A 120447-nucleotide genomic window follows, 5' to 3' on the forward strand; every position below is an offset into this window, starting at 1 on the left:
AGGTTACAAAGACAGTTTGTGTGGAAACACAAACTCAAAATCACCCCTGAAGTGGTCCACTGAGGCAAGTAAAAAGGCAGGTTTTAATATTTTCAGAATGAAATTCTATCAAAGGGAAATGACAGAGAAGAAAGAAGGTTGACAGATCTTGTGTGGTGCCCCAACAGTCCAGCAGAGCAAGGGATAGATGAAAGTGAATGAAAAGTTTGATGTAAACCTGGCCTAACTAATGTCATATAATGATTATCTAAATGACCTACTAATTGTTTTGTAAAGGGTCAATCTCTTATTTAAACCATCAAGAAAAAAACAACACATTTTTGTAAAAATAAAAAAAAACAATTTCTCCATTTTCTCTGCTAGATTCACAATTCTGCATTTACATAGTTATATGAAAAACTATGTTCCACTTATATGTATATTAAATAGATTTTTTCTCTTTAAAAATAAAAGTAAACATTTTTTGTAAAATATAGTAGGCCCCTAGTTAGTATGACAGAACTTACTTAACTTAGCAATAAAATTATTTTTAAAAAAGTTTTTGACAAAAAATCTAAAACCCTTTCAATAAATGTGTTAAAAATATGGTAAATAGTCATCTCCCTGACTTAACTAGCCTCCCGTGTTTGTTACTATTAATAGTGAATAGTTGTAAAAATGGTATTTTTATGAAAAAAATGCTTGCATTGTTGATTTTAAAAATTAAATTTTTCGCTTTCAGAAGAAAAGAAAGTAGTTTTTGTATCATAACTTTGAATGGTCTAAAATATCATGGTATTGGATTTTCACTATCTTTTTTAGTTTACGAGACCTATTAAACGGGACGGACAGACAGACTACATAAAATTAAAACTAATAGCTTCTAATCCCCATTCGGAGGCCGATAAAATCAATGAATTTTGCACAGCAACACAAGCTAAAAATAAAAACGGCACAATTTGTTGCCTTTTACTTTTATTTTATTCTTGTAATAAATAATTAGATATAATATGTATCATATGAACGGTTCTCTATAAGGAAATCTCACCAACTACAGTTTACTAGATCTATAATCTAGAGTCAAGTTAGAATAGTTAGATCTAGGTCTATATATTTTTTATTGTGTTTCTTCTAGCAAACTAAAATGTACTTTAGTTTCTTTTAGCGCGTATCCTATATAACTAGATTAACTAGATCTATCCTTTATCAAATAGATCTTTAGAAATATAGATCTAAGATCTAGCAAATCTGGATCATTTTTAGTTGGCAACAATGGAATTTACAAAATCATAACTAAAGTTGTGAGGAAAAAAATATTTTTTTAATCTAAAAATGGTTATTTTATTGACAGATCGAGACGAGATCTAGATCTTTGTCTTGACTCTATGAATAAGAAATCAAAGATTCTGTAGATTGAGTCTGTCCAACAAAGATTCAGGATCCAGTCTAGATCTAAAGTCTAAACTAAAAGTCAAAGAAGACTCTATTTAAACTCTATTAATAATTAAGATTAAGTATTATTAGCCTAGATTTTTTTTGTAGTTAAGGCTAAGAACTTAGGCTAAGACAGGCTAAGTAGATTAACTACTATTCTAATTCTAGATCTAGAGTCTAGAGACTGACTGGTGAGTCTGGACAAGTCTGGTGACATAGAAAAATATATCTATATTATATAGATCTAAATCTATATAGTATAGATCTAGATGATAGATCTAGCTAGACTCAACGTCTCAAGACTGTAGTAGTAGAACTGTTACTGTAGTCACTAAACTGTAGACTGACGCTAGTTCACTGTGGCTAAGCCTAAGGACGTAGTCAGTACTGAATCAACTGAATGATATTATTATAGACTCTAGAAATCATTATTTATTATGATGGAGAGCGATCTACCTAACCTTTCAACAGTGTCAACACCAAACTATCGTATGTTTTAATGTTGTTTACTTTGTTGTTTGTTAATGAAATGATAGTTAACTTAATCATAACCATAATATCTATTAATAATAATTTATCTATTCACTACAATTCTATTCTATATAAATATTATTCTGTATTATATTATTATATAGATCTAGTAGAGATTACTTTAGATCTAGATAGATCTGTTGAGTATTGAGAGATATTTTAATTTTAAAGATGATAAGTCATAAGTGTCAGATTTATAAGTCTATTCAGATAAAGATATAAATTATAATAAATTATAGTAAATTACTGTTAATTTATCATAGGACCGATCTAGATCTGTATTAGTAACTATGACTAGATCTATACCTATAGTCAGTATATATATATATATATATATATATAATATGTATTACTCATACTTTTAACTGTAATCTATGTCTATGTTGTTAAATATCTTTTTATATAGGCTATTTTTTTATAGGCTATAAAAAAATATAATTATAGAATAGATTTAGATGTCTAGATCAAGTTGTACTACAGATGTCGGATTGTAATTTTGGTCATGGCTCGTCTGCCCAGGCACCCCTGACAGTCTATCAGTTAATATATTAAGTAATTAACAAGAGAACAAGTAATGGCAATTTGTTAGCGTATACTAATTAACAACAAGAGTTTAATATATACATAAACTTACTGATTCAATGATAGGATATACTGATGGTTATACATAATAATAAATACCAGATCAGCGCGCATAAGTTATTTGCAATTATACTATGTCTATATCATTAACATGCAAGCACACCTTAATCACACGACAGCCTAGTTAACCATAGGCCACAGAAACAGATGACCTTTACATCATTTTCCCTATAGACCACAAGATCTAAAAGGGGAACTTTGCTTTTCTTTACACCTTAATCACAGTGTAAACAGTCCAATCCGGCCTCGTGATGTTCACAACCCAATTGCATGCATAATGGCCAAGTAGGGTCTATACAAATACAGATACAGGCTTGACCCAAGCCTGAGTCCCTTAACATGAAAAATATGCAGTCCTTGTGACCGCCATTCACATCAGAACTATAGAGCTACGAAATAGCAAAAAATTATAACAACATAACTTATCCAATACTGGGGAAAAAAAACAAACAAATAGAAAGCTCCAGCCAAGAATCTGCTGCCCAAGCAAACAAAAAGAAGCAATGATGCCAACACAGCACATCCCACATACTATTATGGTGCACAAAAGAAACACACCTAACAAAGAACCAAATCCATATGGGCATGACAGTAGATTGATAGATCTAATTCAAATAGATCTAATAGTAATATCTAATCTAAATTAACTATTAAAGCTTAGATCTAGATGATCTACTATCTACCTTTATTAGTATTAAGTAAATTAGATAGATCTACAACTCTAGATTCTAGAAGTCTAGATAGAAATCATTGATATCTAATATTATTTATATAATTATATATCTATATATTGTTACGTATTTCTGAATCTTCTGGCTAAATGTATTAGTAGGCACATTTAAATAAAAACACTGCAAAGAACTTGAGGACTAAACTTTCAGTTTCATATAACTTTAATGACTATTAACTCTAACAATTCGTTACTGTAACATGTAGCGTAGAAGACTGTACAATATCTGTCAGTTAGCTATACTTCGATGCAATTTATCTCTTCACTTCGTTGCAATTCATCTCTTCTCAACTTGCATCGAGCCGTATTCCACAGAACAGACCAACGACACACTTCCCAGTGTCGCTTCAGGTCTCCCTAAGCTGAACCAAGTCGTACTCAAGTCTACCGAATCAGAGCCATACACGTCTTACATCGACTGTCAACTGTAACGGCTCAAGTCCACTGTAGTACGCTGTATAGACTTTAACGACAGTAGTCCACTCCAGTTATCTCTACCCTAGTTAACTTGCATCGAGTCGTACACATCTCTCTTCTACTGTCTCGCACAGTAGACAACAGTATCGACGACTCACTCACGACTGACTTTCACATTAACTCTCTGGCTTATATAGAGTCCCTAATCGCTTGTCCATTGTCGCAAAAACACTGCTAGTATCCTCTGGAACAACACAGGAGGAAACATCACATCCTGTCGTTGTTTATACATGTCGATTCCAGAGAACACTGGCTGCTGTGTCATCTCGCTGGGTCACACGTTGACCTCTACTTGTCACTGTTCATTTGTAACAATATATACTATATTATATTTAATATAGAACCAGTCAATTCTAATTTTAAATATATATAGGATATGTGTAAAAATGTAACATAGATTTAGTAAATTATCACTTCTGGACACATATATATATCTTCCTGTGAGATACATGTATAATTTATGATATAGACATAGATATGTAATCACCGAACTCCTTTCCACATTTTTATCTAGATTACTTTTTTCTTTAGATGTCTAAAGTGCTAATACTGTAGAGGTTGCATGTAAGACATTATTTGTCTACACATCAGACACATTTAGTTTCATATTTTTCCATTAGATACAATTTATATAAAGATCAGCTTTGAAATGTCAACATTGACATGTACAGAAATTTCCATTATTCCATTGCTCAGGGAGATTGGCAGCGGGTCATGACTTAGTGCTATTTTTAAGCTTGATGGCAAATGAAACACATGATACTTGTATCGTAGGCTTGTAAATATATGAGGAAACACCTTATTTTGCCTACGTTTTAAATTGTAAAAATAAAGGGGGTGTCTGGTCGCAGGGCAGGTCTTAGGCCACTGCGACATAGGCCAGGCCCCACACTAATTCTGTGTGTAATTATTAAATTGCAAAAAATATACGAAAAATCCCTGAAAATGTCCTGCATTTATTAAAATCTCCTGAAAACTCATAAAAATCTCCTGAAAAATAGACAAAATTGTCATTTGCAAACCTAAATAATAGAAAAGCCTTAGTTTGCATGCAAGGACAAAGAAGCCACACAGTGGGTATAAAAAATGGCGTCCCCCAAGGAGGAGTCCTATCCCCAACACTTTTCCTAATATTCATAAACGATCTAAATCAAAACCTACCAAAAAAAGTTAAAAGCAGCATGTATGCAGATGACCTTGCCTTAATTAGCACAGAAGAATATGTAGGAACATCGAAATTTCGATTACAAGATGCTCTTGATAAACTCAATAATTGGTCCAAAGACTGGGGTATGTCCATTAACACAAAAAAGACAACATATACCATATTCTCACTGTCAACAAAACAACAAACAATAAAATTAACATTAGATAAGGAAGCTTTAGAAAAAAATGACAGCCCTACTTATCTTGGAGTCACCTATGACCCGAGACTAACCTGGAAAAACCAAATAGATAAAACACAGAGTAAAGGCATCCAGAGACTATCCCTCTTGAAAAAATTAGCTGGCACAGATTGGGGAGCTAATCACAACATCCTGAAAAAGACCTATACCAGTTATGTAAGACCTCTACTAGAATATGGTGCCTCAGCATGGGGCTCAGCCCAAACCAACCTAAGAAAAATAGACAAGGTTCAAAATATTGGTCTAAGGATAATGACAGGAGCAATCAAAACAACACCCATAAGAGCTATGGAGGAAACCGCTGCCCTGATCTCTCTGGATGAAAGAAGAGAAAAAAAATCCTTTCCCAATTCACTAAATTGGAAACCTTGGAGAGGCACCCACTCAGAACAAAAATCCACAAAACTGGCACAAAAAACCGTCTCAAAAGGACCAATTTCATACAGGAATCTCTAAACCTAAAAAAGAAACACCAACTTGAAAAAATTACTCTGGAATCCTCGATACACTATAAATTAATAATGAATCTCCACCCTGGGACGAAAGCCCTCTTCCTACTATAAGGGACCATATTGAAAACATAAAAAGAAAATCTGATTACAGACCAACAGAGCTCAAGGAAATAGTGAACTGTTTTCTACATAACAATTACCCTAGCAATCAGTGGATCAGAGTTTACACAGATGGCTCATCCCATAAAGCCACCACAAATGGAGGAGCTGGAATACTTATCGAATGGCCAGATGGAGGAAAACTAGAAAAATCCATTGCAACTGGAGAGCTCTCTGACAGTCACAGAGCAGAAAGGGAAGCACTAGCACTAGCTGCTACCATGCTAGCAAATCATCCAAGTTCCCCTCACAGTCAGATTGTCTTTCTAACAGACGCGAAAACTACCCTCCAAAGCTTGCAAAACTCTGATTCCCCTTATATTAAAAACCTCAGAACAGCACTTACAAAGCTCAACAACAATAGCAAAAAAACTGTTATTCAATGGATACCAGCTCACATACAACTAGCAGGAAATGAGAAGGCTGACACACTCGCCAAGAGTGGGAGAACAAACTCACAAGTAAACTCTGCACTCTATCCAGAAGAAATGAAGAAATTAATTGTAGATAAAATAAATGAGAAATGGACGAGCTCCCATCTAAATCACAAGAAAGATGACGCTTACTATAAGCTATCCCGACAAGACCAACGTCTAATCTTTCGACTCAGGACCGGACACAATAGAATGCGACAACACATGTTCCGGAAGCTCAAAATTGGAACCAGTGAAATCTGCCCATGTGGAGTATCACCAGAAAATGCTGACCACGTCCTCCAAAACTGCTCTCTCTACCAAGAGGCCCTTATAAGACATTGGCCCCAAATCACCCCAATGGAAAGAAAACTATATGGAGAGCTCCCTGATTTGGAAACCACTGCGCAGTTCATCTCATGTATTGGTCTAGTCATATGAACACTCCAACATAACAATGAGAATGATGAAGAAGAAGAAGAAAAGTCATTTGCAAATCCTACACGCAATAAAAAAAAAAGGCATTGTCAACTTTCATGTAATAAAATTTAATAATCGGACGAATTTTCCTCTAAACCGAAAGTTCCAATACCTTATTTACTTTTATAATCACTGGCATATAAATATTCCATAGGTTGCAAGGTTCGTAAAGTAAAGTAAATTTGATCGCAATTTTGTACTTAGTAAAGAATGAATAAAATGCAAAGTCAAATTTATTTTCTAATACAAAATCTTAATTTTCACTTATTATCCTTATTCCCAGCCAGACTAGGCCCCACGCAATCAGTTTTGCATAGGGACCCGCAGTTTTAATAAATATTTTTAATGTTTTAGAATGAAATGTTTGAAAAGCTTGATTGTAGTCTTTATAAATCGCTAGGTAAATCTAAATATCTCATCTATGATAACAAAAATCCACAATTTTTTATAATTAACATTTAGTTTTGACTATATATTATTACTATAGCTAACTAGTAGTAGTAAAAGTAAAGCTATCACTGTAATATTCACCCATATACCCCCTTCTTTCTTTATCTAAATATAATATTATATATATATAATATATATAATAATAATATATTTCTTGATCTAAATATCTCATCTATGATAACAAAAATCCACAATTTTTTATAATTAACATTTAGTTTTGACTATATATTATTACTATAGCTAACTAGTAGTAGTAAAAGTAAAGCTATCACTGTAATATTCACCCATATACCCCCTTCTTTCTTTAACACCCCCCCCCCCCCCCCCCCCCCCCGCCCCATCATCTTTATCAACTGGTCCAGACAAGTGATAGGATTATCGATTATTGAGAAAGCTAAAAGCATGAGATTCTGCTAACAAAAACAATTGGTAAAAATATTTCTAATCACACAGATTTATTGTTTTTTGTTTAGATCTATTACAAATTTAATTACAAACTAATTGATACTACTTTGCTTAATAAAAACTTAGTTAAAAAGTATTTTTTTATATTTTCTTATGTCTATTACTATTGATAGATCTTATCTTCTGTCTTTGATGGATTTTATTTGTGTTAACTGTTTTTAAGTGATTGATAGATATATTTAATATATTGAAAATTGTTTTAGTTTTTGCATGCTATGGTTTTCATTTGTAATTGAATTAAATATATGTGTTATTATATAAAGTTGTTCAAGAATGTCTTTTTTTTAAAATCAGGCCTCAAACTTAAAAAGCCCCTGGATGTGTGGTCTACTAGAGAGAAATTATGCTTGGCAAGTGCAGTTTTCAAAATTGGTGACCAAAACTGGTACTGTCAGTTTCTTTTTCAGTGTCTCAAATATTCAAATCACTAATTCTATAGTTGTGATGTTGATTAAAATTAATTTTAATTCATTCCTAACAGTGTGATTTGACCTTAAGACATAATAAATTAAGCCAAGTTTCTTTGGCTTATGCTCAGTGGGTAGTTGTGTTATAGATGAAGTTTGCATATTTTATAGGTTAACTCATAAACCCAAAGAGAGTTTCAGATACTTGTTTTCTCTTTTAATGATTGTATTTCTCTTAATTTTCCCAAATTCTTTCATGAGCTCCAAAGACAGGGCATCAATGTAAAACAATTAATTCAACTACAAAAGTATCGAAAAGTTAATCAAATGTATTCTCTTTAGGGTATCTGTTAGTCGGACCATCAAGCCTTATGCAGATCCCAACAGACCACCTGACTGGTTCCATCAAAAGGTACTTCAAATAAATAGTTTTGTTTTCTTTAAACTTTACTTGTTTGTCCAGTATGTCAAGTTTCGTTAGTTTCAACAAATGTGTTGGAGAGACTTTTATAGGCTGTAGAAGGTTTTGAACGCTGCCACTGCGGTAAAGCCCTTAGCTTCCCAACCGGAGGTCCCGGGTTCAAATCTCAATGAAGACTGGGATTTTTACTTTCAGGATTTTGGGGCGCCTCTCACCCAGCTCTTATGGGTACCTGATATTAGCTGGGGAAAAGCTGCTGGTCGTTGTGCTGCCCACATGACACCCTTGTAAACTGTGGGCCACAGAAACAGAAGGCTTTTACATCATGGGCCTCCTAGATCACAAGGTCTGAAAGAGGAAATTTACTTTAACTTTATGCTTCCATTGCATCCACCTATGAAAAAAACGTTTGTTTGTGTGAATGTTAAATTATGAGACTGTTTTAAATACATATCAAAACTTAACAATCTATAATTTAAATGATTTATTACATAATATCTAAATTATCAAGTATAATTAAATCATTATATAACATAACATCAACTAATGTACAATTACACAGCTGTAATCTTATGTTTTGAAAAGAATGAGAAAATCAAACAATAATTTCACTTTGTTCTTTCCTTTCAGAATTGTTTACTTCAGTACTATGACATGATGGAGCAGCTGGAACAACCAAAGTAAGTGTATGCATTTCAAGGCAATGAAGTTAGCAAGAAAGCATAGAGAATTTAATATTGTTCCTTTGTAATGCAATGCTTATGTACAGTGGCGTCACTAGGGGGAGCGTCCACACTAGGTGACACCCAAGTGAAAAAATTTACTTTTGCAATATCTGACAATTAAAAAAAAAGTGTCAGTGGCTAAATATCTAAACATGTTATTCACAATTAATAATTTGATCTATACACATTTTTTTATATTTCAGCTAAACATATTTTAAAACTCTTTCTTTCCTAATTGACATTGTCATCATTGATTTTACCCCATTCTGCAGCCTAATCGACGATACTATCTGCAATCCTTAAAAAGTCGGTTGTTTTGTTTTCTTCCTCCCAAAATTTTTTTAAATGCTTATAATTTAGTCTTGAATGGTTTCCCTTTGGAAAAAAGATTTTTTTTTTTTCATTTTCAAATTGATGTTTTAAAGAGTGGGGGCTAAAAAAGGCTCTATTTTTCTATATAAATTTTTCATAGACATGGGATAGTGACAGCAAAATATAATAGCTAGTTAGTTAAATTTGGATCATTAAATATTGCCCAGATCTAGTTTTAAAGAGACTTGTCCACAATCAGTAAGTTTTTATTTTTAAATTCCATTATCCAAAATAAACTTTTATTTTGGTTTTATAAACATCAATTTGTTAGATCTAAAAAGGGCATGCATTCTCCTTTAATAACATTTTCTGATAGTAAAGAAAAAAGTTATTAAAGTTTAATCATAGCAGTGAAATGCATTTGAGCAAAATGAATAATTCTGTCGTAACATAGAAAATAATTATGGTGAGAAATTCTTTCAAAATGTCCAAAACATTGCATCATACTTTATATCACAAGCAAAACTTGAACCCTTACTTTCAGCTGTATACCATCTGCATGTATATGAACATCGCTTTGATTTTAAAAAATGTTTTATTGAATCTATTGAAATAGTAGCTTGCATCGTAATACAAGGATGCCAACCAATAGTCACTGTTTATCAAATGATGACATTCTTCAGACCTAAATATTTTTAAAATCTCCCTTTCCATTAATGTAAATTATGCAGAATTGGAAAGTAAACAAGCTGCAATTGAGATTTCTAAAGATGATGTAATTTCAAAAGTTGACTGTAAAAGAACCTCTCGCCAAGACAGAGGAAATGTAACAATGAGGCAGTCAAATGATATAGACTTAAATATTTTAGAGGATTTTTTTTCTTGGTATCACTTGACATGATTTATGAAGGCAAAAGGAAAAGTATCCCAGTCGTCAAAATAATGGTTCTGTAAGATGCTCTAAAAAAAATGCATTGTGATTCAGTGTAAAAAAAAATACAAACAAGAAGAAAATGTTTTGTGAGCAATCACAAGATGCGTGACTCACTATTTAAGAAAAGAAAAATAGGTTCATTCTTATGCTCATTGAATTTTTTTTAATGCTGATCTTCAACTCCTACTGGAAGCAATTCAACCAAAAAATCTTTTATTTCAAAAACAGACAAATTATTGTAGATGTCAGTTTCAAAATTATTAGCATAGATGATGATTTTCCTAAAGATGACATTTAAACAGAAATACCATGAATGAGAAGACATTTTTATGCTCCAATCACAACTATTCTAGCTCCTGCGAGTTCACACAGCTGCTCGGACCTCCAGACGCTCTTCTAAGAGCTTAATAATGCTTATCAAACATTGAAAGCTTTATTTACAAGGGAAAATGGTCGCTTAGTCTTCTCTCTAAGCGTTTCTATTGTTCTTCCTCTCTAGTGTCTCTGAACATGTCGTATTTCCTGTCTAGTTCAATCGACTCTTTTGGTCTCAAGATTAATACTCAAAATTACTCTTAATTCATATCATAACAACATCTAAAGGCAGCAAAAGTTATTCTTAAAGAAACTAAAAATTGATAATGCATGATTCATAAGCCACTAAGACCGTAAAGAATATCTAAGAATAATTTAACAAAGACTTCAATTGTAAAGTAAAGTTTCAGACCTTGTGGTCTTTAGGGCAGATGATGTAAAGGTCATCTGTTTCCGTGGCTTACAGTTAATAAGGGTGTCATGTGGCCAGCACAACGACGTACCACTTTAATTTTTCCCAAACTAATTTTAGGACCCATTAGAGCTGGGTGGACTCAGCTGTGCTCAAAGATCCAGAAAGTTAAAATCCCAGGATTCAAACCTGGGACCCCCAGTTCAGAAGCCAAGTGCTTTACCACTCAGTCACCGCACCTGCCAATTTTTTCTTATCATCTGCTTATCTATGGCACTATATGAAAAGGATTTTAAAATTAAAGTTAATAACAGATGACACTATCACAACAGGCAATTTTATTTTATAGTTTTATAAAAATCAGGTATTTAGGTAATTATAAAGTATATAAATATGTATTATGTCTCAACAAACAAAAAACAGGAATTTAGGGGGATGGCCGGGAGTGGGGATGACTTCCTGAGCTGACCACACCGGGTGACACCAATTGCTTTGTCTTGTGTGGATAAGTCCAAATGGATATAACCTTCAAATAGCAAAATAACACAGGTGAAAGGCCAACAATAGAAAGGTACTAGAGGATGATTAAGAATGTCGATTAAGAGGTTAAATAATAATGAAGAGAACCATGGTATGCTGTCAAACTAAATCTCTACGCCCATAAGACCTGCCTCTCTCTAAAGCCGCCAAAAGTAGTCTTTTTACTTTTCACTATTCTTCATCAAATCCTAATTTTGTTTTTACTAGTCACGTCACTGTCTCTAAGTCAAAAACCTTTTTATGAAACAAATAACTTTTAACGCCTAATTCCTACTCGTGTTTATATAGTCAAATAAGATCACATAGAGTTTTTGTAATATATTGCTTATATAGCCAGAGGTAACCATTGTTGCTATACTATAGTAATGCATTACTTAAGTAGTCAGCAAGATAGCATACATTGTTTGTTTGATTTTTTGTAGACGAAAAAGAGGCAGTGAGAAATCTGAGAGTGAAGCCCCAAGTTTACAAATAATGAGAAAAATGACTATAGAAAGAAGTGAACAGCTGAAGAAAGAAATACTTGAAATGCAACAAAATTTTAAGTTTGTAACATTCACATTTGTATCAATCTTCTGTTAATTGAAATAAGCATAAAATTATTCTAAAAATATAATTGTATACAACTTTAATTCAGTGCAATGTATTTTGCTCTGAATTCTTATGTTCTGTTCTTTGAATATATTCCATTTGTCTCCTGTATTTGTTGTTCTCAGTATATATATTCCATTTTATCTCTTGTATTTGTTGTTCTCAAAATATATATTCCATTTGTCTCCTGTATTTGTTGTTCTCAGTATATATATTCCATTTTATCTCTTGTATTTGTTGTTCTCAAAATATATATTCCATTTGTCTCCTGTATTTGTTGTTCTCAGTATATATATTCCATTTTATCTCTTGTATTTGTTGTTCTCAAAATATATATTCCATTTGTCTCCTGTATTTGTTGTTCTCAGTATATATATTCCATTTTATCTCTTGTATTTGTTGTTCTCAGAATCTATATTCCATTTGTCTCCTGTATTTGTTGTTCTCAGAATATATATTCCATTTTATCTCTTGTATTTGTTGTTCTCAGAATATATATTCCATTTGTCTCCTGTATTTGTTGTTCTCAGAATATATATTCCATTTGTCTCCTGTATTTGTTGTTCTCAGAATATATATTCCATTTGTCTCCTGTATTTGTTGTTCTCAGAATATATATTCCATTTGTCTCCTGTATTTGTTGTTCTCAGAATATATATTCCATTTGTCTCCTGTATTTGTTGTTCTCAGAATATATATTCCATTTGTCTCCTGTATTTGTTGTTCTCAGAATATATATTCCATTTGTCTCCTGTATTTGTTGTTCTCAGAATATATATTCCATTTGTCTCCTGTATTTGTTGTTCTCAGAATATATATTCCATTTTATCTCTTGTATTTGTTGTTCTCAGAATATATATTCCATTTGTCTCCTGTATTTGTTGTTCTCAGAATATATATTCCATTTTATCTCTTGTATTTGTTGTTCTCAGTATATTCCATTTTATCTCTTGTATTTGTTGTTCTCAGAATCTATATTCCATTTTATCTCTTGTATTTGTTGTTCTCAGTATATTCAATTTTATCTCTTGTATTTGTTGTTCTCAGAATCTATATTCCATTTTATCTCTTGTATTTTTTGTTCTCAGAATCTATATTCCATTTTATCTCTTGTATTTGTTGTTCTCAGAATCTATATTCCATTTTATCTCCTGTATTTGTTGTTCTCAGTATATTCGATTTTATCTCTTGTATTTGTTGTTCTCAGAATCTATATTCCATTTTATCTCTTGTATTTGTTGTTCTCAGTATATTCCATTTTATCTCTTGTATTTGTTGTTCTCAGAATCTATATTTCATTTTATCTCTTGTATTTGTTGTTCTCAGAATCTATATTCCATTTTCTCTTGTATTTGTTGTTCTCAGTATATTCGATTTTATCTCTTGTATTTGTTGTTCTCAGAATCTATATTCCATTTTATCTCTTGTATTTGTTGTTCTCAGAATCTATATTCCATTTTATCTCTTGTATTTGTTGTTCTCAGAATCTATATTTCATTTTATCTCTTGTATTTGTTGTTTTCACTCTATTCAGTGTTTATTTTTGACAGAACACTCAAGGCTGAAGTGGAAGCCATTAAAGCTGGTCAGTGGGATGATAAAATTAAAGATGTCTGGACAGAAATACAGGAGTAAGCATAATTCTTTTTCAAACTTTATAATCATCATAAAAATTGTAATTTTGAGAAGCCTTCACTAAGACAAAATAGAGAGTAAACAGATTGAAGATGTATTCTGAAAATAATGGGAATCAGTTTTAAAAAGTCTGGATTGCTTTATTACAGAGAATTGAAAGCAAAGGAAACAAAAATCAAAATGGAATTAAAAAGTGAAGATGATGAAGAGGATTTGAAAACTTCAGGTAAAGTTGAATATCCAGAAGTGTTCTATAGTATCAAGATACAGCTTATAACAAAAGTGCCTTCTAACAAGTTTGAAATGTGTTTGAACAAATGTTTTGAAGATGTAACACTTACCTAGGCACACTTCATTAACATTTACCTAAAATATTTAAAAAATAATTATTTTTTTTTGTTTAGATTTATTAAATATTGTTGTTTGTGAGTCAACTGACAACAAACAAGAATCTCTTGATGAAATCTCTGTGGTGAGTTCAATTCTTTTGTCTTGTCTATAAAACTTAGTTATTGTTTTCAAGCTTTTTCATTTATTAATCTTCAAGCTATTTCATTCATTAAATCATTGAGTGATTGTTTGGGAGAGAATGAACTAAACTCCAAGTTGATCATGAGTGATTAGCTTTTACATTATCATTTATGACATTATACTTATAACCATAAACTTTCATTGCTAACAGCATCCTTTCATTGATACGACAAAACACTGAAGATTCACTTAAGTATTTCTGTTCATGTCAAAATTCTTAAATGTTTCTTGATTGTTTAACCTTTGAACTTGAGTTTAGTTATAATTCCCTAGACAAGATAAAAACTACACATCTATAAATTATATTATCATTCAAAGACAACTTTTTCTCTTAGCTGCAGATGGCTGAAGAAGAGACTAGTCAACAATCTCAACTAAGTAGCACTGCTAGTCAACAATCTCAACTAAGTAGCACTGCTAGCACAGCCACATCAGCTGAAGTCCTCCAGTCCAGTGAGATCACTTCTAAGTTACCTGTAGCTTCACATCTTCTCTCATCACTTCTAAAAAGTGAAGTCAAATCAGCAACAGAACTTCAGAAGTTAAAAAATGTAAGAAAATTGAATGTGGATTCATTGCTACAGAGCTTAAGTATTTTGTTAACACAGCAGATCCTTGAGATTCATTTTCTTTTATTTATTATTATTTGCTCTCTGGTTTTTACATTTTCATTTAATGTTTTTTTACCCACAAAAAAGAGTCTTGATAATCTTTTTTTTTAAATCTATATCCTTCTGATAGGAAAAGAATTAATAATGAATCTCAATGTTTTGCTGTCTAAAAAAACAACAGTTCTGAGTTCTGTTTGTTAATGTTTTGTCTCCAGAATGATGTTCTTGTCAATCTGAAACTTTTTCATCAGATTGACGATGGGCTTCCATTGTGGATTCTTTGTCAATTGCATAAAATTGAATATTAAAACATCTAAATGTTGTTTTTTCTTTCAATTTTCTTTTTTTTTAGCATAATTTTGTGATTGTAATGACATGTGAAAATAAGGTCATTTCCCTTTATTTCAATATCAATTATAACGTGATAATTTTTTAAAAACATTTCTTAGGAACAAGAACAAGTTCAGTCACAAGCTCAGTTGTCAACAGTTCAAGAAATATCCAAAAGTAACAAGTCCCTCAATGAGGAGGAAATTAAAAATGATAACAAAGTGACATGTAAGATTTCTCAATTGTTTTCTCCAAGAAAATCAAAGTATCTTTGAAGCTAAAGGTTTTAAAAGGACTTAGTTTTTAAACTAGACATACTGTCTATTTTTTAAAGTTGTTTTTTTTTTATTTGCTACTATTAAATCTTAAATTTAATTTTTTTTTCTTCAATTGTTTCTTTATTTATAAAAGAAATTATTCAGTTACCCCCTTTTAAATTAGGAAACTGGAAATAGGGTTGATACGGTTATAGACAATAACATAGCAGCTTATTACCTTGCAAAGCATCTGAAAGTAATGGTGCAACTAAACAACAAACAGTTTTTTTTTTAAATATTATTTTGCTTTCAGTTAGAAATCAGCATAGGCTCTTATAATGCTATGTTCACTTATTTCTATGGTAATGATACTTTTGTGTTGTTTTGTTTTCTGTACTTATCCTCTATTGGTTCTACTAGCTGAAACAGTTCAACCAGCTTTACCTAAACTCCAAACTGCTATTAGTGTCCCAAGTGTTGATGACAAAGAGGTGGAGGCCATTAACTCCACTGATCTAATGATGCCTATAAATGAGGAAATAGTTTCTGAGACCACTGATTTTGTGCAGGGTATGTATCTTGGATATAGGAGCTTGTAGTAGTGAAATTATAAAGTATGTTGTGTTTGTTTTTTTCTTCATACACTTATGTAACAAAGTTACATACATATTGAAACTATTCACATTAAAAATAATAAGTTAGATTGTTGTAAATTCATATTTCCTACTTAATTGATGATTTAGTATTAATACAAAACACTTTCACTAATGATTTGTATTTATTTTTAGTTTACTGATTTCTAATCCATTTATTGCCTTGAAGATGTTCTGGGGAGCAGTCAGAGAGAGGAAACTCTTGATCTACAAATCAAAGAGGAACCATTGCACACCAGTACTGAGGCCGAGGATGGGAACAAAACACAAGATACAATGGAGACAAAGGAAGAGCAAGCTTTGAACACAAGTCTGATAGCAAGCTTGAGCAATATAAACCATCAGGTTGACAAAGTATGTACACAACTGCAAGTATTTAGATATTTTTTTTTTTTTAAAAACATATGATGCTTAGATGTATTTATTTATCTGGAGTATTTCAATTAAGACAAAATAAACCCTATCTATAATTAAAATGTATGAAACATTTGTATGAACACAGAGTGGCTGTTTGATTGAGGTGTGCTTAGTGTGTACATTATGTCATGTTCAGTTTGACCTTGAATGACATGTAGTTGACATGCTAATCTGAATTTGTAAATAGTTTTGAAGCTTCATTACCAATAACATCTGAATGAATGGGAATATGTCAATGATTTGCTTGTTGCCAATATCTATAGTTCTAAACTTCCCTTTTTGATATAAAATTTAAAGCAAACTACAGTCACTTAATTCCAAGAGCGTATTCAAGAGAGGTTACACATTTCTACCAGTGGCTTTTTCTTTAAAAATATTCTTTAATAAATGTGTACTTGAAATTGGTAGTGAAGGTAGAATCTTTTTTAGACTAGCAATGTAACAAATGGGGCACTAGTCATTGTTTAGATTTGAATCCTTTCCTCAATACTTAATTACATGAGGGAAATCCTAACAACTTTTTACCATTGCTAAATGCCTTGATATAAACTCTACTGACCTATTTTCCAAGCTTTAAAATACAATTTCGTACATAATCTAATTTCATATTGTAATAAGAGTTCTCATGATTTAATTCAATTTTGTTAAATGAATTACTGTTTACATGTACAACAACAAGAAGTACCCTATGTACAAAGATATAATAACAGTGTCGAGTGAAAGTTGTAAGGTCTTCACTCTAACCTTACCTTAAAACACACATGTTTAAGCAGGCATTTCAAAGAAACATTCTTTTTTTTTTTTTTTTTGTAGATGAAAAATAAAAAATAACCTCATATTTCAGAAAATGTGTTGATGTTTTGATTGTTGTCCTGTCTCCTAAGTCCATTCCATTTTGTTTAGGAAGAGATAGAAGTCAGCACAAAGAAGTCTGTGGATGAAATAGAACTGCAGGAATCTCCTTCTCCAACCAGTAGTATTTGTTCTAGAATCAGTGAAACAGGAAGCAGGAGAGGAAGGTCAAGAGGTCAATACATTCTCTTTTAGCTTTAGAATTATTGACTAATGCAAATTATTGAGAATAAAATTTTATTTTGTAGAGATACTTGCACACTCTATAGAAGTAAATAATAATTTATTTTTTTTTAAACTGCAAAACCAAATTTTTTAATTTTGTTTTTCAGGACGACCACGAAGTAATAAAACATCTCAACTTTCTGTTAAAAAAAGTTCTATTGTAAGTGATTAGCTAGTTAGGTTTGTACTAAAACATGAAAGATCTCATCATACTGCAGACATAATTATTGACTCTATTATTGAACATAATTATACTCTCTTATTTTACATAACTATACTGTCTCTTATTTTCCTCTACTGTCTCATCATGCTGAGTACTCTCTATTGTCTGGTCAGGAAGAAGATAAAAAAGATGATGGTGTTGGCAGTGATGTGGACAGCGAGGAAGATGACCCACTTAATGGACAGTTGACTTCAATCAACCCAGTGGCACTGCTGTCTGAGTCATTCCCAAACAGCCCTGCTTCTTTATCTATTTGGTATTTGTATTTCATAGCCATTAGAATGTTTGAATACATTGGAACTGACATGCTCAACTTACTTTAAATGTTCACCATTGAAGATCATTTAATACAAAATATTCAACCATATTTTGGGAGCTTTTGACTTAAGTGTTTTACATTGAGCTGTGCATAGAATATTATGAAGGATTTCATTTTTTGTTTAAATATGTTGAGCCTTCTTCATGAAATAGAAATTAAGTTTTAAGTTAACCAAAAGTTCAGTTGGCTGCCTGTAAACTATTAGTTGTATGTCCTGTCATTACTGTAAACTATTAGTTGTATGTCCTGTCATTACTGTAAACTATTAGTTGTATGTCCTGTCATTACTGTAAACTATTAGTTGTATGTCCTGTCATTACGACAATCTCCATCATTATATGACTGTTTATCTTTCAATATTTTTTTAATATTATATCTGTATTTATCCACTATCTGTATTTGACAGTAGTGACACAGAAGAAGAAAAGTCTCTCAAACAATGGAAGAAGTCCATCATGCTTGTTTGGAGAGCTGCAGCTACTCACAAGTACAGAAATAGTTTCATTTTTTTTTGTAATAGAACAATATATGAGCCTTGACACTTTAAACAGATATCACTCAGCACTGCCTTTGATAATAGTAATTTAAATAATAGCAGTTATTTATGCATTTTCTTGACCTAAATATATTTTTTGAACATGGTTCCCTTGATGAATATGATTGCAAGTAAAAGCTGAAAATATTTGATTGAGAATTAACTTACAGAACCACTGCAATAGTAAAAATTCTAAATGTTTCTTTCTCCAGGTATGCTAATGTGTTTTTACATCCAGTAACAGATGACATAGCTCCAGGTTACCGCAGTGTTGTTCACAGGTAGAGAGAATAAAAATACTTTATCAACAAATTAATTGTAACTTACATTTGTTATTAAATTGCTCATACAAATGTTTTAAAACCAAGTCAGTCTTAGTGCTGTTTCTATCAAATGTCAAGTACGTTGGCCTTTGTTTCTTTTAGCATTCAAAAATATATTTAGATTGATATCTATAAAACTGATCACTGGAAAAGATAGCTTAACTTCTTTACACTTGAGACTAACTTTTAACTGAAACAATTTAGCTGCTTGGTCAAGGGTTTTATTCCCTTGCAGTCCTACTGATTTTTTGTTGTTTTTAGACCCATGGATCTGAGCACAATAAAGAAGAACATTGAAACTGGTTCATTGCGTACGACTGTTGAGTTCCAAAGAGACATGATGCTTATGTTCACTAATGCCATTATGTACAATGCATCCAATCACAATGTCTACAAGATGGCTAAAGAAATGTATGATGATGTCATGCTTCACATTGAGGTAACACTTTCTTTGTCTTCACATTGAGCTAACTCTTAATGTCTTCACATTGAAAAAAACTTTGTGGGAAGCTTGGTCGAGAGGCTAAGTACACTTGAACTACCTATGAAGGAGGCTCGAGGTTCAGTTGTGTTTACTGAGTGCCTAAAGGCAGCACAGAAAACCTCCCAGACACCCCTCTCCCCCACTGGTCCACAAATGAGATTGGACCATAGTGTTCTGAGCATCCTATAAGCATGAAAGTAGTGCTATATAAAAGCTAGAATTTTTTTTTTGTCTTCATATAGAGATATGTTATCTTCACATTGAGGTAATGCTTGCTACAATGACTCAATTCTTGAATATTTCTAAACATACACTTAGAGCCTTAGTCCATACTAAACATTTAAAAAAAAATGGAAAGTTGATTATACTTAATACAGGTTAATGTATTATGATATAAATTACCTTTACATGCAAATATGAGCTACACACATAGTTTACATTAATATTTTACCATTTATAGAAAGTAAGCCTATTGAAATTATCTCTTGTAAAATGGTGATTTTGATAGGACTTTGGACTGTTAAACCTAAGCCTGGTTAAATTAGCTTTACCATTCACTCACCTGTACATCATGTTGACCAACATATCAATTCACAACTTGAAAATATTTATATGTATTAGAAGGCAATCTGTACATCCTGTGTACAGCACAGTTAACTTGTCATCTAGTCCCTACACTATTGATATAAGTATGTTTGAAATATATTTGTATTTAGCAATATGTGAACACACAGATGATGATACAAACTACAGATGCTAAGAATCTTCGCCAGTCTCGCAGACCTGATACTTCAGATAAGGTAAGAGATTTAGGCAGGACAGTTCACTTATTATATTGTATTAAACTATTATGTAAATATTGGTATGATCAGGGGTTACGATGATGAAGATATATTTATATAGGTGATTACTGAAAATTTTTGAAAGGAAATCCTCTAACCCACTGTTATGCATATTAACCACTATCTATAATAAAATGAACCTAAATTATTGTTAAGAATAGAAACTCTTTCCTAATGCATTTGAGGCTATTTTTTTTTTACCTCATTCCTAGTTGAAACATTTATAAACCAGATCAGAAACTAAACACCAATATTTGTAGCTAGTTTGAAAACTTAGATGCAGAACCAATATTACATTCAATCTTGGCTAGTCATGTAGCCTCATAGTTGACTTCCCAAAATAATTTTTTTATGGGAAGATTTTCACTAGAAGATGTATTCAAGTGGGTGAACACAAAATATAAAGATACTAAAGAGCTCCCTGAAAGAATGGGGAATCCATGTCTAGGAAAAAACAAAGCCCATGATGAGAGAAAAACAGACAAACCAAAGCAGAAAATACTGCAATAGGCCCAACCTACCTATGTAATCAGTTGTTCAGAGCTGAGATCGGACTACACAGCCATCCTAGAATTCATCAACAAAGGAGCAACTTACATTCAATTGTAATTTGCAAAGCAATTTTCTTTTATTAAACTTTCTTTCCTTAGCACTCATTTCTCGATGCCCAATAGTTTTGTTCCAATGAATGATTGAGACATGAGTGTATTCCCTTCTCCTGCCTAATGCTTTCAGTCATGAGTGTATTCCCTTCTCCTGCCTAATGCTTTCAGTCATGAGTGTATTCCCTTCTCCTGCCTAATGCTTTCAGTCATGAGTGTATTCCCTTCTCCTGCCTAATGCTTTCAGTCATGAGTGTATTTCCTTCTCCTGCCTAATGCTTTCAGACATGAGTGTATTCCCTTCTCCTGCCTAATGCTTTCAGTCATGAGTGTATTCCCTTCTCCTGCCTAATGCTTTCAGACATGAGTGTATTCCCTTCTCCTGCCTAATGCTTTCAGTCATGAGTGTATTTCCTTCTCCTGCCTAATGCTTTCAGTCATGAGTGTATTTCCTTCTCCTGCCTAATGCTTTCAGTCATGAGTGTATTCCCTTCTCCTGCCTAATGCTTTCAGTCATGAGTGTATTCCCTTCTCCTGCCTAATGCTTTCAGTCATCAGTGTATTCCCTTCTCCTGCCTAATGCTTTCAGTCATGAGTGTATTCCCTTCTCCTGCCTAATGCTTTCAGTCATGAGTGTATTCCCTTCTCCTGCCTAATGCTTTCAGTCATGAGTGTATTTCCTTCTCCTGCCTAATGCTTTCAGACATGAGTGTATTCCCTTCTCCTGCCTAATGCTTTCAGTCATGAGTGTATTCCCTTCTCCTGCCTAATGCTTTCAGACATGAGTGTATTCCCTTCTCCTGCCTAATGCTTTCAGACATGAGTGTATTCTCTTCTCCTGCCTAATGCTTTCAGTCATGAGTGTATTCCCTTCTCCTGCCTAATGCTTTCAGTCATGAGTGTATTCCCTTCTCCTGCCTAATGCTTTCAGTCATGAGTGTATTCCCTTCTCCTGCCTAATGCTTTCAGACATGAGTGTATTCCCTTTTCCTGCCTAATGCTTTCAGTCATGAGTGTATTCCCTTCTCCTGCCTAATGCTTTCAGTCATGCTTCTTGAGATGTTCAAGAGAAAACTGAGAGGTGACTATTTCTGCTGCATAATGTCCACATTGTAATTGATCATTTTATCTCTCTCTATATTCTCAATGTTTTTAAAAGGAATGTTATAACTTCTAAGGAAAGACAACTCTGTATGTTATGTTGTTTTTCCCACTATTCAGGAAGAGGAGGTGAAAAAAAGGCGTCACTCTGTTGATCAGACCGAAGGTGGCAAATTGAAAAAGAGAAAAACTCGTCTTGATGAAAGTCTCCCATGATGTCTGCCCTGAAGTTTTTGTGCTAATGAAATGAATGTTTTTGAAATGATTAAATGAAAGAACTTTTTTTTGTCTTTGTTGTATTGATTTAAGAATGTGATCCAAATAATATACACACATACACAGTTCTGAGATGTTCATTCTGCATCTCTTTCAAATATTTTTTTAATGTACACAATTCTGGGTTATAAAATGTTTTTACAGTTTCTGTTCGTTAATTAAAAGCATTGGAAGATTTCTTTGGTAATCATCAAATGACCTTTTGCCTTCAAGCAGTTGGAGTTTTAAAAAAATTTCAGTATTTTTTTTTTATAAGGATAATTACTATTTACAAACAGGTGTTTTTCTTATCAAACCTTATTAACAAATGTTCAAACATACTTGTTCAAAATATGCTTTCTAAATAGTTAGTTTTACTGATAACTAAGTATAATTAAAGTACTGGAATATGATATATATATATATATATAGGTGACCGGTCATTTCATCCCTGGTCATTTCATCCCCAGGTCACTTCATCCCCAGTCATTTCATCCTCAATTAAATATTTTATATATAAATATGATTATGTAGAATGCTTTTTGACATTTTATGACTTATTACTAATACGTTTATAGAGTTTCCTCTTCCAGTTTCTTTTCTTAATGAGAAATCTTATTGTAAATCTGGGTGTGTACTTAGCTATAGCGCTTCTTTTGGATGTGGGGGTTGTAATATCATAATATTATCCGGATCGAAGGCCAAGTAAAAAATCATTTGAGAGATAGAAGTGCGATTAGAATAATTATGATCATGCCTCTGATAACTTATCATCAAAGACCAAGTTGTGGTTGGTGCAAATAGTGGAAATCTTTTGAGAGATAGAAGTGCGATTACAATAATTATGACTGTGCCGCTGATAACTTATCATCAAAGACCAAGCTGTGGTGAAAATACGACCATGTTTCACTTTATTTTATTTTTCAATCGCTCTTTCTTGAAAATGGGTGCGTTATTTTTAGCCTTGAAATAAGGTTTTATTTTTTTTCTAATAAAGACGGAGTTCACCCATCCTCGTGATATCATGTCGCCTGTATAAGTTTTGCTTTAATTCCTTTTAAACATTAACATGTTACAATTTTGTCATTTCAATAAAAAATGAATACATTAAATATTCCTCATTTCATGATTTTTTTAATTACAATTTGTTAGATAAAAATGATCAGATGATAAGTGACCAGGGGATGAAGTGACTGGGGATGAAATGACCGGGAACCTATATATATATATATCATATACTTAAACCTATGTTATTTATATTGTCCTTTCCTGTGCTATTTTAGAAGTTATCATTTAAGTCTGACAAAATATATAAATTTATTTATTTATATAATCTAATATTACAGTATATAATCTTAACCCTACAAATAGTATCTTACTATAAACTACAGTTCATAGACTTTCCTATTTCTAGGCACAAATTATTGTAAAAAAAAATTTGTTTCAAATCTTTATTTCAATCAAATCTGAGACACACTTTACAAAAGCTTAAATCTAAATAGTAAAACATAGCAGACATGATAATTAAAGAAATGTTGAATGGTATTGAAGTAGTTTTAGAAACTATATACAACAAAGTAACATGATTATAGCAATACATTCATATCAGTTATTTTACTTAAACACATGAAGACAATTTATAATATGAACAACTGAATGATTTGTTAAAAAGTTGAAACAGAAGTTGTGCTTAAGTTTTAAATGAAGTTTATAACAAGCTGTAAAATAGGTCAACAAAAAGTCTGATTTCTATACTAAATATTCTTGCTGTTGAAAACAAAAATTCATTAACTAATAAAAATTGTGAAGACAAGAACTGAAGAATACCAAACCTAAGTTTGTTTTGTACCAAAATTTTCAACTATTTTTAGTCTTTTTTGATGGTAGGAATTTTCAGCAATCGACTTATTTCCTTTTCTTATTATAAATATTATGTATGCTTTAAAATCTATTCTATTGAAGCACAAATACATGATGGAACTATGGATTTGTCTTTAGCTAAACAATCAAAAACAGTGCAGCTAAAAGCATAACTAAAAAAATGTCATAATTTGATAGCATTTCAACTTGTTTGATGTACAAACCAACTAATAATCATAAATATCATCACTTGAACTGTTAGAGTCGTCCAACAAACCCTTGGGAATAAATTCTGAAAAATATCAAAAATGTATCCTGCAATATATATATATATGTATAAAGATAGATAGATGTAAAGTCTTAAATTATACAGTAAAACAACTCTTAAATTCCTATATTCAGCTTTCAACAGGCAATCTTGAAAACAGCTGTAATGATTTTCCTAGAAATTTGTGAGAAGAATTACTAGCTATTCAACAACACTGGGATAACTCTAGTTTTACCATTATAATTTTTCAAATTATAAAAAAATTAAATTAAATTTGGCTAAAGGACAATTTTAATATTGAACAGATGCCTTCGGTTAATTTTGCATGTCAGTCCTTTTCATTTACTAGTTTAATCATGGTTTCATAAAAATTAATATATGTTCAAGAACATTTTGCTCATGTCTTCTAACTCTAGATCTATAGGCCTAGCAATAGAATTTTATATACTCTTCATTGGGATAAAAATGTTCCATTTTTGTTTAAATCTATCATTCATTTGTGAGTATCTATCATTCATTAATTATTAAGAGTAAAATAATCACTCTTACAAAACAGTCATCAGCTTCATATAGGAGGAATTGTCTTTTTGAAAAGAAAGTATTTTTCTTATTTTGCTTTTTTATTTCGTTCTTAAACATTCAATATTCATACATTTTTTTAACTAAATAAAAAAAGATTTTAAAAAGTAACATTAGACTATTTGATTTGGCTAAGCAATAACCTAATTCTCCTAACAGTTCATTCAAAAGAAAATCTCTGAGCTATAGCTTACATTGGTGAGTAGACTGACAAAGAACTTTAGCTCTTATCTGTTTAGACTGACAAAGAACTTTAGCTCTTATCTGTTCTTTTTTCTATCCCAACCCTTTAAATATTCTCACCATATTTTCTCAACTAAATAGTTCACTTAGAACTGTTATGCTTAACTAATTAAATGCATTGGTTCTGGGATAGAGGTCTTTTTAACATTACACCTGCAGACTAAGTGACCAGATGACCATTTCTTTACTGAAACTGAACACACCCAAATGGCCACCTTTCAAAGTACTTACCATTACACCTGTAGACTAAGTCTGACCAGATAATCATTTCTTGACTGAAACAGAACACACCCAGACGGCCACCTTTCAAAGTACTGTCATAAATATTGCCAGAATCTGCCACTAATTCAGTTTCTTCAAAAAGTAGAACTCTTCACAAAAACACACAAGGAAAAAAAAGTATAATGAAAATACTTCAAACATTTTTCATTTAGAAGTATACATGAAACAAAATGTATAAACAATAAAATCTATAAATAGGTTTATACTTGTTCTGTTAAAAAAGAAAAAAAAAAAAGTATAATGAAAATACTTCAAACATTTTTCATTTAGAAGTATACATGAAACAAAATGTATAAACAATAAAATCTATAAATAGGTTTATACTTGTTCTGTTAAAAAAGAACTCCTTTGGCTGGCCTAAGACACTATGTAATCCTTCAATGATCTTGAAACAAATTGTTAAGGATGTACAGGATACTTTTTAAATTAAATTGTTTTCTTTCAATTGATATCACTAAGTAATTAGAAGTCTTAAGACTTCATTTCATTTGACAATCTCAAAAGTTTCTTAATAGTTTTACAATGAAATATTTCAATTTAACTAATAAGTCTCATTAGGTAGATAAAGTTACTATGAACTGCTAAAAAAAACACCCTAGCCTTTAGTGATTGTTGTACCTAATCAATCCTCTAGCTGGTCGATGAATTAACTCCCATCTGTATGCTGTTTTTTCTTTCCAACCAACATTTCTGGGATCTTTCCATAATAATTTCACCTAAAAGTAAAAGTAATTGAGTTTTTAAATATTTGACACATTCAATGTTAGCAGGAGATGTATGAGCAAGTCTACTAAGACTACCAGTACCAGTAAGTAAAGTACCAGTACTTTTCTAAAATCATGTTTCATGTAATGAATCAGTTTATTGAAGAATTAAGATCTTTATTGTAACTAGATAAAAATATGTACAGAATAAGCTTTAGTTTTCTTAAGCTCATTTTGTTAAATAACAAAGCAAAATAAGGAAGCTAAGGTTACCAAAGCTTCTAGCCAGGGCTAACTATCTGCTTACAACAAATATGCACTAGACCCACCTGATTATCTGTGTCCCCTGTATGCCATAAAGCATTTCTCATAATTTGACCAGGCCCAGTGTCAGAGTTCACTAACTTCAGTTGAATGCCAGGTTCAGCCACAGCCCTAAAGACAAAGATGATAGAACATTTTGCTGAGAGATTTTTTGCAGTTGACAGAAAAATTGCTTAACCATTTTTTTAGTTCAGAGATGTTTAGCTCCATTATCTCATGGGAAATTTTGATAGTAACTAATATTAAAACATATAATTGCTTGTGATGTCTCAATAGACATTTTACAGAAGCTAGGAATTTTCTGAAAATTTATTGGCTTAAATTACTGCAACAATAAGTTTCTTCTTAAGGTTTTCTATTTTTTTTAATTTAAAAAAAAATAAAATTCTGGTAAACTATTTTTGACCTTTTCAGAACAATGTAAACTACATCTGTTAATTAGTGGCACAAACATTCTTGGCCAATAATGTTTTAAGTATTATAATTGCATAGATCTACTTTTAATGAAAAACCATGTTAACATTCTTCCATTTTATATTATGAAAATGTTTTCAGTACCAGTATTTTCAAAGTATTAAAAAAAATCTTTTTTTTTTAATGTCTTAGCTAGATTTTTTTTCTTTGGTTGCTGCTATAATTTTTTTTTTATATGTCAAGAAACATTTTAAAATAGTAAATAAAGAATATGAGTCTCTAAGATAAATTAAAATGACTAGTGTCTAGAATAAATTGAAATGTCTTTGAAGGGTTGCAGAAGAAAATTTTTTTTTCAAAATGAACAGCTCAAACTCTGCCTAACAAGAGAAAAAGAAATGTTATGTTTTCTCTTCTACTAAAGCAGTATTCATGCTACATTTATGTTTCACAAGACCTAATTTGAGTATTCTAAGTTTTTAATGTCATGCCAAAAAATAGTATAATGTGTAATTTATCCTTTACATAGATTATATTAAAATGCACAATATTCCTTATCACTAAATTAGAAGAAAGAAATACTTTTGGAGTCACCACAATAAATGTGGGTGAAGAAAATTGCCAACAATTTATTTTCTTTTATCATTGATTTATGTATTGATCCTAGAAGATTAGTTTGAACTACAACTAAATGTGTTACATATTCACCATATTTTATCATTAAACTATAAATTTACCTAAATGGAGCAGCTTGCCAATAAGTCTGGGCATGTTTCTTCCACATCACAGTATAAAACTTACTGCTGTCTTGATATGAAAAAACAAATCCAGCATAATCATCATCCACTTCAGTGTTAACAAAAAATGTGCCACTGAAGTCTACACCAGAAAAGGAATTGTAGCCTGTAAATAAAAATTAACTGAAATTTAACCTAACTATTGACATGGTATACTGTACATGTTGATTCAAAAGTTTACTATGTAATTGTTGACTGACTTTGATGCTGTATGAGTTTATCTAGCATCTGAAAGCTACATAGATGTAGTGTTCATGTTGATGTCACATCTGACTGTCTCATACAGTGTACACATTGATGCACATCTACTTACTGACAACTAGCCTTATGTAATGTACATGGTTATGTAGCATCTTAATTATTACTGACATGTAGGCTGATAAAGAGAACATGTTGATGTAGCAACTGATTACTTACTGTCTCATATAGTGTAATTGTAATAGCATTCACTTTACTGACAGCTAGACTGATGTAGAATACAATTTGATGTTTACTGAGCATCTCATAGTGTATAAGTTGATGTACATCTGTTTACTCGCAGCCGTATTGACAGAGTTTTGATGTAACACCTACTTACAAACAGGCTGAGTTAGTGCACATGTATTATACATCTTTACTTACTGACAGGCTGAGTTAGTGCACATGTATTATACATCTTTACTTACTGACAGGCTGAGTTAGTGCACATGTATTATACATCTTTACTTACTGACAGCCAAACCTGGATCACTGTTCATTGTCTGTACAATCTCAGCTCCCTGGACAAAACAAAGGATGAAAGAGAATAATTTTATTTAAAGCTTTTTGTTTTGCTACATAAAAAACTCCTCAGACCTCTTATAAAAACAAAGGGTAACTCTATTTTTCTATCATTGTTAAGACTAACATCATTAAGCACAATCCAATTTGGGTCTATCTGTGAATCTCCAACTGGATCTAGTATCACAGTCTGATAGGCTCGGAAATCTGTGGCATATATTTTTCCATTATCTGGACATACATCTACTGGGTCATCATAACCATCCCCATCAGAGTCTGTTTCACAAACATCTCCCTTACCATCCTCTGTGGAATGAAAACAAAGTGTCAATTCTATAAGAATGAGATAAAAGCTTACACATGAATATGTAAGCTTAGTGTAAGTAGGGTCAATGAATATTTATTAATCACTCTTTATTTAGGAAGTTGAAACAGAACACAAAATCTTGAAACTGGTTAACTATTTTAAATGTGTTTATTAGTTTCATCTCAAGTCTTTGACTTACTGTCAGTATCTTCCTGGTCAGGGTTATAAATGTAAACACAATTATCGTCAGAATCTACAATATTGTCATTGTCATCATCATCATCACAAGCATCACCTAGACAAACACAAAAAATCTGAAAATTTTTTCTATATTGAAAAAAAAAACTTACAATAATTTTTTGTTTATTCAAAGTTTTTTTGTAAGAATTGTAAAGAGAAGATGAAGGTCAAGTGTTTCAAATGGAAGAAAACTTCATGAGGCTAGAGAAATATTTCCCAAGTCATTTTTTAGCATAGGATGTTCAACAATTAAAACCAATCTCCTGACATGTTCATATATCTATAAATGTATAAACAATTCAAACCAATGTCCTGGAAGGTTCATATTTATAGATATAGGCATACATGTTGAGGTTTAAATTGTAAATGATTTATTACAAAAATGTGAAATACTAAGATGTCATACAACTTTTTATCAAACAAATTTTTTTTTTTAAATCTTTTTTTTTTAAATAAAACTTTATCTATGTGGAAGAACTGCAAAATCACTGCCATATGTCTCAATACTGTAGGAATAAACTCCCTTATTTCTATATAAAATAAATGAATTAATTACCACTAATTGATTAACTATTTGGTTAATTATTGTTTATTGATTCATGTATTGCCATTGACTATGAATAATTACACAAAATTTCAACTTGATCCAAGAATGGGAAGTGGGAGACAAAATTTGTCCAAAATGTAATAAAGGAAATAACTCCCCATATAGCCTACAGCCACATCTCTCAATAAGTAGAATTTATTTCCTATTTTTGATACGAAACAAAATAATTAATCACCAATAATTAGTAAACTAATTACAAAAATGTTTATTGATCCATGTTCTGTTAGGTAAAACAAATAATAATGTAAAGTTTGAACAATCCAAGAAAGCGTGTGGGAGAAATAATGTGTACAAAAAGTGTATAAAATTGTAATATTGTATACTTGATGTAAGCTTTGTAAACATGAGCTTTTCCTGTTAAGTAACTGGTTTAATTAGAACAAGACAAAACTAAGCTAGACATTTAACCTATTTTGTCATTATCTGTATCTTTCTGGTCAGCATTGGCAATGTCTGGACAATTGTCTCTGTTATCTTGAACACCATCCCTGTCTCTGTTCAATTTGAGAAATTAAAAACCATTTAATGTAGCCTGTAACAATAAATTATACTAAAATTTTTCAAGTTTTGACATATTTTACCCGATATTCAATATCTTAGAAAAAATGTATTGCACAAAATAATTTGTTGAATAATTACAATACACTCCTTCATTTAGGAAACAATAAAACCTAATTCATCAAGAACATATTAAACAAATATAAATAAAAACAACAACTTCTCTACCTGTCATCATTAGTGTCACATAAATCTCCAACTAAATCATGATCGCTATCAAGCTGTGGAAAACATCAGTATCACAGTTTGGCAAACTAGTAACTACAATGCTACTCAACAGGTTTAAAGATTTCACATTTGTACAAACTTTAGCAAAATAAATTGATATCAAGAGACATAAAAGCTCTATACAGACCCACATAAATGTTCAATTAACAAAACAAATATCAAAATAAAATCATTGTTCATTCAGGAAGAAGTATCCATATCCTTTGGGTAGTTCTAACATCTTAAGCAGCCTTAAGTCATGTCTTTAAGTAGGTCTAATGTCTAAGCAGCCTTAAGTCATGTGTTCAAGTAATGTCATTTTCATTTTTTTTTGATGTTCCATTTCTTCCCTGTCAAGTTATGAATGTTGTATAGACAAGGATCATTGATTCAAGTAAAAGTAATGTCCCCTTTTCAACCAAATGAAATAAATGTTTAGCAAATAAACACATTTTCAAGTTATTTCTAGCAAGCATTCAAATTATTTGATTATGTCTTTTAGAAAGATGTCACTAACTACAGAGTTGAAAGGAAACAAAAGCATTCAAATTTTTGTCTAAGGAATGCTGTTCAAATTGTACACTTTCTTTTATTTTGACAACTAATAATTCCTAAAAACTATTTACCTGTTGAACGTTAGCTAAAGAAGGACAATTATCACAAGCATCTCCTATCGTATCAGAATCTGTATCAATCTGGTCAGGATTAGGTACTAATGGACAGTTGTCATCTTCATTAAGTATACCTTTTCAAAATTGGACATCATCAAATGATCATCTTCTCCAAAAAGTGGATAAATATAATAGCATAATAGAGCTTAATGCTTGCAAAATGTAGACCATAAGTAGATGAATGTAATAGCATAATAGAGCTTAATGCTTGCAAAATGTAGACCATAAGTAGATGAATGTAATAGCATAATAGAGCTTAATGCTTGCAAAATGTAGACCATAAGTAGATGAATGTAATAGTATAATAGAGCTTAATGCTTGCAAAATGTAGACCATAAGTAGATGAATGTAATAGCATGACAAGGTACCATCATTGTCTTTATCTGGATCACAGTTATCTCCCATGCCATCAGTATCAGTATCAGTTTGATCTGGGTTAGGTACTGTAGGACAGTTGTCACAAGCATCTCCTCTCTTGTCAGGATCCCTTTCTGTGTCTTTTTGTTCAGGGTTTGCAACCAGTGGACAATTATCCTTGAACAATGGGTTGGAATCAATCAATACTTTTGTAAAAAGATTTTAGCAGGTGTATTGTTTGAAAATAGATAAAATTCATAACACCGTTTACCTATCAATGGTACAAAACTCTAATTGATTATTTTACTTTATGATAGTTTTATGTTTAACATGATTAAAAACCATTGTTGAAATTTTTACAGTCAAAAGAAAATATTAAAGCAGTTGGAAATTGTAATCAGAAATTAAAAGTAAGATTCTCACTGGACTATTTGGTATACCATCATTGTCCATGTCAGCATCACAAGCATTTCCAATACCATCTCGATCTGCATCTTCCTGGCCACTGTTTGGTACAAAAACACAGTTATCCTAGTCAATAGAAAAGAAGAAAAAAACTCAAAGTTAAAAAGTTGAGAAAAATTAGATCATAGATTTTGATAAAACACTTACAAATTATATTATTGTAACCCTTATAGAGCGCAACAGCACACTGAATACTGAATAGGGACAGAATATTAACATATCTTTAGTTGAGTAACAAAAGGAGCATTGCCAGTGGATGGTTCAGAAAAGTGAGAAGCAGCATAGGTTCTCTGAGTAGTTTGTGCAGTCAAGAGTTGTATATAGGAACTGTGGTAGGGTCATTCCAGCGACAGGAAGACATTCCTGTTGGTTTGTGAAGATCTGGAGACAATAGGAAGGTTAGAGAGCAATGTGAAGGTATGGAGATAATCTGAAGGTTAGAAAGCAATGTGAAGGTCTGGAGATAATCTGAAAGTTAGAGAGCAATGTAAAGGTCAGGAGACAATCTGAAGGCTAGAGAGCAATGTGAAGGTATGGAGATAATCTGAAAGTTAGAGAGCAATGTAAAGGTCAGGAGACAATCTGAAGGCTAGAGAGCAATGTAAAGGTCTGGAGACAGTCTGAAGGTTAGAGAGCAATGTGAACCTTATAGGAAAGTGAAAACAAAGGCATCAACAGTGAACCCTACTCTGAACACTGAGTCTGACATTCATGTTTATTGTGATAGTCTCTCATATGTTTTCACCTGCATCTTTCATCTTTTACCTTGCTCCATATTTGAGTTGCTTCTCTTAAATTTTTTATAATGTAGTGTCTGACATTTGCAAAAGTAATATATCAAAATTTAAAGATATAGTCAGGGCTTGTATATCATTCCTAAGACAATTTAAAAAGTCATCTTTTTCTAAGAAGCTATCTAAAAATGAATAAATATTATATTCTCAATGTCATCAGGGAGCCATTTTGTTTTAATTTGTACTAATTACTATAACAATTATTCACAAAAAATATCATCACTTAAAAAAAAATCCAAAAAATATCATGTACAAAGAGATAATCAATTAATATCTCTAATATAACAAATATTAATATTCTCATAAATAAAATCCTAAATTAAAAAATAAAGAATATTGTTTAAATCAAAATAAACTAACCTTCCTACATCGTCTGTCTGGACAAGATAGTTCAATATCTGGCAAACCATCCAGGTCAGTATCTCTTGTACACAACTGCCCATCTCCAGCAAAGCCAATGGTACACTATTCAGGAAAAAAAAGTTTTTATTTTAAAGTTTACATTAAATTTATTTTAAATATAGGCTATTGGTCAAACAAAGTGGATGTAGGCCTCAATGCCTGCATGAAGTGTAGCCATGAAGTTCTGAGCTCAACTGTGAATTTTAATCTAGATTCGAGGAGTCTTCTCTTAGTTGTAATAATTACCTAATATTTCTTTACTGAGGTAGGTTTATAGTACTGCTGGTCTAATGACACCCTGATAAAAACCACAGAAACATTTGACCTTTACCTCCACTGCCTACAGAATGGTGGGCTGGAACTGTACTTCCTTCAAATAGTTATAGATTGTTGGTAATTTTTTTTAAAAAACATATTTCAATTTTCATATTTGAATAATTAAAAATTTTTCTTAATTTAAGTTTATAAGGGAGAGAATTAAGAAGCATGTAATCTCATGATAGAGTGCGGTCAATTCAGCCTTTCTCTCTTGCAATGACTGCATTCGATGGAGAGAAATAAAACTGGTGATAGTCTTAAATTCAGTAGGGTAGCATTGTCCCTATTAGACTGGGTCTTAAATTCAGTAGGGTAGCATTGTCCCTATTAGACTGGGTCTTAAATTCAGTAGGGTAGCATTGTCCCTATTAGACTGGGTCTTAAATTCAGTAGGGTAGCATTGTCCCTATTAGACTGGGTCTTAAATTCAGTAGGATAGCATTGTCCCTATTAGACTGGGTCTTAAATTCAGTAGGGTAGCATTGTCCCTATTAGACTGGGCAAAATAAAAAGGAAAGTAGACCTCCAAGAAAATTTAACTTTGTCCACTAACAAATCAGGTATTGTTTGTTTGTTCAGAGTTGAAGCTAGTTTACTTTCTAGTCCAAACCTCCCACAGGACGACGGGGGATGGGAGCATCAGGATTTGAAACTGGAACCATCCAGCATGCAAATCGCATGACCAGGCAGCCATCCTGAATATATCACTAAATTTACAAACAAGGCATCCAAATTATGGATTTACCACAATAGTGGAACACTTATGATACACTTCAATTAATTATAACTTCTTAAGAGCAATAGTAAAGTCAAGACTTGATCATTTCTTACAAGTAGCTTATTAAGAACTATATAAGTGTTCTTAGAGTAACAAAAAATGTTATTGTGATTTTTCATTTTGAAAATAGTTACAAGTGAGAACTGTTTAACATTGTAAAAAAAAAAAGTCCTAAGCTCATCAATTATCAGTAGATATCAACTTTTTCTAATTTCAATGGGTATCATAATTATTTACAAAATATGTGTTTTTCTCCTATATAGCTAAGTGTCAAAAATATGCATATCTATTTGTAAACTTTTTTGATGTTGAGTTGTGTCGTAGTACTTATCATTTTTAATCACATACAACTCTGAAAATGACTGCTTCATTAAACAAAATGACCAAGCAAGAAATGGCATACATACAATGAGAATGTTTAGAAAACTTTATGATGAAATGTAGTTGGAAAAAATATAACTGTTTGTTTACCTGACAGACAGAGTGAATTGATATAAGCATTGTTAAAAGAAAAATGTTTACCTGACAGACAGATAGACAGACAGACTGAGTGAGTTGATGTTACAAGCCTTGTTAAAATACATTTTTGTACCTGACAGACAAATCCACTTATTCCTCTTTTTCTTATACATTTGGCATTAGCATGGCATTTGGTTCCATCAGGACAAGTGTTGGAAGTGCTATTACACCCAGTCTCTTGATTTCCAGTGTAACCTTCTAGACATGGTCCACATTGAAAAGATCCCTTCAACAGTAAATAATTGCTTTTAAAGAATGTCTAAGTGTTACATTTGGAGAAAGCTAAAACTTAAATAAAGAGATCAACTTACTGGTGTATTAATACATTGAGAGTTGGGTACACATCCACCATTGTTTTCATTTACACACTCATTGATATCTAGACATTCCTAAACATAAAGTAAATTGATATCTTGACATTCCTAAACATAAAGTAAATTGATATCTTGACATTCCTAAACATAAAGTAAATTGATATCTTGACATTCCTAAACATAAAGTAAATTGATATCTTGACATTCCTAAACATAAAGTAAATTGATATCTTGACTTTCCTAAACATAAAGTAAATTGATATCTTGACATTCCTAAACAAAATGTAAATTGATATCTTGACATTCCTAAACATAAAGTAAATTGATATTTTGACATTCCTAAACATTAATTTTAAGTGAATTGATATTTTGACACCCCTATAAATAAATTAAATTGATGAATTGACATTCCTAAACATAAAATTTTTATTGGCTTTCATAAACATAAGGCAATTAATATAATGACATTACTAAATATAAAATGAATTAATTTATTATCAAAGTGACTAGATCTAGGTATCTTATATTTTCTAAATACAAAGCCAATAGATATTTTGCCACTCCAGAACAAAGGAAATTGAAACTTTATAGTTCTTAAGTTAAAAACAAAGATTCTTTTACATCTTATGAACAAAACAATAAAGTTCACATGTAAACCGAATACAAATTTCCTGCTCAATAATTTTAAAACAATCTATTTTTTTTTATATTTTGAATAGAAACAACTATCGCTCTACATCTGTTTTCGTTCACATTAGTTTATTATAATTTATATTTTGTTATTGAATGTTTCTCTTAATCCTGTTCCATGTTACCATTCAATCAAACAACATACTTGTCTGGCAGTAGAAGCAGCTTGTAAACCAATGCCTTGGACTTCAGATCCTGTATAGCCTGGAGGGCATGGACTACATCTAAACCCTGGGCTGAGATTTTCACAGTTAGTTAGAGCATGACATGGTTGGCTGAGTTCACACTAGAGAAATAGGATAGAACCAGTGAAATATGGACATCTATACATTCTCTCATATTTATTAATTTATACTTAGAAAATTTAGAACGTGAAAAGTATGTCACCTAATACAAGTTTTTGTCAATTCTTTAACTTAACATCCATGATAGGCCTACAATAAAAGTAGAATATTATTAGTTTGTTTCAATTGAAAATCCTTGATCTTGGCAGATGAAGTTGGTATTATAAATACAGATCCTAGGCTGCTATGCCAGTCATCAACAAACAATGAACGAGAATGCCTGCTGTTGCAAAAGTATTGGAGGTATCTCTATTGCTGACTAGATTAATGATTGAAATAATTTGTATAGCATAGGTATTTAACAAAAATAATTAATAGTTAATAGTTAATTGTTGATCTTGTACTGCTGATTGTACACTGTGGAAAATTGTTGTCTTACAGTTTACAATGTAATCACCGAATATATATATATATATGTGTAAGTGTGATGTGAGCCAGAGAGGGAGAGAGAGAAGAGAAGTATTTCATAATATAACCTAGAAAGATGAAATAAGTAAAATATAAATCATAATAGCTCATTTATTAATATAAGAAAAATGTTAGCTACATAAGATAAATTACTCGGCATACAAAAAATCTATTTTCTTTTTTAAAATAATATTTAAAAATATAATAATAGTGCTCCTTTTGAAAAGCAAAATCCAAAGGTAGGCCAAAATATGTTGCTTTAAATAAACACAAGTGCCTTTATAATTAGACAAATTCATTATAAAGAGAACAGTCTTCATCCTTGTCTCGAGGATTATAACTTAAAGAATGATTTAAATGAATAATACAAATGACTTAGATGTTGCATTCACACTATGAAATTGGCCTTAGAATATTATAATAATTACCTCATTTATATCTTGACAGAAAGAGCCGTTTCCAGTGTATCCAGGGGGACAAGGCCCACACCTGTAGCCGCCTGGTACTTCTTGACACTCTACACCAGCAAAACAAGGATTTGAACTACAGTGCGCCTTACTCTCGGGATGACAACCACGTCTTGTTCCATCCCCTGTGTATCCAGGGGGACAAGGCCCACACCTGTACCCTCCAGGTAACTCCTGGCATTCAACACCAGGATAACATGGCCGTGAGTTACAGTACAACTGATTCTCTGGTTGACATCCTCTTCTTGTTCCATCACCTGTGTATCCAGGGGGACAAGGCCCACACCTGTAGCCTCCAGGTAACTCTTGGCATTCAACACCAGGATAACAAGGCCGTGAGTTACAGTACAACTGATTCTCTGGTTGACATCCTCTTCTTGTTCCATCACCTGTGTATCCAGGGGGACAAGGCCCACACCTGTAGCCCCCAGGTAACTCTTGGCACTCAACACCCGGGAAACATGGCCGTGAGTTACAGTACAGTTGATTCTCTGGTTGACATCCTCTTCGTGTTCCATCACCTGTGTATCCAGGAGGGCATGGACCACATCTGTACCCCCCAGGTAACTCCTGGCATTCAACACCAGGATAACATGGCCGTGAGTTACAGTACAGCTGATTCTCTGGTTGACATCCTCTTCTTGTTCCATTTCCTGTGTATCCAGGGGGACAAGGCCCACACCTGTAGCCGCCAGGTAACTCTTGGCACTCAACACCCGTGAAACATGGCCGTGAACTACAGTACTCTGGGTTCTCCGGGCTACATCCACGTCTTGTTCCGTCCCCAGTGTATCCAGGTGGACAAGCACCACATCGGTATCCTCTATCAGTGTCAATACATCTCACCCCTATAAATAAACAGACAAAACATGGATAAAATAGATAAAAATGGGTCTATATATAGATAGATAGATATAGATAGATAGATAAATAGATAGATATAGATATAGAGAGATAGAGATATATAATTTAGCATCTAACAAGGCAGTGGAGGGACGCGTTGAACACACAGAGTTGGGAAGGAAGTGGAAGGTGAGAAGAACTAGGCCTATTCACCATGACTATATATATATACAATATATATATAGTCTATGCTATTAACCAAGTAAAATTGTGCTAATATGTTTAGATATATTGCGTCATTGTTTGTTGTAAATGTTTTTGTGAGAAAGTAATTAAAAAGGATGTGACGCATTAAATGATAGTCTTCAATGTCTACTGATATCAACACAGTCTTTGTTCATCAATTTGTATTATTAATGTCTACAGTATTTTATTTGTTTCATTGTGACACCAGAACACAAAATGACATTATTGTGACGTTGTTTTAAAACTTAAAATATTCTAAGTAAGAGTCGTTGTAAGAAGGACCTTTGACATTTATACCAGCGAGAAGCATCAGCAAAAATATGGACTCAAAACGTTTGTCAAAGACATTTCAGTTCGTCTCTGCTAGCGCGATTCTTCTAGAGCCACATTTTATATATATATTCCTTTTATTATATCTTTAAAAATAATAATACTACGTATGACTTTGAGAACAAGCTTTAATATTGGTGAGTCCTGCATTATTGTACTTTTGACTTTTTACTTCTAGAGAAAGTGCGTTGTTGACACCAGGTGACACAGCTATCCATATATATACCGACGGATCGGCCTTCAAAGCCACTATCAATGCTGGATTTGGTGCCTTTCTGGTCTTCCCCAAAAATAAACACTATGAAATAAGTGCACCCTGTGGCGATTACTGCTCAAACTTCTAAGCCGAAATTAAGGCAATTACCATAGCACTACAGACAGTGGAAAACAAATTATATAAAGAAGTGCAATCACCACACCATCAGATATTGTCTTTACAGACTTCCAATACACTCTGCAAGCACTTAACAGCAGCACCACAAACAGCCCAATAGAGTTGACAACACTAATTGTCATAATTCATCAGATGATAACAAAATTAAATATCAATATCACACTACAGTGGATCCCTGGACACATAGGCATCATGGGAAATGAAAAGGCAGATAAACTATCAAAGGCAGGATCATTTATGGACATACAAATACCAGATAGAACTGCTAACTACCTCACCCTAAAGTCAATGTTAGTCAACAATCACACAGAGGAGTGGCTCAACCAATGGGCAACAGGAAACACAGGCAGAGCCATGTATAAAGAAATGACTATGCCTAACAAACTGGACAGTATTAACTTTCTCCCCCGCAAATAGCAATCTACAATCTTCCAACTAAGAACAGGACACACACCTCTGTTAAATTAACATCTGAACAAAATAAATTCCACACAACTCCCCCATTGTAGACACTGCGCCCACTCTTATGAAACCATATCTTCTTTGAATGCCCCTTCCTATTCCACCTTAGCAGACCCTACTTCCAAATACAGCCCAACATAACCATTACCCTGTACGGCAGTGCTGAACAACTGAAGAAAACAGCACACTATTTTTTCTTGGAACAGTCTGCAAAAGAGCTGACAGCTCAGCAGCAAAAAGCTGGCTAGAAGAAGAAGAAGACACCAGGTGAATGAATTTCTAAAGCTTAGAACGCAAGAATTCGATTTGTACAACTCTCCCAGGCCCACTAGTTGACTGAATATGGGAGCCTGCAGCCTCTCATTTTCTGTTTATAGAAATAATACGTTAGAATTATCTATACAAATAATAGTTTTGAAACAAAAAAAAAAGACATAACGGACTAACTGTCGGATCCAGGGGGTAAGGGTTTACTGGCCGTTAGAGGTAGAGTTTGGACAAAAAAATTGCCCTCGTCAACTCAAAAGTTCTGGATTCGCTAGTGGATATATATTTTTTAACTAGCATTCATTGCGTTACTTTGTCTTTGAAACACATTGTAAATGGAGATCTATATGCAAAGGCAACCCGGACAAATTGTATTACAATTGTGTTATAGCTCTTACCCCTCCCCAGACATCCAGCTGGCTAAAAGGAGGGGGGGGGGGTGCGACTGTGGCGCCACTGATAAAAGTTTGAGTAACACTGTACTAGCTACTTAGCCCCGGTCTGCATTCCAAATGTAAAGCTCATGAGCTCCACTTTGGTTAGTCATCAGTTCTTGATCTCATCTCTCAATCAGCGGTTCTCAACCTTTTTAGCTCGGCGACCCCTAATACCATTCTCCACTGCCAGTTGTAATATGTATTTCGTTCATAGAAAAAAATGTGATTTTGCTTTAATGTTATAACATCATAATCAAATTGTACATGTAGGGTGTATTTATGTAGCAAATACTTTATATAATTGTATTAAGTGCAAAATAAATGTGTGCTTAAATAAAAACAACTGTATCTTTATTATTTTCATTTCTTTACTTTTCTATTGCATGTTTATTAAATTCATGTTGCATACTTCAGTGACCATTTGAAATGTATGGCTAAGTATGGAAAGCGTAGAGATATCGAGACAGTAAACTACATTGTTGCCCAAATAGTGTTGGGACAGGTTTTCCAAACATGACAACGTCATTAAAAAGGTTCAGCTTGTTTCTGTTTCACCAGTTCAGGAATTCTCGGGACAGTCTTTGTAATATCACAACGAATATCGGCTTCGGCATCAAGTCTGATTCTGAATTTAGACTTGATAACTAGCAAACTGAAGAAATCTGTTTCGCAAAGATATGTTGTTGGAAATGGAACAAGAAGGCGCACAACAGTCTCAGATAGAACGAGAGATGTCTACAAGCTCTTGATCCAGAATTGTGTAACTGACATTGAAAATAAATAATCTTTAGTAGCATCCAAACAATGAACCGACTTTATCAAATACATAACGTGCTTTAGGGGTTGCTTCAAGGGGTTTGGACAATAGAAACTCGTCTTTTAAAATCAAGTTAACCGGTAATTATGAACAATATACAACCTCTGTGAATTCATCAAGCTGGAGTCTAAATATTGGAAGTGGAGAAGATATCATTTTCTGAATAACCTGATTCAAAATATCAACACAACTATTATCCTGTGAAAAGTGTCATTAGATAAGAAAATTGCACTAAATTTAGTAACGAATTCGGCTCTATTCATAACTTGAACAATGTCTTAGGCAATTTCAACTCCTGGGCAATAGCTGTCTGAGAACCACCAAATAAAAAGCTTCAACGGACGCTGTTTTGATGATGGTGTTTGCCACCCGAGGTTAAGATTTATTGACTCCGTCAGCTTTCAAACTAAAATACTGGATCTCCTTATCGCCAAAGCCTGAACGTCAACAAATTAAATACATCAAGGAAAACTAGAGTCTCTAAATTCCATTGATGTAGCCATGGGGGTTTTGAGGTAAGAACCCCAATTTGTATGAAAAGAAAAGAAAGCGAAGCTGCAGTTATAAGTGCAGCTAAAAGAGGGTTCGAGTTTTACCCCTCCCCAAAATTTTTTCCACAAAAACAACTGAAGGATAACCAGTCACCGAATTCCATAATCCTAGCCAAGAGGGATTTAAATGTTAAAATCTCCCTTCATGAGTGTAGACTAAAGAGGTATGAAGTCAAAACCCCCTCCAATAAAAAAACAAACACAACTACATTCAACAAATTCAATGAGCGTAGCAAAAAGGGAGTTTGTAGTTACCCCCACACACACACACACACACTTCAATTTAAAAAAAAACTAAACCAAAACTATAGCTACCATTTTGTCCAAGCAATGTTTTTTTTTTGCTAGTGGAATTAATTAAGTAAATTTACAAGAAATCTAGCCACATACACGGGCGCCACCAGGTAGGTGCAAGGAGAAGCCAAATTCTAGCCATTTTTTTGCACCATCAGATCAATCAAAATCGAAATATGGAAAACGCAAATCCTACGCGCGATAAAAAAAAAAACAGCATTATGCAATACCCGTGATCTATGTAGGAAACAGAATTCTGATGATATACTGTATGACTTCGCTAAACGTAAGTCTCGTTAAGTAATACGCCGCAAAATTACGTGGGGTAACTGTAGTCCGACTTGCAGAAATAAAAGAGTGATCTTTCCATGACTTCTTGGTCACAATGGTTAAGTCCGGCCCTACTATTTAGTGACGGGTTAATACTACTTGTTCTCCAGCCCCCCCCCCCCCTCTTTTTTTCGCCACTAAAATAACGTTGGGTAACTCTAGTCCGACTTGTAGAAATAAAAGAGTGATCTTTCCATTACTTCTTGGTATCAGGAATGGTTGAAAAATATATATAGTCGACCCACGGCGTAGCATACGCCAATCTTTTGCAGGGCCGGCCTTAAGGCACCGCAACCTATGCGACCGTAATGAGCCCCGCAGTGACATAGGCCCCACGCTAATCCTAGGTGTAAATTATTAAATTAAACCATTTTATAACTTATAACAGATTTCCGCGGTCTCCTGATTTACCAGGAGCTCTTGGAAATCTCCTGAAATTACAAAATATACGATAAAATCCTGGAAATCTCCGGAAATTATAAAAATCTTTTGAAAACTCATACAAATCTCCTGAAATATATAGACGAAAATTGTCATTTTGGGGTGCATTCAATATGGAAAAAGCCAATCCTACGCGCGATATTTAAAAACGGCATTATGGATTACCGGTAATTGTGTAATCTGGTGAAAGAAGCTTCGCGCACCTCAAACTAATGAAGAATTACTTGAGGTCAACAATTCTCGTAGATAGATTGAAACATTTGGTAATTCTTGCTATTGAGCGTGATCTATGTAGGAAATAAAATTTTAATGATATAATAATAATAATAATCTTTATTATCCGTATGGAAATTTGTCTTACAATTTGTGCATTACACCAAACAAAAAACATTATAACTATAAGAAACCAAAGTGTACATTCACACCAGACTCACTCATAATTTAGATCTACATGTGACAAAGTTTATACCAGATTGTTCTTATTTAATGATTTGACTGCCAGGGGAACAAAAGAGTGTTTGTGTCTGTTTGTCTTTGCTATCGGTGTCTTGTATCTCTTCTGTGATGGTAAAATCACAAAATCCCGACATAAAGGGTGATTCTTTATTTCGAGGATCTTGTTAGCTTTTTATAGATGTTTGTCTCAATCAACTGCCCAAATGGGGTTTGTTTTTTGCCAATGATTTTACCAGCAGCATTTAGGATTCTATAAAGTTTATTTTTATTTTTAATGCTCAGATTGCCATATCAGGCAGTGATATTGAAACTTAAAATATTGCAGATGTGAGCGTGATAAAACATAGCCAAGGCCTTTTCGCTAACATTAAACGAGGACAGTTTTCTTAATAATCGTAATCTTTGCTGCCTTTTTTTGCTGATATAATCAGTATTTGCAGTAAAATTTAGTTTATTGACTAGGATAGTACCAAGGTATTTAAAGGTTTGCACAATTTCAATAGTCTCTCCAGCTACAGAAACAATATCATTTTCCTTCTTGTCCCTACGAAAATCGATTATCATTTCTTTGTTGTTTTTTTACATTTAATAATAAAAAATTATCTTTACAGTATTTTTCAATGTGTTCTATTTCTTTGAAATACTCATTTACGTCTGAGCTTTCTGAGAGCAGTGCAAGAAGAGCCGCATCATCAGCGAATTTTGTGAAGGAGCAACAAGAACTATCTGTATGTCTTCGCTACACGCAAGGCTCGTAAAGTAGTTTTGTACGTAGTAAAGAATGAATAAAATGCAAAGACGAATTTATTTTCTAATACAAACTCTTGAATTTCATTTATTATCCGTATCCTTACCCAAACTTGGCCCCGCGAAATCCGTTTTGGATAGGGCCCCACAACGGCTAAGTCCGGCCCTGCTATTTAGTAACGGGTGAATACAAAGTAGATTACTTGTTCTCCCCCCCCCCCTCATTTTTTCGCCGCCAAAACTACGTGGGATAGAAATAAAAAAAGAGTGATATTTCCATGACTTCTTGGTCACAACAGTTAAGTCCGGCCCTTCTATTTTGTGACGGGTGAATACTACTTGTTCTCCCCCCTCTTTTGTTTTTCGTAGGGTAACTCTTGTCCGTCCGACATGCATAAATAAAAGAGTGATCTTTCCTTTACGTGGTGTCCAAACTCTTGAGCCATGAAGAGAATTATATATAGAGATGTTTTGGAAAAAAAACTACTTGGCCAAGGCTACAATGGTTACCCCGTGATGGGTAGCATTCAGAACTGTGTTCAAGCAAGGATTCCTGCAAAATATTCAAAAGCAACCATAGTCTATTGCGGTCTCACAGACTTAATTTTGTTATCAATGACCTGAATGACATTTCAGATATCCGTAATGCTGTTGGTGTCAAGCGAGAGCGTAGGTGCTAAATTTACCTCGTTTGTCTGAGACACGATAGACTGGGAAATACAAATTCATTCGCGCTTTATTCACAACTTTGAGAAGATCTTTGACTGTTTGGCCTATTTTAAAATAACGGCTGAAAGTGATACCAAACAAACTGCTTCTATGTAATCAGTGCCTCAGTGGTGTAGCTAGGGTGGGGGAGAAGTGGAAAATTCCCCCAGGCCACCACATGAGTGGTTTTTTTTACATTAAATATTAAATATTACGCAAAATGCAGGGGCCCCAAAGAAGTCAATCCCCCGGGCCCCCCAATGATGAAACATTCCTAGCTAGGCCCCTGCAGTGCCTGTTTCTCATGTGTTTCTGATTGTCTTTTAATTGTCGTCCATTATTCATCTGCTCTTGTACCAGTTTCCGTGATGTTGCAGCCTGTCGATCTTGGCAAAAGTGGCCGCTCAACAGCTCATCAGCAGTCACATGAATGACCTAATCAAAAACCAACATGACCATGCTGAGGAACACTTCAGGGGATGGCATCTTGAGGAAGGCGAGACTGCTGGCAGACAAACTTGATATTGACTAGGGGCTACCCGAGAATTAGACGTCGACAGACATAACGAGCGAAAACCACATTCTTGGATTTTGGGAGTTACTACAGAACACGCGCTTTACATTCCGTATCGTGATTGGTTAGTTTCTTCATTCACGTCTCTCGTTTCAACCAATAATAAAGCTCAATTCAACCTGTTCTGTCTACATCCTAAAACGATGCAAGAATTGCAACGTAAAGAAGAATATCAAATAAGCATTCATCGCCAGCTTGTCCATCGCGACGAGAAGCAATTCAGTGGTAGAGTTTATTGACAGTTTTGTTTGATCGACAGTCGGGATGCACGGGCCGCAAGGATAAACTTAACAACGTGTACAGTCAATAGTTTGATCACATGTTTTTATTTGTTTTCATGAAACAGTGAATATCGTATAGGAGTGGGGGGGGGGGTGAAATCGGTTCATTTTTTTAAAAAATATTCTTTGTAATAAAAAACAAGATTACAAAGAGAGTTTGTGTTACACAAACTCAGAGGCGGCCCCCGTCGAAGTCGGATCCCTGTCGGATCTGCATATTCGCAAATAATATTCAAGAGGTGATTTAATTTTGATGGTCAAAAGTAATAATGTTTCAAAGATTCATTTGCCGTAAATTTAAATTTAAATTAAATAAAAAATAGTAGATTAGTTTTAGTATATTATAACATTGCAATATTGATCAAAACGTTTGGAAATGAAAATCTACACTTTTTTGTTTACACTTTAAGTTTAGAAATTGAAATTCTACATCTTAATCTAGTCTATTTTAGTCTAAACTAGATCTAGATTTAGACTCTAAAATAATTTTAATTAGAATATAAATCCAGATCTAGATATACTGTAATAAAAATCTAGATCTAGTTTAAAAAATCTAGATTAGATCTAAATCAAGATATCATTCCTTTTTTAAACGCGAGTCACATAACGAGGCTTAATAAACATTATTACACCGAGTTCTTTTTTCATTTCATTTGAAGAATTAATTCCATATAACGTCAGAGGGGGAAAAAAAACACTACGTCACACGGCCTAGCTAGACTAAAAATCGCCTTCATCAATACGAGCCATTTATCGAGTGTTCAAAGACTTTGGTGCACCGAGTGCGTTTTTTAAGCATTTCATTTAAAGAATTCATTCCATATGACGTCAAAGGAAAAAAAAACACTACGTCACACGGCTTAGTTAGACTAAAAATCGCCTTCATCATTACGAGCCATTTATCGAGTGTTCATAGACATTGGTGCACCGAGTGCGTTCTTTTAGCATTTCTTTTAAAGAATTCATTCCATATGACGTCAAAGGAAAAAAAAACACTACGTCACACGGCTTAGTAAGACTAAAAATCGCCTTCATTAATACGAGCCATTTATCGAGTGTTCATAGACATTGGTGCACCGAGTGCGTTCTTTAAGCATTTCATTTGAAGAATTAATTCCATATAACGTCAGAGGGGGAAAAAAACACTACGTCACACGGCCTAGCTAGACTAAAAATCGCCTTCATCAATACGAGCCATTTATCGAGTGTTCAAAGACTTTGGTGCACCGAGTGCGTTTTTTAAGCATTTCATTTAAAGAATTCATTCCATATGACGTCAAAGGAAAAAAAACACTACGTCACACGGCTTAGTTAGACTAAAAATCGCCTTCATCATTACGAGCCATTTATCGAGTGTTCATAGACATTGGTGCACCGAGTGCGTTTTTTTAGCATTTCTTTTAAAGAATTCATTCCATATGACGTCAAAGGAAAAAAAAACACTACGTCACACGGCTTAGTAAGACTAAAAATCGCCTTCATTAATACGAGCCATTTATCGAGTGTTCATAGACATTGGTGCACCGAGTGCGTTCTTTAAGCATTTCATTTGAAGAATTAATTCCATATAACGTCAGAGGGGGAAAAAAACACTACGTCACACGGCCTAGCTAGACTAAAAATCGCCTTCATCAATACGAGCCATTTATCGAGTGTTCAAAGACTTTGGTGCACCGAGTGCGTTTTTTAAGCATTTCATTTAAAGAATTCATTCCATATGACGTCAAAGGAAAAAAAACACTACGTCACACGGCTTAGTTAGACTAAAAATCGCCTTCATCATTACGAGCCATTTATCGAGTGTTCATAGACATTGGTGCACCGAGTGCGTTCTTTTAGCATTTCTTTTAAAGAATTCATTCCATATGACGTCAAGAAAAAAAAAACACTACGTCACACGGCTTAGTTAGACCAAAAATCGCCTTCATTAATACGAGCCATTTATCGAGTGTTCATAGACATTGGTGCACCGAGTGCGTTCTTTTAGCATTTCATTTAAAGAATTCATTTCATATGACGTCAAAGAAAAAAAATTCCATTACCTCACAATAGGCTAGTACCGGTACCATAAAATAAAATGTCTTTATTTACACGAGATATTTAACGAGGGTTCATAGACATTGGTGCACTGAGTTCTAATAGAATTTATTTAAAAGGGATCAAAGCCGCATTGTTTTTGCGTTTTGTCTGTCAGTCGGTCTGTCCGTCATCTTGATATAAAAAAAAACAACAACTAAAAGTTATTAAAAATTGATTAACCTTTATTTTACGTTTCAAAACATCGCAATAATTTTTAGGTATGAACACAATTGAAAAGTTTATATAATAGATTGTTCCGGATTTTTGTATAAATAGTAAAAGAAAAAGAAAATTTCAGATAAATGTAATAACGTTAATTAAATTTTTTGGATGGTCTCGTATAAAAATTAGATGTACTACAGCCATGTGGAGAGATTTTCATACCTTACTTTGGTGTTTGGATTCTGTTTTCCTTAAAAATCGGAACATAATATTAACGATAATTAGATTTTTTAATGTTTTAGGTAGAAAGTTAAATGTACTGTAAGAGAGTAGTGAGTTAAAATATTTTTCATAAAAATCCGTAAAAACATTATTTCGTAAATGAGAAGATTATTTGTTTATTAATTAGAAGAGGGAGTTCAAACAATTATTTGGCGTTAGTAGATTTTTAAATAAATTCGGAAATTTCTGGCGACGATTTGTAAGAAACAAAATCGGGAACTTTCTTTATCGATTACAAAACTTCTATGTTATGTTTTAGCAAGAAAATTAAATGTCTAAAAAGTAATTTTCAGCAATCAATTCTAGTAAATTTTAAAGCCCTGAACAACCTATTGTCGATATTTTTTAAAATTTGTTTAAAGATGAAAATACGGAACAATTTGATATTTATAACCAAATTATAGTGACGCATTGTCAAATAATATAATTGTAATATTAGTAAATTATGCGATTTCAATCATTAGGCATAATTCATGTTTTATAAAACAATATCCGGAACATTTTTACACTTAATGAAATATAAGTCAGTATAGAGATTTTGATTTAGCATTAATATGCTATTTACATAAAAAACGGAACAACATATTATTGATAATGTGTTTTTGCAACGTTTAAGCATGGAAATTGAATGTATTATAAATTAGAAGAGCAAACAAACATTTGTTGGGGTTGATTAGTTTTGCACAAAAAAATCCGGAACAATCAATTTCTAGATACTTAAAACTATTGAGATGTTACGGGAGGAACATTAAAGTGTAAATCAGATTTTCAATAGCTTTTAGAGTTCTAGTTTTTTTAATCTAATCGTGACGGACAGACCGACCAACAGACAAAACTCACAAAAATAATCTTCTTTTATTCGGATGGGGGCACTAAACAAAAAATAAATAAAATCTGATTTTTTAAAAAAGTTTAAGGAATTGGTTTAGCACCCTATCATGTAGCGACGTTACGCTACTGCACGAAAATCGCTGCATAAAAAGTCCATTAAAAAAATGTGCGTGATATTTACATACAAAATGCATTTTTAGCCTTTATAAACAAACAGAAATGTTTTCTTTTAATTTTAGCAGCTAGTTGACCAGAAAAAACATCTTGAACTATTATTTATATTTGTTGTAAACATTTCCTGTACATTTTTAAAATATATTTGACTTTGTGATACTGAAAATACACTAATATTTTCAATCTTTGTTAGCATATTGTAACATTGCCTCCCTTACATTTACGTAATTGTTTTAGAATTGGTGTATTTTTATGAAAAAATCGCTTGCATAATTAATTTTATAAAATTAAACGGTTTGCTTTTAGAAAACCAAAAGTAGCCGTTGGACCTAAACTTTTCAAGCCGCATTTAATGATGAAATAATATTTTTCATATCTCTTCTAGTTTTCGAGATCTGAGTGTGACAGACGGACAGACGGACATTTTGCACAAACCTAATAGCGGTTTTTTCCCCTTACGGGGGCCGCTAAAAATGGAAGCTACGACTTTGAGCCCCCTGCAAAAAATTCTGCGGGCGCCATGCACATAATTTAAAAAAGAACTATAGAAAGCTACAGTCATTTGAAGTTCAACACTATCCCAACATTTCAAGTATTCAAAACATTTCAACATTGAGGTTTTTTTTTTTTGGCTACACTGTTCAGGAAAGTCACTCAAGTCTTACACTAATCATGTCATTAAGACTTTAGGAGCAGTGGTGCTACCTTTGAAGAATAATACCCAAGAGTTGAAAGCAAGGTTTGAGGCTGTAGACCTTAATCAATAGAACATTTTGAGTGGTAACACAGCAGAATGCTTAGGACTACTACAACGAACAAACAGCATAGAATCCAAGGCAGAAGACGAGTTACAAAGAGAATTTCATGAAAAGCTGAAAACAACTGGAACACTGCCAGGAGAATACAAGATTCAGTTACAGGAAAATGCTAAAGGAGTTATCCATCCACAACGTCGCTTAGCAGCATCGCTACGCAAGAAAGTTGAAGAAAAACTTAAAGAAATGCACGCTGATGGATTTATTACTCCAGTACATGAACCTACTGAATGGGTTAGCTCCATGGTTGTTTCGTTCAGGAATGACAAAGTGAGAATATGTATTGATCCAAAAGATCTAAATAAAGCAATCAGACGGGAGCATCACCCAAATGAAAACTATTGAAGATGTGATCACTAACATTCCAGATTCGAAGATATTTTAAGTTCTCGATGCCAAGTCAGGGTTTATGCAAATAAAGCTTGAAAGAGAATCTTCATTTCTCACAACTTTCAACACACCTCTGGGAAGATATAGATGGTTACGATTACCTTTTGGAATCAAATCAGCGCCAGAAATTTACCAAAGAATTATGAATGAAATGCTTCAAGGAATTGAAGGAGCATATGTCATCATAGACGACATTCTAGTAGCTGGTAGAGATGTTGAACATCATGATCACATTTTGAAACAAGTCATGTAAAGAGCTACGTAATACAATCTAAAGCTGAACTATGACAAATGCAAGGTAAGGCAAACAGAGTACCTTATATGGGCCATATCTTGTCAGAGAAAGGTTTAGAACCAGATCCAGCAAAGATAAAGGCAATTATTGGCATGCCAGCTCCTCAAGACAAAGATGGAATCAGAAGATTTCTAGGTTTAATTCAGTACCTAGCAAAATTTATTCCTAATCTAAGTCAAGCCGATGCTCCAATACGAAAGCTTCTAAAAGATGAAGTAGAATTTCAATGGAATCATGAACAAAACAAGAGTTTTGTAGAATTGAAACATCTTTGTACAAACCCTCCAGTTTTGGCATATTATGATGTCAACAAGAAGGTAGAGATAGAATTTGATGCAAGTAAAGATGGACTGGGAGCAGTATTACTCCAGGAAGGCCGTATAATTGCATACGCCTCAAGAGCTCTCACAGATACAGAAACAAGATATGCTCAAATTGAGAAGGAAATGCTCTCAATTGTGTATAGTACAAGCAAATTTCACTGCTACATATTTGGTAAAGAAGTAACAGTTTATAATGATCACAAACCTCTGGAGCAAATCTTCAAGAAACCTCTATTGTCAGCACCAATGAGAATACAGAAGATGTTAATAAGACTACAGTGGTATGATCTGAAAGTCTGTTACAGAAAAGGCAAGGAAATGTTTATCTCCGATACACTTTCTCGTGCACATCTACCAAATACTGATACACAGACATGTGAATTTACAGATGATTCAGTGCATATGATCTCTGTAAGTGATTCGAAATACAGTGAAATTAAAGACTGTACAAGCAAGGAACTTTCAATGCTTCTGGAAGTAATTATGACTGGTTGGCCAGACACAAGAAGCGAGACTCCAATTGAAGTCAGGCCATATTGGGATTCAAGAGACCAGTTATCAACTTCGGATGGTATTATATACAAAGGTCTGAGAATAGTCATGCCACCAAGCTTACGTAAATACATGCTAAATCTGATTCACAAGTCTCACTTAGGAATAGTCAAGTGTAAGCAGCGAGCCAGAGAAGTCATGTATTGGCCAGGCATGAATGCAGACATCGAAGTGACAGTTAGGGGTTGTAACCGGTGTGCTGAACATCATAATCAAAATGTGTCAGAACCGCTAATGCCTACCAAGACACCAGACCTTCCATACAGCATGGTTGGGTGTGATCTGTTTAACTTTGAGGGGGGAAAGTATGTGCTTCTAGTTGACTACTTCTCAAAGTTTATTGATGTCACAGGAAACTACATCAGATATCATCGAAGCAATGAAGAGTATATTCGCATGCCAAGGAATACCTAGAAGGTTAAGGTCAGATAGTGGGCCACAGTTCGCTTCGAGAGAATTCCTAAATTTCTGTAAATCATACGGAATAGAGCATTAAATGTCGAGTCCTCATTTTCAGAGTTCTAACGGCGAGACCGAAAGAGCTATTCAGACAGTGAAGAAACTCTTGAAGAAAAGCGAAGACAAATTTCTGTCGCTATTAGACTACAGAACTACTCCACTGACTAAAATTAATTTGTCGCCAGCACAATTACTTATGGGACGCCGACCAAGAAATTTGTTACCTTCGAGCGAGAAAATACTCACACCTGAGACACCAGATCTCAAGGTGGTGAAGAAACACTTTTACTCCGAGAAACAGTCTCAGACACATTATTATGACAAGAGGAAAGGAGTTAGGAGTCATAATCCATTACAAGACGGAACGGCAGTCAGAATACAACTTAACTCTAAGTGGAAACCAGAAACAGTAATTTCGAAACATTCTCTAAGTCTAGATTATATAATGTCAAAAGTGGAAATGGAGTTCCTAATATGTCTTCCCCATAGACATGTCTATGGTCTTCCTAAGAGGAAGCACTAGTTTGTTATTTGTGTCCTAAAAACAATAGAGCTAAATCTTTCAACATTATGTTTATCTGAAAGAAATAATTTTTATACAAAAAAATTAAAAATACTCTAAAGTATTAAAAACTAGCATCAAACACCGGCTGCGTCCGTTGAATTTATCCCAGGGTATAAATTTTTTAAACCAGTTACCCCCCCCCCCTCCTCTCTCTCTCATACTCTTCCCTCTCTCTCTCATACTCCTCCCTCCCCTCTCTATCTTTTACTCTTTTATCTCCCATACTCTTCCCTCTCTCTCATATTCCTCCCTCCCCTCTCTATCTTTTACTCTTTTATCTCTCTCATACTCTTCTCTCTCTCTTTCTCTCTCTCATACTCTTCTTTATCTCTTTTACACTTTCATCTCTCTCATACTCTTTTCTCTCTCTCTCTCTCTCATACTCTTCTCTCTCTCTCATACTCTTCTCTCTCATACTCTTTTATCTCTCTCATACTCTTCTCTCTCTCTCATACTCTTCTCTCTCATACTCTTTTATCTCTCTCATACTCTTCTCTCTCTCATACTCTTCTCTCTCTCATACTCTTCTCTCTCATACTCTTCTCTCTCTCTCTTATACTCTTCTCTCTCATACTCTTCTCTCTCATACTCTTCTCTCTCTCTCTCTCTCTCATACTCTTCTCTCTTATACTCTTCTCTCTCATACTCTTCTCTCTCTCTCATACTCTTCTCTCTCATACTCTTCTCTCTCATACTCTTCTCTCTCTCATACTCTTCTCTCTCATACTCTCCTCTCTCTCTCTTTCATACTCTCCTCTCTCTCTCATACTCTTCTCTCTCATACTCTTCTCTCTCTCTCATGCTCTTCTCTCTCATACTCTTCTCTCTCATACTCTTCTCTCTCTCTCTCTCATACTTTTCTCTCTCATACTCTTCTCTCTCTCTCTCATACTCTTCTCTCTCATACTCTTCTCTCTCATACTCTTCTCTCTCGTACTCTTCTCTCTCATACTCTTCTCTCTCTCTCTCACTCTTCTCTCTTTCTCTCATACTCTTCTCTTTCTCTCTCATACTCTTTTATCTCTCTCGTACTCTTCCCTCCCCTCTCTCTTTTTTACTCTTTCACCTCTCTTATACTCTTTCATGTCTCTCATTCTCTTCGCTCTCTCTCATACTCTTTCATCTCTCTCATACTCTTTCATCTCTCTCATACTCTTTCATCTCTCTCTCTCTCTCTCTCTTACTCTGTCACCTCTGTCATGCCTTGCCGGTTGTGACAACACAAGGGAAAACCCTGAACATTAGATCATTAACGTTCAGAATTGTGTTTGTTTAAGCAGGGCACCAAGACACACAGCCTTCACTCATTACTGATACAGTGCGGGAATACTTGATTTTAAAAAAAAGCGAATGTTGAAAACTATTAATAAAATTCTAATTTTTAACGCAATCCCTACTATAGGCCCGTGAATTCTATCCTCCCTTCTCGTGCTTAGCTATCTATTATATATTTGTAGAATACCAACTGATAGACACATCGATCATGAGATTTCTTAAAGCTGTCGTACGTATCCGCATCAATTGTCCAACACATGTTCCTTTTACCTCCTATGTGCTCACTAAGAAAGGTTTTTGACAAATTCGCAACCTGACGACCACTATTTGTGAAAACCGCAAGCTTTCTATCAAACCTTTGAATTTTATTTACGGTATTTCCCCAAAAGTCCGCAATCTACATAGAAAGCATAAGTAACAAGATTACAAAGAGAGTTTGTGTTACACAAACTCAGAGGCGGCCCCCGTCGAAGTCGGATCCCTGTCGGATCTGCATATTCGCAAATAATATTCAAGAGGTGATTTAATTTTGATGTGGAAATGTTTTACACGTTTCGGATGTTCTTTCAGAGTTGAAGATAATTACTTCCTAGTCCAAACCTCCCGCAGGACGACGGGGGATGGGAGCGGGCAGGGTTTGAACCCTGGGCCATCCATAAATCTGAACGACAGTCCAGCGCGCAAACCGCACGACCAGGCAGCCATCCGATGGTCAAAAGTAATAATGTTTCAAAGATTCATTTGCCGTAAATTTAAATTTAAATTTAATAAAAAATAGTAGATTAGTTTTAGTATATTAAAACATTACAATATTGATCAAAACGTTTGGAAATGAAAATCTACACTTTTTTTTTACACTTTAAGTTTAGAAATTGAAATTCTACATCTTAATCTAGTCTATTTTAGTCTAAACTAGATCTAGAAATTCTAGATCTAGACTCTAAAATAATTTTAATTAGAATATAAATCCAGATCTAGATATAATGTAATAAAAATCTAGATCTAGTTTAAAAAATCTAGATTAGATCTAAATCAAGATATCATTCCTTTTTTAAACGCGAGTCACATAACGAGGCTTAATAAACATTACTATACCGAGTTCTTTTTTCATTTCATTTGAAGAATTAATTCCATATAACGTCAGAGGGAAAAAAAACACTACGTCACACGGCCTAGCTAGACTAAAAATCGCCTTCATCTATAAGAGCCATTTATCGAGTGTTCATATACTTTGGTGCACCGAGTGCGTTCTTTAAGCATTTCATTTAAAGAATTCATTCCATATGACGTCAAAGGAAAAAAAAAACACTACGTCACAAGGCCTAGCTAGACTAAAAATCACCTTTATCAACACGAGCCATTTCTCGAGTGTTCATAGACATTGGTGTACCGAGTGCGTTCTTTTAGCATTTCATTTAAAGAATTCATTCCATGTGACGTCAAAGGAAAAAAAAACACTACGTCACACGGCTTAGTTAGACTAAAATATGTTTTCATTAATACAAGCAATTTTTTCGAGGGTTAATAGACATTGGTGCACCGAGTGCGTTCTTTTAACATTACATTTAAAGAGTCCATTCATATGACGTCAAAGAAAAAAAATTCCATTACCTCACAATAGGCTAGTACCGGTACCATAAAAAAAAAATGTCTTTATTTACACGAGATATTTAACGAGGGTTCATAGACATTGGTGCACTGAGTTCTAATAGATATTATTTAAAAAGGATCAAAGCCACATTGTTTTTGCGTTTTGTCTGTCAGTCGGTCTGTCCGTTATCTTGATATAAAAAAAACAACTAAAAGTTATTAAAAATTGATTAACCTTTATTTTACGTTTCAAAACATCGCAATAATTTTTAGGTATGAACACAATTGAAAAGTTTATATAATAGATTGTTCCGGATTTTTGTATAAATAGTAAAAGAAAAAGAGAATTTCAGATAAATGTAATACCGTTAATTAAATTTTTTGGATGGTCTCGTATAAAAATTAGATGTACTATAGCCACGTGGAGAGATTTTCATACCTTACTTTGGTGTTTGGATTCTGTTTTCCTTAAAAATCGGAACATAATATTAACGATAATTAGATTTTTTAATGTTTTATGTAGAAAGTTAAATGTACTGTAAGAGAGTAGTGAGTTAAAATATTTTTCATAAAAATCCGTAAAAACATTATTTCGTAAATGAGAAGATTATTTGTTTATTAATTAGAAGAGGGAGTTCAAACAATTATTTGGCGTTAGTAGATTTTTAAATAAATTCGGAAATTTCTGGCGACGATTTGTAAGAAACAAAATCGGGAACTTTCTTTATCGATTACAAAACTTCTATGTTATGTTTTACAAGAAAATTAAATGTCTAAAAAGTAATTTTCAGTAATCAATTCTAGTAAATTACTTTTTTTAAAAGCCTTATGCGATTTCAAACAATCATTAGGCATAATTCATGTTTTATAAAACAATATCCGGAACATTTTTACACTTAATGAAATATAAGTCAGTATAGAGATTATGATTTAGCATTAATATGCTATTTACATAAAAAACGGAACAACATATTATTGATAATGTGTTTTTGCAACGTTTAAGCATGTAAATTGAATGTAATATAAGTTAGAAGAGCAAACAAACATTTGTTGGCGTTGATTAGTTTTGCACAAAAAAATCCGGAACAATCAATTTTAGATACTTAAAACTATTGAGATGTTATGGGAGGAACATTAAAGGGTAAATCAGATTTTCAATAGCTTTTAGAGTTCTAGTTTTTTAAATCTAATCGTGATGGACAGACCGACCAACAGACAAAACGCACAAAAATAAGCTTCTTTTATTCAGATGGGGGCACTAAACAAAAAATAAATAAAATCTGATTTTTAAAAAAAGTTTAAGGAATTGGTTTAGCACCTGATCATGTTGCGACGTTACGCTACTGCACGAAAATCGCTGCATAAAAAGTCCATTTAAAAAAATGTGCGTGATATTTACATACAAAGTGCATTATTAGCCTTTATAAACAAACAGAAATGTTTTCTTTTAATTTTAGCAGCTAGTTGACCAGAAAAAACGTCTTTAACTATTATTTGTATTTGTTGTAAACATTTCCTGTACATTTTAAAAATATATTTGACTTAGTGATACTGAAAATACACAAAAATTGTTCATCTTTGTTAGCATATTGTAACATTGCCTCCCTTACATTTACGTAATTGTTTTAGAATTGGTGTATTTTTATGAAAAAATCGCTTGCATAATTAATTTTATAAATTAAACGGTTTGCTTTTAGAAAACCAAAAGTAGCCGTTGCACCTAAACTTTTCAAGCCGGATTTAATGATGAAATAATATTTTTCATATCTCTTCTAGTTTTCGAGATCTGAGTGTGACAGACGGACAGACGGACAGACGGACAGACGGACATTTTGCACAAACCTAATAGCGGCTTTTTCCCCTTACGGGGGCCGCTAAAAATATCTCATAAATTTCGTATTTTAAAGCAATTTTTTTGTCTTTTTTCCTAAGTGTATGTATTTTTAATATGCATTACGTCATTTCAACTTCCTTTTAGACGAGCTCTAGGCCTATATAAAAAAACAAAACCAATCCAAAAAAGGATAGTTAAGATAGATCATTAGTATAGTTCCATGGTTAAGATAGATCATTAGTATAATTCCATGGTTAAGATAGATCATTAGTATAGTTCCATGGATAGATCTAGAATCTTTTTCCTTTTTTTTTTCAAGAGAGAGAGAAAGAAAGAGAAAGCAAGTAATGATATTTTGTAATACTGCCAAAAAACAAACAAACAAAATAACAACTAAATCCTAATAACATTCAAAAGGAGTGAGATTATAGATAATAAAACCAATTTGATTTTTTTTTAATTTAGAGATCAAAATTAATAGGAAAGTGAGTGTGGCATTCCATTGGGGCCTTCGGAAAATGCATAAAGATTAAGGTTGAAAAAAACAATAAACTAACCAAAAAAGGGAAGGGAAATTGGAGTTTCCGGCATTATTTGTCAATACAAAGCTTGGGAACAAATCAACGGGCGTAACTTGTGTACTGCTAGTCTATATATATAGAACCTATGTGACATTTGTAATGCAAGACCTACTTACCAGGATAACAAGGGTTATCTGCACACAACGTAACACGAACACAAGTTATTCCATTTCCAGTGTAGCCTCTAGGGCAAGAGCCACACCTGAAACCTTCTTCGGTATCCAGGCATCGAACACCAGAAAAACATGGATTGGACGAGCATTTTGTCACTGGTACCTTTAGTGGGCTTTCCGTTTCTGTATCTTTTGATGGAATAAAAGAGAATGCAACACTAATGTTAGCACATGTTTTGTAGGTCAGTGTGTTTAGTTGGAATATGTACGTCACTATATGTAAATAACGCTGTGCTTAAGTGGCAGATTTATAGTCTCTAAATGGTAGCTTGAATTGACTCAGATCATTCAACTGATCGCAGGGATTTAGTATTACTTAACCAACAAGAGACAATAGACAAACAGTCAAGAGAGAAGAAACAACCAGTCAAGAGAGAAGAAACAACCAGTCACAAGAAAAGAAACAACCCACCAAGAGACTATAAACAAGAGAAAACTAACAATTAGACACGAGAAAAAAAAGTCAAGAAAGAAGAAACAACCAGCCAAGAGAAAAAATCAGACGATAGAAGAAAAATACCAGTCACGAGAGAACAAACAACTTGAACCAGTCACGAGAGAACAAACAACTTGAACCAGTCACGAGAGAACAAACAACTTGAACTAGCCACGAGAGAAGAAGCAACCAGTCACGGTATTAAAAAAAAACAACCAGTCAAGAGTACATAAACAACTACGAGAGAGTTAAACAAGCAGCCAAGAGAGAAGAAACAAACAGATGATAGAAACTAATTAATGAACTAAAAGTAACACTATCACTTAAAGAAAAAAAAAACTCAGGATTCACTTGGCCAATTATCTGGTAATTGACCATTTCCTGTATCTCCACAAAACGTCGTCTAAATTAATAGCGAAAGTTTAAAGTAAATATTAAATCTTAAACATAGAGTCTAAGTATTTGACACGATTTCCTTTTATCACACTTTTTGTAACGTGTGACGCACTTCATTGCTGACTTGAATCTTGGCTCAGAATTCTGTTTCAATGAGTGTCCTAACAATTGCAGTTTCCATGACTTTTCATGCACCTGCTCTTCTATTGTGTCTGCCACATTTTGAGAATGACCCATGTATTTATTGTTTGACTGATCTATTTAGCCACAACGTTTCAAGCATGTCATCGAAAAGGTTTCAATTGGCCATTTCACTTCGTCATTTCACGTCTGGCTTTCGCCCCATTTCTAAGTCCGGTAACTCTCTCACTGAGTTGATGTGTGTTCGGTTCTCCGAAGCTTTAACAAGCTGTACATCCTCCACACTTTCCTACACACCCATTGGATAAACAAAGACCTGTTACTAACCTTTAAATATAACCTACACGTCTCCTGTTTTTCTCTCCAAATTGTTCACCAGTAAACAGGAAATCATTTCATCTGTTTGTTTCTAGTTATATTTTTACAGAGAAGCAATAAAGTAAATTAGAGACAGGTGTCCAAATATTTGTTTTATATCTGCACTGTACCCGTTAATCGAAATGTTGTAAAGGTTAAATGACTTTAGCTCGAGTAGGCTCCCCTGCGTCCTTTTTTTTTCTTGCGCGTGCATTAGTACCACGTGTCTTCAAAGTTTTACGTTCGCACAGACTGCAAAGAAAATGTGGCCAGATTTCTTGAACAAGCCACACAGCACATGCTAACAAAAGGATACTTTGAAATGTCAAAACTGTTCAAAACCAAAAGTTGTGGAAGAGAGTCACTGAGACCTACATATCTTTGGCTCATTTCAATACCCAAGTTATTGACATTTTTTACAAATATATTTTCTCTCTTTTTTTTAAACAATTTTTTTTGTATGCAATTTTTTAAAAGACAATATTTTATATCTACATGTAAAAAATTTCTAACAATTACGCCTATCACAAGTGACCGCTAAATTATCTTTGAGTAGTCATTAAAACTAGTTTATCCCCGCCTTTCTCAAACTATGAGGGCGCGACTTCCTCTCAAAGGGGGGAGGGGGATTTCTTTATAAAAAAAAGCGGGAACGAAGCCAGTCAATTTATTTTGAAGGGGTACAAACAAAAATTGTAGTCTCATTGTAATTATATAACTGTGCGGAGCAACTTGAAGAAAGTAAGGTATTATTACTCTAACCATGTATGAACCAAGTAAGGTATTATTACTCTAACCATGTATGAACCAAGTAAGGTATTATTACTCTAACCATGTATGAACCAAGTAAGGTATTATTACTCTAACCATGTATGAACCAAGTAAGGTATTAGTACTCTAACCATGTATAAAACAAATAAGGTTTTATTACTCTAACCATATATAAAAAAAATAAGGTATTATTACTCTAACCATATATAAAACAAATAAGGTATTATTACTCTAACCATATATAAAACAAATAAGGTATTATTACTCTAACCATATATGAACCAAGTAAGGTATTACTCTAACCATGTATGAACAAAATAAGGTATTACTCTAACCATGTATGAACAAAATAAGGTATTACTCTAACCATGTATGAACAAAATAAGGTATTACTCTAACCATGTATGAACAAAATAAGGTATTACTCTAACCATGTATGAACAAAATAAGGTATTACTCTAACCATGTATGAACAAAATAAGGTATTACTCTAACCATGTATGAACAAAATAAGGTATTACTCTAACCATGTATGAACAAAATAAGGTATTACTCTAACCATGTATGAACAAAATAAGGTATTACTCTAACCATGTATGAACAAAATAAGGTATTACTCTAACCATGTATGAACAAAATAAGGTATTACTCTAACCATGTATGAACAAAATAAGGTATTACTCTAACCATGTATGAACAAAATAAGGTATTACTCTAACCATGTATGAACAAAATAAGGTATTACTCTAACCATGTATGAACAAAATAAGGTATTACTCTAACCATGTATGAACAAAATAAGGTATTACTCTAACCATGTATGAACAAAATAAGGTATTACTCTAACCATGTATGAACAAAATAAGGTATTACTCTAACCATGTATGAACAAAATAAGGTATTACTCTAACCATGTATGAACAAAATAAGGTATTACTAGAACCAATGGTTCCAAAAATAAAATACTGAGTACGCGACATCGTGTTCTAAGCACCTTATTAAACGTATACGTATTCTTGACTGGCGTCTGCAACGATAGTGACTCAAAACTCCACCCAGAGCCTGCTAGAAACGTTTTCAGAGCTACCCCGATCTTCTTGCTGGATGGAGCCTTCGGTCTCTCCAATACTATATTGAGGCATAACCTTTTTTACTATACCAGACCATTATTTAATGAGCCAGCTTGAATTAAAATTTGGATTCCAAACTTATTATAAATTTGGAAATATCGTTCTAATTATATGTCTTAAAGTTTCTTTTCTTTTTCATTACATTTTTAAAACGCCTCGAACTACACTGTGGGAGCTCCTCCAGGCCCCAGCTGGCTACGGAAGACGAGATAGTGTTTCCATTAAAAGGGAAGCCACCAGCAAACGTGCAAAAAACATTGGTCTATTCTATTTAAAAAACAACAAAAAAAAAAAAACAACACCATTTAGAAACATCTGGTGGGAAAAGTTCTAAATGTCAATATTTTTCGACGAAATCCGATTTAACTCAACATTTAAAGCTGACTAAAGGCCACCACTAAACATAAAAAAAGTAAATTGATATCTTGACATTCCTAAACATAAAGTGAATTGATATCTTGACATTCCTAAACATAAAGTGAATTGATATCTTGACATTCCTAAACATACAGTTAATTGATATCTTGACATTCCTAAACATAAAGTGAATTGATATCTTGACATTCCTAAACATAAAGTAAATTAATATCTTGACATTCCTAAACATAAAGTAAATTGATACCTTGAAATTCCTAAACATAAAGTAAATTGATATCTTGACATTCCTAAACATACAGTTAATTGATATCTTGACATTCCTAAACATAAAGTAAATTGATATCTTGACATTCCTAAACATAAAGTAAATTGATATCTTGACATTCCTAAACATAAGGTTAATTGATATCTTGACATTCCTAAACATAAAGTAAATTGATATCTTGACATTCCTAAACATAAGGTTAATTGATATCTTGACATTCCTAAACATAAAGTTAATTGATATCTTCACATTCCTAAGCATAAAGTTAATTGATATCTTCACATTCCTAAACATCAAGTCATAATCTAAAATTACTGCTGACGTTAACAGAATTACTTTCATCCAAACAATCTATAGATGCAGCATAATAAGAGAGTCTACTGTCTTCGGTGCTTGCTCTGCTGTTTTACGAGACACATGATACACCTAATGCTCAGTGCTTGCTCTGCTGTTTTACAAGACACATGATACACCTAATGCTCAGTGCTTGCTCTGCTGTTTTACAAGACACATGATACACCTAATGCTCAGTGCTTGCTCTACTGTTTTACAAGACACATGATACACCTAATGCTCAGTGCTTGCTCTACTGTTTTACAAGACACATGATACACCTAATGCTCAGTGCTTGCTCTGCTGTTTTACAAGACACATGATACACCTAATGCTCAGTGCTTGCTCTGCTGTTTCACAGGACACATGATACACCTAATGCTCAGTGCTTGCTCTGCTGTTTCACAAGACACATGATACACCTAATGCTCAGTGCTTGCTCTACTGTTTCACAAGACACATGATACACCTAATGCTCAGTCCTGGCTCTGCTGTTTCACAGGACACATGATACACCTAATGCTCAGTGCTTGCTCTGCTGTTTCACAAGACACATGATACACCTAATCTAGGCGATATGTAGAACCTAAAAGAAAGTCTTTTTAATCTGATCAGTATGTTGTGTAGATGTTCTGGAGCTAAATGTTAAAACGTTATGAACTGTAGAAACTTACTTGGAGGACGGCACAAGTCACACGACAACAAAATCTCTTTCAGGGCTCGAGTCTCTTGCATCTAATGGACAAACAAAACCTTCATTTTAGCGCAAGCTTTAACAACAGTCTCCAAAATAAAACAAACTAAAAACATCTCTACTTTCCAATGAAGCGGTAGGAGGTGTTTGGCCCTACATCTTCTAGTTCCCACCGCACTTATAGCAACCTTGTTAGTATAGAGTCATGATTTTGTATAGATTGATGACAATAACCCACCAGCAGTGACGTAGCTAGGATCTGCCATCATTTGGGGGGGGGGGGGGTCCCGGGAGCTTGACCTCTTTGAGGGGCCCTGCATTGTGCTAAATATTTAATATTTAAAAAAATCACAAATTGGGGGCCCCCTCAAGTGGGTGCCTGGGAGGATTTTCAAAATTTCCCCCTCCCTCCCCCCACCCGTCTCTGCCGGGTCTGCCCACCAGACTGTCATGGAACTTCAAATGTTTGTTCTTTTATTTTTATCATTATTTTTATCGTATTTTATTGTTGCTGTTTAGTGCTTCATTCACAGGTCATCAGAAATGTCTGAAAGTGAAAGTTGGGATAGATGGAGATTGCTAATTATGGAGATAAAGAAAAGTCTAAAAAAAAAAAAGGGTCGCCTGTGGATTAAAAGAAATGGAATCAAAAGTAAAATATCCGCAGAGTCTGAACTTGGTCGTCTGACACTACAAGCAAGATTGTGTCAAGAAACAAGATTTCATAGAGAGTTTTTGTGATGAGAGTTAAGCCCCAGATGGGCCCTCAGTGTTGGTAGATTGACAGTTTTGCTCATTTTCAACTAGAATATCAGAAGCTATGAATTACAAGCTACCAATAAGCACAATCCTACATCACTCCATACACGATACTTATATTCGAATGTAACAGTCACACCTAAAACATGAGGTCCTGCCTGACCGCCAGAGGAAACGTATGATTGTCAACGAGAAGAACAAGAGATTTGTGACGACACTGAAGTCCTGGTGACTAAAGAGTGTATACTACTTCGGGCGAAGGGGCGAATGGGCCTTTAATGGGAATTTTTATCGGGGCTAAGTAAAAACTGCTTTTGTTTTTAATTCTAGACTACTGTAAGCAAAAAGACCTAAATGCAATGAACAGGAGGTCAAATACACATAGAATTTATAAATGTATTGAATATAATATTTTATGATAAGTACTCGGGTTTGATGACCGTTAGAAAGAGTTAGTCGACCATAAATAAACACTTTGAATCTCAAGTACATTGGGTATTTCACGAACTGGCCGCACTTAGGGGTAGGGGGGGTCTTAACATATCCATACGTGATGTAGTCTTTCTCATTGCCATTTCAGGTGTGTGTCTGGCAACCCAACCCAACCCTAGATATCTAACCCTACTCAAACCTAAGTCTCTCATCCTACCCAAACCTATGTCTCTAACCTTACTCAAACCTAAGTCTCTCATCCTACCCAAACCTAATTCTCTAACCCTACTCAAACCTAAGTTTCTAACCCAACTGAAACCTAAGTCTCTATTCCTCTCAAAAAATCTCAAAAAATTCACTCTTAGTGTCAGAATTAATTACGACGAACAAAAGGTGTGAAATCTGAGCAGTTAGGACTAAATATATCTGACAGCAGGTACAAATAAAAAATTAATTCTTCATTAATTAAAAAAGTCTGAGTTGTCCTATATTACATTTATGTCGGAATATCTAGAAAATCTACAAGTTGGGATAAGAACGAAGCTGCTTGAAGAACTTCAATGTAATTATTGAAAACCATATCATGTGAAGTAGGTCAAAAGTAAAGAACCTCAACAGGAGAGAATGTAGAAGTGAGTTCAACAGTTAGAAGTCTACCTTCATAATGAATGGTTCATTCAACAGCTAGTAGTCTACCTTCATAATGAATGGTTCATTCAACAGTTAGTAGTCTACCTTCATAATGAATGGTTCATTCAACAGTTAGTAGTCTATCTTCATAATGAATGGTTCATTCAACAGTTAGTAGTCTACCTTCATAATGAATGGTTCATTCGACAGTTAGTAGTCTACCTTCATAATGAATGGTTCATTCAACAGTTAGTAGTCTACCTTCATAATGAATGGTTCATTCGACAGTTAGTAGTCTACCTTCATAATGAATGGTTCATTCGACAGTTAGTAGTCTACCTTCATAATGAATGGTTCATTCAACAGTTAGTAGTCTACCTTCATAATGAATGGTTCATTCAACAGCTAGTAGTCTACCTTCATAATGAATGGTTCATTCAACAGCTAGTAGTCTACCTTCATAATGAATGGTTCATTCAACAGTTAGTAGTCTACCTTCATAATGAATGGTTCATTCAACAGTTAGTAGTCTACCTTCATAATGAATGGTTCATTCAACAGTTAGTAATGTACCTTCATAATGAATGGTTCATTCAACAGCTAGTAATGTACCTTCATAATGAATGGTTCATTCAACAGTTAGTAGTCTACCTTCATAATGAATGGTTCATTCGACAGTTAGTAGTCTACCTTCATAATGAATGGTTCATTCAACAGTTAGTAGTCTACCTTCATAATGAATGGTTCATTCAACAGTTAGTAGTCTACCTTCAAAATGAATGGTTCATTCAACAGCTAGTAGTCTACCTTCATAATGAATGGTTCATTCAACAGCTATTAGTCTACCTTCATAATGAATGGTTCATTCAACAGCTAGTAGTCTACCTTCATAATGAATGGTTCATTCAACAGCTAGTAGTCTACCTTCATAATGAATGGTTCATTCAACAGTTAGTAGTCTACCTTCATAATGAATGGTTCATTCAACAGCTAGTAGTCTACCTTCATAATGAATGGTTCATTCAACAGTTAGTAGTCTACCTTCATAATGAATGGTTCATTCAACAGCTAGTAGTCTACCTTCATAATGAATGGTTCATTCAACAGCTAGTAGTCTACCTTCATAATGAATGGTTCATTGAACAGTTAATAATCTACATTTCATAATGAATGGTTCATTAAACAGTTAGTAATCTACCTTCATAATGAATGGTTCATTCAACAGTTAGTAGTCTACCTTCATAATGAATGGTTCATTCAACAGTTAGTAATGTACCTTCATAATGAATGGTTCATTCAACAGCTAGTAATGTACCTTCATAATGAATGGTTCATTCAACAGTTAGTAGTCTACCTTCATAATGAATGGTTCATTCGACAGTTAGTAGTCTACCTTCATAATGAATGGTTCATTCAACAGTTAGTAGTCTACCTTCATAATGAATGGTTCATTCAACAGTTAGTAGTCTACCTTCATAATGAATGGTTCATTCAACAGTTAGTAGTCTACCTTCATAATGAATGGTTCATTCAACAGCTAGTAGTCTACCTTCATAATGAATGGTTCATTCAACAGCTAGTAGTCTACCTTCATAATGAATGGTTCATTCAACAGCTAGTAGTCTACCTTCATAATGTATGGTTCATTCAACAGCTAGTAGTCTACCTTCATAATGAATGGTTCATTCAACAGTTAATAATCTACCTTCATAATGAATGGTTCATTCAACAGTTAGTAATCTACCTTCATAATGAATGGTTCATTCAACAGTTAATTATCTACATTTCATAATGAATGGTTCATTCAACAGTTAGTAATCTACCTTCATAATGAATGGTTCATTGAACAGTTAGTAATCTACCTTCATAATGAATGGTTCATTGAACAGTTAATAATCTACATTTCATAATGAATGGTTCATTAAACAGTTAGTAATCTACCTTCATAATGAATGGTTCATTCAACAGTTAGTAGTCTACCTTCATAATGAATGGTTCATTCAACAGTTAGTAATCTACCTTCATAATGAATGGTTCATTCAACAGTTAGTAGTCTACCTTCATAATGAATGATTCATTCAACAGTTAGTAGTCTACCTTCATAATGAATGGTTCATTCGACAGTTAGTAGTCTACCTTCATAATGAATGGTTTATTCAACAGTTAGTAGTCTACCTTCATAATGAATGGTTCATTCAACAGCTAGTAGTCTACCTTCATAATGAATGGTTCATTCAACAGTTAGTAGTCTACCTTCATAATGAATGGTTCATTCAACACTAAACGTAATCATACATAAATAAACGAGTAAAAAAAATCATCTAAGCTTTTCTAAGGGGACTCCGCACTTACAACTGTATTTCTTAATAATGTAGAAGTAATTTCAGTGGCGTAGCTAGGTGAGGGGGAGGAGGGGGAGAACTTGAAGATCCCCGGGCCCCCACTTGAGGGGGGCCCACAAATGAGTGTTCGAAATTTAGTTTTTAAATAAATTAAATATTAGTTGATAATAAACAAAATAACTAATTACCAACAATTAGTTGACTAATTGACTAATTGATTAATTTTTTTAATGTATTCGTGTTGTGTTATTTAGAATAAAAGTTTAAAATGTTCTACTTGATCCGAAAATGGGTGTGGAAGAACTAATGTGAACAAGTATATAAGGAGACCAAACCCTACATATTTATATGTGAATACTGAAGGATTCATTTCCCTTGTCGGTATCAAACAAAAAAAAATAATTACCAGAAGTTAATTTGACTAATTGTTGTTGCTTTTTTATTGTTTATGCCAGAGAATATTTGTACAACGTTCCAACTTGATGCGAGAATGGGTGAGGGAGAAATAACGTGCACAAACAGACAGACAAACAGAGTGACTTGATAAAAGCTTTGTAATAATACTAAGAAAATTCAGACACAAAAGTAGCCTACATCTTATTGTAAGTACTCATAGTCCATATGCTAAGACAAATAAATTAAGCTATCGTTCTTCAAGTGTCATTGTAATGTAAAATGGGTTGCCTGAATCAGCCAGGGAAAACTTTACTTAACATTGTTTACGTCACTTAAATGTCTTGTAATGTGTATACTGGGCCGGTCCTACAGGTTGCGGGGCCCTATGCGAAACAGATAGCGCGGGGCCTAATTTGGGTTGTGATAAGGATAATAAGTGAAAATTAAGATTTTGTATTAGAAAAGAAATTCATCTTTGCATTTTATTTATACTTTACTAAGTACAAAATCACTGTCAAATTAACTTTACGAGCCATCTACAGTAGATAGTGGTTTTCCAAGAAAAAGCCGATAAACATTCAGATCTGCCTTTTAGATTTACTATCGACTAGCAAAATATCGCTTTTGTTGTTTTTTTTTTATATGAGAGGTCGAGATAGATTTAGATTTATATTTGTATGCCAGTGACTATTGAAGTAAATTCATAGACATAAATATAGACTGGCCGATAAAAGAGTTTTATGAAACGAAAATTTGTGACTTGCAATTTTGTGTACTTTATATTACAGCATTTATGAGCAGTATAAAAGTTAAGTATTCATATCTATTTCAGCCATAACCTTTATAAGTATTACAATATTTTCACTTGTGTTTTTTTTTTATCTCTATGACTGAAGATCATGCAACTTTTCAGAATTCGGAAATCCGACAACAATAGATGTACATGTTTTCAAGTTACATGAAGTTACTCCCTTTTGCCAGTCTATATTTATTTATGTCTATGAGTAAATTAAGTATTTGAAGTTCTTATTTTGGTTCAAATTCGGCTTATTATTACATTTTTATTAAATGAAAGCTGAGAATGCTTTTTTTTTAATCACGAGTAGGATTGACGTTTTCCATATTGAATGACACATCGAAATGACAATTTTGTCTGTTTTAATATTTGCGTCAGTTTTCAGATGATTTTTATCATATCTGGACATTTTCATGACTTTTTCTTATATTTTATAATTTCAGGAGAATTCCAGGAACCCTTAATAATAAGTTAAAATGGTTTAATTTCATAATTTACACCTAGAATTCGCATCGCGCGGGGCCTATGAAAGTGCGGGGCCCACTGTGGCCGCATAGGTTGCAGTGGCCTAAGACCGGCCCTGTGTGTATATAATAGTGTGGATCTAGATGCTACAGTGTATAGACAATGCTAAATCACATCTGTATTTTATAAGATAAGATAGTGGGGTGCTAGTACAGGAGCAAGAAGAGGAGACACTTGTGCAAACCAAAGGGCTAGAGCAATTTGAAAGAGAATTGAAAATCACATAACATCTTGTAGTTCAATGTCTATTTTGAAGATTACGACACTGATATTGAAAGCCTTTGTGTTTCATAGTAAATTATGCGTAGATGTAAGCCTAAAAGGGAGTTAAAGATTTACAGCTGTCTGGAGCACTAGCAAAACATGACAGCCCATCTCTAATTACCATGAACTCGGTAAACACATAGGCACTACACATTGCAAGTGTTACCCTCTTTTGAACGTCAGCCTTTTTGTCAGATAAAATATTAGAAGGTAAGTTCGGGAGAAAATTGCAGGTGAGCGTGTGTGATGTAGGTTAGGGCGATATCCAGACCTGTTCATAACTCTTTGTCATAGACAATGTCATGTCAATGTAACTAACCCTAACCCTAACCTTCAAACTAATTAACCACAGAATCAACTGAAATGACTATCTCTATTCAAACTAATGACCACACTGATGTCAAAACTGTTACCTATGAAGTGATTTGAATAGTAAAAGAGGCAAAATAGTTTGTATTTTTTGTTCAAGTGCACTTGACACTGAAGTTAAATTCAACCAATGTCAAGAGTTCATCAAATATCAATAGGCAAAATACTAGGAAACTTTATTAAAGACTATTTCAGTAACAAAGTACTCAGAAACTGGTACGTCCTAGGATACCACAATGGTGCTAATTTTGGTGAGAATTATTAGTGTAGTTAAAGCTCATAAAATGGGGATTAAATCCTTAGTTAAAAGAATTTCAAGTGCTGGTAGGAGTGGTTAAGAGCAGTAACTTTCAACCTTTCAAATCATAGGAAGAGATATAGAATCTGATCCTTTATCTAGCGCCATTAAAGAGTTAAAGGGATGCTACTCGAACTGAAATATAAATTAGAAGGACATTTACCCTACACATATATATTTTATTCGTTCCAATTTTGTTAAATTACTGGTAATACGTAAAGAGAAACTATAGATGTGGTCAAAAAAACAAAATTGTTTTATAAATACAATGGGTCAGAAAAACTTTAAACTTTAGTAGTTTTATCGGTAAAGCCTATATGACCCGTAGCTCTTTGAAACGAATGACATTACTATAATATAGCATGTCAGTAAAAGTTTAAAGAAAAGAATTACTGTTCATATAATTCTTTTATAAGTATTTTTAAATTGCAAATATTTACAGTTCATTTTTCTATAGTAAATATACATACGTTGCGCAACAAGAGGGCCTCGCAAAATATAATTCGCCCAAATAAAATGTAGGACTAGCGCCGACACTGCCTACTAACATTCAGCATGTACCTGAAGTTTCAAATCTTGACGTAATTCTACTAGTGCTCTTGTGACTTCTTTCAGGGACGCTTCCAAATACTGAGTCTCTGAAATACAAAATAAAATGTAACGCGTGAATTCTAAGATCTGATACGTTCCATTGGAACGGCCCGCTCTCTTTGTCTCTCCTCTCTCTTTTTCCCTCTCTCTCTGGACTCCCCTCTTTATTTTCACCCTTGAGTTGGAACGACCCATTTCATAAATTCACATAGGCCTACACACACACACACACACACTCACACACACACACACACACACACACACTCTTACCTACTTTTGGCCCACGAATGCTAGTATCACCCCCACACACACTCACACACACACACTCTTACTTACTTTTGGCCCACGAATGCTAGTATCACTCCCACACACACTCACACACACACTCTTACTTACTTTTGGCCCACGAATGCTAGTATCACTCCCACACACACTCACACACACACTCTTACTTACTTTTGGCCCTCGAATGCTAGTATCACCCCCACACACACTCACACACACACACTCTTACTTACTTTTGGCCCACGAATGCTAGTATCACTCCCACACACACTCACACACACACTCTTACTTACTTTTGGCCCACGAATGCTAGTATCACCCCCACACACACACACACTCACACACTCTTACTTACTTTTGGCCCACGAATGCTAGTATCACCCCCACACACACTCACACACACACACTCTTACTTACTTTTGGCCCACGAATGCTAGTATCACTCCCACACACACTCACACACACACTTACTTACTTTTGGCCCCTAGTATCACTCCCACACACACTCCCACACACACACTTACTTACTTTTGGCCCACGAATGCTAGTATCACTCCCACACACACTCACACACACACACTTACTTACTTTTGGCCCACGAATGCTAGTATCACTCCCACACACACTCACACACACACACATACTTACTTTTGGCCCACGAATGCTAGTATCACTCCCACACACACTCACACACACACATACTTACTTTTGGCCCACGAATGCTAGTATCACTCCCACACACACTTACTTACTTTTGGCCCACGAATGCTAGTATCACCCCCCCCCCCGCCACACACACACACACACTTACTTACTTTTGGCCCACGAATGCTAGTATCACTCACTCATTCCATATCCAAATTTTCTTTAGCTTCTCAACGAAATATTTAATACACTCTTTGTTGCTCTCGGCCGGAACTCGACACCCACCCGCCCACCCATAGACTTTTGACCCTGAATCAAACCCTGAAACCCTACATATCTTTTTTTTTTTGGGGGGGGGGGGCGCCACAAACGGGTTTAAAAAAAATATCCCCCTCCCCATAAAACACAGTCACTTTCAATTAGACAATTCTTTGAATTTTTAATTCTAGACTTAGTATTCACGAAAATCTTGATTTGTTCTCTCTCTCTCTTTCTCTCTCTCTCTCTCTCTTTCTCTCTCTCTCTCCTTTTTCTCTCTAAACCCCTCCGCCCCTTTTTCTTTTAGTTTTTTTTTACACCCTGTTGTGGTATTTTAACTCTACATTTAGTATTCACGTAGATCTAGCTGTTCTTATTATTTATTTTCTAAACACGTAAACACACACACACACATGTTTTCAAGGGAAAAAAATGAAAATATTAATTTGGTGTTATTAGCGAACGTTTTAAAGTGTCTAAAGTGGCGAGCAAAGAATTATTCATTTTATTTTGTGTTTTTCAACTTTGTACACGAGTATTCACGCAACTATTTTAGGCAGAAAGAAATAAAATATGCTTACAATATATATAAGATCAGTCAGTCAGTCAATAGTATTCGGGGAATATAGTATAGATAAGCGCTCTGGTCTATTTGCATCTATAAACATTCGTTGGTGACAAGTTTTAGACAAAAGTTTTCTGTCCCATTCCGTGCTGCTTTTAGAAACACGATTCAGACCGAGTTCTCTACAGTAAGTAAGAGTAAGAGACACACGAATTGAATATTGAGTTCTCTACAGTAAGTAAGAGTAAGAGACACACGAATTGACTATTGAGTTCTCTACAGTAAGTAAGAGTAAGAGATACACGAATTGAATATTGAGTTCTCTACAGTAAGTAAAAGTAAGAGACACACGAATTGAATATTGAGTTCTCTACAGTAAGTAAGAGACACACGAATTGAATATTGAGTTCTCTACAGTAAGTAAGAGTAAGAGACACACGAATTGAATATTGAGTTCTCTACAGTAAGTAAGAGTAAGAGACACACGAATTGACTATTGAGTTCTCTACAGTAAGTAAGAGTAAGAGACACACGAATTGAATATTGAGTTCTCTACAGTAAGTAAGAGTAAGAGACACACGAATTGAATATTGAGTTCTCTACAGTAAGTAAAAGTAAGAGACACACGAATTGAATATTGAGTTCTCTACAGTAAGTAAAAGTAAGAGACACACGAATTGAATATTGAGTTCTCTACAGTAAGTAAAAGTAAGAGACACACGGATTGACTATTGACCTACCTGTAGTCTGTACAGATGGAACAACTGAAGAAAGATTAGGACGCGCTTGCTCAAACTGTTGCCTGCTGTTGGAATCTGTAGTTTGAGTTCTACGGGATGTTCTCTGTGGAGCTTCTGTTGTTGTTTCTCTGTGACTGACGTTTCGTGCCCCATCACTTTCTCCCTGCTGTCGATCTGTTCTATTTGTTTCTTCCTGAACTGCTGGCTGACTCTCTCTTGCTGCTTGGGCTGGAATGTAGTCCTCGTCTGATGGTATCCTTCGATGTGTGGCCAGTCCTTGTCTTGACCATGACGGTATTTTTAGAGTCGGGCTTTGTGTTGTCATGGGTTCTTCCAATTCGCTCTCTGGACAACCCATCTGTTTAAACAAGTCTTTAACTGTAGTACCAACATGCCACTGAAAGGCTGACGTCATTTTCTTTCCAGGTAAAAAAATACAGGAAGATAAAATGTTATTGCAAGTGTAAAAACAAAATGTCGACTTAAGTGGAATTATCTAAGACCTAGAGGTCACCAGGACAGAAGATTGTAAGTTCAAATATCTATGAGGATAAGAAAAACGAAAGTGACATTTAGTCAGCATGAAACATATACTTTATGCACACACACACACACACACAAATTCCTTGGTGTTTTAAAAGTCCAGAAATCATTAATGAAAGAGTTCTGCTTTTCCAGGGACTAGTGAGCGCGACATTTTGACAATTGGGGAGGGTGAAGAAGGCCTATCTGTGTGAATGCCACCGTGATCGCTTTGTAAATTCATTAATAAAAAAATTTGAAAGACCTGGATTCGAACTCGAGGGTTCAAGAGAAAAAAAATTATTGTAGATATAAATCCGTAATTGCAGCGCTCCCTTAGACGTCAGCTGGCTTGGGGGAGGGGTTCAGAGAATTTTGTTTCTTGTTTGAGGGGAAGAGGGCGCCACTGGTAAAAGTTTGAGAAACACAGGGTTTATATGACTATTTATTTATTTCTGTCTTTATCCGCTGCCGAGGACAGACGCAGACGGCGAAAAAAAAATATAAATTGACCATTTGCAGACAATGGTTATGCTTGCCCTGGATGTGGCAAAATATGTAGGTCACAGCTGGGCTGCGCGGCCACGGGAAATACTGCATTCCTCACTAATCTTCGGACTCGAAGACAAGCCTTATTATTATTATTTCTCTAGCTTCACCCTTAAATGATGATCGTTTAATGGATGACAAAAATGCACTGCTAAAACCATGTCAACGTTAAAGACATAAGACATAAGACAAGAGACATATGTTTTGTGAAATGCAATCGCTAGACCAACTGTTTCACCATAGCAAGGAAATGAATAACTAAAAGTTTTTCCTAAGTTTTTCTGCAGACTCTGAGTAGCCTAACTGAAGTATGATGGCCGTAATTGAATGTTTAAAGAAGAAAATAGAAATCTAATTGTCTTGCAATCATTACGCAAAATAAACATAGCACTTCATCGGATCTCATTTATTTCAATGCCAAGCAGTTGTATTCTAATAAATAATGTTGTTAGTAATAAGGAAATTCTAAAACTAAAAGTCTCTCTCCTCCACCCCACCCCCCAGTTTGTTGTCATGAAACTTCAGCGACTAGTTCTCTACGAAGTGATAAGTCCTGTATAAGAGCGAGGTCGGATTAACATTGCGTCAACATTAAGTGTATACAAACGTCATTGCGCAAGACAAAGTCAAGTTAGCTGGATGTTGCAATGCACGAGAAAACCTAATGTAGGCCTCATACTTTTTTCCCATGGGGGAACGTTCAACCTGATCCCCCCCCCCCCCTTACGTCAGCACTGTTTAAATTATATTTTTTGCGCATCGCTGGTGTTTTTGTATAAGGCCAAATTAAAAGTACACGTAATCATAAATAAATAAATGATCCTAAACTAAGTTTGCCCACATATCCCCGCTCCCCCTTGTTCTGCTCAAAACTTATCTAGAGTGAAATCTCCAACCAAACTTTAGTGACTAGTTCTATGTGCTGCATATAGATCTCATAGATATAGAGATCTAAACCTAACTATGTCAATTCTACCTGACTTAAGATTAGCTCGATTGTACATGTCAATATCTAATCCCTGGTCTGTTGCTGGTCTTTTCAAAGGTTCTGACAGACGTAAATGTTTCTACGTTAGGTAACAATATTTCATGTGCACAAAGAGGAAAATATTTGTATGCAAACAATACAAACAAGACTAGTTTTTAGACAAAACAAGATTTGTTGTTAGATTCCTACAAACAAGACTAGTGTTTAGATCCTACAAACAAGACTAGTGGTTAGATCCTACAAACAAGACTAGTGGTTAGATCCTACAAACAAGACTAGTGGTTAGACACCTACAAACAAGACTAGTGGTTAGATCCTACAAACAAGACTAGTTGTTAGATCCTACAAACAAGACTAGTTGTGAGATCCTACAAACAAGACTAGTTGTTAGACTCCTACAAACAAGACTAGTTGTTAGGCAGAAACAAGACTAGTTGTTAGACTCCTACTAACAAGACTAATGGTTAGATTCTACAAACAAGACTAGTTGTTAGACTCCTACAAACAAGACTAATGGTTAGATTCTACAAACAAGACTAGTTGTTAGACTCCTACAAACAAGAATAATGGTTAGAGTCTACAAACAAGACTAGTTGTTAGACTCCTACAAACAAGACTAATGGTTAGATCCTACAAACAAGACTAGTGGTTAGATCCTACAAACAAGACTAGTTGTTAGATCCTACAAACAAGACTAGTTGTTAGACACAAACAAGACTAGTTGTTAGACTTCTACAAACAAGACTAATGGTTAGATTCTACAAACAAGACTAGTTGTTAGACTCCTACAAACAAGAATAATGGTTAGAGTCTACAAACAAGACTAGTTGTTAGACTCCTACAAACAAGACTAATGGTTAGATCCTACAAACAATACTAGTTGTTAGACACAAACAAGACTAGTTGTTAGACTCCTACAAACAAGACTAGTTGTTAGGCAGAAACAAGACTAGTTGTTAGACTCCTACAAACAAGACTAGTTGTTAGGCAGAAACAAGACTAGTTGTTAGAATCCTACAAACAAGACTAATGGTTAGATTCTACAAACAAGACTAGTTGTTAGACTCCTACAAACAAGACTAATGGTTAGATCCTACAAACAAGACTAGTGGTTAGATCCTACAAACAAGACTAGTTGTTAGATCCTACAAACAAGACTAGTTGTGAGATCCTACAAACAAGACTAGTTGTTAGACTCCTACAAACAAGACTAGTTGTTAGGCAGAAACAAGACTAGTTGTTAGACTCCTACTAACAAGACTAATGGTTAGATTCTACAAACAAGACTAGTTGTTAGACTCCTACAAACAAGACTAATGGTTAGATTCTACAAACAAGACTAGTTGTTAGACTCCTACAAACAAGAATAATGGTTAGAGTCTACAAACAAGACTAGTTGTTAGACTCCTACAAACAAGACTAATGGTTAGATCCTACAAACAAGACTAGTGGTTAGATCCTACAAACAAGACTAGTTGTTAGATCCTACAAACAAGACTAGTTGTTAGACACAAACAAGACTAGTTGTTAGACTTCTACAAACAAGACTAATGGTTAGATTCTACAAACAAGACTAGTTGTTAGACTCCTACAAACAAGAATAATGGTTAGAGTCTACAAACAAGACTAGTTGTTAGACTCCTACAAACAAGACTAATGGTTAGATCCTACAAACAAGACTAGTGGTTAGATCCTACAAACAAGACTAGTTGTTAGATCCTACAAACAATACTAGTTGTTAGACACAAACAAGACTAGTTGTTAGACTCCTACAAACAAGACTAGTTGTTAGGCAGAAACAAGACTAGTTGTTAGACTCCTACAAACAAGACTAGTTGTTAGGCAGAAACAAGACTAGTTGTTAGAATCCTACAAACAAGACTAATGGTTAGATTCTACAAACAAGACTAGTTGTTAGACTCCTACAAACAAGACTAATGGTTAGATCCTACAAACAAGACTAGTGGTTAGATCCTACAAACAAGACTAGTTGTTAGATCCTACAAACAATACTAGTTGTTAGACACAAACAAGACTAGTTGTTAGACTTCTACAAACAAGACTAGTGGTTAGATCCTACTAACAAGACTAGTTGTTGGATCCTACAAACAAGACTAGTTGTTAGACAGAAACAAGACTAGTGGTTAGACACAAACAAGACTAGTTGTTAGACTCCTACAAACAAGACTAGTGGTTAGACCCTGAGACAAGATTAGTTGTTAGACTCCGACGAACAAAACTAGTTGTTAGACACAAACAAGACTAGTGGTTAGATTCTACAAACAAGACTAGTTGTTAGACACCTACAAACAAAGCGGTTAGATCCTGCAAACAAGACTAGTGGTTAGATCCTACAAACAAAACTAGTTGTTAGACACAAACAAGACTAGTGGTTAGACACCAAACAAGACTAGTGGTTAGACACCTACAAACAAGACTAGTGGTTAGACACCTACAAACAAGACTAGTGGTTAGATTCTACAAACAAGACTAGTTGTTAGGCACAAACAAGACTAGTTGTTAGACTCCTACAAACAAGACTAGTGGTTAGACACAAACAAGACTAGTGGTTAGACTCCTACAAACAAGACTAGTGGTTAGATTCTACAAACAAGACTAGTGGTTAGACACAAACAAGACTAGTGGTTAGACTCCTACAAACAAGATTAGTTGTTAGACTCCTACAAAGAAGACAAGTGGTTAGACACCTACAAACAAGACTAGTGGTTAGACTCCTACAAAGAAGACAAGTGGTTAGACACCTACAAACAAGACTAGTGGTTAGACACAAACAAGACTAGTGGTTAGACTCCTACAAACAAGACTAGTGGTTAGATTCTACAAACAAGACTAGTGGTTAGACACAAACAAGACTAGTTGTTAGACTCCTACAAACAAGACTAGTGGTTAGATTCTACAAACAAGACTAGTGGTTAGACACAAACAAGACTAGTTGTTAGACTCCTACAAAGAAGACAAGTGGTTAGACACCTACAAACAAGACTAGTGGTTAGATTCTACAAACAAGACTAGTGGTTAGATTCTACAAACAAGACTAGTCGTTAGATCCTACAAAAAAGACTAGTGGTTAGATCCTACAAACAAGACTAGTGGTTAGATCCTACAAACAAGACTAGTGGTTAGACACCTAGAAACAAGACTAGTGGTTAGACACCTAGAAACAAGACTATTGGTTAGACTCCTACAAACAAGACTAGTGGTTAGATCCTACAAACAAGACTAGTGGTTAGACACCTAGAAACAAGACTAGTGGTTAGACACCTACAAACAAGACTAGTGGTTAGACTCCTACAAACAAGACTAGTGGTTAGATCCTACAAACAAGACTAGTCGTTAGATCCTACAAACAAGACTAGTGGTTAGACACCTAGAAACAAGACTAGTGGTTAGACACCTACAAACAAGACTATTGGTTAGACTCCTACAAACAAGACTAGTGGTTAGATCCTACAAACAAGACTAGTGGTTAGACACCTAGAAACAAGACTAGTGGTTAGACACCTACAAACAAGACTAGTGGTTAGACTCCTACAAACAAGACTAGTGGTTAGATCCTACAAACAAGACTAGTCGTTAGATCCTACAAACAAGACTAGTGGTTAGACACCTAGAAACAAGACTAGTGGTTAGATCCTACGAACAAGACTAGTGGTTACAACTGGTATTTACGTTTCACTAGGACTCACCATAGTTAAATCGGAAGAAAATATTCTCCTCAACTGAACCTCTGTTTGGTCCACCCCCATATCCATACAGTCTACAAATAAACTCAGACTATTGTAAGGCTGGGACAGCTTGGAAAAGGACATCAACAATTTGGTCCTGTTTCCTGTGTGAAGAGCTTGAGTTGGGAAACTTAATAAGTAGTCACGACCATCAACATCTGTTAAAGCTAGTATCACTGAAACAGTAAAACACAATAATTGTTAGAGCTAGTATCACTGAAACAGTAAAACACAATGATTGTTAGAGCTAGTATCACTGAAACAGTAAAACACAATGCTTGTTAGAGCTAGTATCACTGAAACAGTAAAACACAATGATTGTTAGAGCTAGTATCACTGAAACAGTAAAACACAATGATTGTTAGAGCTAGTATCACTGATACAGTAAAACACAATGATTGTTAGAGCTAGTGTCACTGAAACAGTAAAACACAATGATTGTTAGAGCTAGTATCACTGAAACAGTAAAACACAATGATTGTTAGAGCTAGTGTCACTGAAACAGTAAAACAGAATGATTGTTAAAGCTAGTATCACTGAAACAGTAAAACACAATAATTGTTAGAGCTAGTATCACTTAAACAGTAAAACACAATGATTGTTAAAGCTAGTGTCACTGAAACAGTAGAACACAATGATTGTTAGAGCTAGTATCACTGAAATAGTAAACAAGAAAAATAAAAATAATTTGTATTTGAATTAAAAAAAAAAAACAAGCAAAATATGTTAGCTTGCGCTCTTAGAGCTATTTTTTCATTTTTATTTTCATAGGCTATAGCTGTTCTGTATATTCTTTTTTATAGGTTAGTGTCAGATTTTATAATTGTACTTATTTATATATTTTTATATGGGTTAGGGCGGGTAGTATAAATAGTTAAATCCAGGCTACATCCTATGCAGTTGACCAGTGGTCAGTAAAGTATATCTCTGTCTATGTGACAGTTGATGACCTTGGTGATCTGGCGTATGATTATTTAATCATTGCTATATATCTGTACCTGGGACGGCCTGTAAGTTTGTAACTATTTTTTTTTTTACTAGATCTATGTCACACTGTGTGTAAATATGCTAGATATATTTTAAATTAGTTTTATTTTCTAGTTGGCAGTTGTTCCCAACATGCTGTATTAAAAATGGCGGCGGCCAGATTAGCCAGATATGAATATGTTGTTCATGCTCTAGATCTAGTAGAATATATGATTTTGTATTTATAGTTTTACATTTATGTATTGCAGGCTATTTTTACTGCTGATTATAACTGCTGTTTTAACTGCTGAACATAGCTGCTGAATATAGATCTAGATGCTGAATATAACTGCTGTTTCTAATATTGCTGCTATAATTGCTGCTGTTTTGTAGATCTAGATTAGTGTTATTCTGATTTTGTTTTTGTAGTGTTGCCTTCTATTAAGACTTAGTCGGCTTAGACCTAGTGGCTTAGTGACTAGTCTGTTCTTAGTGAATAGTAAGGTACTAAGGTGTTCTTGGTTTAGTTTTAGTTATGTGTTGGTTGTAGACATGTAGTAGTAGAATATTGTAGATCTAGACTAGTTTATTGTAGTGTGTTTGTGTAGATCTATTCTAGGTCTAGTGTAGTAGTTGTAGTGATTTAGTTAGATAGTTGGTTTGATCAGTTTGTGTTAGGTAGTTGGTTTGGTTAGTTATTGGTGTTTGTAGTGGAGTAGATTTTGGTTATAGAAATACAATTCGTTTAATTAAATCTAAATCCACTTTTTTTCTGCTTGTGTTCAGTTTTCAATATATTATCTTGTGTTCAGTTTTCAATATATTATCTTGTGTTCAGTTTTCAATATATTATCTTGTGTTCAGTTTTCAATATATTATCTTGTGTTCAGTTTTCAATATATTATCTTGTGTTCAGTTTTCAATATATTATCTTGAGAACATGAAACAAGAGATTACGTCGTATGGCAATCCATTTGTGGATCGGATGGTCTGGTAGAGTATCAGGACACCTGGCCCGCCCCTGGTCGGAAGGTCTGGTAGTATCAGGACACCTGGCCCGCCTCTGGTCGGATGGTCTGGTAGAGTATCAGGACATCTGGCCCGCCCCTGGTCGGATGGTCTGGTAGAGTATCAGGACACCTGGCCCGCCCCTGGTCGGATGGTCTGGTAGAGTATCAGGACACCTGGCCCGCCCCTGGTCGGATGGTCTGGTAGTATCAGGACACCTGGCCCGCCCCTGGTCGGATGGTCTGGTAGAGTATCAGGACATCTGGCCCGTCCCTGGTCGGATGGTCTGGTAGTATCAGGACACCTGGCCCGCCCCTGGTCGGATGGTCTGGTAGAGTATCAGGACACCTGGACCGCCCCTGGTCGGATGGTCTGGTAGAGTATCAGGACACCTGGACCGCCCCTGGTCGGATGGTCTGGTAGAGTATCAGGACACCTGGACCGCCCCTGGTCGGATGGTCTGGTAGAGTATCAGGACACCTGGCCCGCCCCTGGTCCATGTATATTTCTGTAGTGGGCCTGCCATTTCATCAAGTTTAAACACAATAAAACTGTCATTACATTTATTGTTTACATTTATTCTTCATTAGTATCAAATACTTTTAGTCTTGCAACTCTTTGGTTTCACATCTCAGCAAAGCTGCTGACAAGTTCACAACTAGACACATTTACATGGACTTACCTTGAGGTTGTCTGTAGTCTACACTCAGTTCTAATTTTCTTCTGCTAGTTTTTCCTGTGGCCTGAAGCAAGAGAAACGGTTTTTTTGTGTTTCGAGGTGTCCGGAACTCCCCAGACAGAAAGACTTCATCGTGATTAGTAAAAGCTTTTTCAAAATCTGTCACTTCACCTGTTGTAATGAACAAATTGATCATCAGACTAGACAGAGACAATAACAAACATATGATTCAACCAGACAGAGACAATGATAAACGTATGATTCGACCAGACAGAGACATTGATAAACATATGATTCGACCAGACAGAGACAATGATAAACATATGATTCGACCAGACAGAGACAATAACAAGCATATGATTCGACCAGACAGAGACAATGATAAACATATGATTCGACCAGACAGAGACATTGATAAACATATGATTCGACCAGACAGAAACAATGATAAACATATGATTCGACCAGACAGAGAGAATAACAAACATATGATTCGACCAGACAGAGACAATGATAAACATATGATTCGACCAGAAAGAGAGAATAACAAACACATGATTCGACCAGAGAGAGGCAATAACAAGCATATGATTCGACCAGACAGAGAGAATAACAAACACATGATTCGACCAGACAGAGACAATGATAAACATATGATTCGACCAGAGAGAGGCAATAACCAGCATATGATTCGACCAGACAGAGACAATGATAAACATATGATTCGACCAGACAAAGACAATAACAAGCATATGATGTTTATCAGACAGAGACAATGATAAACATATGATTCGACCAGAGAGAGGCAATAACCAGCATATGATTCGACCAGACAGAGACAATGATAAACATATGATTCGACCAGACAGAGACAATAACAAGCATGTGATTCGACCAGACAGAGACATTGATAAACATATGATTCGACCAGAAAGAGACAATGATAAACATATGATTCGACCAGAAAGAGACATTGATAAACATATGATTCGACCAGACAGAGACAATGATAAACATATGATTCGACCAGACAGAGACATTGATAAACATATGATTCGACCAGACAGAGACAATGATAAACATATGATTCGAACAGACAGAGAGAATAACAAACATATGATTCGACCAGACAGAGACAATGATAAACATATGATTCGACCAGAGAGAGGCAATAACAAGCATATGTATCGACCAGACAGAGACAATGATAAACATATGATTCGACCAGACAGAGACATTGATAAACATATGATTCGACCAGACAGAGACAATGATAAACATATGATTCGAACAGACAGAGAGAATAACAAACATATGATTCGACCAGACAGAGACAATGATAAACATATGATTCGACCAGAGAGAGGCAATAACAAGCATATGTATCGACCAGACAGAGACAATGATAAACATATGATTCGACCAGACAGAGACAATAACAAGCATATGATTCGACCAGACAGAGACATTGATAAACATATGATTCGACCAGACAGAGACAATGATAAACATATGATTCGACCAGAGAGGCAATAACAAGTATATGATTCGACCAGAAAGAGAGAATAACAAACACATGATTCGACCAGACAGGGAGAATAACAAACACATGATTCGACCAGACAGAGACAATGATAAACATATGATTCGACCAGAGAGAGGCAATAACAAGCATATGATTCGACCAGACAGAGAGAATAACAAACACATGATTCGACCAGACAGAGACAATGATAAACATATGATTCGACCAGAGAGAGGCAATAACCAGCATATGATTCGACCAGACAGAGACAATGATAAACATATGATTCGACCAGACAGAGACAATGATAAACATATGATTCGACCAGACAGAGACATTGATAAACATATGATTCGACCAGACAGAGACAATGATAAACATATGATTCGACCAGACAGAGAGAATAACAAACATATGATTCGACCAGACAGAGACAATGATAAACATATGATTCGACCAGAGAGAGGCAATAACAAGCATATGATTCGACCAGACAGAGACAATGATAAACATATGATTCGACCAGACAGAGACATTGATAAACATATGATTCGACCAGACAGAGACATTGATAAACATATGATTTGACCAGACAGAGACAATGATAAACATATGATTCGACCAGAGAGGCAATAACAAGTATATGATTCGACCAGAAAGAGAGAATAACAAACACATGATTCGACCAGACAGAGAGAATAACAAACAAATGATTCGACCAGACAGAGACAATGATAAACATATGATTCGAGCAGAAAGAGGCAATAACAAGTATATGATTCGACCAGAAAGAGAGAATAACAAACACATGATTCGACCAGAGAGAGGCAATAACAAGCATATGATTCGACCAGACAGAGAGAATAACAAACACATGATTCGACCAGACAGAGACAATGATAAACATATGATTCGACCAGACAGAGACAATGATAAACATATGATTCGACCAGACAGAGACATTGATAAACATATGATTCGACCAGACAGAAACAATGATAAACATATGATTCGACCAGACAGAGACAATGATAAACATATGATTCGACCAGAGAGAGGCAATAACAAGCATATGATTCGACCAGACAGAGACAATGATAAACATATGATTCGACCAGACAGAGACAATAACAAGCATATGATTCGACCAGACAGAGACATTGATAAACATATGATTCGACCAGACAGAGACAATGATAAACATATGATTCGACCAGACAGAGACATTGATAAACATATGATTCGACCAGACATAGACATTGATAAACATATGATTCTACCAGACAGAATGATAAACATATGATTCGACCAGAGAGAGGCAATAACAAGTATATGATTCGACCAGAAATAGAGAAAAACAAACACATGATTCGACCAGACAGAGAGAATAACAAACACATGATTCGACCAGACAGAGACAATGATAAACATATGATTCGACCAGAGAGAGGCAATAACCAGCATATGATTCGACCAGACAGAGACAATGATAAACATATGTTTCGACCAGACAGAGACAATAACCAGCATATGATTCGACCAGACAGAGACAATGATAAACATATGATTCGACCAGACAGAGACAATGATAAACATATGATTCGACCAGACAGAGACATTGATAAACATATGATTCGACCAGACAGAGACAATGATAAACATATGATTCGACCAGACAGAGACATTGATAAACATATGATTCGACCAGACAGAGACAATGATAAACATATGATTCGACCAGACAGAGAGAATAACAAACATATGATTCGACCAGACAGAGACAATGATAAACATATGATTCGACCAGAGAGAGGCAATAACAAGCACATGATTCGATTAGACAGAGACAATGATAAACATATGATTCGACCAGACAGAGACATTGATAAACATATGATTCGACCAGACAGAGACAATGATAAACATATGATTCGACCAGACAGAGAGAAGAACAAACATATGATTCGACCAGACAGAGACAATGATAAACATATGATTCGACCAGAGAGAGGCAATAACAAGCACATAATTCGATTAGACAGAGACATTGATAAACATATGATTCGACCAGACATAGACATTGATAAACATATGATTCGACCAGACAGAGACAATGATAAACATATGATTTGACCAGAGAGAGGCAATAACAAGTATATGATTCGACCAGAAAGAGAGAATAACAAACACATTATTCGATCAGAGAGAGGCAATAACAAGCATATGATTCGACCAGACAGAGAGAATAACAAACACATGATTCGACCAGACAGAGACAATGATAAACATATAATTCGACCAGAGAGAGGCAATAACCAGCATATGATTCGACCAGACAGAGACAATGATAAACATATGATTCGACCAGACAGAGACAATGATAAACATATGATTCGACCAGACAGAGAGATTGATAAACATATGATTCGACCAGACAGAGACAATGATAAACATATGATTCGACCAGACAGAGAGAATAACAAACATATGATTCGACCAGACAGAGACAATGATAAACATATGATTCGACCAGAGAGAGGCAATAACAAGCACATGATTCGATTAGACAGAGACATTGATAAACATATGATTCGACCAGACATAGACATTGATAAACATATGATTCGACCAGACAGAGACAATGATAAACATATGATTCGACCAGAGAGAGGCAATAACAAGTATATGATTCGACCAGAAAGAGAGAATAACAAACACATGATTCGACCAGACAGAGAGAATAACAAACACATGATTCGACCAGACAGAGACAATGATAAACATATGATTCGAGCAGAGAGAGGCAATAACAAGTATATGATTCGACCAGAAAGAGAGAATAACAAACACATGATTCGATCAGAGAGAGGCAATAACAAGCATATGATTCGACCAGACAGAGAGAATAACAAACACATGATTCGACCAGACAGAGACAATGATAAACATATGATTCGACCAGAGAGAGGCAATAACCAGCATATGATTCCAGACAGAGACAATGATAAACATATGATTCGACCAGACAGAGACAATAACAAGCATATGATTCGACCAGACAGAGACATTGATAAACACATGATTCGACCAGACAGAGACAATATTAAACATATGATTCGACCAGACGGAGACATTGATAAACATATGATTCGACCAGACAGAAACAATGATAAACATATGATTCGACCAGACAGAGACATTGATAAACATATGATTCGACCAGACAGAGACAATGATAAACATATGATTCGACCAGACAGAGAGAATAACAAACATATGATTCGACCAGACAGAGACAATGATAAACATATGATTCGACCAGACAGTGACATTGATAAACATATGATTCGACCAGACAGAGAGAATAACAAACATATGATTCGACCAGACAGAGACAATGATAAACATATGATTCGACCAGACAGTGACATTGATAAACATATGATTCGACCAGACAGAGAGAATAACAAACATATGATTCGACCAGACAAAGGCAATACATATATTTGGTTAAACCAGACAAAGAAAACCCGAGATAAGTTAAATCTTAACCGCCATTTAATGCAATTGTGAAAAAACAATGGCCGAGACAGAAACAACGAATTTGACTTTGGCAGCGGCAGCGGCATAAGAGAGAACTCGATTCTTGGCAACTGCATCCAGACGATTGACATGAACTGCGGCGCCATGCGGGGACAGTGCTCATGCCAAGAAATCCAGCTACAAGATCTGAACTTACAGATGAGGCTGAGAAAGACTATGTGCCTGAAACCATGGCTACCAGTGGGCCTACAACTGTGTCACGAGACATCCATGGAAAAGGTCCGCTGACTCAGTGTCTTGGAACAACAACCCTGGAATCTACAAAGATCGCCATAACCTCCATTTGTGTTACGTGGCTGGCAACCATGACCTCCACTAACTCTCCCTGTATCATCTGGCTGGCATCAGCGACTATCGTCATGAGGTTGAAGCAGCGACCACGACATCGTCTCAAGCGTAGACTGGCCAACTGGAAGAAGAGGAAGCGACGGCCGCGGAATACTGTGCAGATGGCTTCGTGGACAACAGGCTCCCTGCCGCCTGTGGCTCCCACTGATCGACCTCCACCTGAACTGTCAAACCTCAGCTGCAGTGTTTCTTTTCGGGACGAAAAGTGCTAAGACGGGGGCAATGTTATGACTTTGCCATGCGCACCGCCATCCAAGATAGTGCAGAAAGAAGGTGCGCACTATCTGTGACCAAACAAGTCGGATGTTGACATTAGTAGACAAACGATTTCCGCCCAAGGAGAGAGCCAATATGGAGATGATGTACTCAAGGCAGATGCCCCTTTGTGTTTGTCATGTCTCCATGTAAATAAACGTCTATGTCCTCGTTGAGTTGCCTCACTTCAGTTATTACAGTATTTTTACAACTACACTATGATCGTAGCATGTTTAGCCTATGTATGTTTGTAAACGTTGCATGTTTAGACCTATGTATATTTGTAAACGTTGCATGTTTAGGCCTATGTATGTTTGTAAACGTTGCATGTTTAGACCTATGTATGTTTGTAAACGTTGCATGTTTAGACCTATGTATGTTTGTAAACGTTGCATGTTTAGACCTATGTATATTTGTAAACGTTGCATGTTTAGGCCTATGTATGTTTGTAAACGTTGCATGTTTAGACCTATGTATGTTTGTAAACGTTGCATGTTTAGACCTATGTATGTTTGTAAACGTTGCATGTTTAGACCTATGTATGTTTGTAAACGTTGCATGTTTAGACCTATGTATGTTTGTAAACGTTGCATGTTTAGGCCTATGTATGTTTGTAAACGTTGCATGTTTAGGCCTCTATGTATGTTTGTAAACGTTGCATGTTTAGACCTATGTATGTTTGTAAACGTTGCATGTTTAGGCATATGTATATTTGTAAACGTTGCATGTTTAGGCATATGTATATTTGTAAACGTTGCATGTTTAGACCTATGTATGTTTGTAAACGTTGCATGTTTAGGCCTCTATGTATGTTTGTAAACGTTGCATGTTTAGACCTATGTATGTTTGTAAACGTTGCATGTTTAGACCTATGTATGTTTGTAAACGTTGCATGTTTAGGCATATGTATATTTGTAAACGTTGCATGTTTAGGCCTATGTATATTTGTAAATGTTGCATGTTTAGACCTATGTATGTTTGTAAACGTTGCATGTTTAGACCTATGTATGTTTGTAAACGTTGCATGTTTAGGCCTATGTATGTTTGTAAACGTTGCATGTTTAGGCCTATGTATGTTTGTAAACGTTGCATGTTTAGGCCTCTATGTATGTTTGTAAACGTTGCATGTTTAGGCCTATGTATGTTTGTAAACGTTGCATGTTTAGAACTTGTATGTTTGTAAACGTTGCATGTTTAGGCCTATGTATGTTTGTAAACGTTGCATGTTTAGGCCTATGTATGTTTGTAAACGTTGCATGTTTAGACCTATGTATGTTTGTAAACGTTGCTTGTTTAGGACTATGTATGTTTGTAAACGTTGCATGTTTAGACCTATGTATGTTTGTAAACGTTGCATGTTTAGGCCTATGTATATTTGTAAACGTTGCATGTTTAGGCCTATGTATATTTGTAAACGTTGCATGTTTAGACCTATGTATGTTTGTAAACGTTGCATATTTAGGCCTCTATGTATGTTTGTAAACGTTGCATGTTTAGGCCTATGTATGTTTGTAAACGTTGCATGTTTAGGCCTATGTATGTTTGTAAACGTTGCATGTTTAGACCTATGTATGTTTGTAAACGTTGCATGTTTAGACCTATGTATGTTTGTAAACGTTGCATGTTTAGGCCTCTATGTATGTTTGTAAACGTTGCATGTTTAGGCCTATGTATGTTTGTAAACGTTGCATGTTTAGGCCTCTATGTATGTTTGTAAACGTTGCATGTTTAGGCCTATGTATATTTGTAAACGTTGCATGTATAGGCCTATGTATGTTTGTAAACGTTGCATGTTTAGACCTATGTATGTTTGTAAACGTTGCATGTTTAGGCCTATGTATGTTTGTAAACGTTGCATGTTTAGACCTATGTATGTTTTTAAACGTTGCATGTTTAGCCTATGTATGTTTGTAAACGTTGCATGTTTATAAATTCTTCATAGTTAAATAAGTTAAAACAAAAGCTCTATAAAGACTTGGAATATTGTAGCAGATCTATGTAGATGATGTCGTGTCCAAGTTAAAGATGTTTCCAATTGTTGTCTAGAGACTACGACGTGTGCAGACTACAGTCTAAATATTTGCCACGTACAAGTGGTAGATCTGTTGCTTTGGAAAACGATGACAAAACAAAATAATGAAATCGTATTTTCTTTGTAACAGGGCAATGTATTTTCAATCGAACACTCGTCGTTCTTTTTACCCAATGTGCCCACAATATGCACACAATTGCAAAAATAACAAGGTTACAAAGACAGTTTGTGTGGAAACACAAACTAAAAATCGGCCCCCGAAGAGGTCCACCCAGGCAGGCTAAAAGGTAGGTTTCAATAAAACAGAAAGAATATCATAATGAAATTATATCAAAGGCAAATGACATAGAAGAATGGAGAAAGAAGGTTCACAGATCTTGTGTGGTGCCCCAGCGGTCCAGCAGAGCAAAGGATAGGTGAAAATGAAGGTGAAGTTAGATGTGAACCTGGCCTAACTGATGTCTTATAATGAATATCTAATTGATCTAATCATTTTGTAAAGGGTCAATCTCTTATTCAAATCCTCAAGAAAAAAACACATTTCCGTAAAAAAAAATAAAAAATTCCTTTAATTGTGAATTGTCATCAATTAGCAATGCAGTTCACGCGATAATATGAAAAGCTACTTATCGTTGTTTTAAATTATGTCCAACTTATATGCATACTAAATAGATTTTTCTCTTTTAAAAAAAGGACAATTTTTTTGTGTGTAAATGTAGTAGTCACAAACTCAAAATCGGCCCCCGAAGTGGTCCACCCAGGCAGGCTTCAATATTTTCAGAAAGAACATCCAAATGAAATTATATCAAAGACAAATGAGAGATAAGAATGGAGAAAGAAGGTTGACAGATCTTGTGTAGTGCCCCAACGATACAGCAGATCAAAGAATAGGTGCAAGTGAATGCAAAGTTAGATGTGAACCTGGCCTAACTAGTTCCCCTTTCAGACCTTGTGGTCTATAGGGCAGATGATGTAAAGTTCATCTGTTTTGTAGCCTACGGTTAACGAGGGTGTCATGTAGCCAGCACAACGACCAACCGCCTTTACTTTTCCCCAACTAATATCAGGTACCCATTGCAGCTGGGTGGACTCAGAGGCGCCTAAGGATTCCGAAGTTGAAAATCCCAGTCTTCACCAGGATTCGAACCCGGGGCCCCCGGTTCGGAAGCCAAATGCTTTATCGCTAAGCTACCGCGCCTCTCCTGGCCTGACTGAAGTCTTATAATTGATGTAATTGTTTTGAAAAGGCTCAATGTCTTATTCGAATGCTAAAAAAAAAAAAAAAAAAAAAAAAACTATTTAGCAATAAAAAATAAGTTTACGAAAATGACGTTTACAAGATTACTATTCGTTTTAATTTAGGTTTAACTTATAATGCATACTAATTAGCTTTTTCTTCTTAAAAAACTGCTTGCATAACTGATTTTAAAAATTAGATTTTTCGCTTTCAGAAAAAAAAAAGTTGCCGTTGCATCAGAACTTTGAATGGTCTAAAATATTGTGATGTCGGATTTTCAATATCTTTTCTAGTTTACGAGATCTAAACGGGACAGACGGACAGACATTTCGCAGAAAACTAATAGCGTCTTTTCCCCTTTCGGGGGCCGCTAAAAATGACGAAAAATCTAACACCTTTTTTTCATAAATGTGTTTTAAAAAAATGAGAAATGTCCGTATCACCTACTAAAGAGCCTCCCGTGTTTGTTACTATTAATAGTGAATAGTTGTAAAAGTGGTGTATTTTTATGAAAAAAACTGCTAGCATAAATGATTTTAAAAATTAGATTTTTCGCTTTCAGAAAAGAAAAAAGTAGCCGTTGCATCAGAACTTTGAATGTTCTAAAATATTATGATGCCGGATTTTCACTATCTTTTCTAGTTTACGAGATCTAAACGGGATGGACGGACGGACAGACGGACATTCCACACAAAACTAATATCGTCTTTTCCCCTTTCGGGGGCCGGTAAAAAGGATAGAAAGTACTTAATTTAGTAATGCACAATTTTAAAAACATTTGTTAACAAAAATCTAGAACCGTTTGCATAAATGTTTTAAACTATGTTATATAGTTACCTCTATACTAAATAGTCTCCCGCGTTTGTTTGTTTTTTTCTTACTATTAATAGTGAAAAGTTGTAAAAATTGTGTATTTTATGAAAAAAACTGCTTGCATAGTTGATTTTAAAAGTTGAATTTTTCACTTTCAGAAAAGAAAAAAGTAGCTCTTTCTGTGGCACAAGTTAACGAGGGCGGCTTGTGGTCAGCACAACGACCGCCCGCCTTGACTTTTCCCCAACTAATGTCAGGTACCCATTAGAGCTGGGTGAACTCAGAGGCGCCCTAAAGATCCCGAAAGTAAAAATCCCAATCTTCACCTATGATTCGAACCTTGAACACCCTAATGCGGAAAGCTAGCGCTTCACCACACATCCTCAGCGCCATCTAAAACGATGTTTAATCGATCAAACTCTCCATTGATTTATAAGGAAACTAAGCACAGTTCTAGTTGTTGCTAGGTCCTTCATTTTAATTTACCTATTTAGGTATTCATATATATATATATATATATATATATTTATATAAATGTATATATAGTGACAAACTGTCTTACCACTAGTAAAAATAAGCACTTGAAATAAACTCGATGTAACTGTGAAAACAAAAATTCTCAGCAAATACATAATGACTATTTCGTTGCATTTATCCAATTAAAAAAAGAACTGGATCTAATTGCGCGCTTCAGTTGTAGACACAAGGAATTCCCCTGCTGGGCTGGTAGATCTAGATCTAAACATCTTCAATCTGAGATACTCTCACAGCCTGAAACTCATTTTCATTGTTCCTGGAGCCCCACTCCACCAGCCGCTCGCGCAGAAGGTTCAACCATATGGGTATGAGAAATGTGCCAGGTTTACTGTAGCCTATCTAAAGTTTGAAGAGACATTGCGCTGCATATAGAATGTAATGAGATTTCGAAAGTATTAACAAGTGTGCTAGGTAATATCTGGGTATATTGCTTTAATCTTTTGTTGTTTTTAATATAGATAATGAGAACAGCTTTCATGCATTAATTATAATAATTCAAAATAGATCATTTTGGTCATTTTGTTATGACATGAAAGCAGAACACATATTCATTTGGTCAAGATAAATGAGACATTCGAATAGACTACACTTTCCTTTATGGTAGGCCTAATAGAAACGTAACATACATATATATATATAAACTTAGTAATTTTAAATAAGAGATTAATCGAGTTCTTGAAAAACCCACGAGGTGGACAACACCTACCTACTACCTACTAATATCAGTAATATTATACCAGTGAAGTAGGTATTGTATAAACTGCAGACTTAGATGTTAAAATATAACAATGGAAATCCAATATTGGCAATATCCCTTCAAATCTTTCTATTTCAAACCTAATCTACATATTGTGACACTGTTCATCAAATTTGAAAATGTAGATCGAGATATGATTTGTCTTTTTACTCCTCCCCCCCCCCCCCCCCTCCAACTCTAAAACTTTTAGCTCATGTTAATGATGTTAATAGGATGCTATACAATGCAAACATTCAATACAGAATAAAACTCGTGCAGTTTCCAATAAAATCTACAAATCTAGTTAAATAGCAATGAACATGCATGAATAGATTAACAGATCATTACGCGTAGGACGTAGTTGTGTTTTTGAAAGAACGTCTGCCATTTATAAGAGAAGATATGAAGCAAAAAAAAAAAAAAAGGCGATCAGTTTTTGTGATGTCTTCTATTTCTCTGGTTTCACTCCCCCTGATGATTGGATAAATACGAGGACTCATTCATTAGGCTATGTATTTGTATTTATAAGATTGATTGTATTCGTTGTTACAGCCACAGACCTATATATATATATATATATATACATTATACATATATATTAAGATATGTTTACGGTTACAACTTTATTGAGTTTGTTTTCAAGTGCTGTCATCGTTTTCCTGAAAACATTAGCAGCTGGCTACACCATTCGACCAAGTATGTAACTCGGTAGTGAAACTCCAATATAACGTCTCAAAGAAACTTGTTGCCTACCTTATTCTCACAACACCCATTGCTTCATTATTGGTTTATAGTCAAGTTCTAACTATTTCTATCTATTATTAACCTTATAGCTTTTAGTTTTATGGGCAAGCAATACAGACATAGTGTCACAATAGTGCCTTTGTTCAAATGTTAATATCGGTTTTAACGGAGCCTGTAATTCCATACACATAAACTATTGGGCCCTTAATAGTCTTGTATGCTTTCCATTAATGACCAAGTAGGCCTACAACTCGTGCTGCGATATAACATACAAAATAGCATGTGGCGTTTTTCATTAAATACATAACAATCTCATCTGGATTTGGACGAGAAACAATGGCACAGAGAAAACATGGGGCAGACACGTCCGCTGTCTTCTTGTGCCAGACCATGATTAAAGGTCAAGATAACTTGGTTTCACGTGAAACTGTCTGCTGGGTCGTCACGTGACACACCTACGCAAGGCAGTGGCTCCCCCATTGTTTGTAAATATGGACTCACCTAAAACAGCCTTTGATATGTTTAAAGACACACACCATGGGTGTAGTCGGGGGGGAGGTTCTTGGGGTTCAACCTCCCCCCCCCCCCCCGAAATTAAATTTTGATTTTAAAACCCTCTCCGAAATTGATTTTACGATAAAACCCTTTCTTCAATATAAGATTAAAGCATACACCAGTCACCAGATTCTATCAGCGTAGCCAGGGGGGATTTGTATTTAAAACCCCCCTCCAGATGGCTTTAAGTTAAAACAACATCTAGATGGTTTTGATTTTAAAACCCCCCTCCAGATGGCTTTAATTTAAAACAACATCTAGAAGGTTTTGATTTTAAAACCCCCCTCCAGATGGCTTTAAGTTAAAACAACATCTAGATGGTTTTGATTTTAAAACCCCCCCTCTAGATGGCTTTAAGTTAAAACAACATCTAGATGGTTTTGATTTAAAAAAAAAAACTCCAGATGGCTTTAAGTTAAAACAACATCTAGATGGTTTTGATTTTAAAAAACCCCTCCAGATGGCTTTAAGTTAAAACAACATCTAGATGGTTTTGATTTTAACCCCCCCGCCCAGCGTGGTTTGAAGATAAAAAGCACCTCTTCAATAACAAAATGAAATTACACACTCAAAGTTCTATGAACGTAGCAAAGGTGGGTTTTGAGTTTAACCCCCCTCCTCCAGAGGACTTTATGTTAAAATCCCACTACAGAGAGTTTTAAATCCCCCTACAGATAGTTTTGAGGTTGAAAACCTCTCTCTTCAATATTATTCTAAAGCAAACTACAGTCACCAAATTCTATGAGCGTAGTTAAGGGGGTTTTGAGTTTCTTTTATTAAAAAAACTCCAGAGATTTTTTTAGTTTAAACCCCCCAACAGATGGTTTTGACGATAAAATTCCCTTTTCGATATAAAATCTAAAGCAAACTACAGTCACCTAAGTCTAAGAGCGTAGCCAAGAGATGTTACACATTCTACCAGTCGCTCGGCTCCATTAATAGCGTGCAGTGAATAGCATGGAAGTCATCTGCCGAAATTGAAAAAAAAGACTAATTCTGGCTCAACAAAAATGTCTTAGACGGATTTCAGGAGTCATTTATAGAGATCTGGTCTAAATCAAGGAAATCCTATGCCGAATTGGGAGTCGATCACTTAGTGAGGTTGTGACAGAGCGTCTCATGAGGTTTGCTGGACATGTTCTACGACAAAATGAATTACGCATATTAAGAGTTGCGATGACATGGAGGCCATCGCGAGGAAAGCACAAACAGGTAGGTCCTGGTATAACTTTGCGTCACACTTTCATGGAGGGCCTTAGAACAGTGGACACCAGGTGGGAGGAGGCTTCAGACATCTTTGTGAAGACAACTTGCCGCCCAATGCGCCGAACGGCGTGGGAAGGACCTAAGTCCCAGTCTAAGTAAGTTAAAGTGAAACTCGTCTTTAAAATTCCTATCATCACGTAAACTAATATTTGTGATACATTTGCAACGTCTTTGGATTTTTCAAATGATGAAAATCTGAAGTGTAGCCAAACGCTTCACAAGCTTAAGTCCAACATTACAAGATGAGTCTTCAACTGGAACCCCCAAAAAATACATGGCACCAAATTTGGAAGCAGATGCCAAGCAGATGGGCAAGGCATTGAGACAATTGGAGAGATTGTCCAGAACCGAAATGTCCGGAGAAAATTGGTTGTGGCCTATGCCTCAGACGGGACCACAGGCATAGAATTACCTGATCACCAGACATGTGAGCTATTCTGTGAACAGTGCATTAGATACGGAATGTACTAGGACGAAGCAAGAGCTTTTCACATTAAATAAGTGCCTCTAAAATGAAATGGGTTGTCTGAGTCAGTCAGGAAACGACTTTGCAGAGTTTAAGTCACAGATCAGCATGGGTGACTAGATAAACATATTGTTATGAACATAAAGATAAGAGAGTCGAGAACCATGTCTGTATAGTATGGCTCTAATACACTGAATGACTACACAACACACATTTCGTGAACACATTCTCACGGACGAGTTACAAGCACATGTAAACATAAGAACGACAACCAATACAGAATATAATTTTCATAACACATATGAATTGTGTAGGACGTAATTATCTTCTTTTTTTGAATTAACATCTGTATTCTAAAAGTAATACCAAAAAGTTTCCAAAACATTTAATAATATATTCATTTCAAACTCACTAAGGCTGCTATTGTACTGCTAATAGTTTTCAGACTACATACATGAATAAATAAAATACATTACGTAACCCTACGCAAGCATACATCCAGTTTCCGATACATTATTAAACTTTATATATTTTGATGAAAATTAGGCTTACACATATCATATGACATGCCATTTGTGGGCCGAGTTATATGGTAATACCCGGGCCGATTTTGATACCCAGTCCGCCCCTGCTAAGAATATGCTTTTTTTTTTGGCTCCCAGCGCTACCCTAGACCCTAACTCCAGGAAGAACCTATTCTGGGGTACAGTAAACGTCTTCGTAATTAATGAAGGGTCGAAATGTAATAAAGATTAATTACGTACACACAATGATGTCACTAGGGACGGTGTCACCCCCCCCCCAACTTTGCTCCAAAACGTTCCCTAAAAATACTATCGTTAGTTTATTCTTTTTCTTGAACCATAACACAGTAAGCTGGTTACCTGCGTTAATTAATTGTTAGACATCTGTAAGGCGGCCTCAGATAATATATAGCAATTTCGTTATTTATGACATTTTATCAACAGTTATTACAAATATTAAAATGTAATTATGTAATTAATGTTACTAAAATTAGAAACAGACTTATTAATCAAAACCTATTTTCATTGCGTAGACTTTAAGATATTAGAGGTTTTGGAAATGGCTTTACATTAAGCCAGTGTGAATCAAACTTTGGCTTATGACGCCAATTTAAGACCTAACCCTAACATATCTCTGAAAGTCCCTTGTCGCAACTAATTATTTAGTTGTATAGTAAAAAGGTTCTTAATCTAATAGCGCCGCTTTCATCAATAGGTGATGACGCCATTTGTGATATTTTTTCTTGTATACTTGCTGCTCTCCCTTTGTCGCCTTGGCGTAAATTTTCTTATGTCGTCAAATTGTTTCTTCTTGATCGTTTGGTAGACTCCCTCTATCTTGGGCTGTAGAGCCAAGCTGTATCTTTGGAGTTCCTGAATTATACTGGCGCCTATGTTATTGGATAGCCTTAGCGTTGGCCTTGGTATATATTTTTGAAGGATTATTTGACCCCTGTATAGGGTGATTTTTATTGCAGATTGTATAGTTATTTTTTAATATGTATTCTGTCGCATTCGTATTTTGTAATTATGTTAGAAGATTAGAGGATTAGAAGAATCTGTTATTTGTCTTTCTATAGGGTTTTCGTCTCAGGTTTCAAGTTTTGGGTTTCGAATCTGAAGTTCCAGATTCCAATATACAGACTTGGTGTTAAATTGTGACGTTGTGAGTTTTGTTACTACTCTAAACTTTGACTCTTCATCGAGGTGACATTCCGCTTGGCTAGAAAATAGGTCTACTTGTGTTACCATGAACATCTGTATAGGAAGTACACTACACCTGATTACAGAATATTTGTCTTGAAATGGAATATTGATGAGGTCAATACTTTTTTTTAAATACTTTTTTAAGTATTTAATTGAACCATATAATACTATATGTACTTTAGATTCAATTCTCATTCCCATTAGTCATATATCATTTCATTGGATTAAATTCATAGTTTAATTTAAATCATGATACACATTTATTAATTTATGTATAACTGAGTGTGTGTGGTGTTTCTGTTAGCACTGGCGGATCCAGAACTTTGGAGGGGGGGGGGGCGATTTTTTTCCAAACCCTAACCCTAACGCCCAGTAAACCCTAACCCTATGCATAAACGTGCGTACAACATATATCTATATATCTATATCTATATATATATATACGATATATGAGAATAAAATACGACTTTCTCAATCTTCGGCAAAAAACAAAAAGAAAACAAGATTACAAAGAGAGTTTGTGTTACACAAACTCAGAGGCGGCCCCCGTCGAAGTCGGATCCCTGTCGGATCTGCATATTCGCAAATAATATTCAAGAGGTGATTTAATTTTGATGTAAAATGTTTTACACGTTTCGGATGTTCCTTCAGAGTTGAAGATAATTACTTCCTAGTCCAAACCTCCCGCAGGACGACGGGGGATGGGAGCGGGCAGGGTTTGAACCCTGGGCCATCCATAAATCTGAACGACAGTCCAGCGCGCAAACCGCACGACCAGGCAGCCATCCGATGGTCAAAAGTAATAATGTTTCAAAGATTCATTTGCCGTAAATTTAAATTTAAATTTAATAACAAAAAATAGTAGATTAGTTTTAGTATATTAAAACATTACAATATTGATCAAAACGTTTGGAAATGAAAATCTACACTTTTTTTTTACACTTTAAGTTTAGAAATTGAAATTCTACATCTTAATCTAGTCTATTTTAGTCTAAACTAGATCTAGAAATTCTAGATCTAGACTCTAAAATAATTTTAATTAGAATATAAATCCAGATCTAGATATACTGTAATAAAAATCTAGATCTAGTTTAAAAAATCTAGATTAGATCTAAATCAAGATATCATTCCTTTTTTAAACGCGAGTCACATAACGAGGCTTAATAAACATTACTATACCGAGTTCTTTTTTCATTTCATTTGAAGAATTAATTCCATATAACGTCAGAGGGAAAAAAAACACTACGTCACACGGCCTAGCTAGACTAAAAATTGACTTCATCTATAAGAGCCATTTATCGAGTGTTCATAGACTTTGGTGCACCGAGTGCGTTCTTTAAGCATTTCATTTAAAGAATTCATTCCATATGACGTCAAAGGAAAAAAAACACTACGTCACACGGCCTAGCTAGAATAAAAATCGCCTTCATCATTACGAGCCATTTATCGAGTGTTCATAGACATTGGTGCACCGAGTGCGTTCTTTTAGCATTTCATTTAAAGAATTCATTCCATATGACGTCAAAGGAAAAAAAAACACTACGTCACAAGGCCTAGCTAGACTAAAAATCACCTTTATCAACACGAGCCATTTCTCGAGTGTTCATAGACATTGGTGCACCGAGTGCGTTCTTTTAGCATTTCATTTAAAGAATTCATTCCATGTGACGTCAAAGGAAAAAAAACACTACGTCACACGGCTTAGTTAGACTAAAATATGTTTTCATTAATACAAGCAATTTTTTCGAGGGTTAATAGACATTGGTGCACCGAGTGCGTTCTTTTAACATTACATTTAAAGAGTCCATTCATATGACGTCAAAGAAAAAAAATTCCATTACCTCACAATAGGCTAGTACCGGTACCATAAAAAAAAATGTCTTTATTTACACGAGATATTTAACGAGGGTTCATAGACATTGGTGCACTGAGTTCTAATAGATATTATTTAAAAAGGATCAAAGCCACATTGTTTTTGCGTTTTGTCTGTCAGTCGGTCTGTCCGTTATCTTGATATAAAAAAATCAACTAAAAGTTATTAAAAATTGATTAACCTTTATTTTACGTTTCAAAACATCGCAATAATTTTTAGGTATGAACACAATTGAAAAGTTTATATAATAGATTGTTCCGGATGTTTGTATAAATAGTAAAAGAAAAAGAGAATTTCAGATAAATGTAATACCGTTAATTAAATTTTTTGGATGGTCTCGTATAAAAATTAGATGTATTACAGCCACGTGGAGAGATTTTCATACCTTACTTTGGTGTTAGGATTCTGTTTTCCTTAAAAATCGGAACATAATATTAACGATAATTAGATTTTTTAATGTTTTAGGTAGAAAGTTAAATGTACTGTAAGAGAGTAGTGAGTTAAAATATTTTTCATAAAAATCCGTAAAAACATTATTTCGTAAATGAGAAGATTATTTGTTTATTAATTAGAAGAGGGAGTTCAAACAATTATTTGGCGTTAGTAGATTTTTAAATAAATTGGGAAATTTCTGGCGACGATTTGTAAGAAACAAAATCCGGAACTTTCTTTATCGATTACAAAACTTCTATGTTATGTTTTACAAGAAAATTAAATGTCTAAAAAGTAATTTTCAGTAATCAATTCTAGTAAATTACTTTTTTTAAAAGCCTTATGCGATTTCAAACAATCATTAGGCATAATTCATGTTTTATAAAACAATATCCGGAACGTTTTTACACTTAATGAAATATAAGTCAGTATAGAGATTATGATTTAGCATTAATATGCTATTTACATAAAAAACGGAACAACATATTATTGATAATGTGTTTTTGCAACGTTTAAGCATGGAAATTGAATGTAATATAAGTTAGAAGAGCAAACAAACATTTGTTGGCGTTGATTAGTTTTGAACAAAAAAATCCGGAACAATCAATTTTAGATACTTAAAACTATTGAGATGTTATGGGAGGAACATTAAAGGGTAAATCAGATTTTCAATAGCTTTTAGAGTTCTAGTTTTTTAAATCTAATCGTGATGGACAGACCGACCAACAGACAAAACGCACAAAAATAAGCTTCTTTTATTCGGATGGGGGCACTAAACAAAAAATAAATAAAATCTGATTTTTAAAAAAAGTTTAAGGAATTGGTTTAGCACCTGATCATGTTGCGACGTTACGCTACTGCACGAAAATCGCTGCATAAAAAAGTCCATTTAAAAAAATGTGCGTGATATTTACATACAAAGTGCATTATTAGCCTTTATAAACAAACAGAAATGTTTTCTTTTAATTTTAGCAGCTAGTTGACCAGAAAAAACGTCTTTAACTATTATCTGTATTTGTTGTAAACATTTCCTGTACATTTTAAAAATATATTTGACTTAGTGATACTGAAAATACAAAAAAATTGTCCATCTTTGTTAGCATATTGTAACATTGCCTCCCTTACATTTACGTAATTGTTTTAGAATTGGTGTATTTTTATGAAAAAATCGCTTGCATAATTAATTTTATAAATTAAACGGTTTGCTTTTAGAAAACCAAAAGTAGCCGTTGCACCTAAACTTTTCAAGCCGGATTTAATGATGAAATAATATTTTTCATATCTCTTCTAGTTTTCGAGATCTGAGTGTGACAGACGGACAGACGGACAGACGGACAGACGGACATTTTGCACAAACCTAATAGCGGCTTTTTCCCCTTACGGGGGCCGCTAAAAACAATCATGTTGAGGCCTTTCTTTTGCAAGCTTGGGGGTCTGGGAAAGCGCTGTAAGTTTCCTCAGTGGAAAGCGTTTTCTTGCATTTTTCACTGCAGAAACGCATTCTCCTGACATCTACAGCTCATTATTTTTCAGTTGGGTTCGGGGCTAAGCCCCGACAGAAAAAGCGTTTTCTTGCATTCTTCACTGCAGAAACGCATTCTTCTGACATCTTCGCCCTGACGCCAAAAGCGTTTTCTTGCATTTTTTACGGCAGAAACGCATTCTCCTGACATCTACAGCTCATTACTTATTAGTGGGGTTCGGGTCGAAGCCCCGACGCAAAAAGCGTTTTCTTGCATTTTTCACGGCTGAAACGCATTCTCCTGACATCAACAGCTCATTATTCATTAGTGGGGTTCGGGGCTAAGCCCCGACTCCAAAAGAGTTTTCTTGCATTCTTCACTGCAGAAACGCATTCTCCTGACATCTACAGCTTATTATTCATCATTGAGGTTTGGGGCGAAGCCTCAACGCTTAAAGCGTTTTTTTGGCATTCTTCACTGCAGTAACGCATTCTCCTCCTGACCTACAGCTCATTATTCATTCTATTATAAAGGACCTTTTGAATAATATGGAAAAATATTCTTATATGAATTTATAGTCCCTTAATACATTGCAAATACAACCGATTTGTTCTTTGAAAAGATAAGATACCCAACGTATTTAGATTAAGGCTTTGAGGATCGCCGCTGAAAAAAAAAATTCGATTAATAATATTCAATAAAATGTAAGCATAAATTGTGAGTTTTAGTCCTAAATTTATTTAACTAGAAAAATATGAGATAGAGTAAAGGTTGGAAAAGTCGACTAGGAAAAGATTATCTGGCTTTTGAACTCATCTCAACCGTGACTGTTATATTGAAAAATTTCGTTTAAATTATAACTTTTCCAAAGCAAAGTCTTTCTTAAAATAGTTATGATAAATTCATGTGAAATTACACAAACTCTGTCTGGAAAGGGGAAGGGCGGTAAAATAAAGACGATTAATCCTCGCTCCTTTTTATAATTACTGCTAATGATTGCATTTTGCATTAAAGAATACAGGTTGGGCGACTCGATATAAGAATTTACTTTATAGCATATATAAATTATATTAGTGACAGATTTTTTAATTTTGTAATTTCTTACTATAATACAAAAAGAAAAAGTATTGGTTTGTCCGATGGGAGGGGGGGGGGAAGGTGATTGCATGTATCGCACTTCCACCTGTTTATATTATATAGATATTCGACTAATTTTGTTCACATACTATGATTTCTCCATAAAAGTAGGACCGCCACCCCCCCCCCCCCACTCAAAGGGTTTAGATGGGAAGGGCAGTAAAGGTATTCGCTCCTCCCCTTCCAATCGGCCAAAGATGAAAGCCATAATATAAAGACAGGTTAAAATACCAACAACAAGTTTTAATCATATAGATATTTAATTGATTTAGTTAGTAAGCTGTGATTTCTGCAAATAAATATGACCGCCCCCCCCCCACTCGAAAGTTTATGGTTGGGGGGGGGCGGATTGATGCTATCGCCCCCTCCCGACCCTACCAAATCGGCGAAAATACTAGAAGGGGGGGCGAAATAATCTAAAATAGGTTGAAATATAAATAATTAGTATATATTATTAACATAAGTAATAAATTCGTATACAAATTTGTGTGAATTCTATACTAAAATTCGTCATCCGAGTGAGGGGGGGGGGGGGGCGATCGCCCCTACCGCCCCCCCCCCTGGATCCGCCAGTGTGACTGTTAGGCTGAATCTTAGGACTAATATTTGTCAAGTAAAAGAAAATTATAAATTAATTATAATACCTACACACATTACAAAATAATATTACTTTTAATACCTAGACAATTTAATACTTAGTAATTAATTCAACAAAGCGGGATCAAGGGCAGCATTTATGAGCTTCAGAAAATCATTCTCTATGGATCTACAATGCACTATGTCTACTAGTAAGATTTGCAGGTCAATTCAAAATGAAATAAGGAAAGAAACGGTTTGAGGCTCCGACACTGAAGTGTAAGAGATATTCGAGGCCAATGAGCAGTGTTACTGGAACTTTGACAGTTGCTGTCTCCCTAGGCTCCCTCAGTGGTATCACTTAACAATGTGATCAAGAAAAGAGAGGAACCTTAAAGACATATACATTATAGCACCACGTTTCGATTGCATTTTGCGTAAAAATGTCAAAAATCCTAATTGACGTAATGGATGTTCATTAAAGCAAGTCTGTTTAGTTGGGTTTTTTTTTTTTAGCGGCAACCGAAAGGGGAAAAGTCGCTATTAGTTTTGTGTGGCCTGTCTGTCCGTCCGTCCCGTTTAAATCTCGGAAACTAGAAGAGAAAATGAAAATCGGACATCATGATATTTTGGATCATTCAAAGTTCTAATGCAACGGCTACTTTTTTCTTTTCCGAAAGTGAACCATCTAATAAATTAAATTATATATGGAAGCAGATTTTTCAAAAAATACTCAACTTCAGGGTAGGTACCTTTTTTTAAAAGGTCATGACTTCTTCATTAATAAATCAAGCTTCATTCATAGATTCGCGCATAGGTACAAAACATTTGCATCTAAGGTCACAATGGTAAAAGTGTCAAGTGTCTTATCTTATATGATACAGACGTTACTTCAAAAAAGAAGATGATTACGTCCTACGCGTCATGCATTTAGTCATGCATATTAACAAATGACCTAAACTCCGCAAAGTCACTGGTTTTCGCAAAGTCACTGGTTTTCCTGGCTAGCTCAGGCAACCCATTCCGTGCTCTAATAGCGCTAGGGAAGAAGGAGCATTTGTACAAATTAGTCCTAGCATATGGAATGGGGATTGTACCTTTATCTTGTGCTTTTCTGAGTATTTTATTAAATTTTGTTTTTGTATTTAAAGATTATGGTTCAGTGTTTTATGTATAATTGCTAATTTTGTTAGAAGAATAAATCTTTTTTAGTTTCTCTTTATTACAATGTAGCATGTTATTAATTTTGAATGTATGGATAAGGTTGATGGTTATTATTTTAAAAAATATAAGTGTACGCTAAATGAATATATGAAGATGCTGTGGCTGAGAGGTAAAGCACTTGGAACTGGAAGTCCCGTGTTCAAATCCTGGTGAAGACACTTCGGGGGCCGATTTTGAATTTGTGTTTCACACAAACTGACTTTGTAACCTTTTTTTTTTTCGAAAATACTGTTTCGTAGTTAATTGTGAAATGTTTTTATACCCGATTAGGTTTTATATGGAGACGTAACAAGTAGTTCCCCCTTCATACAAGGAGTTTAGTGAAGTAGCCTTGGCCAATATCGTTCTATTAATGCACATATAGAACTGCAATAGGCGTGATCGTTGTAAGGTAAGGATTTACAACAAATGGAAGAATTTCAACCATTCTGACACAAGAAAGTTGAGAAGAATCACGTTAGTAGAGAAGTTTCAAAACGTCTTCTTTAAAAACTTTTGAGGTTAAATTGTTGCAGACGTCTCTCATGAAAACGGAATACATTTTAAAATGTTTTTATCAGAAGATGACGTCACTAACATACAGTGTTTTAATGTTTAAACATTCATAATAATGTTATTTTAATGGGTCAACATTGAAACGTTGATTAATATCTGTGATGAAAATACAACTTTTAAAATTTTCCCCTTGAAAAAAAATAATTTGACTATTTTCACTTCCTCCCCTTTTGTCAGGACGTTGCGCGAGTTGCGCCCACTTGAGAGTATGACGAACTCCCCTATGGGGCGCCCCCTTCCACCCATAGTTTTACAACGCTGCAAATCATGCCAACTAGTAGCCTAAGATCGTAGGATCATCCTCAGCAAGACATCTTGTAGCGAAATAAATATGTCAGTTCCACTGTAGGAAGGGGATAGACTTGAGAATAGCGTTGGGGAATAGGCATACAAATGTTTTCTATGAAAGAACCTTTTAGACAATGGCGTAGCAAGGTACCCGTGGGCCCGGGTTCAAGAATATGTTGGTGCCAGTTGGTGGGCCCCCTCTTTCCAAAAATTTACTGTGTGACAAAAATGTGGAGTTTATTTTCCAGGTAATTACTCATTACAAGTAGGCCTAATAGTGTACAACTTATTGTTAATCTAGAAACGCTACACTATAATACAACGCCAACACTATAACGCCAGATTCAAGAATCCATTTATTTACACACCCTCACAGTACGAGGTTACACACAACACTCTGATATGAACTTTCTTACCAAGGGGAATAACTCTATATACTAATAACAACATAGGCGTAGCCAGGGGGGGGGGGGTTTGGGGTTCAACCCCCTCCCCCCCGAAATGAAATCCCCCCCCCCAAAGGGGGGAGTCGGAATTTAGTGACTGATTTTTTGCTTTGATTTTGTTTATTTTAGTTGAGATTTTAATACTAAACCATCGCTTGCCCCAGCACAACCAAAGGGGTTTTGAGTTTAAAACCCCCTACCAGGGGGGTTCAAGTTTAAAAACCCCTACCAGGGGTGGGGGGGTTCGAGTTTAAACCCCCTACCAGAGGGGTTCGAGTTTGAGGATAAAAAATACTTCAGTGTAAGAAAAAAAAAAGCAAATTACACACTCAAAATGTTATGAGCGTTGCCAAAAGGGGTTTTGAGTTTAAACCCCCATTCAGAGGGGTTTGATGCTAATAATATAAAATATCTTCAATATAAAAAAAAAGCAAATTACATACTAAAATTATTTGAGCGTAGCCAATCCAATCGGGGGTTTTGAGTTTAAACCCCTCTTCTATGGATGGCTTTTTTTTAAAGTTTAAACCCCCTGCAGATGGTTTTGAGTTTAAGATCCCCCTAAAGAGCATTGAGGTGGAAAACCCCCAACAGATATTTTGACGATAAAACTTCTCTTTTCGATATAAAATCTAAAGCAAACTACAGTCACTTAATTCCAAGAGCGTATTCAAGAGAGGTTACACATTTTTACCAGTGGCTGGGCTCCATTAATAAACTGCAGTGAATAGTCATCTGCCGAAATTGAAAAACACTAAATGTGGCTCAACAAAGATGGCTAAGACAGATTTTAGGATTCAGTTATAGAGATCGGGTCTAAATCAAGGAAATCCTATGCCGAACTGGGAGTCGACTCCTTAGTAAGATTGTGCGAGAGCGACGCATGGGGTTTGCTGGACATGTTCTCCGACAAAATGAATTGCGCATAAGAAGAGTTGCAATGATATCCTAGTACAATTTAGCGCCACACTTTCATGGAGGTCTTCAGAGCAGGTGGGAAGAGGCTTCAGACTTTGCCAGGGACAGATTTTTGAGGAAACATCTTGCCGCCAAATACGCCGAACGGCGCGGGAGGGTCTAAGTCAATAAGAATAGCAGATTAGGTTTTTGAAATAGCTGGATAATACACTGTAGATACCTCAGAATATGCATTTTGTTAGCTTTCAATACAGGAAATAGTGCTTGGCGGCGGGGCTATGCTCCGCGCTCGGGGAGCTCCCTGCGCTCCCCCAGACCCCCTTGCTAGCAAGCACGGGGAGTTTACAATTTTTTCACTAACTCCAGAAAGTACCTATTTTAGAGTAGAAAGAATGAAGGATCAGACGCCACTCATTCATGGAGGTCCTCATGGCGGGTGGGATGAGGCTTCAGACATTACCATTGACAGATTTTTATGGAAACAGCTTGACGTCAAATGCTCCGAACGGCGCGGGAGGATCTAAGTCAGTAAGAAAAGCACATTTGGTTTTTGAAATAGAACTTTTTAATAGCAGGAAAATGCACTGTAGATACCTCAGAATATGCATTTTTTTGGTTTTCAATATCAGAAATAGTGCTTGGCAGCGCTCCCCCAGACCGCCTTGCTAGTAATAGCGGGGAGTTTTATGGAAACAGCTTAACAGCAAATGCGCCGAACGGCGAGGGAGGGTGTAAGTCAGTAAGAATAGCACTTTAGGTTTTTGAAATAGAACTTTTTAATAGCAGGAAAATGCACTGTAGATACCTCAGAATATGCATTTTGTTGGTTTTCAATATCAGAAATAGTGCTTGGCGGCGGGGCTTCGCCCCGCGTTGGGGGAGCTCCTAGCGCTCCCCCAGACCGCCTTGCTAGTAAAAGCGGGGAATCTACAATTTTTCCACTAACTCATGGAAGAACCTATTCTAGGGCACAATAAACGTCTTCCGAAAGAATGAAGGGTAAGAATGTAATAAAGATTATGTACACACACACACACATAAATACATATAATTTTTTTTCCGCGGGGGTGGGGGTGGGAGAGAAAAAAAATCCCCCCCCAAACCCCCCCCCCCCCCCGAAAAAAAATCCTGGCTACGCCCATGAATAACAAACACATACACATAAACACAATGTCAACACTTATTATTTAAGGACTAAAATGTGTTTTAAATGAACAAATAAAAATGTTTTACAAATTCTTGTTTCACATATTTTACATTTCAAAATACTTCTATGTGTCAAAGTATTAACATTGATAATAGAGTCTAGTTCTATGTAAATCCGTTAACAGTAAATACATCTCAAACTCATTTACTAAAAATTCATTTTTCTGGCCTTTTGATCAACAATACACCAACGCCATGCATGTTTTTCTAAAAATGTGTCGGTTTCAGCTCTTCTGAACAAACTGTCAGAATCAAATTGAGAGATAACATGCATGCTGGGACAATGTTTAGAAAACTGGATGATGAAAGGTAACTGTCTATGATTTAAATAAAACAAGATTACAAAGAGAGTTTGTGTTACACAAAATCAGAGGCGGCCCCCGTCGAAGTCGGATCCCTGTCGGATCTGCATATTCGCAAATAATATTCAAGAGGTGATTTAATTTTGATTGTCAAAGGTAATAATGTTTCAAAGATTCATTTGCCGTAAATTTAAATTTAAATTAAATAAAAAATAGTAGATTAGTTTTAGTATATTATAACATTACAATATTGATCAAAACGTTTGGAAATGAAAATCTACACTTTTTTTACACTTCAAGTTTAGAAATTGAAATTCTACACTTTTTTTTACACTTTAAGTTTAGAAATTGAAATTCTACATCTTAATCTAGTCTATTTTAGTCTAAACTAGATCTAGAAAATCTAGATCTAGACTCTAAAATAATTTTAATTAGAATATAGATCCAGATCTAGATATACTGTAATAAAAATCTAGATCTAGTTTTAAAAAATCTAGATTAGATCTAAATCAAGATATCATTCCTTTTTTAAACGCGAGTCACATAACGAGGCTTAATAAACATTACTATACCGAGTTCTTTTTTCATTTCATTTGAAGAATTAATTCCATATAACGTCAGAGGGAAAAAAAACACTTCGTCACACGGCCTAGCTAGACTAAAAATCGCCTTCATCAATACGAGCCATTTATCGAGTGTTCATAGACTTTGGTGCACCGAGTGCGTTCTTTAAGCATTTCATTTAAAGAATTCATTCCATATGACGTCAAAGGAAAAAAAACACTACGTCACACGGCCTAGCTAGAATAAAAATCGCCTTCATCATTACGAGCCATTTATCGAGTGTTCATAGACATTGGTGCACCGAGTGCGTTCTTTTAGCATTTCTTTCAAAGAATTCATTCCATATGACGTCAAAGGAAAAAAAAACACTACGTCACACGGCTTAGTTAGACTAAAAATCGCCTTCATTAATACGAGCCATTTATCGAGTGTTCATAGACATTGGTGCACCGAGTGCGTTCTTTTAGCATTTCATTTAAAGAATTCACTCCATATGACGTCAAAGAAAAAAAAATCCATTACCTCACAATAGGCTAGTACCGGTACCATAAAAAAAATGTCTTTATTTACACGAGATATTTAACAAGGGTTCATAGACATTGGTGCACTGAGTTCTAATAGAATTTTTTAAAAAGGATCAAAGCCGCATTGTTTTTGCGTTTTGTCTGTCAGTCGGTCTGTCCGTCATCTTGATATAAAAAAAGAACCACTAAAAGTTATTAAAAATTGATTAACCTTTATTTTACGTTTCAAAACATCGCAATAATTTTTAGGTATGAACACAATTGAAAAGTTTATATAATAGATTGTTCCGGATGTTTGTATAAATAGTAAAAGAAAAAGAGAATTTCAGATAAATGTAATACCGTTAATTAAATTTTTTGGATGGTCTCGTATAAAAATTAGATGTACTACAGCCATGTGGAGAGATTTTCATACCTTACTTTGGTGTTTGGATTCTGTTTTCCTTAAAAATCGGAACATAATATTAACGATAATTAGATTTTTACATGTTTTAGGTAGAAAGTTAAAAGTACTGTAAGATAGTAGTGAGTTAAAATATTTTTCATAAAAATCCGTAAAAAAAATTTTCGTAAATGAGAAGATTATTTGTTTATTAATTACAAGAGGGAGTTCAAACAATTATTTAGCGTTAGTAGATTTTTAAATAAATTGGGAAATTTCTGGCGACGATTTGTAAGAAACAAAATCCGGAACTTTCTTTATCGATTACAAAACTTCTTTGTTATGTTTTAGCAAGAAAATTAAATGTCTAAAAAGTAATTTTCAGTAATCAATTCTAGTAAATTACTTTTTTTTAAAGCCCTGAACAACCTATTGTCGATATTTTTAAAATTTGTTTAAAGATGAAAATACGGAACAATTTGATATTGATAACCAAATTATAGTGACGCATTGTCAAATAATATAAGTGTAATATTAGTAAATTATGCGATTTCAAACAATCATTAGGCATAATTCATGTTTTATAAAACAATATCCGGAACATTTTTACACTTAATGAAATATAAGTCAGTATAGAGATTTTGATTTAGTATTAATATGCTATTTACATAAAAAACGGAACAACATATTATTAATAATGTGTTTTTGCAACGTTTAAGCAAGGAAATTGAATGTAATATAAATTAGAAGAGCAAACAAACATTTGTTGGGGTTGATTAGTTTTGCACAACAAAATCCGGAACAATAATTTTTTAGATACTTAAAACTATTGAGATGTTACGGGAGGAACATTAAAGTGTAAATCAGATTTTCAATAGCTTTTAGAGTTCTAGTTTTTTTAATCTAATCGTGACGGACAGACCGACCAACAGACAAAACGCACAAAAATAATCTTATTTTATTCGTATGGGGGCACTAAACAAAAAATAAATAAAATCTGATTTTTTAAAAAAGTTTAAGGAATTGGTTTAGCACCTGATCATGTAGCGACGTTACGCTACTGCACGAAAATCGCTGCATAAAAAGTCCATTAAAAAAAATGTGCGTGATATTTACATACAAAATGCATTATTAGCCTTTATAAACAAACAGAAATGTTTTCTTTTAATTTTAGCAGCTAGTTGACCAGAAAAAACATCTTTAACTATTATTTATATTTGTTGTAAACATTTCCTGTACATTTTTAAAATATATTTGACTTAGTGATACTGAAAATACACAAAAATTGTCCATCTTTGTTAGCATATTGTATAATTGCCTCCCTTACATTTACGTAATTGTTTTAGAATTGGTGTATTATAATGAAAAAATCGCTTGCATAATTAATTTTATAAATTAAACGGTTTGCTTTTAGAAAACCAAAAGTAGCCGTTGCACCTAAACTTTTCAAGCCGCATTTAATGATGAAATAATATTTTTCATATCTCTTCTAGTTTTCGAGATCTGAGTGTGACAGACGGACAGACGGACATTTTGCACAAACCTAATAGCGGCTTTTTCCCCATACGGGGGCCGCTAAAAAAGCCTGATCTCGATTTAACACTATAGTGATGGGCAAAAGTAAAAAGTTAGACATTTTTAGTTAAACTTACAAAAAATAATTAAGGCCAAATTTTAACTAGAAATTAAATAGTTTAGTTAAAATCGTAGTTTAATTTATTTTTTTTTAGTTACAAACTAAAAAGTTTAATTAAAATGTGTAAAACTTTTCATCATGTAGTAGCGTTTGAAAGGCACATCCCTGTCTTCTGGTCATGTGATGGTCAACAACATGATGCAGTTAACAACTATTTTGTCAGTCTGCATTTGATAAGAGGGTAAAGTAGAACTTGAAAGTAGCAGCATTATAGAGTGGGAATCTGATAAGCGAGTTAGGTCAATATTTAGTAGTTTTAATCAATTTATTTGTTGCAAACAATAATTTATGAACTGCAGGAACATCAAGTACACTCTTGTATAGCTTAAACCTTAGAGGAAGCTGAAACGTAGAATAAATTATGACAGTCTTAGAACTTATTTTTTAGATCTAGGTCTAAATTGACAGCGTTAGGCCTATAGATCTAAAATCATATTAGGATAACCAATTCTAGAAAAAAAAACATCTTAATCCACACCCTCCATGACCAAAAAGTAAATAGACTGTGTCCGACTGATTTTAACAACCTGTAAGCCTAGTGTACTGTACGTGTGTAGTCGATGATACTACAAGCGCTAGAATACCCTGCATTTATTTTTCATTGCGCGTTATGCAATAGTGTTTGCTTAATGTCGAGTGGTCAAACAAGAAAATAACACACTGGTCAAGCATGTTCGTAGATCTATCTTTACACTAAAATAGTTGTCACAGATAGATATTAACATTAACATACTGTAGACTTTGATTAATAATAATGATAATAATAACGGAGACTGTGATTATCAAAGTAGACATAGAAGACTCTTTTTTTTATTTCCGTCCAATCCTTTGCTTTCGCACAAAACATAAACAACAAACAATGACGTAATATCATATAATATTAGCAAATGATTAGCACACCCTTCCTTTTGAAGTTATTATCACATCCTTCCTTTTAAAGTTCTTAAGACTGATATCTACAAGGAACTTTAACAATTCGACCACTTCTGGTTGTCTTGAGGCCAAAGATTCGGCGCGTACAGCCACCCCATTATTGTCACCCAGTGGGGATCGAGTGGCAAAAGATCAAAAAATGGCCGACTTGCTTAACAAATATTTCGCTTCCATAAGCAAGTCCGAAAAGAAGTCAGCCACGTCTATAACCCTCAACAAGGAGCGTAAGAGACTCGAGAGGGAGTCGGATGGGTTGGAAGACCTGGACACGTGCAATGCGCCCTTCTGCCGTGCTGAGCTGGACAGAGCGATAGCTAAGTGTAAAAACAGAAAGGCTCCGGGGCCAGACAAGGTTACTTATTGCGAAAGACAAACTCCTTGAGTTTGCGAATCGGACCTGGGTAGAGTCCAGACTACCCAGGGCCTGGCGCTGTGCTACCATTGTTCCAAAACTAAGAAAGGGCAAAGACGCGACTAACGTGGAGTCCTACAGACCCATATCCCTGACATCCACTATCGGCAAGATAGCGAGCGACTCGTGTGGAGCTTTGAGAGTGCCGGTATCCTAGCGCCAGAGCAGGCTGGCTTTAGGGCAGGCTTGAGCCCGATCGACCAGGTCACGGTACTCTTGCAGGAGGTGGCTGACGGGTTCCAGAGGTCCGAGAGCACATACGCAGTTTTTATTGACCTAAAACAGGCTTATGACCGGGTGTGGAAGCAAGGCCTCTATCTTAAGCTTAGAGCCATGGGCGTACGCGGGCGGACCTACAACTGGATAAAACAGTTCCTAACGGAGAGGAAAACACGAACACAGTTCCAGTACTCTCTAAATGGGGAAAACACCCCTATAAGAGGGTTATCCCAGGGATCCGCCCTCTCATGTATCCTTTTCATGGCCTATCTTAATGATTTGCCCAGCTCACTCCGGTGTCGCAAACTGCTATATGCTGATATCACATCCTTCCTTTTAAAGTTCTTAAGACTGATATCTACAAGGAACTTTAACAATTCGACCACTTCTGGTTGTCTTGACCGGTACAACAAGTTCTCTAGATGTTGATCTATAACTGTCTGTTTCGTTTGTTCCAACAGTTTGCTGTTCATTGTTTTCATCGGTATCATAGTACCCAGAGATGTCTTCATCGAAACTCTTGTTCAAAAAGCGCTGATTTCTTCTGTAGGTTTTTCCATCGTTTGTCTTTATGTGGTAAGATCTGGTTGGTGGATGTTTCTTAATGACAACTGCTTTCTGCCATGTTTGACCTAGACGAACTCTCCGACAGAATAATCTTTAGGTAATCTTGCTTTTGCATCGTACCTCACTTTGCTTTTCCTCTGTCGTTCGTTGAGCAATGTCTCTGCATTTTCAGCTACCGATGGTTTCAATAGTTTGGGACCAGTTGGAATGATTCCCTGAGTCTTCTACTCATCAGCAGTTGTGATGGCGAATAAAGCAGTCCGCTTATCGGAGTATTTCTATACTCGAGCATAGCGAGATATGGATCTTTCCCACTTTTGTATGCTTTGTTGAATATCTGCTTTACGATACCAACATGCAACTCACTTTAACCATTTGATTGAGGGTACCTGGGGCTTGATGTTGTTATCTTAAAACCCCACTCAGAAGCAAACTCTCTATTTTGATAGCTGTTGAAAGGCATATTGTCGCTCACTATTTCTTCTGGTATGCCATATCTAGCAAAATACCTTTCAGTGCCCTGATAACACATTCTGCTGTTTTGTTCTCCAGCCGTTCTATTTCAGGGTATTTGGAGAAATAGTCCACAACTAGCAAGTAGTCATTGTTTCGCCATTCAAACAAATCTGTCGCAACCTTTTTCCATGGTCTGTTTGGTACAGCATGAGGAAACAATTTTTCCTTCACAGTATTTCTTTTGAACGTTGCACATTATTTCATTATTGTCGAAAAAATATCTTTGGACAATCCTGGCCAAAACACACACTGTCTTGCCTTCGATCTGGTTTTCTCAAGACCAAAATGACCTGTGCAACTTGTCGAGAATTTCATTTCTCATACTTGAAGAAATTATGATTCTGTTCTCATAAAACAATATTCCATTTTCTTCATGAATACTGTCTTTAAATGACCAATACAGCTTTACTGCTTCATGCACTTGATTTTTAAACTTTGGCCATCCTTTTCTGATCTAATAGCTCAATAACTTCAGTTTAAGATCAGATTTAGTTTTGCAACGAATTTCTTTTATCTTCTGATCACTTCCTGGAAACTGTGCTGTTGCGCTATGAATTCTCATAACCATGTCATCATTTGAATTTGATTGTTCTTGACCACTGATGTACGCACGCGATAGCGTATCAGCTATTTGCATTTTTGAACCTGGAGTGTAAGTTACTGTTAATCGATATCTCAACAGTCTTGAAGTCTTGATGAAATCTTGTGTAAAGTCTTCGTCACAATAGTTTGTGATGTGATTGTACAGTCACGGTTCGTCCAAAAATATAGTGGTGAAAATGTTCAGCTGCAAACACTATAGCTAACATTTCCTTTCGGTCCAATCCTTTGCTTTCGCACAAAACATAAACAACAAAACAATGACGTAATATAATATAATATTAGCACAGTTTATGGCATGGAAGAAGTTCTTCATGTCGTGCTTGTCATCAAATTCCTGTATTGTTTCCACTTTTTTGCTTAGCCAGGTATCTTGCATTTGGCGTAACTGTTTTTGCACATTTTTTTGCAGATGTTTGTGAATGCATCTTTACTGGACTGGGAGTTTGGGTTGTTCAGATGCAATTTATGGAGCTTGTGCTTTTCAACTTATACTTTTCTGATCTTAGTACTGTTTTCATCAAACAAGTCCTGATGCTTTCTCTCCATATGTTCGAGTATGCTTAATGCTGTGCTATGGATAACTTCTTTGAAGCATTCCCAGCTTTTATTTGATTCAGCTAGAGGGGTGGACTTGAGGCAGTTCTCTATCGCATCTGTAAGCGACTTTTCAATTTTGTCATCTGCTAGTCTGGCCTTGCTTAGCTGTTTTTTTAGGGGTTTAGATATTTGCGTACGTCTCTTTGGTTGAATATGAATGTCTAGTTTTGTGCTGATGAGGCGGTGGTCTGTTCCACATTCTGCATCACCTCAAGATTTGGTGACACGTATGTCCTGACGGTCAGATTGTCTGGCGATGACGTAGTCTATGATGTGCCAGTGTCTTGAGCGGGGATGCATCCAGGAAGTTCGCTTTCTCATTGGGAGACTGAATTTTGTGTTTGATATGAGCAGTTTGTGTTCAGCACAGGTCTGGAGTAGTAATTGTCGGTGCGTAGGTTATGGTATTCTAGCACCAATGTTTACAATTTTCGAACGCACTTTCTTTGTTGCCTTGCTTTTAAGCTTATGGAGTGGTTTTGTTATTATGCTGGTGTAGCGTTTCTTTAAGGTTTCTCACCTGTTTAGGGTGACTAGTATCTAAGGCAGTACTGCATTTCGCAGTTGTTTTGCTGCTATAGCATATTAACTAGACTTTTCAATTTGACTTTGCTTATGTCTCTACAGGAAGTTGGTTTTGGGATTAGGAAGTCTACACTATAGAGTCGGCAGTGCGTTGTGTTGTGCGTACTAATGTGATGCGTTGTGGGACAGCAAGGTGCAGAATGATTAGTTAATTAATATAACAATTATATTATAACATTTTTTAACTTCAAGGATATTACTTCATCAGTTTGTCATCATAAATTACATTCATCCCATTAAACACTTATATTGTTAACATCTAGTCGATTGTTTATTGTAAACACGAAGGTGCCTGTTGAATGTCAGGGGCCCGGGCGAACGAGCTAAGGCTTAAACACAACCCTGACAGTAATAATCCGTTGCTGTTGCACTGTCCTAACCCGAATTTGTCTGACTCCTTTCCTTTCCAGATGTGATGGTCAGAGCCGACTCTTGCGTTGAAGTCACCGAGAATGAGTAGCTTATCTGTTTTTTGGAATATCAAGTATGGTGGAGTTTAGTTCTTCGTAGAACTTTGCTATGACATCATCTGGGCTGGTCATGGTGGGTACGTAGCAGCTAACGATGAACATCTATTTCTTTCCGTTTTGTAAAGGCAGCTTCAGGTCATGAGCCTGTCACTAATTTCTTTAGGAGGCCCGACTAGTTTAGATACTAATGGTGTTTTTATGACAAAGCCGACTCCAGATTCACGTTGTACTTCAGTGCTTCTACCGCTCCAGAAGAAAGTATATCCAGATCCTCTTTCACGGAGTTCACCTTCATCTGCAGTCCAGTGCAGTCCATAATGACAAGACCACCACGTGTTTAACGGTTACTCAATAGTGTTAGTGAGTGATCAGACAAGAAAATAACACATTGGCATGGTTAGTCAAGCATGTACTTTACACTAAAATAGTTACACAGATCAAATGTTTCATATGACTCCAACAATTTCGTTTCTATTTCTTTGGTTACTCGATCTAAATGTGAAATTCAAAATCTGTTATTTAATGAGATTTTAAACTTTACCGGTAATAGTAAAATTTTCCGTTATATAATAAGTTAATATAATTTTTTTTAAAGTACCAGGTAAAGGTTTTAATTCAATGCAAATATACAAGTACACATATTTATTTAGACATCATTTAAAAAAAAAAACTGTATTGTGCATTAACGTTTATGTGCGAAACATTTTCCTTATCACTGAATGTATTCGCTTCTACAACGTTCAAAGAATTAGTTCGAGCCGGAGGCAGAGAGGCGGAGGCAGAGAGGCGGAGGCAGAGAGACGGAGGCAGAGAGGCGGAGGCAGAGAGACGGAGGCAGAGAGACGGAGGCAGAGAGGCGGAGGCAGAGAGGCGGAGGCAGAGAGGCGGAGGCAGAGAGACGGAGGCAGAGAGACGGAGGCAGAGAGGCGGAGGCAGAGAGACGGAGGCAGAGAGACGGAGGCAGAGAGACGGAGGCAGAGAGGCGGAGGATTATAGCGAGGTCTAGATCCCCCCTCCCAAACAAAATTATGAAAAAGTTTGTATGGTTTAATTAATCTTCTTTAGTTTAGCTAAACTACATTTGGAAATACATGATAAACTTTTAGTTTAATTACTTTATTTTAGTTGAAACTTAGTTTTAGTTTAACTTTTAAAATTCAGTTTAGTTCCCATCACTATTAAACACAGAATAGGCCTAACAGACCTTTTTGGTGGCTTCTTTGAAGGATTGCATCTCTGAACAATATTCTTTGGTAATATCATCTGGGTAAGATGAGACTAGAAGCATGGTGACATCCTAGAACTCTATGTCGTTTGTACGTGAAATGAAACGGAGCATTAACGACTGAAACATGTTGTCATCCAATCTGTCAAGTAATGGAGAAACAATGACATCGATAGTTCGGTAACATTTTGACTTCGAAAGTCGCTCACCTTTAATCATCTCTCCACTGAAGAATGGATTAGAATCTGAGTGAAAACTGGATAAACAATCCAAGTTCGAGCTACTTCAAAAGCCTCATTTTCACACTCTCAAAGTCATTTCTCAAATCACTTACTTCATTCTATATCTTCTACAGTTTACGCATAGCTTTAAGAAACATAGTGCGCAAGTGGCTGCTTTTGTTAGCTTAATCACACTGTCCACTCTATTAGAAGCACCATCATAACCTTGTCCTTGCATTTTTTAAATATGGTCATTTTTCACTACTTGGGGCATTTTTTCAGCCAAGGCTGCATACTGCTGGTTCTAACAAATATGAAATCCTATTAATTATTTATTAGCGTACAGAAGAAGCAACAAGCGTCACCACCAACGGACTGTGTTAGGACTATGCACTATTACAAGAAACCTGATAAAACCAACGGACTGTGTCAGGACTATGCACTATTACAAGAAGCCTGATAAAACCAACGGACTGTGTTAGGACTATGCACTATTACAAGAAGCCTGATAAAACCAACGGACTGTGTTAGGACTATGCACTATTACAAGAAGCCTGATAAAACCAACGGACTGTGTTAGGACTATGCACTATTACAAGAAGCCTGATAAAACCAACGGACTGTGTCAGGACTATGCACTATTACAAGAAGCCTGATAAAACCAACGGACTGTGTTAGGACTATGCACTATTACAAGAAACCTGATGAAAGCAGTTCCTTACATCGAAACCGCTTGTACACAGATACAAACACGGGTTAACGTTTTGAAGTTAATACCTAATGTTTGGTATAGGTAACATTTAGGATATTTGAAGGAGTTTTTTTTTTTAAACTTCAGCTTTTACAAACATTCATTTTTTTCCCTTCTTTGGTGTCATCCCCTAGGGCTCATGTGGGCCCCTATTGGTCTTTGGTCCAAGGCCCAAGCGCCATGAATTTTTTCGGCTTGGTTGCTACGCCACAGGCTATGAGCCCCTAATGGTCGTGGGTCCTATTTCATTAAACTCTTTCGCGCCATGGATGCTACGCCACTGCTTTTGGATAGATTGTGTTGTTACTATAGAAAGGTTCTACTTAAAAGATGAAACGACGAAACTTAAACTAATGTTTTCTTAAAGTTTGCCAATATTGTCGCTATGTAGCCTACCCATATTCAATCGAATAAAATCTATAAGAACTAGATCTTTTTATAAAACGTGAATAAGAATGTTTGGAATATATTGTTAGAGTTAATTTTTTTTTTAAAAGGTTGTTTGTTTTTGTCACCGGTGCGACCGCACCCCCTAGTGACGCGACTGCGTACACACACACACACACACACACACATATATTGTGGGGCGCCCATGACACAAACTCTTTGTAATCTTGTTTTAAATGCTCTTAGATTTGTGTTGTTTGCCATTTATTTTTTAAATGCTGTAATTTATACCGTTCTAGCTCTAGACAAGATCTATAATATCTCAGATTACAGATCTAGACCTATCAGTTATTAATATGATGCAAATCTAATACATGGTGATGACTTGTTCGCGTTTTAGTTACTACAGCTATTTCAATTAGTTTCAACTAATGGCGTAACTTCACTTATTTTTTTTTTAAAAAGGAAAAAAAACGTATAACTAAATGAACGCACTCTTCCCACGTCCCCTGCCTTAAACACGCCCTTCCTGGCACGTTGCAGAACTTAGTAATTCTTTTTTTTTTTTTTTTAATTATCTCAAAGGCAATCCTATTATTCAATCCAATTTGGCGATTTGTGTAAGTAGGTCAGCATAGTAAATTAAGCAATCCATCTATGACATCACCATTTCTATATTTAGTTATGGCGCTTCGCTAGTACATCTAGATTCCAAGGATTAATTGAGCCTGCGTGCGGAAAAAAAAAAAAGAGTAACACACCTCACTAGCCTACTTAAAATTAATGCACTGCCCTATATTTTTTTTTATTTTGAAAAAGCCGGCTGTCACGTGATCTTACTAGCGTTTTTCTTAGGCAGTGCTTGCATTCCTGGGTATTTACCACCATATCTGTGTTTTATAATTAGTTTTTTTTTTTTTTTTTTTTTATTGTTTTTACCCCCATCCCGCTTTATTTTCCAGGATTCGTAAGGAAAGCTTGTTTATGCCTATTCCCTTGAATCTATAATCTACTTAAATATATTAAGAAAATCTCTAAGTGTAACTAAAAATATTTTCTATAACATTCTTTAACTTATAGTCTACCGAACACGTTTGTCGAGGGGCTGACATTGGCAACCGGGTAAATGCCTGGTGGGTCGGCACTACATGGGCCGGTTTGATCGCAACCAAAGAATTACCTGGTATTTTGTTTTCAATGCAGACATCTAGAAGAAAAAAAAGTGACAGTAGCATAATAAAGATACCCCAACACGTTAGTTTTTTTTATATTTTTTATTTTTTTTTGACAAATAATTTCGGTTAAAATTCCTCAAGAATATCAAAAACTGTACACTATACACTGTACTTAACATCTGCAAAACGTTAGACCGTACTTTATAATATGTACCAGTGGTATGGACAACTCTGCTTTGATACCTTCGAGGATGTGTTAGGCCTTATCATTTTGCTGGTCGGCATGGACGTTTGATGGTAGTCCCATTTGTTTTTTTTTCTCCTTCCCTCTCCCGTCTTATAATGGTCGATTCGTTGACAATGTTACCAAAAAGAGAGATGAGAGAGGTTAAGCCAGAAAACTTTGATGTAATGCAGAAAACAATTAGAGCGACAACTAACTTCTTTCACGCTATGAATATACAAGAAAATATAACAGATTTTCAGCATGGTTACCAAAAGTGTCCTCAGCAAATGTATGTGGGGTGCTACTCAAATATTTTGAACATCGTGGTAACAGAAACAATAAGCGATAACAATTTGGTGTGCGTCACTATTTGGATTAAAGTCTCAGCTGTGAAATTGCAAACCACTTAAGTTATTCACAGCTCAGTCTGTGTATAGTCTATACTTGCTGCGTTTTGTAAAGAAAAAGTAATCTTTAAAAAAAAAAAATATTTTTAATAAAATAAATCTAAAATACTCACTTAAGGCTTAAAAAATATTATTGAATGTTTTTGAAAGACTAAATCTAGATCTAAATCCAAAACTTTGTAGTTATTTTTTTTATTTTGGCTATTGTATGTAACAGCCATTAAGTTACATAGGCCTAAATACGAAGTTATTAAAGACGGAAATTCTTATAATGAAAGTTCTTATCGGCCTATCTGTCTCTTCATATCCGGCTAAGAACAGCTGCTGACTGGGAAAAGTGGAGTGATTTGGTTACCACGATCTGTCACAGCAGTCCTCTGATGAAAGTCAAGGGACAGATGATGAATTTCATATATACATATATTCATAAAAGTCTTTAAAAGTCTTTTTCACACATTTTTAAAAATTACCCAGTAAAGGATTGATTATAGATTGGGTTAATCTTAAACGGAACCCAGCACGTATAATATGGTACGTCATTTGTGGGCCAAGCTATATGGTAATGTCCGACCATGACGTTGTCTTATTGTTTTACTAATGCGAATTATCTAATCATCTAACTAGTAAATAGACCGCTGTGAAGAAGGACGTTAGTGATTGTGTAACATATAAAACAAAACAAACAAAAATCTGAGTAGTATGACTATTCTTTAGTACACACAAAGGTTTGTTCATTTATTTTTTTTCATTATAATCGCACAC

At 34.9% G+C, this 120447-nt stretch overlaps 2 protein-coding genes and 1 long non-coding RNA gene across 5 annotated transcripts; 2 read left to right on the plus strand and 1 right to left on the minus strand.

Moving 5' to 3' along the window:
• The first annotated feature begins 1319 nt into the window (after positions 1-1319).
• Positions 1320-22498, plus strand: LOC106069505 (bromodomain-containing protein 8-like). 3 transcript variants are annotated; one of them, XM_013229174.2, is made up of 20 exons: positions 1320-1902; positions 7913-8003; positions 8368-8437; positions 9077-9126; positions 12107-12229; positions 13826-13906; positions 14060-14136; positions 14315-14382; positions 14777-14992; positions 15502-15610; positions 16060-16209; positions 16462-16646; positions 17613-17736; positions 17894-17946; positions 18123-18265; positions 18735-18815; positions 19076-19144; positions 19448-19625; positions 20405-20470; positions 22336-22498. In XM_013229174.2, the coding sequence occupies exons 1-20, from the start codon at positions 1851-1853 to the stop codon at positions 22429-22431; spliced, it is 2082 nt and encodes a 693-aa protein (XP_013084628.2). In that variant the 5' UTR covers positions 1320-1850; the 3' UTR covers positions 22432-22498. The 3 variants fall into 3 exon arrangements, with proteins under 3 accessions (XP_013084628.2, XP_013084627.2, XP_013084626.2); XM_013229173.2 differs by having other exon boundaries at positions 14783-14992; positions 20387-20470; XM_013229172.2 differs by having other exon boundaries at positions 1321-1902; positions 20387-20470.
• Positions 22499-23907: 1409 nt separating this feature from the next.
• On the minus strand, positions 23908-91593 carry LOC106069504 (cartilage oligomeric matrix protein-like). The gene is made up of 25 exons (XM_056041426.1): positions 91334-91593; positions 80962-81129; positions 78267-78481; positions 72501-72918; positions 69978-70054; positions 62586-62646; positions 57648-57833; positions 37108-37994; positions 36073-36213; positions 35235-35312; positions 34997-35149; positions 33267-33371; positions 32071-32178; positions 31659-31824; positions 31246-31364; positions 30581-30633; positions 30263-30348; positions 29207-29302; positions 28828-29006; positions 28651-28699; positions 27882-28047; positions 26736-26841; positions 26321-26418; positions 25652-25791; positions 23908-24622 (listed from the first exon to the last, which is right to left on the minus strand). The coding sequence occupies exons 1-25, from the start codon at positions 91401-91403 to the stop codon at positions 24558-24560; spliced, it is 3990 nt and encodes a 1329-aa protein (XP_055897401.1). The 5' UTR covers positions 91404-91593; the 3' UTR covers positions 23908-24557.
• Positions 91594-96686: 5093 nt separating this feature from the next.
• LOC129928232 (uncharacterized) lies at positions 96687-115236 on the plus strand. Its single transcript, XR_008779818.1, has 4 exons — positions 96687-96919; positions 103781-103901; positions 107152-107232; positions 114866-115236. It is a non-coding gene; the product is annotated as an uncharacterized LOC129928232 (long non-coding RNA).
• The last annotated feature ends 5211 nt before the right edge of the window (positions 115237-120447 follow it).

This window comes from Biomphalaria glabrata, chromosome 1 (genome assembly GCF_947242115.1).
Source record: "Biomphalaria glabrata chromosome 1, xgBioGlab47.1, whole genome shotgun sequence".
In the NCBI taxonomy this organism is placed as follows: domain Eukaryota; kingdom Metazoa; phylum Mollusca; class Gastropoda; family Planorbidae; genus Biomphalaria; species Biomphalaria glabrata.

Excerpts from the sequence above, each read along its gene's own strand:
- LOC106069505 (XM_013229172.2), top strand. The coding sequence starts at position 1,851 with ATGATGGAGAGCGATCTACCTAACCTTTCAACAGTGTCAACACCAAAC. Across the intron at positions 16,210-16,461 it reads GACCACTGATTTTGTGCAGG|ATGTTCTGGGGAGCAGTCAG; the intron begins GTATGTATCTTG and ends ATTGCCTTGAAG. Across the intron at positions 19,145-19,447 it reads TACCGCAGTGTTGTTCACAG|ACCCATGGATCTGAGCACAA; the intron begins GTAGAGAGAATA and ends TGTTGTTTTTAG.
- LOC106069504 (XM_056041426.1), bottom strand. The coding sequence starts at position 91,403 with ATGTATTTGCTGAGAATTTTTGTTTTCACAGTTACATCGAGTTTATTT. Across the intron at positions 35,150-35,234 it reads CTCAATGTATTAATACACCA|GGATCTTTTCAATGTGGACC; the intron begins GTAAGTTGATCT and ends TTACTGTTGAAG. Across the intron at positions 33,372-34,996 it reads TAAGTGGATTTGTCTGTCAG|TGTACCATTGGCTTTGCTGG; the intron begins GTACAAAAATGT and ends TTTCCTGAATAG.